This window comes from Leopardus geoffroyi, chromosome C1 (genome assembly GCF_018350155.1).
Source record: "Leopardus geoffroyi isolate Oge1 chromosome C1, O.geoffroyi_Oge1_pat1.0, whole genome shotgun sequence".
Lineage (NCBI taxonomy): Eukaryota > Metazoa > Chordata > Mammalia > Carnivora > Felidae > Leopardus > Leopardus geoffroyi.
In genome coordinates this window covers 14,782,639-14,924,731 of record NC_059328.1, presented here as the reverse complement: position 1 = coordinate 14,924,731, position 142,093 = coordinate 14,782,639, and the positions used below count along the sequence as shown (strand labels likewise).

Here is a 142,093-nt window from a genome sequence, read left to right as displayed (position 1 = left end):
CGCTCTAGGGGAGCCCTCAGACCAGCTGGGGAGACAGGCCTGTGAACAGGGGTGAGGGTGGCAGCTGAGGGAGCTGGGAGAAGGCACTCCAGACCTAATCTCAGAGAGACAGGGAGAGCTCTGGGAGGTGGTGATGGCTGAGCCAGGATCTGATGGACAGATGTCCAGGTACATGTGAAATAATTCATTTGTTCACTGAGCGAATGAACGAATCTGCACATCTGTGTCTTTGGGGAGGTAGACATCAGGGGCAGGTGCACGTGTGTGAGTAGATGTTAGAAGGAAGCAATATCCGTGTAGGTGCGCTGGGGTGTCCATATCATGCAGACTACGCTATGCGCATAGATACACGAACAGGTGCATTCACAAGAGTGTATGTATGTGAGTGCAAATGTGGGTTTACGTGGTGTATACACGCATCCTGAGGCAGCACCGTGTAGTGGAACCTGGCTGCCTGTTTGAATTTTCAGTCTGTCGCTTATGCATCCCAGGCAAGCTAACCCCTTGGCCAATCTGTTCATCAATAAAATGAGGAAAAAACCAGTTATCTCCCTGGCTGGGGAGGGTGCCCTTAGAAGCCTCCAGACAGGCATTCTTATGCAAGTGACTTATTTTGGGAGAGTCTGTAAGGGAGTGAGGGAAGCAGGTACCAAGCTGAGAGGCGGGTTCATCCGCAGCCGGTATGATATTGGCCCACCCCAGGGAAGGAGGCAAGATCTTGCCAGTCAGTCCCTGGCTGTGTGTCCCCAACCCTTCACCTGGAGGAGGAAATAATCTCGTGGCATTTTCCGGTGAGGTAGCTTGGGTTGGCTGAGGGCAGCGTTCCAGAGAAGGGGGCCGATGGGAGCCCGTTGCAGCCCAAAGTGGCCGGGGGACAGGCCCTCCAGCCTTGACTATGCCCTTGCCTCTCAAATGACCTTCCGGTGGTATCGGCCTCCCCTGGAACCTTCCTATAAATGCAGAGTCACAGGCCCTACCCCGGACCCGCTGACTCGGAACCCACCTTTTCACACGATCCCCGGACTTGAAAGTCCCAGAAGTTCAAGCAGCACCGTACGAAACAGTGACCTCAATGGGCTGTTGCAAGGATTAAACGGGGTTAAAGTGTAGGAAGCACCTGAAAAGCGTGTAGTGGGATTATTTGTGTTGCATTTGTGGGCTTATCCAGATACTTAACGTGCAAACGAAGGCACACAGGGAGGAGGCCTGGCTACAAAATTGGCAGAAATCAGTGCGAAATGAAATGTGGGCCCCTTGTTAAGAGAATTTGACGGTGGACAGAGCCTTATGCTTCATCTTAGCCAAAAGGCCTAGAAGGGGAGCAGACAGAGCCTTAAACCAGGCGAGGGTGGGGAGGAGGGGGGTCTGAACTCTGGGGCCCTCTGGGAGGTGGCGGAAGGAAGCAGGCCTGTGAATGTGGATGCGCATTTGAGTTTCTGAGGCCTTGCTGATCCTTGGCTTTCCTTTCTACCGTGAGTTGGCCCATCCTTGTGGTTTTAGAGCCAGAGCGAGGAAAGTCTGGGTGAGGGGTGCGGCCGGGAATGGGGCTCCGGTCCCCCCCTCCCACCGTCTCTTGGGTTCGCCCCCACCCCGGAGCAGCACGTGCACGTGTGTCGGGTGTCGGAGCCCGGCCTGGGCGACTTGGGGGAAGCGCGAGAACTCGCGGCTGAGAAATGTTCTCTCACGTCTGCACGCTGCGAGGAGAGTTATGTTTCCCCCATGAATCGTGGGCATCCGTTCCGGGGAGCTCTGACTGCTCAGGAGAAGGGGTGTGAAATTTAATTTGCACTAATTACCCCGAAGTGGGGGGCGGGAAATGAGCTGGCTCCGTGCACGTTCGGGACTCTCCTTCTGTGTCAGGGTGGGGGTGGGGTGGGGGTGCTGGTACCATGGCAACTGCAGCTGCTGGGATTTGGGGGGAGGCATTGGGGGAGGCTGGGTAGACCTGGGGCCTTCGTCCCTGTGACTGTGGGGGACTCGGAGGGGGGGTCCCTCTGAAGACCCCAGGGCCTGGGCTGAGCTGGGGGGCAGAAATCCAGAGGGGCAACTGGCGGAGAGACGGTTGCAGGCGGAGGGGGGCTCTGGAGCCAAGACAAATGCCCTGCCGGTCTCCTCTGGCTCCTGTTCCTTAGCCTCAACTGTCTCTCCTTCTCTTCTCCCCTCTCCCCTCCCCCTTCCTGGCCACCTACCCTCCCTCCCGTCCTCCTCTCTCCCCACAGCCGCTCTCTCCTGCCACCACTAGAGGGCGCCGAGGCGCCGTGGTCGCCCTTGATTTACCTGCCTCGGTTGGGCTCTGGGCGCCTGGACCGGGTGGGTGACAACGTGCAGGAGGCCCCACAGCAACTGGGTCCTCAGAAGAGCTGGGCTGATTTTACTCTGTTTGGAGCCTGGGGCAGGTCTGGGCTGCCCCCAGTGGCAGAGACTGTCATCATAACCTGTCCCTAACAACCTTAACTAGAGGGAGTTTTGGAGGGGGAGTGGGTGTTCCCTTCCGACCCGGAGGGAAGAAGCCTGGGTGTCCATCCAGCCCTCTCACTTCCTCCGGCACGGTGTGACCTTGGGCAAGTTCCATCACCTCTCCAAGCTACAGGGTTTTGATTTTTGTTTTTTTCTCTGCAAAATAGGGGCAACCAATGCCACCTCAGTAGTGAGGACAGGACAGAGTAACATACGGGCGCTCAGGTGGGAGCTTTCCGTTGCCTTAGTATGTCAGCCAGTCAACAAATGTTAATTGGGCACCTACTAAGTTCTAGGAACTCTGCTAGGCACTGGGGACAACTGGGAACAAGGAGGACACAGGGCTTATTGTCAGGAAGCTTTCAACCTAGCAGGGTGAAATTATTAAAAAAATTTTTTAAGTGTTTATTTTTGAGACAGAGACAGCTTGAGCAGGGGAGGGGCAGAGAGAGAAGGAGGCACAGAATCCCAAGCGGGCTCCAGGCTCCGAGCTGTCAGCACAGAGCCTGATGTGGGGCTCGAAATCATGAACTGCAACATCATGACCTGAGCAAAGTCAGACGCTTAACCTAGTGAGCCATCCAGGCGCCCCGGGATTAAATGATTATACATAATTGACAAGGCATTTGAAAATTTTTATAAATTCTCGAGTCATTATAAATGTGTGTAACGCGTTATGAAAGAAAAGTTCAGGATGCCTTGGGCACGAGGATCAAGGAGCCTGATCCAGTCTGACATTCAAGTTCAGTTCTTTTTTTTTTTTTTTTAATGTTTATTATTTTTGAGAGAAAGAGAGCCAAAGAGCAAGCAGGGGAGGGGCAGAGAGAGAAGAAGACACAATCCGAAGTAGGCTCCAGGCTCTGAGCTGTCAGCACAGAGCATGACGTGGGGCTCGAACTCTCAGACCGCAAGATCATGACCTGAGCTGAAGTCGGCTGCTTAACTGACTGAGCCACCCAGACGCCCCTCAAGTTCAGTTCTAAAGGAAGCTGGGCTTAGTCACAAGGGAGACCGGAGGGAAGGGTCTTCCAGGCAGGAGGAACAGCATGTGCGGAGGCCCTAAGGGAGGAGGAACAGGATGGCTTCCAGGCTGTTCTGTGTGGTGGAGGGGGGTGGGAAGGAGTGGGGTCTGAGATGAGCTGGAGAGCGGGCAGGGCCAGGCACCTGGAGGAGAGGGGTGCAAGTCCGGTCCTGGAGCAACAGGATTGCGAAGGAGAAGGCACAGTGGCCCTTTTGTGACAGGGGAGGTGGCGTGATCAAAGGGAGGTCCATGTTTCTGAACAGGAAAGTGGATTTTTTTCTTCTTCCCCAACAGTCTTACGGCATCTAAAAATAAAGCAGACGTGGAGAGGACTTCCCGGTTGTGGCATCATCACGCTGGATCTCAAATGTGGATAAGAGGGGGCCCATGTGGACCAGGAGGCGAAGCCAGCCTCACCGCATTCAGGGGAGGACTGAGGGTCAGGACGCTGGGCTCCAGGCGGCTGCTCTTGGAGGGTCTTTTTACTATAGGTTGCCTCAGTCTGCCCATCTGTGACATGAGGAGAGCTGGTCTTGACTCCCTCCTAGGGACCCTGAGAAAAGCTACTGTGAACTCCTTGCCAGAAAAGAGGTTTGCAGGTGCCACATAGTCAAGGTTTGCTCTATCGCTTCTAGTCCTAAACAGCCACAAATCTACTCTCTGTCTCTCTCTGTTTCTCTATTCTGGACGTTTCACATAAATGGGTCATACAGCATGTGGCCTTTTGTGTCTGGCTTCTTTTGCTTAGCGTAATGTTTTCAAGGTTCATCCACGTTGTAGCATGGGTCAGTCCTTTGTTCCTTTTTGTAGCCCAATTATGTTCCATTAGATGATATACCACATTTTGTTTGTCCATTCGTCAGTTGATGGACATTTGGGTTCTTTCTCCCTTTTAGCTATTATGAGTAATGCTGCTGTGAATATTTGTGTACAAATTTTTGTGTGGACATAAGTTTTCATTTCTGTCGAGTATGTTATACCTAGGAACAGAATTGCTGGGTCATAGGACAATAGTTTAAACTTTTGAGATTCTCTTCTAGAGTGGTCGCATCATTTTACATTCCCATGAGCAGTGTTTGAGATTTCCAATTTTTCCATATCCTCATCAGCGCTTGTCATTATCTGACTGTTTGGTAATAGCTGTCCTAGTGGGTGTGAAATGCCATCACACTGAAGTTTTGGTTTGCATTTCCATGATGACTAATATCGTTGATCATATTTTCAAGTGTTTTTGGACATTTGTATGTTTTCTTTGGAGAAATGACTATTCAGATCCTTTGCCCATATTAATGAGTCTGTAGATCAGTTTGGGAGGTATTGCCATCTTAATAATATTAAGTTTTATAGTCCATAAACATACCATGTCTTGTGTTTTTCTTAGGTTTTCTCTAATTTTTTCTATTCTTTATTTTATTTTATTTTATTTTTATTTATTTATTTACACCCAACTTAGTTAGCATATAGTGCGATAATGATTTCAGGAGTAGACTATATATATATATATATATATATATATATATATATATATCTATGATCATATCATCTGTAAATAGAGGTATTTTACTTCTTTCTTTTCCTTGTCTAAGTGCCCTGGCTGGGACCTCCAGTACACTGTTGAATAGAAGTGGTGAGAGTGAATATCTTTGTCTTGCTCCCAATTTTAGGAGAATGGGAATCCAGTATTTCACCATTAAATATGATATTAATTGTGGAGTTTTCATAGATGCCCTTCATCGAATTGAAAGATTTCCTTCTATTCCTAGTTTGTTGAGTGTTTTTTTTTTTTTTTTAATCACGAAAGGGTGTTGGATTTTGTCAAGTGCCTTTTCTGTGTTTATTGAGGTAATAATGTGACTTTACAAACTTCTATTGATATGGTGTATGACATTAATTGATTTTCAGATGTTTTTAAAATTTTTTTTAAGTGTTTATTTATTTTAGAGAGAGAGAGAGAAAGAGAGACAGAGAGAGAGCGCAAGTGGGGGAGGGGCAGAGAGAGAGGGAGATGCAGAATCCCAAGCAGGCTCCAGGCTCTGAGCTGTCAGCACAGAGCCCGACGCGGGGCTCAGACTCACAAACTGTGAGATCATGACCTGAGCCAAAGTCAGAGGCTTAACTGAGCCATCCAGGTACCCCTGATTTTTAGATGTTAAACCAATCTTGCACTCCTGGGTTATATCATCTCACTTAGTCATGGTGGATAATTCTTTTTACACGTTGATGGAATTGGTTTGCTAGCATTTTATTGAGGATTTTGCATTTATATTCAGAGAATGTATATGGTCTACAATCTTGTGATTTCTCTTTCTGCTTTGGTAATACTGGGGTTGTCTTTATTTCTTCTTTTTTGAAAGATAGTTTTTCTGGATATAGGGATCTTGACTGGCAGTATTTTTAAGCACTTCAAATATGTTTTCCCAACTGCCTTCTAGCCCCATTGTTTCTGTTGAGAAGTCAGTCTTTTTTTTTTTTTTTTTTTTTTTTTTTAATTTTTTTTTTTTCAACGTTTATTTATTTTTGGGACAGAGAGAGACACAGCATGAACGGGGGAGGGGCAGAGAGAGAGGGAGACACAGAATCAGAAACAGGCTCCAGGCTCTGAGCCATCAGCCCAGAGCCCGACGCGGGGCTCGAACTCACGGACCGCGAGATCGTGACCTGGCTGAAGTCGGACGCTTAACCGACTGCGCCACCCAGGCGCCCCAGAGAAGTCAGTCTTAATCTTACTGAATTCCCTTGTAAGGGATCGCTTTTCTCTTACTGTCTTGGAGATTTCCTCCTCTTTGATTTTCAGCATTTTTCCCTACGTTGCATTTATCCTTCTTGGAGTTTTTTGAACTTCTTGAATCTACAGATTAAAGTTTTTCATAGTTTGGGATGTTTTCAGCCATTCCTTGAATTTTTTCTGCTCATGTCTTTGTCTCTTCTGTTTCTGGCACTCCCATTATACACGCATTGGTGAACTTAATAGGGTTCCCCACTTCCCTAAAGCTCGTCTTCTTTTGTGCTTTTTTGTGTCTGTTCTTTGGATTGCATTATCTCTATCAATATATCTTCAAGTCTGCTAGTTATTTCTTCTGCCAGTTCAAATCAACTGTTGAGCCCTTCTAGTGAAATTTTCATTTTGATTATTGTACTTTTCAGCTCCAGAATTTCCACTAAAAAATAATTCTGCCCCCTTTTTTATGCTCTCTATTTGATAAGACAGTGTCACTATATCTTCTTTTACTTCTTTAAGCATGACTTTCTCTAGTTATTTGAAAATATTTATAATAGCTACTTAGAATTCTTTATTAAATCTGACATCTGGTTACTCTCACAGACAGTTTGTTTTCTTGTGTGTGGGCCAAAATCTCTTGTTTCTATGTATAACTTGTAAATTTTGTTGATGGAAATTGAACTTCTTAAATAATATATGATAACAATTCCAGTCTCCTTTGAGGATATAATTTTTGAGGTCATTGTTCGAGATTTTGTTCTGATCCGAAGAGGCTCTTTTTATCTGTCTCCTTCCATGGTTCTCTCTGATAAACTGGTCAGTTTATGGTATCACTGAAATGTCAAATGAACCCACTGGTCTCCTCTTGTGTTTTTCACAGCAATCTCTATTGGTTTTGATAGCGTACTTAAACTTTATCTTCCCCAGACCGTGTTTGCAAACGAATTCAGTGCTTTTGAGTTAAGTTTTGCAACTATTTGTGGTCTGTTTCTCCCTTTGGGCAAGGTCTCTGAGCCAGGTCTCTGGAACTTAGTGTGGAAATAGTGGCACTCTCCTCTCTGAGTGACATCCCTCCTTTAGAAGCTGGGCACTTGATGGAGTGGGGGCTGGCTGTGGCCTCTGGTCTTCTCAGTTTGCTTCTCCTGGCATGGAAATTCTGCTTTATGAATGAGCCAAGATGAGGGTGATTAGGGCCCCAGCATGCAGGGCACAAGGCAGAGCTCTGATCCCCCTGGTGGGGGCTGGGAAGAAGAGGGGAGCCCCCACCTCTTAGCTGCATGCACCTAGACTTAGTCTCTGCAACAGTAAGCTGAGGCAGGATGAGATATACTGATATTCTGCCCTTCCTGGAAGATACTGTGGGTCTCCCACCAGAAGCTGGGACAGAGAGAGCCCTGTGCTATTGACTACACCCATCTGGAGTGGCGTTTTCATAATGCTGAGCTGAGAGAGAAGGAGGAAGCAGACCATAGTTCAAATGCTGCAGACTCTTGCTGCTCTTATAGAGTTTTATTAGGTTTTCTTAAATGAATGTTTCTTCATTTGCTGTGTGCCCTTAGGACCATTTCCACAGACTTTAAATGGTTGTTTTAAAATAATTTTCAGCAGTTTCCCTGGGAAACATATCTGCAGAGCTCTTCACATTGCCATGCCAGAGTGGAAGCCCAGCTATCTGATCGTTTGCTACATAAATTGAGGATTTAGCTCTCTTTGTTCCCTGCCCCACGACCTTGCTCTTCTGGTCTCCTATCCTCCCCTTAATGCTATCACTGTCCCCCTTTTCTGTGCAAGTTTTTGTTTTCCCTGGAGTTACCAATTGTCTTTTAAAAAAAATCTTTATTTGCTTGTACTCATAACTAAGTAAACTCCAAACTCTTGGCCAAAAATGGGAATCTCCTCTGGACACATTTGAATGCATCAATTTCCTATCAGTTTCGTCTCCTGAAGAAGTCTTCCAGAACCTGTGACCTGCTTCCCCTGGGCAGGTTGCTTTCTGCACCTGTTGTACGGGTGTCATCCTCGGATCCTTTGCTATCAGTCCAGAGGATTCCTCTGTCTCTCTCTTGTGTTGGATCTCACCTCCCTGTATTTCATGTCTTCTTTTCTCTTGGTTTATTCCTTGGTTTCGGTGGAGCACATCCACCAGTAAGCTCCTGGGAAAAGATCCATGGGATGTTAAGTTTTGGAGATTTTGGACATCTGAAAATGGCTCTATTCTACCCTCCTCCTTGATTGGCTGTTAGGCTAGGTATAGAATTGCAGGTTGGAAATTATTTTTCTCTAGAACATTTGAAGGTTTTGCTCTATTGCCTATTCCAGGAGAAGGACGCTGTTCTCATTCCTTATCTTTTCAATCTGGAATCTTAGAGAATCTTCTCTGAGGTCCCAGGATAGTGACATTTCATGATGATATGCCTTGGTGTGGGTCTATTTTTATTTATTGCACTGGAACCTCTGTGATGTGAGTCCTTGAAATTTAGAAAGCTGTTTTTTTGATCTGTCAAATTTTCTCAATCTACTTTATTGATGATTCCTACACATTGTCTCTCCTACACATTTTTCTATTCTTTATAGAATCGTTATTATTTGAAGATGGAACTCCTGGACAAGTCCTCCAAAATTCTTTTTTTTTCTCTCCTTTTTTTTTTCCTTATCTGTCACTCTGGAAAAGATAAATCTTATTTTCCAATTTTTCCTTTTTCCTTTTTCCATTATACCTTTCATTGTGAAAAGCTTTTTTATTTCATGCTTTGTCTCTCTCTCTTTTTCAAAATGAGAACCCTAGTTTAATTCCACCTATGCATGTCTCATGATGATATTAAGACAGGTTTTTTCAAGTTGGTGTTTTCTGTTTGTTTTATTTTTATCTTTCAGGTTAAAGGCATTCTTCAGATGTCTGGCAAACCTTTGGTATCTGTGCATATTTATTTATTTTTTTTTATTTTTTATTTTTCAACGTTTATTTATTTTTGGGACAGAGAGAGACAGAGCATGAACGGGGGAGGGGCAGAGAGAGAGGGAGACACAGAATCAGAAACAGGCTCCAGGCTCTGAGCCGTCAGCCCAGAGCCCGACGCGGGGCTCGAACTCACGGACCGCGAGATCGTGACCTGGCTGAAGTCGGACGCTTAACCGACTGCGCCACCCAGGCGCCCCATGTGCATATTTAAAAATAGTAAAGTAGGAGCTGATTGGAAGCTCTGAGTACGTGGGTAGGTCTTGTGGACTGTGGGCTTCCTCGCAGGGTGATCTGTCAGTGCTATTTGGTTGGAAAACCTCCACTGTTGGCATCTAGGGTTGATCTGGGTCTTTTCTGCTTGGTGCATCATGTTTCCCAGAAAAAGTTTTCCAGTTGTCTGCCTAGAGGGTGTGAGTGTGTCAGCAGAGTGGTACAAGAGGGTTAGGTCTTGACATCTAGCCTGCTCATATATGCGGGACCTCCGTGTCGTCAGGAGGGTACCATCCTGTGGGCTGTACCTGGTGTCCCTCAGTCTGTAGGTGTCTGGGGCCCGGGGTGATAGCAGCTTCTTAAACAGCCTTTCGAGGAATCTTTATTTGAACTGCTCTTTACCCCAACTTCCAGAGGCACCTGTGTGGTTAATCCCTGAGTCTCCGGGGGATTTTTTTTTTCTTCCTGATTCCTTTTCCTCAATTGCCCATTCATTTTTCAGCTCCTAAAATTTTGTTGCCGTTGTCCCCTCCCCCATTCTCCCCATCCTGTGGGCTCATATCTTCAAGCATTTAAAGAAGCCTCTTTGCTATTGTTTCAGCATTCAAGGGGGGGGGGGGGGGGAACCAAGACGTTTGTGTGTGTTCCGTTTGCCATCTATACCTGGACGTCCTCAGGTCTCGCCCGAGAGAGTCCTGCAAGATCCAGCTCCCATGATGCCACCTCAAGGAAGCCCCCCAGGACTGCCCAGGGCAGAGTCAGGTGCTCCTTGCCTGCTTTGTCAGAGTTGTGTAGACCTTGGGGGTTGGGTTGTGCTTAAAACGGGGGCCTGAACTGGACGTCAAGCTCTGCCACTCACTAGCTGTGTGACATGGCCAAGTTTCTCAACTCTCTGGGCCTCAATTCCTTTATCTACAAAATGGGGAGAAAAATCATCCTCCATCCCATGAGGATTCAATGAGTCAATGAAATCGCTTTACATTGCCTGGCACAGAGTAGGCACGTGATAGAAATTGCTATTCTTATGAGCCAGGCATCCCCGGCCCTGGCCCACCGGTTCCGCACCCCACCAACAGCAGGTGCCTCCCCCTGACTTCCTCCTGGTGCCCAGGGCAGCCAGCTGAGTCCCTGGTCCCCCAGCTTGGCCCTCTGCCATTTAGGCAGATTCGCCTGTCTACACTCAGTGTTGGCCTCCAAACGGCCTGGCCCTGGTGCATTGAGAAGTTACCTGCTGGCCAAGCTGGGGACAGTCATCACTGGGGCCACTGAGGCCTTTCCTGGCATAGCAGCAGGGCAGAGGGCAGCAGATGAATGGCATCTGGGATGCCCCCAGGACCACAGCTGCTGCAGGAGCTGAGGCGGGCAGGGCTGCCGGGGCACGTGTATAAGGGAGAGGAGGAAGGCATCTTTATTTTTGTTGTGCTTTTAAAAAGCCAAAAAGAGTTTGTCTCTAATCAAGGCTTACAGATTTCACACGCCAGTCTTCTTTGGCAGGTTTTCAACTCCACACTAAGCCAAGATCCTTAACTTCTGAGGAGGAGGTTCTACAATTCCTTTCTTGAAGCCTTGAGATATGGGGCTGGGGGCCTTGCCTGGGCACTCTGTGACCGAGTAGGCATTTCCAGTAGAACTTCTGTCCTGTATTATAATTAACTGTTAAATGCCTGACTTCCCTCCAAGAAGATGTCAGGGTCAGGTCTACTTAACTTTGTACCCCTTTTGTGTCCGGTGCAACGCTTACCACATAAGAATAATTATTATAGTTATCTTTCAAAAAATATGTATTTATTTTTGGGAGAGGCAGAGAGAGGGGGTACAGAGGAGCCAAAGTGGGCTCTGTGCTCACAGGCCAACAGCAGCAAACCTGACACGGGGCTCGAACTCACAAACTGTGAGATCATGACCTGAGCCGAAGTCGGATGCTCAACCGACTGAGCCACCCAGACGCCCCTATAGTTCTCTTTTAATGACCAGTTACACCGATCCTGAAGTACATTCTACTACTCTGCCCACTTTTGGATGAGGAGACAGGCTCAGAGAGGGTAGGGGGACCCAGCCTGGTCACACACTTCCCAGGGGGCGCTGCTGAGATCCGACCCCTCCAAGCCCTGCCTCCCAAACTGTTCTGCATGCCCTTTGCCATATTGCGCAGGGCTTAGTTGGATGGCTGACAGTGATGATGTGCAGTGATGGGTGCATGTGTCAACAGTAAAGGGTTTGAGTAACTAGCCTCTGCCAGCTGCTGGGTCTGTCGGGGATGGGACAGGAGAGGGTGACCTGGGGCCAGCCCGTGAAATGGCTGGAGCAGACTCGGAAATCTACCAGACATGCAGACGTTCCGGTGGGGACCGGAGCTGCCCAGGTTGTCTGCAGCCTCCCCCTTGGATGGGGTAGAATCTGGTCCCCAGGGCAAGGGGTTCTCCAGGCTCTTTTGGATCCTTTCCCACAGTGGGGAAGCAGCACCCTTTTCAGGGATGAAGAACCCGGGTTGTTAGGGAACCTCTCCTCCCCACGCCCCACTTCCTTGCTTGGCCCCTTTTTCTCCCCTGGGGGTCCTGTAGAATTAGGTGGAGTCAGTCTGATGCCCCTCTATGGGCGTTTGTTGAACAAATAATATAAAGTTGCCAGTCTGGTCCTTGGGTTGTTTAATTATGAGCTGAGATTTCTGCCCCCTTATCTCGTTTTCCCTGTCGTTAACATCTTACACGACTGCGATAGGCTTGTCAAACTGAGAGAGACCAACACTGGTACGTGATGATTCACCCAGCCCCGGACTTCCTTAGGGTTTCGCCGGTTTTTCCACTAATGTCCTTTTGCTGTTCTAGGATTGCACACTGCATGGGCTGTCCCATCTCTTCCACATCCTCTGGTCTGTGACAGTTTCTCAGCCTTTCCTTGCTTTTTGTGACCTTGAAAGTGTTGAGAAGTAATGGCCAGATGTTTTGTAAAATGCCCCCTAATTTGGGTTTGTCTGCTGTTCTCATGACGAGGCTGAAGTTATGGGGTTCTGGAAAGCATACACAGAGGAGAAGTGCCCTTCTCTGTCCCATCACATTGGGGCACACGACATCACCGGTGGTGTGAACCTTGACTATCAGGTTAAGGTGGCGTTGGCCAGGGCACTCTCCTGTGAAAGTAAGGAGCTGACAGTTAAATGCCTGATTATGTACTGACCACTCTCATGAGTGTTAATTCATTTAATTCTCACACCACCCCAGGAGGGAGATTCTCTTAATCTGCCTGTCTTAAGATGAGGAAACGGAGGCACAGAGTTAAAGTAACCTATGCAAGGTGAATCTTGATCCCAGCAACCTGGTGATAGAGCCCATGTTTTAACCACTCCTTAGCGTGTCCCACTGAGCACCTCCACTGGCCATGTGGATTCCTGCAATGGCCTCTTCTTGTTTTCCTTCTGATCTCATCTACCGCCCCATATCCCTCTATCACTCTGGTCCAGTCACACCGGCCTTGCTTCTTCATGAACATGCCAGGCACACTCCCACCCCAGGGCCTTTGCATATGCTCCCCCCATTTCTTTTTATTATATTTTTTAAAATGTTTATTTATTTTTGAGAGAGAGAGAGAGAGCATGTGAGCAGGGGAGGGGCCGAGAGAGAGGGAGACAGAGGATCCCAAGCAGGCTTCATACTGACAGCTGAGAGCCCAATGCGGGGCCCAAACCCATGAACCGTGAGATCATGACCTGAGTCGAAGTTGGACACTCAACCCACGGAGTCCCCCAGGCGCCCCCTTCCCCATTTTCAAGAATGCTGTGTTAGGCGGCTCGCCTGATCTGCATCCTCTCCTTTGTCTTGTTAGTGAGGCCTTCCCTGATCATATTTAAATGTAACCCTCACCCTCCAGCACTCTATAGCCCCCACTTTACTTTTTCTACCGTGCCTACCAGCATCTGATATTCTCTTTCTTTTACTTATCAATTGGTTGATTATCTCTCTCCCTCAACTAGGATGTGAGCCCCATGAGGAGAGGTTTTGGTCTGTCTTGTTCACAGGTGTGTCCTCAGTGCCTGGAACAGTATCTGGCACAGAGCACCTGCTCTGTGAACATCTGTGCACGAACGCCCCAAGCTTGCTGGGATCCAGGACTCCTCCATCATTGCATCCTTGATGAGAATGTCCAAAGAAAGAATCGTAGAGCCAGCGATCAGAGACTTCCTGCAGGCTGACATTGACTTATTTACCAGCACCCCTTGAACTGGGTCATTTGATTATAGATCTACTGAATCACCCTGTCCCTCAGCCCTGACATGTAAGCTCCCAGAGGAAAGGAGGTAGGTCTGTTTTGTTTGCTCTTGGAAACAAAATATATTTAATGCATTGCCTTGTACACACTAAGTGCTCAATAGATGTTTGTTGGAAAAAAAAAAAAAACATCGAAAAGAGCCAGCAGTGAAATGGTCTCCTCTGAAGTGATCTATAAACTGTCTTGTTTCCTTATGGTGCTTACAATTCCCACTGACCCTTTCTCAAGGGCGGCACCGACAGGAGGGGGATAACCTTGGCCTTGGGAACATGCATCTAACAAACTTTCACATACACACTCTCTCTCTCTCTCTCTCTCTCTCTCTCTCGGATCGATCGTGTTGGGGAAATTTGTTTACGTACAAATATCTTAGTGGCCTGATTGGTCTGAAAGGAAATCAGGTGATGTTCTCCAGGGACAGCAGGGAAAATACCATGCGGGTGGATGTATTTGTACCCAGAGAGTTTGCTGCTATCAGAGGCTCTGGGGAGGCTGGAGTAAGGCTGTGAGGGGGGAGCAGAAAAACAGAGAGGTTCCCTCTTCCCCTCCGTGGAAAACTGGGGCTCCAGGCACCTTTAAGAAATGAGATCTGTTAGGTGTCTCCTTCTCCCCAGCCCTCACCTGCCCTACCCTCTCCAGGTTTGGGGCCTGCTGGCTTCTGAGGTAGAGGTGATCCAGCCCTGAGACCGTGGGGTGGGCGACGTGACCTCTCAGACACCTGCCACGTGTCCTTCCTTCCCCGAATCCCTTCTGGTTCCTTGAGCCCCAGGCCAGGTGCCGCAGGAGGGCCGCCTGGCAGGCCCCGTGTCACCGTGGGAGCCTCGAGCCCGGCCGGTGAGGCAGGGGCAGGGGTCCTGGGAGGAGGGTGGGGAGGAGCCAGGAGAGACGCCTTCCCCACTTGCACGTGTCGGCCTCAGCTCTGGAAATGAAAAGCCTTTTAATTTCATCGTCTGCTTCTCTGTTTTTTTCCTCTGTGAGGCTGTCTGGTGCCAGGAGGCCCTTGGCCACAGGATGCATGTTTAACTAATCCAATAAAGCCTTTATTTGGCCGGCTGCTTGCTCCCAGGAGCTCCCAGGCCTGGGAGACGTTACCTCATTCATGCTTCTCACCTGTGCACAGGGTGGGGCGGGGTGGGGACCAGGAGCGGGGCTGGTGAGTGGCTGTGAGGGGCAGACACCAGGGAGGCCTGTGCTGCCCACGAGGGGTGACAGATAGTGCCTGAGGCAGTGTCCTGAGACCTGAGAGCCGGTCTCAGCCCTGCCGCCCCTTGTCCACTGGACCTCAGGCATCCCTGGGCGTACTGATTTTAGTTTTCCTTCTGTGAAATAGCAGGATTAGACCAGGTCATTTCCCCACGAGGAACGGGCCTTTGGAAGTTTCACCTTGGATGGATGGCTCTGGCCCTTGGTCACTATCACCCTGAACTTTTTGTCGTTTTTTTTTTTTTTTTTTTTTTTTTAAAGATGGCAGGCTTGTTTCTGCCTCAGGACCTTGGCACTGGCTTTTCTTTTTGCACGAATATCCTGCTCCTAGAATCATGTGTACATAGGTGGCCCTTGTCAATTCAGGGGTGAGCTCAGAGGTTGCTTCCTCAGAGAGCCTTCTCTGGCCAGCCTGGCTAATGATGCTCTGCACTGGACCACCCCTCATGACCTCGCTCCTCCTACAGTCTTTGAGGCTCCTCCTTGCCCCCCTTTTGGGTGCCACAGAGCCCAGTTTGAAAACCACTTGGACTTGATTATCTCTGTGGCTCCTGGCAGGTCTGACAATCCATAACCAACTCTGTCCGAACACTGGTACAGCCAAGCGGTGCTGCGGTTTCAGAGATGCAGAGTGAGCAGTGGTTCTGGTCATCTCCGACGGGGTGGCCCTTGACGCTGGCGTGGAGATTCAGAGGGGTGCAGAGAGCCTCTGAGGAGGACACGGAGGGCTGGGAATGGGGGCTGGGCCTTCTCCAACAACGGGGAGTCAGCCCGCCTGGCAGAGGTCGGGACCGTAAGGGGGAAATGCTGGATGTGGCCGGGTGTCAGGGGGCCTCGAACGCTCAGGTGAGGTGGCTGTGCCGCTTGGTGAGGGAGCGGGACGGCAGCTTTGGGCAGGACAGCAGGATGGTGGCGGCCTTGCCTGTGAGCCGCAGAACTGAGAGGGTAGAAGTGGAGGTGGGGACACGGGGAAGGCCGACGGTCCGGAGTCACAGGGCCTGGACCATGGCGGTGGGGGTGGAGTGAGGATGGGGTCAGGGAACTAAGGGTGGGGATGACAGGCAGTGAGCAGCGTGGTGGGAAAGGAAGAGGGAACAGACTGAGGCAGTCTGAGGTTTCCCACCAGCTTGCGGGGATGACGCTGTTGTTCGGGCATCTGGACTGGGTGACTGTGTCGGCAGGGGTGGTGGGGAGGACTGGCTTGTGGACTACCGTCCCCCCCCCATCCTTTCACCGCACCCCTCCCAAAGCCAGGAGGGGAAGGCTTCTCCACTCAGCTGCTCCCCCCCACCGCCCTCAGACTGCCTGGGCAGAGAGGAGCGTTTGGGCTGCCCTTCAGCTTGGCCTCTCCTGGAAGGCCCAGGATTAATGTGCTGATGGTCACCCAGGGGCCTTGGCAGAGAGTAGAGATGACTCAGCATCGGCTCATCCCCACTGCAGAGAACAGGGTACACCGTGGAAAGTGCTGGGAGCACTGGGCCAGGGGAGCTGCCTTTGACTGTGAGGGCTGGCATGTACCCACACGTCTGGGGTGGTCTGCACTTTGGGTTGGAGGACAAGGTCAATCTCCTCAACCCCTAGGCTCGTCCCCAGCCCCTCTCCTCCAGCACGAGCCCTGAGTGTTCTACGGTCCTCACAGTTCAGACAGAAAACCAGGTCCTGGGAAGAATCTACTCACGAGGGAGATAAGAACTTAAGGACATGTTTATTAAGGGGCGTGTTTTAGAGTTTGGGGGAGCTGCCTGCAGAGTGTGCCAAGACAGCCAGAAGTGAAGGGTATCCTTTGGATATCTAGACTGTGTTCTAGGCCTTGGGGGAAGTATTCTGGAATTCAAGGACAGATTTTGGAATTTCAGGCTCGTTCTGGATCTCTGGGCTCTGTTTCAGAATCTCAGGGATGCTTGAGGAGCCTAGGGTGTATTCTGGAATTCCAGGGAAGGTTTCAGAACCCTGGGGGCCCCCTGGAGACCTGGGCTGGTTCCTCATCCTTCACCTCCTAGACCTATCTTGTCTGCTGTGATCTGCCGGGACACATGGTTTCAGGGAGGCAGTTGCTATGGCAACAGTAACCATGGGGTGTATCAACTCCCAGAATTTACTCTGAGCCTGTGACATTTTAGCTGGTGGAGAACCGCGGTGAGCTCGAGTGCCTGATGAGCAGAGATTCCTGCCAACCCTGTCTTTGTGCCTCCCTTCCCCCCAGCCTCAGATAACCTCCTGCAGGGCCCAGGGATCTGGCTGCCCGACACTCCCTTGGGCAAATGAATATTCAAAGGCAGCCAGAAAGTGTATTCAAATCTTATAAACTTCCGCCTGCCTTGATCCATTTAAATGTATCAGTATCTTCTGTTTTGCCCCATTTATCTGCCAGGAAAATGAAGGGTAATTCCAGGAGCTGAGAATAAGTGCTTTTCCCAAGTCGCTTTAACCTCCTAAGTGGGGTAAGAGAGGGGTGGGGCTGGGCTCTTCACTCTAGAGATTAGGCTCCTCAGACAAGTCTCACAGAGTCCTAGAATCCTGGAACACATCCACTGAAGCTGTAGTCTAGGGAGGGGGAGTGACAGCAGATAAGTGGCAGAGGCAGGCCGACACCTGCCTCTCCTTCCTGGTGGCTGTGTTCTTAACCTGTAGCGCACACCCCCTGCTGCCAGCTCCCCCCACCCCCTGGACTACATGAGTAGGCTTTCTGTCTCCAAAATCACAGACTGTCATGTGTGGAGGACTCTTGAGAATCACCTGGGCTCTACAGGTGGGGAAACTGAGGCCCAGAGACATCCCTCAGATGGTTGGTTAGTGGTGGAAAAGGGACCTGAATTTCAGGCTCCTAGTTCCCAGCCCAGAGCCCTTGCTGTCACACTCATCTCTTGTACCTCATACAATTCGCCTGTCCACCCATCCATCCATCATCCATCCATCCATCCATCCATCCATCCACCCAAGCATCCATCCATCCATCCATCTATCCATCTGTTCATCATCCATCCATCTATCCATCATCCATCCATGATCCATCCACCCATCATCCATCTATCATCCATCCATCCATCCATCCATCCACCATCAATCCACCATCCATCCACCATCCATCCATCATCCATCTGTCATCCATCCATCCACCCAAGCATCCATCCATCCATCCATCCATCTATCCATCTGTTCATCATCCATCCATCTATCCATCATCCATCCATGATCCATCCACCCATCATCCATCCATCATCCATCCATCTATCCATCTATCCACCATCAATCCACCATCCATCCATCATCCATCTGTCATCCATCCATCCACCATCCATCCATCATCCATCTGTCATCCATCCATCCATCCATCCATTCATCATCCATCCACCATCTATCCATTCATCATCCATCCATCATCCATCCATTCGCCATCCATCCATCCATCCATGATCCATCCATCCATCCATCATGCATCCATCCATTATGCATCCATGCATTCATGTATCTGTATCCATCCATTCAGCCAATCGGAAATATATTAAGTATCTGCTGAATGCCCTGCACCACCTTGGGCTGAACATGAGAGGAAGTTCATGGTTGGGCCACCTGGTCCACCCCACCTCATTCATATCCCCTTCAGCCAAGCAGATATTCTCCTATTCAGACCAATCCTTGCCCATCCCCACCTCCACCCTTAATGTCAACACTCCAAGCTCCTAGTTTCTGCCTTTTTGCTCATGATGTCCCCCTGCCTGGAATGGCCTCATAACTCACAATTTATCCAAACCCTACTCATTCTTTAAAGCCCATGAAAAAGCCCCCGTCCTCCACAAAGCATTTCCTTGTCTCAAAGGCCATCCGAGCCCTCCTTTCTCCCAGGACTGTTTGAGTAGGAACTGCACAAATGAGCCTCTATTTTTTTGCTTTTTGGTTTTGTCCCATGTTACTCCCTGGGAGCAGTCCCCATGCTATTTTATTATTAGTAGTGCTATTGATATATTACGTTTGGGCAGTGCCATGATGTAAACAAAATGCCACAAGATGTGGAGTCAGACAAGGGGTCAAGTCTCAGCTCTACAGATGAAATACTGTGTGGCCTTGAGCAAATCACTGAACCTCTCTGAACTGCAGAAATTTGCAATGCAGTTTCACAAGATAATGCCTTTGAATACTCCAAAGTGCTGAATAAACAGAAGTCTTCCTCATTTCAGGATCTATTTAACCCTGTGCTACTTAGGCTTGTAGTCTTTACTAATTACCGATAGCCTGAGGCACAGAACCCCCCTCTCTTATTCCTTACACCCTGGGAGGTGGGGAGGCTTTGCTTCTGGCCAATCTCCCAAGAGGGGTCTTGCTAATAAGCAAGATTTTTTTTTTTTTTAATTTTTTTTTCAACGTTTATTTATTTTTTTTGGGGGACAGAGAGAGACAGAGCATGAACGGGGGAGGGGCAGAGAGAGGGAGACACAGAATCGGAAACAGGCTCCAGGCTCTGAGCCATCAGCCCAGAGCCCGACGCGGGGCTCGAACTCCCGGACCGCGAGATCGTGACCTGGCTGAAGTCGGACGCTTAACCGACTGCGCCACCCAGGCGCCCCTGCATTTGCTTTTCTCACATCGGGTACCCCGAGTCCCAGCTGGGCCCCACCAGGCAGGGGGAGGAGGATCAGGCCACTCCCGCAGTTCTGGGTCTTGCCGGGTGGTCAGGAAGTCCTGAGAGCCCCCACCGCACTATGCTCCTGTCCCTGCCCCCCCCCCCCCCCCCCCCCCCCCCCGTCTCCTTTTGTTGAGATCACTTTTGAGGACAAGACGCCTTCCCCATCCCGGACCAGCGTGACGGAGTTAGGGGCCCCCTCCCTGAGCACCTACGGTGTGGCTTGGGATCTCCCTACGTCCTACGTTTGGCCCTGCCGCTTCTCAGCTGTGTAACCTTACACAGTTTCTTAACCCCTCTGAGCCTCAGTTTCCTCATCTGTAAAATGAGGACAATATTGACACCTGCTGCAGGAGTGAATGGCAAGATTACTTGAGCTCATACATGGGAAGGGCCAGAAGTGCACTTCTCCTTCTGCTACCACCATCCCCATCACTGCTGCATTTGTCAGCCCCCCCAGGAGGGTAGCATGTGCTGTCTAAAGGCGGGGACCACAAGTTGTTTCTTCTTCTGTCCTGGGGCCTGGCTTGGTCCCTGGTGCAACATTGATGCTGCTCGGCACTGATTGGATGTCTGAATGAGGGAGCCCGGTCCTCTCCCCAGTGGGACCAGTTGCCCCGTGAGTGGGATAAGCCCCGTCTCTCTGTCTTAGGGGGTGGGGTGAGGCCTCCTGCTCTATGCCAGGGATATAAAGTAGGACAGGCCTCCCCAGGGGGGTTGCCGTGGCAACAGGGAAAGTTCTGCTCAGAGGCAGACGTACACAGGGTTGGCTGGGAGGCATGGCGGTGTTGCTTGCCTAGAGTAAGGAGACGGACTATGGAGATGGCTTTCGAGCCTCAGTGACTCATCTGTACAATGGGGGCTAAGCTTCCAGCTCACGACTAGGGTCATAGGCAAGGGGTCATGGATGTGGAAGGCTGTTGGAAGCTCCAGAGGGGCTGTCCAGCCTTGGCCACTTTATGACCATCTTCCCCAGCAGCATGGACGTGTCACAAGAGGAAGGACATTGCTTTACTCACTGCTGCACCCCCAGCACCTAAAACAGTGCCTGACACATAGTAGCTGCTAATCGGCATTTGCTACCTGAAGAATTATTCAAATAAGAAGTGGGGGGGGGGGCATCTCAAGGTCCCGGCCCAACCCAGCATCTGGAATTCTACCAGGTCCTGATTCTGAGCTGCTTAGAGACCCTACATTAGAGACCCCCCCACCCCCAACTCCATCTATGACCTACCCCAGATCACCCACGGACCTCTGAGGACCACCTCGCCCCCAGGTGTGAGCTCTGAAGGCACACAGGGGACTAGGGTCCACCTAGCCTCGGGAAAATTGTCCTAGCCCGGGATTCTCAGACTTTGGCTGATGACAGAGGCTTGGGTGGGGATGGGGATATGGGTGTGGGAGGTGATCTTGGTGGCTAGAAAGAATACCGGTCCCCAGGCCCCTCCCACATCCTACTCAATCAGACTCTCTGGGGTGCCGCCTGTTGTTTGGGGTTGTAACAAGTTCCCAGGGGATTCTGGTGACTGGCCAGGTTGGGGACTCCTGCTCAGGACACAGCCTCCTGCAGTTGGAAGGACTTTAAGGGGTCTCCCCAGTCAACCCAGGGTCTGGTGCTTCTTGTACACTTGGGGAGACTGAGGTCCAGAGAGGGGCATGACTTGGCCGGGCCCCCACTCTGGCACTCTTTTGCCCTGGGGCTCGGGGTCCCTATTGTGCCTCTTCGTCAACTCTCACGGTGTCCGGCCGGCCCGGCTGACTGAGGGCTGATTGGACGGTTCTCACTCATGCATCCTGATCAAGACACAGAGCGGCAGGGAAGGAGCTAAGGGCTACCCTTCACCCGCCCCTCCCCCCCCCGCCTCCCCCCCCCCACCCCCGCCGCCGCCCCGAAAGCCCTGAGTTTGCAGCCTGGACCTTGTTTGGGGCTTCTTGGGCAAATGCTTTATTTAACCTTTTTGAGTGACCGTCTCTCCCCCTGAAAAATGAGCATAACAGGCCTCATTTCACGGGCAGCTGGGTTGGGGAGGCAGTTGCGAGTTTGAACTCTGCAGCCAGGGTGTCCTGGTTTGAGTCCCGGCTCCACCAGCTTGACAGCTGTGTGACCGAGCAACTGACTTTTACCTCTCTGAGCCTTTGCGCCCTCATATATGAAATGAAGGGGAGGAATCTCAGCTTCCTGCAGGTCACCGGGAGGATTAAGTGTGAGGTTGCCCATGAAGCACCTAGTTTGGGCTCAGCTAAAATGAATGCTCTTTTAAAGAAAGGCGGGAAGGTGAGGACCCACGGGCCCAGCCTGGCCCAGCCCAGTGCTAGAGAGAAGCCAGAGGACAGGCCGGGAGCTTCGCCTCTGTGTCCGAAGGGCAGCCCGGAGCAGGGGCAGTGGAGGGGAGAGGTGTTTGTTGGAACAGCCAGGGATGCTGCGAGGCCCCCGGTGTCCAGCCATTAGCCGGTTCCTGCTGAGCTGCAGGGCGAGGGAGGCTGGGGAAGTGATGAGCCACGCACAGCTGTGTGGTACTTTCTCCGCTGAAAAGCAGTTTCCAACTCGTTATCTTAATGTGTCCTCACAATAACCCTGGTAATTGTTAGCCCAGCGATCGGGCTTCCTGTTTCAGCTGGGAGATGAGAGCCCAGAGAGGTCAGTCGGCTGGGCCAAGGTCATGCAGCATAGCAGCGGCAGGGACAGGGCAGGTGGGGGGTGGGGGCAACTGTGTTTCCAAAGGATGTGACAGCCCTAGGGGCCTCCCTCCTGACTTCTGTCTAGCTTGCCTGCCACTTGCCCCCATGCTCTGGAGCCACAGGTCAGAGTTGGATTCCTGGATCGGCCCTTTCCTAAACGTGTGCCTTAAGGAAGTGACTTAACTCCTGTAAGGCAGGGTTCTTTGTCAGATGGGAAGCATAACAGGACCCATCCCATGGAGTTGGTTTTGGGGGAGTAGCCTGGTCAATATTTGTAGAACACGTATGTGCCTGGCACGCGGTAGGCTGGCTGTCTTATGCACAGCTGTGTTGCTCCCTAAAGTCATAGCACCTGTCTGGGCCTCAGTTGTCTCATCTGCCAAATGGGCATTTATTTCGTGCCAGGCATTGTGCTAGGTCCCTGCGAGTCAGGATGTTATTTAACATGAACAGTAACCAATAAAACCAATTTCTCTTAGTCCCATTTTCCAGATAAGGAAACCGAGGTTCAGGGGAAGCAACTTGATGTGTCTGTAGATACTTGGCTAACGACCAAGATAATCCAGGTCAGACTCAGACCAGAGCCCATGGCCCCTACATGCGTCAGCCTTAGGTTTCCGTCCAGGGAATTCTTTAGGGCTGATGTGCTTGCCTGGGATTCGGAATCTGGGGACCAGTGTCTGCTCGAGCAGCAGCCTCAGGCTGATACCCTCCCCACCAAGGCTTCACAGACCGTGATCTCCCTCTGTACCTTGCCTTGGCATGGGGCTCAGGTCCTACCTGGGCCTTCCCACTTCCCCCGGGGCTGGGAGGAGGCTGGCAGGCCCCAGGCCATGTTGGGAAGGCCATTAGCTGGCACTGGAGCCCGAGTGCCGGTAATGACCCTATTTTCACACGGAGGCAGCTCACAGCCTCTCCCCACGCTGGAATCTGCTCCCGGAGCTCCCATTCCGGAAGGAAGCAGCAACAGATTATGTAACTCGGAGCAGGTTATGTAAGGATGTAGCAGGCCCTGGTGGGACTGGGGAACAGGGCAGTGCCCCCAGCCCCCAGCAGAAGTCTCTGGGGGGCAGGACCAGGCTCCTGGCTGTCGCCTTGGGACCGAGACCCTCAGCTAGGCCTGGGCAGGAGAGGGGAGGGCGAGGCCGCCATATGGAGTGGGACAGCGCTGGTCAGGGAGCCAGCAATCCTAGCTTGGGTCCCAGCTCTGTCATGAATTGGGCAAATCCTTTCCCCTCTCCAGGCCTCAGTTTCCCTTTTTGGAAAACTGAAGAGGGGTGGCTTGGGTAAGTTCTAGGGGCCCTACGGGTTCTGGGGGTGCTGTGTCTCTGTCACCTTGGAGGCGAGGCCCAGATTTCCAGGTTCTGACACTCATGCGGTTGCCAGCTGCTTGAGCAGGGCACCGTCTCTCTCTGGGCCCTGACTTGCCTGTCTGTCTGTAGGGAGCTGGGCTCCCCTGTCAGCCTTGTTGGTGCCAGATGGGCCTGCACTTTTGGGGTTCCAGAGGTGGGTGAGAGAGCGGAGCCGGGACATGCCGCCCCTAGTCTCTCTTTGGCTCCCTGATGGAGTCCTTGCAGAGAGCCCCCACATCACCAAATAGTAACAGGACGAAGACAGCTACAATGGCCCCGTCAGGCCTGTGCTCAGGCCCTCTGCGTGCGTCGTCCTAACTAGTTCTCAGAAGGGCCCTGGGAAGTATGTACCTTTATTACCTCTATATTACCGGTGGGGCCGAGGCTCAGAGGGGGCAGGTGACCTACCCAAACTCACACAGCCCGTCAGCGGCCAGGCCAGGATGTGACTCCAGGTACATCCGACTTTAGCGCCCGTGATACTGCAAGTCTGCACAATGCGGGCCTGCTTCTCTCTGGAGACCGGAGAACTGGGTACGGCCAGATGGTGTAAACAGCCCTGTTCTGTGGTCTAGGCTCTGAGGAATGTCCGTCCCCCTCACTAGCCACCCCCGGGCCTCTCTGGACTCTCCACCCCCCCTTGTTCCCTTTGTGCCACCCACGGCGTCCACGATGGCATCTGGGAAGTGGGCAGTGCAGGCTGTGTGGGCACACGGGCACTTGTATTTTTAAACCCTGGCTCTGGCCAAGCTCTGAAGTCAATTCAGACAGGGCCAGGGGTTTTTCTGTGGCTACTGTTGACTCTGAGTGGGAGGGCTGGGGGGCATCACTGGCATCAGGAGGCACCCCGCTGGTCAATGGGACTGTTATCAGCCGGGGAGATGCTCAGCGCCGGCTGGGGTCTGTGCCCCTCGGACCCTGGGAGCCCCGGAGCCTGAGCAAAGAGCATGACAGCAGGGGGCAGGTCGGAGGCTTGGAAGGAGGAGCCTGGAGAGAGCAGGGGAGGAGGGAGGAGGTGGAACGAAGGTTGAAGGGGCTGCAGAATGTGGGTGAGAGGGCCTTTACAAAGCTTAGAGTCCAACCCGCTGACTCTGAGATGGGGAAGCTGAGGTCCCAAGAAGGAGAATGTCCGGGTCACAAAGGGAACCCAGAGTGCTTGACCCCCAAGCAAGAGAATTTTGGACTAGCTTCTCACCTGGACTCCCAGGGAAGTCCTGCTCACGGAGGCTCTGCTCCCAGGTAGGGGAGTTTTATCTGCCCTGTAGGCAGGCTGGGGAGGAAGAGGCCCCTCTTGTGCCCACTGATGCCACCTCGTTGAAGAAGTCAGGGCAGGATTTCATAATCAAGGCCAGATGACAGCGGAAGACGTGACTGGGGAGTGAGAGGACGCTCTATAGCCACTGGGTCCCACCGGGGCTACCCCCAGTCTCTCCCTCCTGGTTCTTGGCGTGTTGGCTGCTTTCCTTGCCCTGACTCCGGGCACCAGGAAGGTCCCTGATACCATTATACAGAGCAGGAAATTGAGGGGAGGACACTTACCCCTCATGATAGAGAAACATGATAAAACTGAGGCATGGAGAGAGTGGGAAGACACGGCTTTTGCCCCAGGCTTGGATGCTCTCGAGCTGTATGACTTTGTCACAGCACGTTTCTGGGCGTCAGCTTCTTCATTTATCACACGGGGACAATCAGCAGCAGCATTTACCAAGTGCTAATTTTATGCCAAGCACTGGAGCGATCACTTTCATATGTTATTCTTCTCAACCTTGAGATGGTCCATTTTTCAGATGAGGAAACCGAGGCTCTGCATGGCAGAGCGGGGCTGGGGATACACACAAGCCAGTATTTTCAGCCCTCTTCTCTCACCTCTGCCCAGACCCAGTCCAGGCCTCTCTCCAGATGCCTTCTTGCCCACCCGTGCCTAATCCACTCTCCACACCACTGCCACCAGCGCTGGCCTTTGGAAAACATGAACAAACTTGGTTATCCGCTCCCCAGCTGGAATCTTCATGGATCTGCACTGCCTCTGGGGAAAGTCCGAATTGCCTAGCTTGGCATTCAGGGCTCTTTTGTAAGCCAGCCCCTTGCTCCTTCAGAGTCCCTCTACCCTGGCCACATCATTCTCTGGACAAATTTTCTTCTCCTCCCTCATGCCCTCACTCAGGCAGCTCCCTCTGCCATTTTCACTTTATCATCACACTCCTATTCCTCCCTTGAAACCAGCCCAAAGTCACTGCTTCTGTGAAGATTTCTGTGCCTGTCCCTGGCGGAACATCAGTCCCTCCTGATGCTCCCTTGGCCTTGAGAGTGGTTCTCATCACGTAGTTTGTTAGGTACTTGCTCATGTGGCACTCTCCCCAACTCACTTCACGTCACCCAAAGATCCCCGGGGGGAAAGGAACTAGGTGAGCCTCTCCTGTGTCCCCAGCCCGAGGCTGAGCAGATGAGTAAGAATGGATCAGGAAGCGGCAGAGAAATGGCAGATCAGAAAAAGTTCTCTCTGGGTAGAGGCCACGTCTTGGCCGAACAGCTTTGTCTGCATCCCACTCACGAAGGATGGTTCAGGTTGAGAGCTAACGGCCCGCAGTTGGACAGACCTGGAATTGAGATGTGTGGTTTTGGGTAAGTCACTGAACCTTTCTGAGCCTCTGGTTCCTCATCTGTGAAATGGGCAAACAATATGGTTAAAATGAGGAATCAGTACTCTAGTGCCTGGGAAACTTCTAGAGCAGAGCCTAACCTGCAATAAGGTAGGTGCTCAGTACAAGTTTCTTCTTTATTCCTGCTATCGTCTTCCATCATCATCATCCCCTTCCATCATTAACGTCATCATCTCCTTCATCCCAACATCATCTTAATCACCTCCATCATTACAACCAACATCATCCCCTTCATCTCCCATCATCATCACCTCCGTCATCATCACATTCAACCCAACATCTCATCATCACCTCTGTCATTATAACCGTCATCATCCCCTTCATCCCAATGTCATCATCATCCTCACCACTGTCATCGTCATATCCATCCCCATTGTCATCATCGTCATCACCATCTTCATCATCATTCTTCAAAGCCCTCTTCTTTCCCAGATACCTGCCCCTTGTACTGGAGATGCTGCAAGTGTGAGGTGCCAGCCATGTGCCAGGAATTGGGCTAAGTGCCTTCCTTTCATCATTCCATTTAATTTTCACCCTGAAATAAAAACACAAGCAAAAATCACTTCTTTCCTGTGGAGAATCTTCACAGGCACCACATGGGTTGCTGCAATGATCCCCGTTTTACAGATAGATAACCTAAGGCTCAGAGAAGGAAAGCAACTTGCCAAGATTATCCACAGCTAGTAAGCAGAGGAGCCTGGTCCAATTTTGGTCAGCTCTTTTAGCAACACCAAGCTGCTTGGGGCTCCTGATTCACTTGCCCTTAGGGTTTTCTGCATTTGCTGCTCGTTGCCAGTGCTCCCTGCAAAGGGTCAGTATAAGTTTTCAGCACTTTCCTGGGTTCCCTGGGCCCAGCAGAGAAACAGCAGCATTTTTTAGTGAGAGTTTTACTCAAAATCTAGAAAAGCAAAATTGGGCATGAGCAAAGATGCCAGGGAGCTGGGTGGAGATTTGTAGGCTCAGAAGCTGGGGTCTTGGGACCTTACCAGCTTGCTCACTCTGGACACACGTCATCATTACTCTGGACTCACAGCCTGGGCCAGGGTGTTCCTGCCTGAGGATCCAGTCCAAAGGAGCCACTCCAGAGAAACTCCACTCCCACCTCAATCTCATTTCCAATCCCCTTCTCATCCTTGTCCTCTTTCCTTCTGGAGAAGCATCACTGGCATCTCTGAAGTTGGAAAAAGATTCCCATGTTGGCTTTTTTTTTTTTTTTAATATATTTTTTTTTCAACGTTTATTTATTTTTGGGACAGAGAGAGACAGAGCATGAACGGGGGAGGGGCAGAGAGAGAGGGAGACACAGAATCAGAAACAGGCTCCAGGCTCTGAGCCATCAGCCCAGAGCCTGACGCGGGTCTCGAACTCCGGGACCGCGAGATCGTGACCTGGCTGAAGTCGGATGCTTAACCGACTGCGCCACCCAGGCGCCCCTGGCTTTTTTTTTTTTTTAAGAGTATGTCTGGTGAAGCTCAAAGGGGAAAATGGTAGATTCATTCGTTCTTCAAATCTGTATTGAACACCTACTGTGTACCACAATGTACCACATGAGGACCCAGACATGACTCAAACACAGCCCCTGCCCCAGAGGAGCCCCTCTTAGATCGTTACCTCTAATTGTAGCCGAGACCTTTCCCACTGCCCTGCCATTGTTCTGCGAGGGTCCAAGGGTAGGAACCCATCTTCTAACCCACAGAGATGGACACAGAAGGGCTTTCGGAGGATGTTTGTAGAATGGAACTAAACTGAACTCAGTGGAAATCAACCTCACCATGTAACTATGACCTGACCCTCTTTCCATGGGTCCGCCCAATGTCTCTATGTGGAGGTACCCTCAATGGGGTTTGACTGGGGAGGTCCAAGGGGGATGGGGGAGGAGAGTGAGAGGTTGGGCATTTTGTATAAATGTGCAAATCCAAAATTCTGTGTGAGAATATGGAGATCTTTTGTTTCTTTTGCTGACCTTGGTCAGGTTCCTAAAGCTAGTAAGTGACTGGTTTATTATTCTGTGCCTAACACACAAGGTGCTTAATAAGTGAATGAATGAGTGGATGAATGAATATTTATCTGTATTGTCTCACTTATTTCAGTAGATTTTGCTGATTGGAGGCTCCTCATTGATCGAGAAACATTGGAGGCTTACTCTAGGGATTTTGGGTAAGTGACTTATAAGGAACCCTCAAGGCAACAGTGCATAAGTTTTCATGCTTAGAGGAGTAGACCAACTGAAAGGGAAGAGGAGATCAGGGAGTCAACAGTTCATATACTCACTGACCCATCCATTCACCTACCTATCCTGAGTTGGGGCCAGACATTGCAGGTTTTCATCACCAGAGGGGTGGGCCCATCAGATGGGAGAGGTGAGGAGAGTGTCCACATTTCATCCATCCATCCATATACCCACCCACCCATCCATCTATCCACTATTGACCCTTTAATTTGTGTGTTTATGTATCCATCCATCCATCCATCCATCCATCCCTCTATCCATCCATCCATCCATTCATCCATCTATCCATCCATCTGAGTCACATTGTTCATTGTTGTTGAATGCCAGCCTCAGGACTTTAGACTGAAAACTATCTTCTGTGACAGCTGTCAAGGAGAGGAGCTTAATCTGCATGAACAGCCCCAATGCATGCTGGAAGCTAATTGGGCTTAAGCTGGGATAGTCAGAAAGGGACCTCTGCACACCGTCATGCTAGTTTTAGAGAGAGATGGGAAGCAGATGGGACATAGCAACTCTCATGAGCAAACACCCGGGTTATGCACTTATTAACCAGTTCATACTAACTCTAGAGTATAGGGCAGCAGACAGATTGATCTGGATTGGCTCTCAAAAGTTCTTAAAAGGGAGAGTACCTACTTAGGCTTTCTGGCATCACTGTTGGGTTCAGGACTGAGTAACAAATACTTTTTGAATGAATAAACAATCAGGGAGGGGGTGACTTCCAAAAGCTCAGGGTCAAAGCCAAGACTGGACCTGCGAGAGGGGCCAGGCCTCTTGGAGGAACTGTCACCTTCTCTTTGCCTCCGTGTTCCTTTCTCCCCACAGCTTGTACTTGACTTCAGTCTGCACTCAGTGTCTGAGATATAGTAGCAATGTTTCCAGAATGAGTGAGTGGACAAATGTATCCACTAGTTCCACAAACATTTATTGAGTGCTTACTGTGTGTCAGGCACTGTTCTAGGAGCTGGGGGTACAGCAGTACACAAGACAAACGCCCCATCATCGTGGATCTCAGTTTAATGCTCAACGTATTTAAAAAACAGAAGTGAGTCATACCTCTTGTGGGGCAGATGCTGCCACTGTTGTTTCTTGAGAGTCTGTGCCAAGTGGTGTTTCCAGGTGCCAGTGGGAGATGGTTGTCTTGGAACCAAGGCTCAGTCGTCGTTTCTGGGCAAAAAAACCCCAAAACCCAAACCAAAAACAAAGCTCCCCCAAAACGGTGAAGAGCACCTAATGAGGAGGCCAGCCTGGTGGAAAAATCCTAGGTGCTGTTGATTGAGTACTTGTTACACGCCAACATATAGGATGTCTCTCTGATGTCTCTGCCTTAGGAGGTAGGCTCTTTCATTTGCTCTGTCTTACAGAGGAGGAACTGAGGTCCCAGAAGCTGCTGGGACTCACCCAAGGCCACCTGGGGAGAGGGTGGTGAAGCCAGGATTTGATTCCAGGTCTGTTTGGATGCCCTAGGCCCAAGTTCTTGTCCTATGCTCAAATTCTTAACCACTTGGCTTGACTGCCAGGGAGGGTGGCAGCGGGTAGCAAGCTGCAACCTATACAGGGACGGGGCCTGGCCATGGAGAACTTTAGAGAGCTACCTTGGATGCTGTCTTAGCCCTAACATGCTCTTGTCCTTGATTGTGAAGCTGTCACGGGTGACTTCAGACCTTGCTCCTTGCTGCCTGCCCACCAAGAAGGCCATTCTGCAAAGCAAATCGTGTCTGCCCACAGCCAATATGGATCCTATACATTTACACACATCACTGAACACAAATTACAGATTGTTGTAATTTCTAAACACTGCCCTGCCACTTGGAGCTGCAGGGGGAGGCCCTGAGCCTCAGGGAACACCGTCAACAGCTCTCAGCCCTGCTGGGCACGCTGCAGCTCTGGGAGGGGACAGTGAGTCGGCATCGTAGCTGCTCCCACTGTCGTGGTGGCGGGATAGAGAACCTGGTTCTGCTGCGGCTTTGAAGGCTGACCCCATCCCAGCTACTTGTGCAAATTTGCACTGATTCCCTCCCACGTCTGGAAGCCCATCCAGAAACTAGAGATGCTTATTATACTAAAACTGTGCACACAGCCACCTCTCACCGAGCACTTTCTATAGCCCAGACACTTAATTCTCACTACAACCCTTGGAAATAGGTATGTGTCATCCCCACGTTATTATGAAGGTGGAAACAGGTTCAGAGAGGTTAAGCAACTCACTCAAGGTCACCCTACTATTGTTGAAGTAATTGTTGGAGATGGTCACAAATCTGACTGTGACGGATTTAAATGTCTGGTTCTTGGCTCTGATGTGGTCCTGTCCCTGACCTGCCTCTTCTCTCTGAGACCCACAAGGAGACCTAACTTGGGGGAGCAGCCAGCAGCAGTGGACTCGGAGAGGATCCACGAGAACAAACTGAGGGGGCCAGCTTACCGTGTGTGCAAAGGTCTTAGGGCAAGTGTCCTTTTGTGTTCACATCCGTGTCCTCACGTGTGTCCTTGAGGTGTTCCATATGCCCACGTGCTTGAAGTTGTATGTTCTGGATGTGTTTGCATGCTCACATGTATTTGCAAGTGTGGGACTGGGTGCTTTTATGTTCTTGTTCACAAGTATCAGTGTGTGTGTGTGTGTGTGTGTGTGTGTGTGTGTGTTCGTTCATGCTAATGTGCATGGAGTGTGTATCTAATTTTCATTGGGTTCTCACTATGTTCCAGGCACGAGCCTAAGTGCTTTACAGGTATTGACTAATTTCATTCTTATTGTAATCCCACGAGGAAGGAACTAACATCCCCAAATCACAGATGAGGAAATTGAGGCATGGGGAGGGTACCAAATTGTCCAAACATCCCTTCTTTGTGATTACAGAAACTCTTTACGTCCTTTATGCTGCCTTCCTCATTTTTGGTCCATGTGACTTAGGTACTGGCCCCCACGTCCCCCACACCTGGGTTGGCTGTGGGACCCATGTGTGGCAAATCAGAGCCACTGTGATTGGTTCCAGCAGCTGAGCCAAGCGGCTCATGAGAAGCATCTGGGGGTAGTTCAATGTTACTGACAGCATGGTCTGCAGATGGCAACATCCATTCCTGGACGCAGTCCAAACCCCTGGAAGCGGGAGCCTGCTTCCCCAAGCCCTCCAGGTGACCCTGTGCATTTGAGGATGTGGACCTTGAGGTCAAACTGCCTGGGTGGCTGGAATCTAGCCCCACCAGCCACAAGCCATGGACAAGTTATAGAAGGTTCCTGTACCTCTGTCTCCTCATCTGTGAAGTAGAAATAAGAGGGGTCCTGGCATTTTTGAGGACAGAATAGGCTTGTACATGCAAAGTGTCTAGAGCAGTCCCTGGCATGTGTCCAGTTGTGGGAGGGTTCACTGTCACTCTGTTATTACTCAGGGACAGGTAGGGGACCCAGTCCTGCCCAGTGAGCATCAGCCCAGAGACTTTTCTTGGCACCAGTAGAGAGAGTCTCCTGCTGCACTAGGATGTAAGCCTGGAGCTGCCGTTGGTGACCTTGTACTGCCTCGGGGAAGGGTGGCCTGGGAATAAAGCGGCCAAGAAGGAAGTGAAGGGGAGAGGCGTCCTCTGGGACATTTCTCGAGTGCCTGGTCCATGCCTGAAGCCACTGGACTTTTCAATGTCGTGGGCAAATACATTTTGTTCTGGCTTTAGCCACTTCGAGCTGGGCTCCTGTCCCTCACCCCCGAAGGACTCCCACCAGGTGCCTAATCTGACTCAAACCATTTTTGCAAAGAAGTGACTCAAGTCAGTCCAAGACTGGACAGAGAGTCGGGGCGGTTCTTGGATTTCTGACCCCCAGCCCGGCACCTCTTCATGGCTGTCTCATCCTGACAAAGCGACCCCAGGCCTCATCTCCTGCCCCGCCCTGGTCGTTCTCTCTGGCAGGCAGCCTCAGGCCGCCCTGCCCGCTGGAGGCCCGCTGCAGGCCCACTGCGTTTCTTGCCAGCATCATTGCTTGCCCGAGTCCCAGCTGCACGTTAGGCAGCCTTGTCAGGAACCTGGGCACTTAAGCCACGTGGGGGCTTTTTGAAGAGGCCCTTTTGCCTTTTGAAGGTCAAGCAGATCTCTCTTCTGCCAGGCCCCTCACCCCCAGCCTGGAGATGGGCTGAGGTCAGAGGCAGATGGACCTTGTGGGGGGTGGCTGACCTTGTGCCAGGACCGGGCAGGTGTGGGCAGGCCGGAGGGCATTTTCTGCCTTAGCTTCCCCAGTGTGCGGGCCTCTGGCTTCCTGCTTCTTTCCTCAGCCTGCTCAGGCTCTCTTTGCCTTCTGCCATCACTCCTGGCTTTCCGTCCGTCTGCCCCAGCTCTGTTCTCCCACCCACCCCCAGCTTCGCAAGCCCCTGCGGCCTCCCGTACCTGCCCCTGTCTGACCTCTCCTGGGTCCTGCACCCCACCTCCCCAGCTCACCCCCACACATCCCAGGTCTCTGTGACATGGGCCCCTCCCTCTCCCCAGGCCTCTCCTGACGTCTCCATCCTGTCTGCCTCTCCCTGCCTGAAGCAGCACCCCACACCTGTCTCCCTCCTCCCTCCCTCTCCTCCAGGTGGCCCGCTGCCAGTTGGGTACCAGTTGGGTTGCCATGGAAACCACTGAGCTGCTTAGAAAGCTGCCATAGATCTAATCATGGGCCATGAGGTTTCAAGGAACAGCTCACTTTCTGGACGAAGGACTGGTGCTGACAGCCGATTAGGCCGAGTCTGGGATGGGAGAAGGAGAACAGGAGGTGTGGAAGGTGTCAGCCAAGGCAGGGCTAGGCCTCAGGGGCACCTTGGAACTAGAGGCCAGATCTACACAGCCCCCACCGTCCAGCCTCCCAGACCTTCTAGGGTTTCCCCGAAGAGATCAGCGATACTCGATTTATTCTCTCCTTCTTCCCCATCCCTCACATTCACTCATTCACATTCATTCATTCACACATCAGATTGCCCCCCACTTTTGGTCATGAGCTTCCGAGGCCTTCCCAGCCCAGTGGGAGGGACAGGTCCTCACACAGCAACCTTCCCCTGGGGGCTGCGCTCTGCTGGACGGCATCCAAGGAGACGCAAGGAGGTCCATGCCAACTGGGGACAGTGAGGGGATGGGGGAGGTGCTTCCCAGGGGATCCTTGAGCTGAGTCTCGAGGGATAGGAATGCATCAGCTAAGCAAAAGGTGAGGGCCCTTCTGGACCCACAAGTTCTGTCTCTGAAGGTGGGGCCATGGGCTCTGTTTGGGGTGCACTTGAGTGAGGGCATAAGGGGCCGCTACTGACTCCTCCAAAAGGTGTGCCTTCTGAGCAGACCCTTCTTACAGCTGTGCTGAGGATGGGTGGGCAGTGGGGGTGACTCCACTCCTGGAAAAATAGCCCTAAGTTCCCAGTACCCAAGTCCCCCGGAGTTGATGGGAGGACAGGAGGGCGGGGGATTTTTTGGAGGAGATGCTCACACCTGCTAATGCCCCCCCATCCTTAGTTGTGTAGCCAACGGGTTGCGTCAGAACTTTATGGCCAGAAGGGCCTGCCAGCTTGGTCTAATCTCAGATGGCTCCCCCTGGTACCAGGCTTTTGGTTTCTCTCATCCAAGCCAGAGACTGTGTTTGCACATAATTTGCATACATTTGCATGTGGTGTCGGCAGGGCCCAGCATAACACGGGAAAAACACATTTTTCTCGCCAGGGTGCTTGCAGCCTGGATTAGAGCCCAGGTGTGCAGAAACCCAGCCTATAAAGTTCTTCCCTTCTGTGGTCCTCTAGGACAGTCTTTCCTGCATCCCTCCCCTCACTGTGGAGCTTGAACCCCCAAGTCAGCAGGTGGGGAGGGTGTCCTAGTCAGGGAGCCTGGATTCTCCTGGTCCTGGCCCAGATGTCTACTTGCTCTGTGACTTGACAGGTCCCTTTTCCTCTCAATGTCTCCATCTGCCTTTGTAGAAGTCTAAGGTTTACAGAAGATCAGGAAGTGGAGGGTGCGCACCAGGAGAAGCATCATGGCATTCGTTCATTTTGTTCTATTCGTCGTGTGCTTAAGATGTACCAGTGCCCTCTGTTCTGGAATCACAAAACCAGCCATGATCCTTGCCTCTGGGGAGTTCTGGGGAGACTGGCATTAATCAAATGACCACACAAATCAATGCACAATCACAACTGTGATAAGTGCTCCATAGAGATATGTGGTGCTTTATGGGAACCCAGAATTAGTCTGGAAAGTCACAGAAGACTTCCTGGAGGAAGTATCCTTTGGCTGAGATGTTAAGTACAAGATGCTATTTAGGTAACAGGGGCTAGAAGAGCTTTTCAGGGAGAAGAAAAAACATGTGCAAAGGCCCTGGGGTGGGAAGGAGCAGGGCAAGTGTACAGAAAGGAGAGGAAGGTGCTGTGTCTGTCTGAGCGAGAGGGGTGTGAAGTAAGAATAGAAGGAAGATGGGGCCAACCCACAGGACCCTTCTGACCCATTAGGGAAGGTTGTCTTTAAAGCACTGATGCCTTTATTCTAAGAGCAGTAGGAACCATCAAACCAGGAAGTGACATAAGCAGGTTTGCATTTTGCAAGGATGGGTGTGATGAATGCAGGATCACCAGGCAGGAGGGTGGGATTGTCGCTGGAGAAAGCTAGGGCCTGGCTTAGGTCACAAGAGTGGGGATGCAGAGGAGGGGAGGTGTGGGGCCACCAGGTGGTGCCACAGACCAGGCTCAGCGATAGGTGAGTAGGAGGCCGGTAGGGGGAGGGGTGTTGGCAACGCCCTCTTGATATCTGAACAGCCTTGGGGCCGTGGCAGTGAATGTGGGACTGGCAGGCTTGAAGATGAAAAGCAGGAGCTGAGTTATGGTCATGTTGAGTTTACACTGCCTCTGAGGCATCCCAGTGGCAGTTGGTAGAAGCATCTGGAGCTCAGAGAAGGGGTGGATGGGGATGTTGTGTCCTCCCAGTTCTCAGACCCAGGTAGGGGACTCCTCAGGATCTCCTCTGCATCTAGCACCTTCCAGAAGCAACCAACCTCATCTGTCTTTAGTATTTTAGACTTATTTCTTTTCTTAATTTATACACACACACACACACACACACACACATATATTTAAAGTTTATTTATTTTTGACAGAGAGAGAGAGAGACAGAGCATGAGTGGGGGAGGGGCAGAGAGAGGGAGACACAGAATCTGAAGCAGGCTCTAGTCTCCAAGCTGTCAGCACACAGCCCAACGCGGGACTTGAACTCATGGACTACGAGATCATGACCTGAGCTGAAGCTGGATGCTTAACTGACTGACCCACCCAGGTGTACCTATAAATTTTTTATTTGAGAGAAAGAGAGAGAATGGGGGAGGAGCAGATGGAGAGAGAGAGAGAATCCCAAGCAGGTTCTGCACTCCATGTGGAGCCTCATGTAGGGCTCGATTTCATGACCCTAGGATCGTGACCTGAGCTGAAATCAGGTGTCAGATGCTCAACCGAGGTGTCCCTAGATTCTTTCTTTCTTTTTTTTTTTTTTTAAAGTTTATTTATTTATTTTGAGGGGGGAGGGACAGAGAGAGAGAGAGAGGGAGAGAATCCCAAGTAGGCTCCATACTCAGTGCAGAGCCCCGTGTGGACCTTGAACCCACAAACCATGAGATCATGACCTGAGCCAGAGTCGGATGCTCAACTGACTGAGTCACTGAGGCGCCCATCCCCTAGACTTATTTCTAATCTAAGGATAGACAGAACACTGGGGAATGTGGCAAGCATCTTCCCACATTACCTGTATTAAACTTGCATCCTCCCTAAATGGGGAAGGTATTTTCTGAACCCCAAGCACCCACAAAGGAATTCTAGGAAGGCTACACATTCTGGAGAACATGGTTCGGATGTAGAAACTTTAGGATTCCTGGGATCTTTGATGGTTTGTCGGGACAAAGGGACAGAATATTTGAGATCGGGACATTCAGAAAACGGAGGCTCTGTGGTTTCCATGTTATTTAGGAACAGGAGAAACCAGGAAGGAAGGGAGGGGAGAGAAAGAAAAGATCTATTATTTAGGAACTGCCAGATGCCAGACCTTAGGCTAGCATTTTTTCTTTTTAGTAGTATCATACTGTTTACTTCTTACAAAAGTGAGGTAGCTATAAATCAGCCCATTTTATAGGTGAGAAAATAGAATCTCAGAAAGGTTAGATCACTTGCCCCAAGTTGGGTCGGAGCTGGAATTCTAGCCCAGATTTGTGCTCTTTCCACCACATCAGCCGTACCTGAAAGTGGAGTTTTAAGCTGGTGCCCAGGAAGGATTTGGCTTTCTTAAGGGCCAGATGCTGGGAGGGCAAGGACGCACTGCCCAGTAGGAGTGCAGGGCTCAGCACAGGCTGTGTGAGGCTCCCAGTAGCCCTGCTTTCAGACCAGGGATCTGCACCTGGCCCTGCCCCTCACTTAGCAGTCTCAACTCCCCTTTGTCTGTAGGAACTTTCCAGCCACATTGCTCTCCTCACTGTCCCCTGGGAATGCTACCTCTTTCTCACCTCCATGCCCTTTCTCACCTTTCTCACCTCCACGCTTTCTCACCTCCACGCCCTTGTTCCCATTGTGGCTACTTCTAGAAAGCCTTTTTCTGCCCATGCCCTGCCTGCCCTCTGCATCCCAGCTCCTGGCATAGTTCTCCTCATTCTTTGTGATCCGGCTCAGTGGTCTCCTCTGAACCCCCCTGCCTCATCCCCCAAGTAGAGTTGGCCCCCTATCTCCTAGGCCAGGAGGGTTCCTAAAAGCCTCAAAGCCAGACTCAAATCCTGACTCCTCCACTTAGGAGCTTTGTGACTTAGGGCAAGTGACTTCCCCTCTGTGGCTCCCTGGCTGCTTCTCTGCAAAGTGGGGATCCTAATGGCTCCAAGTTCACAGGCTCATGGTAAGATTAATGTAATGAGATGACAGAAGTAAAGCCCTGGGCCCAGTGCCTGGCACATAGTGAGTCCTCTGTGAGTGAAGGCCATTGTATGGGTTGGAGCCCATTCTTTTGCGAGTATTTATTTACTCTGTTTTCCTTACCAGGCAGGGAGCTCCTTGAGAATAGAGCCTTCTTTTATTTTAGTATTCCCAGTACATACCATAGACCCGATACATTCTAGGTGATGAGTGCAGGTTTGTTGAATGAATGGACAGACACCAGCATCTTTATTCTCTATATTTTGCTTCCTTTCTCCACACCTGGCTTTTCAAGGTAACATTTGGGTTCCATACTCAACTGTACCCCTTTGCAGAGCCCAGCCCTACACCCGGCAGGTGCTCAACAAAGGTCTGTGGTTTATTTCCATAGGCAGCCCCTTTCCCAGACGAGTGGGATTCAGCCCCTGATCCACACAGGCGTCAGCCATCCTCTGGGTGTAATGGATACATATTTCTCATTGCCCACGTGTCTTGCCTTCCCTGCTGAACACTGTGTTAAATGGTTGTTTAGTAGCTCAAGTGCACAGATATTCCTTTCAAAATTACTACCTTCACTTTTTGTTGGCAAAACATGCCATATGAAACATCCCAACCTCTTACTGAGCATGGCTGTATGCTTTCTGCTGCCACCTCAGTGGCAGTTCTTGAGGCCAAAAGGCCTTGTCAGGGTTTCAAGTACCTGCTTTGCCAAATATTATCTGGACTCAAGGGGCCAGTGGGAGCTGACAGGCCAGCTGGGTTAACCTGAGCTGACTTGCCGTTGCCATCATGGCGTCATCATCTTTATCACTGATGCCACCATCAACACCACTACAGTCGTCACCACTGCCAATGCCACCATCAACACCACCATCACTACCACTGCCATCACCATCACCACCATCATCCTCATCACCACCATCACCACCATCATCTTCATCACCACCCTCACCATCACCACCTATATCACCATCATCATCATCACCACCATCACCACCATCATCTTCATCATTACTGTCACCATCACCATCACCACCATCACCACCATCACCACCATCATCCTCATCACCACCATCACCACCATCACCACCATCATCTTCATCACCACCATCACCACCATCATCTTCATCACCACCATCACCATCACCACCTATATCACCATCATCATCACCACCACCATCATCTTCATCACCACTGTCACCATCACCATCACCACCATCACCACCATCACCACCATCATCCTCATCACCACCATCACCATCATCACCACCATCATCTTCATCACCACCATCACCATCCTCATCACCACCATCATCTTCATTACCACCCTCACCATTGCCACCTACATCGCCATCACCGCCATCACCACCATCATCCTCATCACCATCATCACCACCATCACCACCATCATCCTCATCACCACCATCACCGCCATCACCACCATCATCCTCATCACCACCCTCACCATCACCACCTATATCACCATCACCACCATCCCGCCATCACCACCATCACCACCATCATCCTCATCACCATCATCACCACCATCACCACCATCATCTTCACCACCATCACCACCATCACCACCATCATCTTCATCACCACCATCACCGCCATCACCACCATCACCATCACCATCCTCATCACCACCATCACCACCATCATCTTCATTACCACCCTCACCATCACCACCTACATCACCATCACCACCATCACCATCACCACCTATATCACCATCATCATCATCACCACCATCACCACCATCATCTTCATCACCACTGTCACCATCACCATCACCACCATCACCACCATCACCACCATCATCCTCATCACCACCATCACCACCATCATCTTCATCACCACCATCACCACCATCATCTTCATCACCACCATCACCATCCTCATCACCACCATCACCACCATCATCTTCATTACCACCCTCACCATCACCACCTACATCGCCATCACCGCCATCACCACCATCATCCTCATCACCATCATCACCACCATCATCCTCATCACCACCATCACTGCCATCACCACCCTCACCATCACCACCTATATCACCATCACTGCCATCACTGCCATCACCACCATCACCACCATCATCCTTATCACCATCATCACCACCATCGCCACCATCATCCTCATCACCACCCTCACCATCACCACCTATATCACCATCATCATCATCACCACCATCATCTTCATCACCACCATCACCACCATCACCACCATCACCACCATCATCTTCATTACCACCCTCACCATCGCCACCTACATCGCCATCACCGCCATCACCACCATCATTCTCATCACCACCCTCACCATCACCACCATCTTCACTACCACGATTAATACTATTAAGTATTAACATTTTGAGAACCTTGTCTGTGATAGATGTAGAGCTAAACATCTTACATGCATAACTTTATATAATCCTCAAAATGACCTCATAGGTATGTATGTTTTTTATTTTTGTCTTACAGATGAGAAAACTGAAGCTCAGAAAGGTAAAGAAACTTGCCCAATATCACACAGCCAGCAGGCGCTGAAGTCAGTTTTTCAAAAAAATCAAGTCAGCAGACATTTAATGAGCGTCCATTGGCACACAGGTTACAGCACCTCCCCACCCCCCGCCATTACCAGGGTTGCAAAAATGAGTGTGCTTCTTTTTCTTTTTCAAGTTTATTTGTTTTGAAAGAGAGAGAGAGAGAGAGAAAGAGCAAGCAGGGGAGGGGCAGAGAGAAACGGAGAGAGAATCCTAAGCAGACTCCTGCTGTCAGTGCAGAGCCTGATGCGGGACTCAATCTCATGAACTGTGAGATCATGACTTGAGCTGAAATCAAGAGTCGGATGCTTAACTAGGCGCCATGAGGCGCCCCAAAATGAATGTGCTTACTGACTGTGGGGGCCTTGCAGCCCTGTGAGGGAGATTGGATGCGTATCATCAATACTAAGCAGCCTAAACGTGTGTCCTGGGCAAGCTACATGAGGTCAATGGGAAAGAAAGGTGATATGCGGTTAAGACTACACCTAGAGGCACTCTTGTGCCACATACATTTTGACAAAAGCCATCCTAGGCTTCTGGTCACTTAGGAGCCTTCTCATCTTCATGTATTCCTGCCCCAGAAATGTGACCAACCCCAGGGAAGACTTGGTCCTCTCTAATTCCACGTCCCAAAGTCCCAGGCCAATTTCTTTTGCTGCTCTAGGTTTATGAGGACCCCGTCTTGGTTTCCCGCTGGAAGGGAGTCTAGCAGCCTCTCACAGATGGACAAGCTGAAACTCAGGGAAGGGAAGAAACTTATTGAAGGCTCAGAGTATATTTCTTTTTTGTCATCTCCCTTATAGCACAGACATTCTGTGAGGACCGTATGGACTCTAGGTTTATCTGTAATGAAAGGGGATGAAAGGCACCCCTTTCATCCTGTCTTTCCTCATTGCTGGTTTATACAGTAGATGGTAGGGGAGGGGCTCCTCCCTCAGTCCCTTCCAAGGGGACCTCAGGACAGGCTGGTTGAGCCTGGAGGTAGGGGACTGAGAGCTCTTTGTCCACCAGTCTTTCAAGGGTTCATATTTCCCATGGCAGGCTAGGGAATCCTTCCCTTAGAGAAGGAAGGTTCCAGAGCACAAGGTTCCAGAGTGTCTCTAGATCCCTCAACGAGAAAAATGACCAGCAGCATTTCAGTCTGGGCTTCTGGCCTAGAGTAGCAGACTGGCCCATTTTCCTGAGAGGCTAGAGCAGGCCAGAGGCAGAGCTGGAGAGATTTAAAGATATTTGGTCTGAGTGATGGATGTAACCCATACTTCTGGCATTCTCTCAAGAAACTACATAAAGCCTTCAACTTGCCTTCTCGTGATTTCTGGGTATAAGACTAATGTTCTTCTGACTGACTCATGCTGATGTTGACTTCAGGGAGGAGGAAAAATGGTCTGGCTTGAAGAGGGTTACACTTGATTCTTTCATTGGCTCCCATGACAAACATTTTTACCTCCCACAAAGTGTCAAGGATTGTGGTCCCAGTGGCGAGGACAAAGTAGAAGTGGTCCTTGCTCTCGTGGGGAAGACAGACATGACTCCGGTAGTTACACAAATGGAAACGTAGTTACAAACACTTTTAAGCTCTACCCAAAAGAAGCAGGGGCTGCTAAGAGAAGTTGTAACAGGGAACTCGAAGTGGTTTTAAGAGTCAGAGCTTCCTTGAGGAAGTACAGACTGGGAAATTGAGGCTCAGAAATATTGAGTAGAGTCCAATGTATACAGCTAGTAAGTAGCAGGGTAGGGATTTGAACCCTGGCCCTCTGGCTTTGCAAGCTAGCTTCTCAGCCATTTTACTCCCAATGTTTCCAGTGGATGAATGAGTTTAACAAGGCAAAGATGGCATGGGCGTGGGGATAGGGGTGAGTGCCAGACAGGTGGAACAGAGCTCCATGGAAAATTATGGGTGGTAGGAAGAGTGCAGAGTGTTCAAAGAGCCAGATGAGGGCCAGTGCAGCTAACATGAGTGGTCCAGTGGTAGGAAGGTAGGGGGGGATGGGCAGGGCCAGATTGCATGGGGCGTGGTAGGAGCATTAGGGTTTGGCAGAATGAGCTCCACAGGGCAGGCACTCTGTCTTTCTTCACCATAGGTACCCAGCTGTGAGCACACTGCCTGGTGCACAGTAGGAAATAGTGAATGGCTGAGTACAGAGGGAGAGAACTCTCCTCTCTCCAGCCCTTGCCCTGCTTGGCTTCCTTAGTTGCCACAGTCCATTGAAATCCCCAGGGATCCTGTTAAAAATATAAATACTGGGGCTCCAGCCCTGGAAAATCCAGTTTAGTAACTTGGCTAAGCCTGGAGATCTGTATTTGCAGTAAGCTGCCCAGGTGATTCTGACCTGGCTGTCCCCTGGGTAACCTTAGAAGCCAACAGTTTGGTTTGCAATGGGCCACATGAAGGTAGGGTGCTGCCCTTCAGACACTTGCTGGGGGACACATCTCACTGTCTCCTATTACAGTGTTTACCTACAGTGCTCTGGAGAGAAACCCTCTTGGTAGGCGGTCTTCTGATGGACCAGCAGCCCTCTTCTTTTGGGAATGCAGAGCTCAGTTCCTGGACTGAGCCTGACCACCTGGCCACCCGACCACCTGACCACCCGAGAACCCTGGACCAGATCATTGTTGACCTCGAGTTTCATGTATTCCTAGAAGTCTGTTGGGAACCAGGAGGGAGAGAAATGAATCAATCAGTCTATCAACCAATCAACTAGCCAATCCAGAGAAGAGAGGAAGAAGAGGGCAGGATGGAGACAAAAGAACAAGGCAAAATAGGAGAGGAGATGGAGAGAGAGAGGATGGGATGCAGAGGGAGAGGAGAAAGAGAATGGAGAGAGAGACTGAGAGGGGAGAGAGAAGGCACAAGGTGGGGATGGGGTGGCTCTGCAGGGACAGTCCTGAGTAGTGCCAGTTCTGGGCAAGGCACCAACTTTCCCAGCCATTCTTGGAGGGGCTCTGAGGGGTCATCAGGAAACACAAGCATAGCTTACAGGTGTTGAGGGGGGTGGTGAGAAGATGTCTGCCCCCCCTTCCCCACACTCTTGGCCAGGTTCAAGTCTTCAGCTGCTGGGAAAGAGCCCCCTTCTCTGCAGCTTCACAGACCCCATCTGTCCAGGATTCCTTGTTTGTCTGATTGGGATGGTCACTCCCAAGGGCTCTCCTAGACACAGGGGCCACCCCTTCCTGGAACCCAACACTATACGGTGTTAAGTCACAGGAAGCAGGCAAGGCTGGAGGTTGCCAGAAAAGGTGGCCATGCCAGTCCCAGTGCAGTCTAGGGTTCCACCTTATCTTATTCAGAATGCCATGTTTGACATGTGGTGGCCCTAGGTACCCTCTGGATCGGGATGGACCACTGGGCCATTAGCAAATGGACTGGCAGTAACATGAGCCCATCTGTAGGACTTCTTCAGCTGGAAAATGAGGACATGGGAGCAGAAGATCATACCTACAGCTATTATGCTGAGCTCCCGTGATGTGTCCTACTTCTGTAAACATTCTAGGACCCATCCTGACCTGGCCACACTCCCTGACCCAATCTCAGCCCCTGCCAATTCCTACCACTCCTTGTCTTCAATCTCTCTTGCCTGCTCTTGCCTCTGCAGAATGTCTCCCCCTCGTCTTTGCATGGCTGGCTCCTTCTTGCCATTCCTCCATGAACACCTGTCTCTAGTCACTTGCCATTATATGACTCGGTTTGTATTTTTTGTCACTCTACTCTCTGCAGCCCCCAGCACGTGCAGTCCATTAAGACAGGGACCTTGTCCTTCTTAGTCTTGGGTATTCCACTCCTGTCCTGTCCCCATGCCTTGTTCGGTGCCCAGCATACACAGACACAATGAATGAGTGAGTGAATGAAATGCAGCAAAAGCAGTCAGTGCTTAGTTTGTGTCAGTTCATGTAGCTATTATGAATACTTGCTTTCACTAGGTACTGGGGGGATAACATGGTCAGCATCCTACACATGAGGAAGCCAAGGTTCTGAGAGGTGAAGCCAGCAGCGGAGGCCCAGACCAAGGACTCTGCCCCCAGAGCCCTCAGTCTTTCCATCACCCTGGGCTGCCCCACCCTTTGCTGAGCTTAGAGGAGACACAGGCAATGAGGAGGAAGTGGGAGTTATTATTTGCATTTAGATAGGAGGTGGTGGTTCAGGGTGGATCGCCAGCTCTGGCTGGTGGCACTCAGCACTGCCACCCACAGGCCTTTGGTGGTGATGACCTCCATGGATGGTCTTGGTTCCCACCCTCTGCAACTCTGTGATTTGGGGAGGCCCAGGGCAGGGCTGGGAGTGTTGTCCACCCACCCTGCTCCTATAGAAGCCAGGGAGAGATGCCCAGTTTGAACAAGGTTTTGGGCCATGGGAGAGACAGCACTGCTCTCAGAACCACTTGGGCTCACTTCCCAGCCAGACCCGGCATGATGTTCCAAATGGGGAGAGGGTAAAGGCCTGACCTGATTTCTCCCTGGTGGCGTAGGGCAGCTTGAGGCATCCCACCCACAGGGCAGAGGCTCCTTGTCTTTGTGGTCATCAGAGAAGTACCACATGTGCCCTGAGCCTGCAGGGATAGGCCTTCATGCATCGCCTGTCAGGGGTGGCCTATACTCTGAGAACCACTGGGCTGAGGTTTATCAGGATCAAGGGGCAAGGTCATGGCCTTTAGAGCTACCCAGGTATGGGTTCAAGTCCTAGCTCTTCCACTTACTTGCTGTGTGATGGTAGGCAAGTCACACAACTCTGTGAGCCTCAGTTTCCCTCTCTGTACAGGGGAAAGCACCTAGCAGAATGCTTGGTCACAGGAAATCAAGCTAGAGGCACGACCTCCTCAGCATCTGGCCACACTGTCACTGTGGGCCACTGCTGGCTGAGTCCTCCTCTGTGCCTTGGCACACACTGTTCTCGCCTTGCCCTACCATGCCCGCCCGGGCAAAGGCCTCATCCTCCTGCATGGTGGGCACCTCCTCAGAGAAGCCTTCCCAGATACCCCAGAGGGCTGGGCAGCCCTGGATTCTCTGGTGGGAGCTCTGGAGTGCTCTGGAGTGATGGGGTTGCAAAAGTCAGTGTTGTGCCTTAAGGACCCACGCTGTGTCTCGTTCATCCATGTCGCCAGCGCCCAGCACAGGACTCAACACAGAGCAGGAGGAAAAGGGCTAGCATAGCACTTGAACAAATAGATGGGAGAGGAATTAAAAATAGGAATGAATTAATGAGGAGGCAAGGAGGGAGGAGGGAAAAAAACAAATGAAGGGAAAGAAGGAAGGGAGAGGAGGAAGGAAACAGGGAGAAAAGACATGAGAGTGACAGACAGAGGGAAGATGAGTTTCGGGGGTGTGTCCTAGATCCCCGCCCCCCTGCCACAGCACTGCCACCTCAGGCCTGTCGTCTCTCCCTGCCTGGTCCTCTCTGCCTGTCACTCTGCAGAACCCTAGTTGCCTCCGGCTCCCACAAAATATTCGTTGTTCTCTTGCCTGTTCTGCTCCCTTAGGTGCCAAAAATGGTGGAATTATCAGAGGTAAAACACGTCTGTCACCAGGCCTGGGGAGTGGGGGTGCTGCCACCAGCGGATTCATCCAAAGACACGCCTCTCCTCAGGGCAGGGCTTGGGGTCCAGAGGCTGACTCAGGCCTGACTGTGTCTTCCTCAGAAGACTCGGGGAAAGTGGCAAAGCCTACGAAAAATGACAGTCCTTGGGGCTGGAGAGTCCTTGGCTAGGGGTGGGGGGCTCGGTGCTGGAGGGGGCCTGGGGGAGTGGTGCACAGTCAGCTGGGCATCCTGGGAGAAACCGATGGGCAACTCCTTGAGCATGATTTGGGGCTGCTGGTATCTGGGGATGGGCTTGTGCTGGGGGCAGGGGACAGACTCTCCAGATGGGGCTGGAGGCAGGCTGAGAGGGCGGCAGAGTCAGAACTGCAGGTTGAGGGACAGAGGCCAAGACTCTGGAAGGGGACTGAGACCAGAGCCAGAGCGGGTACGTGATGATGGCCACACAAAGTCCAGCTGATAGCTGTTGTTTCCTGTGCACCCGCTCTGTGCCAGGCCATGCTACGTGCTCTAGAGGCCTTATCTCACTTTATCCTTACACTAAGCATCACCACCATCCCCATGTGAGGAAATCACAGCTCAGACAGGTCAAGGAAATCATCATGCCCATGGGTAGCAAATGTCAGAGTCAAGATTTGAACCAAGGACTGACAAGCCCTGTTGCCTCCCTATCAAGGCCCACTTAAAAGAAAAAAGCGTTTTATTAATCTTTCTAGAATAGAATAATACATGTTAGCTGTAGAGATTTGGAAAGTAGGGTTCAAAAAGGAAAACAGAATTTATTCTAAGCCAAGTATTTTTTCCTATGCCCTTTAAAAAGAACCGTACAGCACTCCACATTTGGCATCTTGTTTTTCCTACTTAACACCAGAGCATAAGCAATTTTATACTCCCAGTAACTATAATTGTTAACGGTTGTCACAGTGTTCTGTTTGGGGATATGTACCCCAATTCCCTTAGCCATTCCCTAGCAGCCAAAATGTGGACTCCAAGTTTTCCTTGCCTGAGCACAGATCCCTGGAAGGGGGGTGATTGGACCAAAGAAAGGGCTGCTCTCGGGGCGCCTGGGTGGCTCAGTCAGTTAAGCGTTGACTCTTGGTTTCGGTTCTGGTCATGATCTCACAGTTTCATGGGTTTGAGCCCCGCATCAGGCTCTGTGCTGGTGGCATGGAGCCTGCTTGAGATTCTCTCTCTCCCTCTCTATCTGTCCCTCCCCGACTCACACTGTCTCTGTCTCTGTCAAAAATAAATAAATAAACTTAAAAAAAAAGAAAGAAAGAAAGAAAGGCTGCTCTCAGGGTTGGGTAGGTGGGAAGGGGAGTCCGAGGTTCCAGGCAATCTGCCCCTGGGAAGTTGGTTTCTTTCCAAGGGAGACCAACTCATGAGGGAGGCTCCCTTCCTTTGGACTAATGTTTCTGATTTCTGACCATGGGAATGAGACCTAAAACGCAGGTTGGGTTGATACGCTTTTGACTGTTTCCCCACTGTCTCTCCCTGGAGCTGGTGGTGGGTGGTTTTGCGGGGGGCGGGGGGGGGGGGCGTGGGGAACTTCAGGTAGTCACTTAGCTACTGGAGGCATCCAACAAGTCAGAGATCTTTGGGATCATCCCATCCAATGCTCCCCATGTTCACACAGGTGTGCGTTTGACAGGTGAAGTCCCAGCAAGGACAAGGAAGTAACTTGTCAGAGTCACTCTGCCTGATAACTTTGCTGCGGCCAGAGGCAGGCACTGATTCCCAGTCCGTTGCTCTACCCACGATGCTATCTGCTTCTCATTGTTTGATTCTAGGCCATATAATTCTACACTCTGAGCATAATGAATACAACCGCTGGTATCATGGTTACCATGGCAACGTTGGCCCCAAATGTTCTCCCAGAAGTGCTGGGCATGGGGCTTAGGCTGGGAGAGACCTCAGGCTGGGTGGGAGCTGACCTGGATGGGGCTGGAGCCCACTGGTGTCTCAGACTGGCAGGATGACATCACCCTGATGCCCTCAAGGAAGCCCCAGGGCTGGGCCTGGAGCAGGGACTGTCACCAATGATGTTCCGTTTTGGTGTTGATGTTTCTGTGGAAAAAGAAGCAGGATCTATGTTTTAGATTTTTTTTTTTTTTTTGAGACCAGAAAATGAGAGTTAGAGCTGAGTCCTGGAGCAGATAAGCCACCTAAGCAGGGAAAGGCCACTGGAGAGAAAGAGTGTCAGACTCTTTCGAAATTCCAGGAAGTGCTGGTGAGTGGCAGGTGTTGGTTTGTTCAGGGGAAAGAAGCTAGGCCCAGAACAGGGTTCCAGGCATGGAGAGGCTTCCAAGCCAAAGTCCTGGGGCTCACAGGCAGGACCAGCCCCCAAATCCTGCTCCCCAGGTGTCCCCAGAGCCCTTATGCACTGGGGGCCTCACCCAGGCTGAGGCTGCAAAGGAAGAAGGTGCTGCCACAGAGGAGAATGGGGGCAAGTGAGGCCCTCAGAGGAAGGTGGGACAGAGCCCTGGGACTGAGGGGAGGTGGTCCCCACTTCCTGCTGTTCTCTATTCCCTTCTGTTCCCTGCTTCTTGTCCACTCCCTCCTCTCCACTCTGTCTCCCCTCTCCCCCTCTCCGCCCTTTGCTTTCTTCCTTCTCTCTTGCCCTCCTTCTTCCTCCTCTGCCCCTCTCTTCCTCTCCTCTACCTCCTTGCTCCTCCTTCCCTCTTTCCTGAAGGCACCTCTCCATTTCTCTCCTGTCTCTGGTCCCTCACCAGGTGACTAGAAACTCAGCAGTTCTCAGCCTCCGTGCAGCAAAGCCAACCTGAACCTTACACGTACACACGTACGTACATTCAACCACATGGGCTCTTCCTGCCTTCCAGTCATCACCTGGGCCTGCCACTGTTTGCTCAGGGAATCTAAACAGCAGCCCAAAGCAAATAAAACTGAAAGGGAAAATCTATTGCTAAAATCCCAGGTTAAATAGACATGCACCTGGGACAGCACTTCCCAGACCGTGGCATGTGAACTCCAGTCCTCAAGGTGGGAGATGCATTTCAGTAATGCAATTTAAGTGCAGGCTCTGGAGCACACTAGCCACATGACCTTGGGTAAGTACTTAACCCCCAGTGCCTCAGTTTCTGTTTCTGCAAAAAGGTAATAATAGTATCTGCTTCAGAGGCTGTTGTGAAGATTAAGTGCCTTAACATTGGGAAGATCTTAGAATAGCTCCTGCCACGTGATAAGTGATAGATATAGATATAGATGTAGATATAATACTGTTAGCTATTCCTGTAGGTGTTCCACGAAAGGATGTTTGAGAAACACTGAGTACTTCTTGCTCGCCATCTCGGAAACAATCAACACACAATAGCACATTCGAGGGCCCAGAAGTCCTACAGCAAACAGATCTGTTTCTGTTTCCCATCCTAATTCTCAAACTTGCTTTTACTGTAGTATTTCCCCTCCCTTCTTTGGAGGCACAAAAAATGCCTGTCTCTTGGGACACGCTCACTTTTGAGGGTCACAGTTTGAGAAATGCTGGTTTGTATTATTCACTGTTTTGAGACCATGGTGAGTGGGGTAGAGGTAGAAAGCATTATCTCAGTCATCAAAAAGATCTGGGGTCAAGCCCCAGCTTTGCTCTACCAGCCACAGGGCCCAGGAAATGGTGCAGTCAGGGCCAGAGAGAGGAAGTGGCTTGCCCAAGGGAGAGACTCAAGACTGATGCACAGGACTCCTAGTCCAGGACCCTTCTACTTCCCTCCTGGCTTCTCCCTCACTGTCAAGTAAAAGCAGGAAGTCTTTTTTTTGGCCGGGGCGGTGTCCCTCATCTTTGAGCCATATGTGAGCCCACCCTCCCCTCCCCTGCACCATTGGCTTTTCATGTCCTGTAAGTCTTGGGCCTCAGTGGCCACAAAGAACATATGCTTTCCTCCCAACCAGGGAGAGGGAGGAAGGAGGTAAGAAGATCCTCTTCATCTCTCCCCACTAAAAAGAGTAAAAGAGCTAAATTCCCAGCATGGGCAGTGACCAGGAGCTTTTGAGAGAGCCTGTGCGTGTGCCCCTGTCCCTGGTGCTGAAAGATGTCTGGCCCCTGCGTGGTGGTCCCTCAACCCCAGACCTGGCTGGAAGGACCGCTGCAGAATCTCCTAAGGAGAGTCCATCAGTACTGTGATCCCCAGGCCTTTCATCTCACCTGCTCACTCAGAATCTCCTGAGATAAGTACCTAGCTTCCTCATGTTTGGAAATCTTCCGAGGGGTGGCTTGGGACCCCACTACCTTGGGGAGCATTTGTGCATCCCAACCCCAGTCTGCTTCTCCCGCGGATCATTGTTTTTCAGTGATATTATTTCCGGAAAACAATTTGTGATTTCGATACTCTCACAGGAAATATAAATCATTTTATATGTTTTATATCAATGGAGCAGATTTTATGGGTGGTTGGCAGTTCTATTATTTTTACAGCAGTAGCGATTTTTTTCCACTGTTGGAGCTTGAGAGTGGATAGTCCCCCCTGATTCCATATTTGCACTGCTCTGAAGTCCACTCCATTCTTTCCCTCAGCCTGCAGGCCTGGCAATTTAGGGCGCTAGAGCGGTTTTAATTATGTTTCTGTGTTCTCTGTCCCCACGTTGTAATGCTCCAGGCATCGATGAGATGCCTCTGTTGCTGTATTTACTCTTTTCAAATCTTTCTCTTTCCCTCTGGGACCCCAAGGATAATCCTCAGTGGAGAAGCAGGTGCAGTGGACATTCTACCAAGAAAGATGCAGGCAGGGGCCAGATAGCTTCACCAGCCTCTGATGACACCCTTGGGCTCTAATGCTGGTGGGGAGTTTGGATCTGACCCTTGAAGCCTCATCACCTCTGATTTCCCTGATGCCAGAGCAGCTGGCTCTGAGGCTGTGAGGAGATACAGAGTAGTGGTCACAATTACAGGCTTTGGAGTCAGATCTGGATTCAAAGTCTGGTTCTGTCTTTGGCTAGCCATGTGATCTGGGACAAGTTGCTTCCATTTCCTGGGCCTCAGTTGCCTAATGTGTGAAATGTGGACAGTGCTACCCATGCCCCAGCAGGTTGGTGTAGAGATATGGGAGAAAATGGACATCAAAGTGTCATCCTTTACATCACCATAAGTTACTCTCATCATACATACGAATCTCTATCCAGGTGATGGCAGCAATTTTAAGGAGGGCTTTTGTATGTTAACACGATATTCTTGGTGTCCTGCAAACTTCCACTTCTGTCCCCTCCCCTGGAAATCAAGTTCTAAGAATGAAGTTGAAAGTAGATGTTTGGGGTCATGGAAGGGCGGGGGTGTGCGTCCAGAGCAGAGTATTGCTCACTGTCCCCTCTAAGGCATCTTCTTGGGGTGCCTCTACAGGGCAGTCCAATCCAGAGGAAGAAAAGAAGCTGTCCCAGGGGTTGGAGAAGGTCACTGAGTCTTCCCAGGTCCCAGGTGTGGAAGCCTTGGGCCAGTGTGGGCTTGGAACTGCTCAGGTCTTAGGGTTGGGCTCAGGGGAGAGAACCAAAAGTCATAAACTGGGGGCCCCTTTACCCCCCTTGCACAGATGGGAAAATGGAGGCCCAAAGGCAACAAGCAGCTTGCTCAGGGCCACAGGGTTAGTTGGCAGCAGAACCAATGGAAAGAAACTGGTGTCCTTTTCATTACCCCACGTGGCCTCCTGGACACAGCACGGAGTGCAGCCACTGAGTCTGTGTAGAGTAAAAAAAGTAAAAAAAGACTCACGAGGTCCTGGGTTGGTTTCTGGGGAGGTGGGTTGGATTGGCTCTGTGTGACCTCAGGGAGAATCAGTAAACTTAGGTGCTGGGAACATAGATTTTGGCATCACACAGACTGAAATGTGAACTCAGGCTCTGCTGTCCTCCACTTCTGTGAGCTTGGCCTCTGAGAGACCCAGTCTGTTCACCTGTGCAGTGGGACTAAAGGGAAATACTACGTTAGTGATGTTGTGAGTCAATAAAACAGCCAGTGGCAATGCGTGTGATGATGCGCTTTGCTCCTTTTCCAAATGATACTTGAGTTCTCTGTCTGTGCATATGCTAAGATGCTGCGTGCAAGTGAAGAGGTTATGGTGTGGCCAGAAACAGCTGAAATTGTGTGTGTGGCCGTCCAAAGATGGAAGGAGCTGCCTCATCACTGGAGGTGAGCAAGCCCCTGGTGGAGCAAACCACTGAGAGGATTCAGGCCATTTGCTAGAGAAATGAACCAGCGCCTCTGATGTTCTGTGATGCCCACTCTCCCCCTTCTCAATTCCCTGGCTCCTGCTCACCAGGGGCCTCTGTTTTCCAAAGCAGCAAGCAGCCTGCATGGTAATTACTTTTGGACTTATTAAGCATAATTATCCCCTAATCGCATACAACCAGTAATTACTGTGGCTGTTACCAGGGGCCTACCCAGGCAGTACCGCCCGCAGCCCCGGGGTCCAACACCCAGCTGGGGCTTGAGGTGGTGCCGGTGCTCCCTGCCACAGGGCTTGGGGGGGTACCTTGCCTGCCACAGGGCTGCCGCACCCCCCACTGGGTGCTCCTTCAGCCTGGGCACCAGGCTGGTGAAGAGTTGCTCACGTCCGACAGCCCCCGGACCACTCCAAGCTCCAGCCTGGCCAAGTGCTCCCCACCCTGTTTCGCTTGTCTGATGCCACCCTGCCTCTGCCATGCTGTTCCCTCCTCCAGGGGCTCTCTTTTCCCCGTGCACTCCTCTTCCTTCCCTCCAACCACCCACCCTCTCTTCTTCCCTTCCTTCAAATATTTTTGAGTCTCTTTTATTCTTGGTACTAAAGATGCAGCAGCAGTGTTGGGGGCGGGGGACAAAACCCATGCTTTCATGGAGCTTACTATTTGGGAGAGAGAGAGAGAGAGAGAGAGAGAGAGAGAAAGAAGAAAATGGGTAAGTCATGTTATTAGAAGAGGTTGAGCACTAGAGGTTGAAGGAATAGAAAGCAGAGTGATGACGATGTAGAGGAGGGAGGGGTTAGAGAAATTCATAGCTTTAATAGGATGGCCCTGGGTTGGCCTCATGGAGAATGGGACACTTGAACAAAGACTTGAAGTAGGTGATGGGTTAACCTATGATGATATGTGGGGAGAGCATGTTCTAGGAAGAGAATGTTCTAGGAAGACGGAGCAGCTAGTGTGGAAACTCAAAGGTGGGAACAGCCGAGGGGTCTAGGGTGGCTAGAGCAGGGGATGGGGGGTGGGGAGCAGGTCAGCGCCAAAAGGGAGCAGTGGCCGGTAGGGTCTGGTGGGCCCTTTAAGGACGTTGGTTTTCCTCTGCATGAAATATCTGAGCAGAGGAGGGGCTTAATGTGACTAGTATTTCTGTGTCTCTACTCTGTCCATAGAGAGACAATGGGGAGCCCAGTAAGCCTGAGCTGTTGCAGCAGCCCAGGTGGGAAATGGTGGGGGCTTGGCCATGGAGCTGGGAGGAGTGGAAGGATTCCAGAGATGTTTTCAAGGCGGAGAGGACAGGATTTCCTAATAGGAGGGGAGAGAGGCATCAAGGATGCAGGTTTTTGGCCTCAACAACTGGAAGGAGGGAGTTGCCACTTGCCAAACGGGAAAGAGGAGGGTGAAGCAGGTTTGGGAGGAGGGCGGGTGCTGGGCTGGGGGCATGTTAAGGTCTTGGATGCGTGAGAGAGGTGCTAGTCTGTGGTTCAGAGGAGACAGGTCTGGCTGGAGAGCACATGAGGGAGCCTTCCACACAGGGACAACATGTAAAGCATCTAGAGTGAAGGCACTCATCTAGTGAGCCAGTGGGGACAGGTGAGGAGAGGCCCATGTCCCAGCCCTGGGGTCTCCCAGGGTTAAGGGATGGGGGGAGGTGAAGAGGAGCGGGCAAAGAAGCAGAGACACAGGAGGAGAAACCCAGGAGGAAGTGTGTCAGCAGGAGGGAGGGAGCTCTCTCCTGTGTTATCCTGGGACACCAGATTCTGCCTCTTCTACTGTCCCTACTCCGCTCTTCGGATTTATCCCTCTCCTTCCCAGCCCCCCACTCACGTTTTCTCTCTCCCCACGGCATTTTTTGTCTTCCTTCCAGTCTCTCTCCCTTGGGCTCCTTCTCTGGGCCTCAGCTTCCAGGCCCAGCCCCGCCGCGGGTGAGGCCCCTGGGGCGCAGGGCACCTGCCAATGTCCTGGGGTCTTGGAAGCAGCTTGCGGGCCTCGGGGCTGCACCTCCTGCTCACATAAAGCGTTCTATTTATTTACATGCCGTTCAGACTATTATTTATTAAGGTAACACTGTCAGCTATGCGCGCGCTGATTGTTCTTAATGTGCCCCCACCCCCACCTCGGGTTCACAAGGCGACATCCTCGTGGCGGCAGAGCCAGCGCGGTTCGGCGCGGGGAAACCGAGGCCCGAGCGCGCGGAGGGTGCGGGGAGAGCTGGTGACCTCGGGGTGCGCGCCGGAGGCACAGAGGGTGCTGGGAGCGCGCAGTCGGAAAGGTGGGGGATGCGGGGGCGCGGGCTGGGGGTCGCGGAGCTCCCGCCAGGAGAGCGACACCGAGTCTTGGAGCGGGTGGGGGACCCCGAGCACGAGGGGGCGGTTCCGGGGGACTCGGGTGCGGCTCTCGGAACGGATGGGGGACATCAGGACGGAGCGGAGGTGCAGGGGACCCAGGTGGGGGTTTTGGAGCGGATGGGGGACCCCGAGCGGGGGGCCTGGCGGGAGTCAGGTTGGGACGCACGGCGCTGGGGCCTCGCGAGGTTCGCCTGCCTTGTGGGCGGACAGACGGACGACCGCTGGGCCCCGGGAGGGGACCGTCGCCTCCCCCCACCCCACCCGCGTAGGCGGCGGCCTCGCCTCGCCCGGTTCTCCCGACGTCAGCAGCGGCCGCGGGAGCCAGAGGGAGCGGTTTAATTGGCAGGATTTTGGGTTAAGGACAGATGTGGCTTCGCCGGGTTTGGAGGCAGGGCGCGCGGGGGCGGGGAGGGTGCTGGGCGGATGCGGGGGAGGGGAGCGGGGAAAACAGATTGAGAGAGACCCAGGCTAGGCGCCCCTAGAAAGAGGGGACAAAGGCAGAGTTGGGGGGGGGGCGGGGAAACAGTGGGAGCGAGAAGCGGATGAAGGCGTGCGACAAATACAGCTGGGGAAGAACAGAGGCGACACGGAGGCCGCAGAGACCGCCAGGAGAGGGCGCTGGCGGGCTGGCTTCTAACCCCCACCCCGCTTCTTGCCTGGGACCACCCCCTCCCTGTATTAGCCCAGGCCCATCCCAGGCAGCTTGGGACATGTATTCATTTAATTTTATTACTGGTATTGTGGGTACAGGGCCTGCCAACTCCCAAGCCTTGTTGGTGTCACCCTGAAAGTTCTCTCCGGGCTGGGAATCGCAGCTTAAGAAAACCAAGGGAACTGTGCCCTGCGCCTCCCGACCTTCTCCCCCCCACCCCCCAACTCTGTAAAAGCTGACTTGGGGCGGACTGCGCAGGGGCCCCTGGGTCCCCCTTCCGAGCCGCACAGGGACAAGCACGTTTCTTCCTGCCAACACCCTGGAGGGAAGGATGGTGATTTTCCAGATAGGCACACCAGGGCTGGGAGAGGTGAGGTGAATCGCCCAGCCAGTGACAGGAGACAGGCTGGCTGGAGAGGCCGGCCCAGAAACTCACACTTTTTCCACTACTCGGGGCCAAACCTTTCATTGATGGTGGTTGTAATTTCATCGGGCCTCCGGCCCTGAGGGACAGTGTTGTGGTGGCCTGGAACTGCACCCAGTGGGTCTGCGGGGTTGGTGGCTGTTCTGCACATTCTCTGGGTTCCCAGAGCACGTGTCTCCACCCCTGAGCCAGGCGTGGTGGCACAGGACTCTGCCACCTGCATGCTGGGGACTTGTGGCCCGAGGGAAGAGTCCTTGTCTCCAGGAGAGCTGACAACCTCTGGGCAATCCCCACCACCCCTCTCATCCTGGAATGTTCTGAAGTCTGGAACCAGGATGGTAAAGTCACCAGCCTCAGAGTCAGAGGGAACCTTGTCCAGTCTTCCTCCCTCATTCCCTGAATGAGGAAACTGAGGCCCAGAGTCTGTGTGCTTGGCGTGACCTGGGCCTTCACAGCAGGACTTTTGGGGTGTGTGAACCGTGCCCCCCATCTCCTTATTTCAGCATTGGGGGGGTCTGGGTTTTACCACAAAGTGGGGGAGGGCAGCAAGATTTGTTTTGTGTGCTCTAGCCTTCTTTCCAGCTCTTGTTCCCGGTCACCTAGTGCTTTCTGCTGCCCCAGGAGTCAAACTGCCCTGGGATAGTAGCCTTCTGCCCACCCTGGAGCTCCCCTTTCCCTAATAATGCTTCATTTTTCTGCCTTATCACCTTTTGCCTTAATGTATATTTACTTGATTTTGTGTTTCTTGTCCATCTCTCTCCACTAGAACATCAGCCCCACGAGTGTAGCATTATGGGTGAAATGGTGTCGCTCCACCTAAATCCATTTGTTGAACTCTTAACCCCTAGGACTCAGAATGTGACCGTATTTGGAGATAAGATCTTTCCAGAGGCAATCAAGTTAAAATGAGGTCATTGTGGTGGGCCCTGATCCACCAATATGACTGAGGTCCTTATTAAAGGGAAATTTGGAGGGGTGCCTGGGTGGCTCAGTCGGTTAAGCATCTGACTCTTGATTTTGGCTTAGGTCATGATCTCACAGTCGTGGGATCGAGCCGCACATGGGGCTCCATGGAGCCTGTTTAAGATTCTCTCTTCCTCTCTCTCTGCCTCCCTCTCCTATGCTCTCTCTCAAAATAAATAAATAAATAAATGTTAAAAAAAGGGGGGGGGAATTTGAAGACAGACACATCACAGGGAGACGGCCATGTGAAGACAGGTTCTAGGGCCGCAAGCCAAGGAAGCACCGGAAGCCGGGAGAGGAGCCTGGAACAGACCCTTTCCTTGTAGTCCTCAGAAGGGGCCAGCCCTGCCAGCACCTTGAACTTGGACTTCCAGCCTCCAGAACAGGAGACATGAAATGTTCTGGTCAGTGCCTGTGGATACAGGCAGAGGCTGCTGGGCTCACTATGTGGCCCCAGGCTGGAACGAGTTACCCTGGCTTGTGACATGCAGTGATGAGGGCCAAATTCTGGGTGACTGCACAGATGGAACGGGGGAACCCTCAGAGGCAGAGCCGACATGTGGTACAAACAGGGAGTCTGGTGTCTTCAATCCTTTCCAATCTCACCTGCCTGCTTTCTGTTCTTTTCCCGAATAGTATCTTTCCTCTGATCAAACCCATCTCTCTCCCACCCAGTGTGCAAAGCTCTCTGATCTCCCCTTAGGGGAGGAGGGAGGAGGGCTGTCTTCAGACTGATGATTGCCTGGGGACAGAGACCTAAGACAGGTGTCACTGGAGGTGCGCAAGAGTTACCTCAGAGAGGGAAGGGTCTGATGGGGGAGACAACCCCTGGTCAGATGGAGGACGTAAGGCCTGTGGCCTCAAAGACCCTCCAGTCTGATGGGAGCTACACAGCCTTGCCCCGGGAAAGATCTGCAAATATGCTTGGGAGCCCCCGGTCTGATGGGGGAGACAGAACACACATATGTATACACTAGTAAATATCCCGTAAGAAGCTGCTGCTGTGGGAAGACCTGGGAAGGCTTCCCGAAGGAGGTGGGTTCTAGCGGAGTCTGCAAAAGGTGGGGTGCTAATATGGCGGAGAGGAGGAACAATGGGCAGAGCAAGGAAGCCCAAGTAGTCCCCTTTCCAGTTCCCGGGAGCTGGCCCAGCGTCTGGACTCACGGGTGAGTACGTGACCGGCGCAGCCTTTCAGTGGGCTTCCTAGCTATCACGAATCTCCCATTTTTAGCAGGGAAAAAAGGCTGTTGACAGGGGACGGGACGGGAATAGCTTCTGAAGCCTCTCTCCATCCCTGCCCCTGCTGCCCCTCCTCTCTCCCGGAATGTTTCTGCGGGGCCCGGGTCTGGAAGGCAGGGCACGCCCACAGCGCCCTCTGCTGGAAGGCACCTGAACAGCTCTGCAGGATCCGCGCGCCGAGGCGTTTGTGCCAACAGCCCGGGGTCCCTGCTCTGCGGCAGCCCCAGATTCCGAAGCCAGGAGTGAAGGATAGGACCTCGGTTAGTGCCTGGAAGGGTCCATATCTGTGACCTGGAAGATCTTGGAGTTTAAGAGTAGTGGAGGGGTGGTCAGTTCTGCTTGGAGTGGCCGAGGGAGCGATGGTAGACAACTGCCCCCACCCACCCCAGATCACACCGGGAGGCTCAGGAGCTCTGAGTATCTAGGGACCCTCCTCCCCCCAGGCTAGGAGAGGGCCATCTCCCAACAGATTACCCATGTCTCATTATATCAAAGAGGATGTGTCCCTTTCTTTCTCCAACCGCGGGTGTGGGGTGGCTAGACTTTGGGTGGGTGGTCTGGATCCTTCCAGGAGGGATTTAGGACTGGGAGATTCTAGGTGATGCTGAGAATGAGGGTGGCTGGTGCTGGGGGTGCAGAACAAGAGAGCTTGGCAGAGCTAGGCTGGGACTCACCGTGATGTATTCTCCCCATTTCAGGTCAGGATTAAGACTAATCAAGCCTAATGGAGCTCAAGTTTCCCAGGGGGTCAGTAGTGCCTTGGGGAGGACTGGCAGCCACAGGACAGAGGGCCTAGGGGGCCGAGACACCTGAACCACTGGGCTTTCTTCATTGTCTCCGCCCACCGAGTTCCTGGAGAGAACCCAGGGGTCCTGAGTTTCTGCTTTCTTGAGTATGTTTTCATAGCATGAGGAGTTAGGAGACCCTTACTGCATCCCAGCAGGACACACACACACACACACACACACACACACACACACACACTGGCTTTTACAGAATGCACAACCGGAGAAGAAAGCAAAGAAGCAAGTTTCGTACAAAATGGAGTAGTGCCTGCTCACATATTAGTGAGATGCTAAAGGAACCTCAGGTCGAAGCTGCTGGGGGCTCAGAGAAAGGGCTTGTCTATGTCAGCGAAGGCCCATTACTCATCTGAAAGTCATCCAAGAGGGCCATGCTTGTGAGCAGTATTTGTGTTAGCTTTTGTAGTCTCAGCCCGTTGGCTTCTCAGATTGTTCCTATTAGGGGCTGTTAGCACCTCATGGCCATGTTTCCGGCCCCTTAGGAATTCCTGTTTTAATCAACCATCCTCCCTGGAGGCTGCAAAGGGATGACCGATGCAAGGATACGATGTAAGCTGCTAACGGATTTCCAGAGGACTCAGGTTGGCTTTGGGGGTCCGTTTGTATGGGCTCTCAGGCAAGATGGTGGCTGGCGATGATTTTCGAAGAAATATATTTGTGATCGCTAATTGCTTCTGGGGAAAATCCGAAACGTGGACGTCAGCTGTGCAGAACGACTGTAGCAGGTGCTGTCAGCACCTTGCATTGTATCCCCACGGCTGGTTTTCAGCGCCGAGGTACGGGGCCTAGACACGTGCCAATACCTGTATTTCTTTGACCGGAGGCTTTCTCTAGTTGCAGAAGTGAGCCCAGCTCGGCCACCCGTGGCAGGCCAGACGTGCCAAGGAAAGAATGCCTGGGAGTGACCCTCAACCAGTGACCGAGTGGAGCTGGAGCCTGTGCTCACTCCTTCCTTCTCTGTGAGCTTTGAGATGGGCATGTACTTTGGTTTCCAGAGCCCTGTGGGATGAAAGTCCACACTCATAGTAGTAACTTGCTCACAGCATTCCCTTTGTTGGTGTTTTGTGTTGCGATTTCACTTCCTCACTTGCCTAAGGGTGTGTTTCCCGGGATCATACGATTACCCTATTTGCACTGAATCCTTATCTCAGGCTCCTCTTCTGGCTGAACTACTGTGACCAACTTGTCCCGATTTCCCCGGGGTTGTCCCAGTTTTAAAAGTGAAGCCCCACGTCCTGAGACTGCCCCACACTTCAGTCCCAGGCAAACAGGGACACTTGATCAAGGGGGATCCCAAACCAAGACAGATGTGACCACACTAAGCAAGGCAGACAGAGCACTGAACCACGAGTTTGAAAGTCCAGTATCGGTTTCGAGAACAAAAGAACAGACACAAGTATAATTTTGCCATGTCGTCGGGTTCATTAGTTTTTATGAGCTAAATGCCTATAAGAGAACAGTAGCCACCATTTACAAATAAGCCATTCCTTTGAAGACAGACACGGTCATACAGCCCGAGAGCGTGGTTTGCTAATTATTGGTGGACATAAGACGGCTGACATCCAGGACTCCCACAGTGTTGACATGACCGGCTACCGGGAAAAAGGCAACGTGTATTCCGAGGACAAGAAGTATCACAGGCACCGTGGGGACATTACAGATGAGCAGGCAAGGGGATGGGGCAGCACGGTGTAGGCACTTAAGGCTCCGAGGGGGACAAGCACCGGCCATGCCACTTGAGCCAAAGCCACCTGGGCAAATAGTGAAACTACATGGCGTGTGTCACCACATTCGACCACATTGAGGCAAGGCGCTTTGCCTCGGGAAGCGGCTGTAAGCTCAAGGCAGCTGGCTCCGAGCCAAGGAGGTTTGCAGCATGAACAGGAGAAATCCCACTTTGGCGGGTAACCTGGGAGGCAGTGCTGTTGAGAGGCCAAAGTCAACAGGCTGGGGGCCGGGTGAACACGCAGGTCAGGGGGCTCCACCGGAGGGGGGCTGGGAGCCCGGCTGGGAGATGCAGCCAAGCTCCTGACCTTAGGACAGATCTCTGAAGATCAGATTATCCAGCTGCAAAATGCCACACACGCCCCTGCCCTGGTTATTTTTGTACTGGAGCTGTGGCGCGTGCTCCGGCTGAGGAATGCGCCTGTTTGGTTGGGGGGGGGGGGGTTGTTGATTTCCCTGGTCCCTGCTAGTTGGTGGCAAGAAAAAAAAGATCTCCCACGGGTCGTGAACACAACCTGTTCCTGGTAGCAATGCCCTTCTCTTTCCCTTCCCAAAGCCCTAGGATACAGGATGCGTTTGTGTCTGGGGGCCACTTGGGGATGCTCCAGGATGCAAGTAGGGGACAGCAGCATTTGGACCCTGCAACAGCAGGTGCTGTGTCACAGGCTCTAGTGGGGCAGGTGAACGGGGTGGCCGGTCACACAGATCAGGGGAGACCCATTTCCTCGTTTCCTTTCACCGGGAGTCCCTGCCAAGAAAGAGAGAAGGTTCCCCTCCTAGAGAGCAGGTGAAACCCCCACCCCCACCCCACCCCCACCCCCAGCAGGTAGCTTTGGAACTAGCTACTCCATTCATCCATCACAGCAGCACAGGCCAGTAGATGTCGTTTGTCCACAGGCAGGGGAAGGACTGGGCAACCGCAAATGCGTCGGCTGGAAACCAATGCTTCTTCTCAAATCCAGTGCAGGTCTGCCTAAGTGCGGGGCCCAGTTTTCCCCGGGATCCAGAGTTGATCTCCTCCACTGAGGGAGGACTCTGGGTGTGGCGGGAGGCTGGCTCCTCGGGACACATTTGTGGCGGGGACTCCCCTGCTCCACCTGGCCACGGAGGCTCACTGCAGGTGCTCCCGCGAGAGTGCCACGCCGCCTCCATTCTGGCTACACCATACACGCGCTGCTGCGGGCAGCTCTTTCGTGCCATCCGTGTCAGAAAGCTCAGGGGCTGGCCTTCGGTGCAAATGATGCCCAGACAGCACAGTCTGAGGCCACACCTGCACATGACAGAACCACAGGCCGGGGCTGTCGCAGCTCAGGCAGCTTAAGACACAGCGTCCCCCAGGGGTGGGGATATGGTTTGCGGAGGAGACATTCTTCAAATACTTCTCGCCAAGCTCCAGAAGCACAGGACTACCACCCGACATGTTCACGATGCCGCCCGGGTGTGCCTGGCATCCAGAAGGATCTCTTTGAATATCAGTGTCTGCAAACCCCTGGGGGAGATCTCCACCAGAATGTTCCCAGCTGAATAACCCAGGGGACAGCAACCTTCGGAATCACCTCATTGGAGCCTGACAATACATATTTACATATTCACGACTCCTAGTCGGTCTTGACCTAAAGAGATCTGTTTTCCTAGTGTTTCCCCAACATATTTGCCTGCCCTGACAGTTTCTCATGAATTGCTAATTCACATATCCACCAAGGGATAGTGTTGGAAATGCTGATGGAGCGTGACCTCCTCATTCTACAACAGACGAAACAGGGCCCAGAGAAAGCAAGCAACTTGCCGGAAGTCACACAGCACACTGGTGGAGTTTAGACCAGCACTGAAATCCCCCACTCTCCTCAGCGTTCTCCCCACTGAAGTGTCCAGCCTTCACTGGTCAGTGCCACTAGGCATTTGTCGTCTCCTGATTCCCCAGCCAGGCAGGGCATAAACGTTTCTTTCCGTGACCTAGAATGCGAGGGTTAGTTTAACAAAGGATCCAGGTTAATCCAAGTTAATCCCAAGTGCAGGGATGATGTTTCCCTCCTTGAGAATTTCTGGAACCGTCTTAGCTTCAGCACCTGTGCTAATTACCTAATGTTCTTAACTTTTCCTTAAAGCAAGTCCCTTCCGTTCTCTGCTTGGCAATCCTAGGGGCAGATTCTAGAGAAACATGCCATCTCAATACCTCTGAAGGTTTAAAAAAAAAAAAAATGTCTTATCCAGATGTCCCTCAGAGCCCTTGGGTTATTTGCAATCAATGAGAGTTTGTCCCTCTGCACCTTTGGGTGCTGGGCAGGAGAGCCAGGGGGTCAGAGGTCAGCAATTTGCTTATGCATCAAAATTGCCTGGAGCCCCAGCAGCCGCTAGAGGAGCAGGAACTGAGGACATTCCCTGGAGAAGGGGGTGGTTCACCCATCACCTTGCTGGGTGCTCGATTACCCCTTTCAGTTCCACACTGGGCCACCTCGAACCTGTTCATTGTCCACACTGAGCCTGGAGGCCCAGAATCAGGTGAATCGCGAGGCCAGACAGCCCAGTCCAACCTCACTGTGTAAGAGGAAGGAGGAAGCCCAGGAAGCCCACGCCACTGGCTCAAGATCACACAGATAATGAGAGCAAGTCCACGGTCGCTAAGAGGGAAACATCTCAGAGGCAGAAAATCTGGGAACGTCCGAGCACGGGGGAGCCTCCCAGCTCCAGGACACCCAGCAAGGGGAAGCCGTTGCCCAAACCGGTGCCAGGAGTTCGCACTCTCAGCCTGACTGTTGTTTCCATTCATGGTGAGCCAAGGGGGGGATGTCACACTCCTCTCTCCTGACCCTGAAGCTGGGCTGCTGGCTGCTGGCTGCAGAACCGCTACTTTTGGGTGGGGGTGTATGTAGGGAGATAATGCTGTCCTTACACCTGCTTGAGGCCTTGGGCACAATTCTGGAAAGTGTGCAAATGACTTCAGGGGTCGCCTGGTTTCTCCTCTGACTTCTGCCAGCATGTCTATTCTTTTGGGACTATTTTTGCCCACAGTGAAGCTTCGTTTCAACACGTCAGCTCATAGGGGGTCTCCCCTTATCTTCCCCGCCTCCTCTCCTTAGATAGGAAGTCACAGTAAATCTGCAAACTAAAAAAGACCGAGGGCTTCCTAGCCCAGGGAAAAGGCCCCCGACGGACTCTTTTGTAACGTGTTGGGAAGGATGGTTCTCCAGTCGGTTTGTAGGTGGGATTTTGGGATTTAGGGGTCCTGGACCGTCACTGTAGAGTGAGCAGAGGTGGTCTCCTCGTGCCTAGATGAGGCTCGCAGTTCTGGTTACTGGCAGCCTTTGGGTTCGCTCATCCACCCTTTCATTTGGCGGGGGGGGGGGGGGGGGGGGGGGGGGAGGGGCTTTGCCCACGTGACTCTCCTCCAGGAGAACTTGGGTTTAAACTGTATTTTCTCTCTCTCCACCCACGGCTCCCTGGATGTCCAGCAGAAAGGAACCTCCAGAGCTTCTAGAGATCTAGTCCACCTCCCTCACCTCACACGGTTATTTTACAGGTGGGGAAACTGAGGCCCAGACAGGGGGCAGGGGCTGGCCTAAAGTTGCACAGCTAGGTGGTAGCAAAGTTGGGATTGAACTCAGGCCTCCTGGCTGCCAGTCCAGGGCTCTTTCTAGCAGCCAATGTATTGGCTGTAGCTTCAAAATCTCCCCCCCACCCAGGCCCAAATGGTCCCCTCCCTCTCCTCCCACCCCCCCACCCCCCACTACACATAATTCGGGTTATAGCAAAGCATATCGAACTCCAGATTCTCGTCCCAATGCCGCAGGAGCACGAACAGCTGGCGGGCGGCCGCCTTGAGCGTGCCCCGTGTGCGGCCCTCGGGCACCTCCTGCTGTTCCAGCCACGAGTTGGCTTTGGCGGCCACCAGCTCCCACTCTACAAAGTAGGAGGCCGAGCTGTGCTCCAGCCACGCCAGCGCCACCACCGTAGCCCAAAGCTTCCCTGTGTGTTCGATCGCAGCCCTGGTCTCCCAGCCTGGCTTGCCCCCTGCCAGAGGCTCTGGGGAGAAGCCATCACAGGAGGGGTGCTGGGCCGAGGGGCCGGCGGTGCACAGCTGGGGACTTGGGGTCTTGGGCTCGGGCTGGCGGGTGAGGGGCACTCGGTGGCAGGTGAAGGGTGAGGTCCACTTGAGCTTCTCCATGGGGACGTGGATGGCCTCGCAGAAGGCTTGGTTGAGCAGGAAGGCTCCGGAGGCCAGCTGCAGAGACACCTGTGTGGGGGGGAGCCCCTCAGTGGGCCTCAAACTTTTCAGCCTGTGCAGCCCCAGGCCGGGCAAAAGCCTGGGTCCACACCGGCCGCCCGCTCATCCCCCCCAGCCTGCCCCTCCTGCCTGGGAGACCTGAGGGGTACCCAGGCCAATTAAGACTCTCAGGATTGCCTGGTTCCTGGTCTGTGTCCCCACAAGACACTTAGTGCCATGAACTTAGGGACTCTGTTCATCCAGTTCAAGGTTGTCTCCCAGGGTCTAGCACTGTGCCTGGCTCAACAAACAAATACGGTAAGCACAGTGCTGTGCTGCTCAGGATATTTGGAAATTCAAAGTGACACTATGCCTCGGGAGTGTAGGGACTGGGGCTGTGTGATGAAAAGCTCACACCGCGTCCGTCTCCCAGCACCCTCTGATCCCCAGATGTGCTGGCGCCAGGCCCCTTTGTTCCTCAACTCAGAGACGCCCCCGCCAGACCTGGGCACCTCACCCTGCCCGCAGCACGCCGGGCTGTTTGCAGAGCCACTTACTAAACACACCGCGTGTCCCTGGGGTGTTAATGTTACTCACTTGTGAGCTATTCCAAGGCTTATTTTTATGTCTTGAAAAATAAACACACATAGGTGGTGGAGTAGAATGCAAAATTCCTGTGAATTTTTAAAGCAAAGACAGCGGATTGCAAAGAATGTTCACGATGCTGGTGCTGGATTGGAGTGACACTCTGAGGCCCCAGGCCCTTTCCCTGTTGGCTACTTGGGTGGGAAGGTGTAGGTCTTCTTCCCTTTGTGAAGGGGGAGGGGTGGGCAGGAGGCTCACAGGAAGGCCCCTCGGGGAGTGTGGGGGGCTGAGGTCTGGGGTCTGGGGCCACTCACCAGTGGAATGTAGTCGGAGTTCTGGCTCCCTGGGGTTGGCTCCGGAGCCTTGGTCAGTGGCTTGCTCAGGAAGCCCTTGGCTGCTCGAGTCAGCAGCCTGGACTTGTGCAGATTCAGCCTGTGTGGGGGGAACCGGGGACAGGTGGCCGTAGCTGCCCCCATGGTGTCCCTGGGAATCTCCCCCCTCCCCCCGTGCTCACTCAGCAGCTTCTGAAAGTCAGGGCCAGAAAGAATGTGACAGATGGCTTCCTCCGACCTCCTCATTTGACAGCTGGGGAAACTGAGGTCCAGGGAGGGAGGTTTGCATTTCCCGAGACATTCAGTGAGTTAGCGGCAGCCTGGACGAGGAACGTCCCATATTCTTTCTCTGACCCTCTTCTGATCATGTATTCCTTTCAGCCCCGGGGGTCAGAGAGTCTTGGGGCAGCCCTCCCAGGGGATTTGCACCTGCATAGAGACCATGGACGTGTGGGGGCTTCTGCTGTGTGATGATGGGAAGATGGTGATATTTCTGGGTAGGGAGCCTCCTGGACCCCTTTCGGATTGTTCGTTTTTGTCTAAATGTCAGGCTGGGCCTGCTTTCTGCCTTTCACGCTAGGGGTGGCCCCAGGGAAGCTGATCCCACATACCTGGATCCAAAGAGACTCTCTGAGGCCTTCAAGGAAGACAGGGTATTGGTGGCCAGACTGCGCAGGGGACCTGGAGAGCCACAGAATGACAGTTGGGGCCTGACAGATGACCCTGTCCGATGGCTCACTCCCCAGCTGGGAAACAGCGATCCAGAACGGGGCAGGGTCCTGTCTAGGTCCCTAGGGATCCAAGCTGATCATTAGGCTGTTTTTATTTATTTATTTATTAAAAATTTTTTTTAATGTTTATCTTTATTTTTGAGACAGAGAGAGACAGAGCATGAGTGGGGGAGGGTCAGAGAGAGGGAGACAGAATCCGAAGCAGGCTCCAGGCTCTGAGCTGTCAGCACAGAGCCTGATGCGGGGCTTGAACTCACAGACCACGACATCGTGACCTGAGCTGAAGTCGGATGCTCAAACGACTAAGCCACCCAGGTGCCCCTCATTAGGCTGTTTTTGACCCAGGTGGTGTGGGGAAAGGTGAAACATGTGTGTCCACATATAAGAAATAGGCCTCCAAGTTTCCTTGGCTGGCGGCCGCTGGTATCTTCTGGAAGGTTACCCGCGGGGGCAGTGACAGTTTCTCATCAGCCCCCCTCACCCCCGAGTGGGGATACTGAGCTTCCTTCCCTGGCATATTGCTGGAGGATTCTAAGCAGAGTTAGGTGCTAGAATGCTCCCTCAGCTGGGAATTGGGAGGTCTGATTCCAGGCCTTGTGTTGTCACTAACTTGCTGTGTGACCTTGGGGAAGTCACTTCATCTCTCTGAATCTTAGTTTCCACATCTTTCAATTAAGGATACTCCTATTTATCTCACACAGGGGCATTTTGAGGAATAAATAAACCACCAAAGACTTTGTTGGGCTAACACTCTCCTGGCTCAAGGATCAATCACTCCACTATCTTAATGAAAGAGAGAGTCAGTTGACTGCCTACTCACCTTCCGAAGCAGCATGCTTCTCGCGGCCCGGGGATGTGGTCTCTCTGAAGGGCGCACTGGGGCTTTCCTCCACATCTACAACAGAGGAACCGGTGAGGCCTGAGCCCCCTGGGCCCTCCCTTTCCCCACCTCTCCTGCCCCCCGAGGAAAGCGAGGGCAAGAATTCACAGTCCCTGGGGGGTAAGTTGGACGAGCAAGGCCAGGGTTTCCATCCCTGTTTTATGGTCCTTCGTCTTCCAAAGATAACACCATCGCTCCACCGTAAGAGTCAGAGAAGACTGGGTTCAAATCCCAACTCACCCATTGACTAGCTGTGTGACCTTGGGAAAGTTACTTCCTTTATAAACTGAGGTCGCAAATTGAGGATAATAGTATCTACCTTGCAGTGTTGTCTTAGGGATTAAGGGAGACAATACACAGATGACGGTGCCGGGTGCCTGGCCCATGGTAAGTGCTCAATAAAGCCCTGAGCTCAGACCCAGCAGAGAAATGCAAGCAGGCCGGGGGCCTGAGGGTGGGGGGCGAGGTGGGCATTCGCTCACCAGGTCTGTGCCTCACTGAGGAGGGGCTCCTGCCAGCTCTCCAGGAGGCACGAGAACATGGCACTAACTTGTCAGAGGGCTCTGAGCCTCAGTTTCCCCATCTGTAAAATGGGGATAATAATTGAACACAGCTGGTTCAAAATGCATACTCACAGTGCTTATTCTTACGATTGTTTCAAGGGCTGGACAGCGATGGGCAATATACCATAAGGGAATTTCCAAAATATGGAAAAAGCTTCATGCATAAATGTTTATCAAAGCTTCTATGTCCCCTAGGAGGCCATTAGTGGCTCTGTGAGGGCCAGGAAGATCCGTTTATCGCTGGGGGTGCTGGAATAGCACAACAGTGCACCAGTGACTGAACGCCTGAGTGACGGAGGCACTGGGAGGCAACAAGGCAGTTAGCCTCATGGCTCTGGAGCCAGACACTGCCTGGGTTCAAGTCCCGGCTCTACCAGCTGTGTGACATTGAGTAAGTCACTTAACTCCTCTGAGCCTCAGTCTCCTCATTTCTCAATGAGGAAGAGAAACTGTGTCAGATAATTAGAACAGTGGCCAGCACACAGAAAGTTCTCAGGACATGTCAGCTATTGTCATCCTCGGGGAGGGAATGGGCTTGGGATAGAGTCAGAGTGTAGAAGTTATAGACACTTGGGTGTGAATCAGAGGTCAACTGAAAAGAAGGTATTTGTGGGGCGCCTGATGGCTCAGCCAGTTAAGCGTCTGATTCTGGATTTTGGCTCCAGTCATGATCTCCCAGTTCATGGGATCGAGCCCCGCATCCAGCTCTGTGCTGACAGCATGGAGCCTGCTTGGGGGTCAGTCTCTCTCTCTCTCTCTCTCTCTCTCCCCCTGACCCTCTCCTGCTCACGCTCTTTCTCTCTCTCTCTCTCAAAAATAAACTTAAAAACATATAAAATTAAAAAAAAAAGAGAAAAGAAGGGATTTGTGATTTTGAAGGAAGCCATGGGCCACCAAGAACTGAGCTACGGAGAAATGAAAAGGTAGACAGAAACTTCCTCTAGACTGGAAGCCCGGCTTGGTTCAGGGGTTACAGCATGCTCCCCCCAGTTTTGGAGGCTCTGAGGGACCAAAGAAATGGCAGAGCTTTTTAATTCTGGAGTTACACTCTCTTCTACCCCTCACACACTGTTCCTTTTTTAACCCACCAGTGTCTGCAAGGACTTTCTAGTCTCTCAGGTAAAAAACAATCAGGATCTGGGTGCCTGGCCTAGTGGTCAGGAGGGACTTCTGATGTCCTTCCCATGCACAGAAGAAGGCAGCAGATCCTCACTGAACAAGAGAGGGCACGAAGGAAAGGGTTAGGACCAGTGCAGCAGTTAGGCTGTCTTTGGAGGGACCAAAGGAGGGGCGCCTGGGTGGCGCAGTCGGTTAAGCGTCCGACTTCAGCCAGGTCACGATCTCGCGGTCCGGGAGTTCGAGCCCCGCGTCGGGCTCTGGGCTGATGGCTCAGAGCCTGGAGCCTGTTTCCGATTCTGTGTCTCCCTCTCTCTCTGCCCCTCCCCCGTTCATGCTCTGTCTCTCTCTGTCCCCCCAAAAAAATAAATAAACGTGGAGGGACCAAAGGACGCACGTACATTCAAGACACGCAGGGTGAAAGCGATCCCGTGAATTAGTGCAAGGTCACAAAAGGGTCGAATCATGAATGTTTAAGGACCCAAGCTGTAGGCACAAGGAAATCAGGCGAAGGCGGAAAGGAAGCTTTGGGAATCCTGACAGAAGCAGATGGTAGGACCCAACCAGATGAAACTGCCTCTTTGTTCCTGGCTTTCCCCCTGGTTTGTTAGCTGTCTTGGCATTTGCTGCCTGGGAGGACTCGGGAGACTGGAGTCAGAGAACAGCCACCGGCTTGGCAAACCGTGAAGGGGGAGACGTGGAGGGATGGCGCGGGCATGCAGGTGCCCCGCAGCTCGCTCCGCGAGGCTGTGTTGATGGTGGCATGCTTGGGCCATGCTGAGCCTCGGGGAGCCCGGGAGGCCTGGCCTCACCCAGGCCCTGTGAGGACCCAGAGTGCAGACTCAGAGACTGGCCTCCGCGGCCTTGGACACGGGGCCCAGGCTTCAGAGCACGCCTGAGGCAGCTCTTACTCAGGTTCTGGAATTTGCCATCTCCTGCTGCCGAGTACTCCCCGAGGAGGGTCTGGGACCGTCTGAAGCCGGCAGAGGTTCCCCTCCACTGTCGGGTCAGGACCTGAGAGCTGACCATCCGCCATGCAGCACCTTCACGAGGACAAGGAGAAGGGGGTCAGATGGGTACCGTTGTGTCAGTCCTTTGCCTCTCCCCCGAGGCTAGCGGCAATGATTCTGGCTTCAGTCTGTCACTTATCCAAAGGCAGAGAGACATTTTACAAGGCAAGACCGTGAGCTTTGGAGCCAGAATGACCTGGATTTGAACCTCAGCCCCATCTCTTAGCAGCTGGATGGGGTGCTCACCACTCTGTGCCTCAGTTTTCTTATCTAGAAAATGGGGATAATAACCTTGCTGGGTACATGCTATTGCTGAGCTAGCGTTCAGAAAGCAGCAATGTTTTCTAGTTAGTTAAAAGGCTGGTTTTCTCAGGAACACCCCATTTTCCTTCTCTCTTAGTTTACTGTCCCAGAGACTGAGGTCCCAGTTCCCCTCCCACAGGGAAGGCCCCTGAAGTCCTAGGGCCCCACCAATGGGGGATGGGTAGAAGACAGATGAAACTATAGCACCCTCGAGTATGTTTTGGGGAACCCCACTTTTGGAGAACACTAGTCTGTAAATTATGTCTTAAAAAATACCAAGGAGTTCTGTGGGGAGGTAAATTTAGAAGATGCAAACTGCAGTCCATTCTCTGAGCCTCCTGATGTAGATTAACGTACTAAAAAAGGCTCTGACAAGTTCTGCAATCAAAAGTTCTGAGCTTAATCCAGTGGTTCCTAAATGTATTTCCTAACTAGTACTTCCTAGTTTTGTGCTGAATGGCCATGAACGACACATGGAACTAGGGTCCTGATTTCCTGGAGCACACTTTGGGAGGTACTGATCCACGTCTTAAGGGGCTGGGGGACTTGGGTTAAGACGTGGGCCAGGTCCCCAAACCTTACAGGCTGTGGGCTACAGACACTAGGAGGACAGTCTGAGATGGGAGGGGAGGGAGAGACATCTGAATGTCATTCAGGATGACAAAAGCCCGGTGAATGAGAATGCCCAGTGGAGGAACAGCCTGGGCTTCTGGCCAGAACCTGAAATGAGACATCTGAAAGAGGGAACGGGTCATTGATTATTTTGGTATCACAGATGAAAATCAGCAGGGGGAGTGGGGTGGGGGGGTACACAGGAGAAATGAGGAGAGGCACATTTTGTTTTCAAACATTCTTTCAGGAGGTTTGCTAAAGGAAACAAAAAAGAAAGAAAAAAAGAGAATGAAGCTGCAGCGGATGGGAGAATGAAATATAGGAAAGAAAAAGTACATATAGTTTATGCCCCTATGGAGAGTAACTCACCAAAAAAAAAAAAAAACCCACACAAACAAAAAACCTAGAATAATTCCCCGAAGAGAGAATCTTTCCTTGTCTATGAGCCTGGCAGCGTTTAGAAAGATAAGCAGCATGCAGTGTTGGGGAAGGGAGATTTCTGAACAACCTCTGGGCAGGGTCAGTTTTGCACAATACATCACAGTTTTCAACGGGCAGAACTTTGGATGTGCACTCTTACTTCTGAGAGTTAATTGGCCCCAGGGAGATAACCAGACAGGGGCATAAAGATGTTTTTTGCACCGTAATTTACAATAATCAAAAGGGGGTTAAACTGAAGGTCTAATAACACAGGGCTGGTGAAATAGGTTCTGATAAACCTTAAGAGGCGGCGGAGAGGAGCAGGAGGGAACACAACGCTGGAGGCAGATCGCTGGGATTCAAAGCCTGGCTCTGCCCCTCCCTGCTGTGTGACCTTGGGCAAGTAACTTAACTCCCTCTGCCTCTGTCTTCCCATCTGTAAAGTGGTGGGGGGGGGGGCTCATAACAGCATCTGGGTTGCAGCGCTGTTTTGAGAATTAAGTCATTTGCTGTAAAGTGCTTTGGGACGCGGTCTAACTGGCTGTTACAATGATGAAAGTAGAAAACCCTGCAGGTATTAAAATGGTGATAGAGATTCAGCTTCGTGGAAAGGTATTTTCTACACCCATAGTTTGGAAAATGTAGCGCATATTGGTATGATCCAATTCATGAAAAAATTATCTGTCTTTTGATTTCTCTACATGTAGATATTCATAGAAGTCTGGAAGGATGGTCACACCAAGGAAGTAATTAGTACTCATTTCTGGAGGACTGTCAGTTCCAAGCACTTTTATTTATTTTAGGTCTTTCTGTATTTTGGAACTTTCTCCAGTGAGCACACATTGTTCCAGTTGGAAAAATACAATAAAATCATATTCACTTGGTGGGAAAAAGGGAGTGGGGTGGTTTCATGGCCTTCTGCAGAGCAGTGGGAAGGGGGCTCATGCGCCCCCCACCCTATGGTGACCAAGTCATCTGCCAGGGGCCCCTTTTGCTTCTAGGTCATTCCTTGTACTCCTCTCGGTAGGCCTATGCTCCTTTGTGTCTCAGTTCCCCTCTGCCAGCCAAGGGGGGCACTGCTTGTTCCTCAGGCATGCCCCAGCCACCCATCCGCCTTACCAGAGTTGGGGTACCCCACCACGGTGGGCAAGTACTGGCTCTCGCTCACGTCCACAGGAACAAAGGCCGTGTATTTGCTGATGATGTTGCAGGCCTTGCTGGTGTGCACAGCGTTTACCTGATAGCGGCGGCTGGACCCTGCAGAGGGAGAAGTTGGGGGTCAGTGTGCAGGCTCGGAAAGTCCCCCTTGACGCGGAAGTTCTGGAAGCTAAAAGAAGGGCTAGACCAGTGGTCCTCATCTTTGGGATTAAATAAGCCTTTAAGGGGCGCCTGGGTGGCTCAGTTGGTTAAGCGTCTGACTCTTGATCTCAGCTCAGGTCATGATCTCAACGGCTGCGTGGGTTTGAGCCCCTCATCGGGCTCTGTGCTGGCAGCGTGGAGTCTGCTTGGGATTCTCCCCCTCTCCTCGCTCTCTGCCCCTCCCCCACTCAGACTGCTTCTCTCAAAATAAATAAATAAACTTTAAATAAATGAATAAATAAATAAGCCCTTAAAATTGAGGGGATGCCTTGACCTTAGCCCCCACCCCAGATTATTAATCTCTGTCATCATTTCCTAAAAGGACATTTTAATGTCAAAGAGCTAAGACGTCTTAAGGCAAAAAAGATAGTTACACTCCTTAAATAATTTCAGCATTATTAAAAAAATCCTCTAGGGGCGCCTGTCTGGTTTGGTCTACTGAGCATGTGACTCGATCTTTGGGTTGTGAGTTCAAGCCCCACGTTGGGTGTAGGGATTACTTAAAAATAAAATCTCAAAAAAAACCCCAAAACCTTTCTGTTGTCTGTATTTTCCATTTTCATTTTGCAGCTATCTGGTAAAAACTTTGTAGCAGGACTTTGCAGGTTCCCTGACTGGGTGGGGACCCCTGGTCTGGCCCATTGGGACAATCTTGCTAAGAAGAATGAAAACCAGAGAAGGAGAGGGGCGAACACAGGGTCACACAGCGAGTCAGTGATGGATCTGAATCCAAGATGGTCTGACCCCAAAGCCCAAGCCCTTTCCATGGAACAGGTGAGCAGTCTCTGGCTTGCTGCCTCCAGAGGGCTGTCTGTGTGAGGACCCAAGGAGATAAAAGGAGTACAAGTGCTTTGTAAACTGTAAGGTGAGGTGCTCATGGAAAGAAAACTATGATATATATTAAACGAAAGTACAAATAATATAAAATATAAGCAATACATTATTGTATAAACAAAGCATGAACCTATAAACAAGTACTATTCTCTATATCTATATCTATCTATTCTTTAAGTGTGCACCACCCTGATCCCAGGAGTCACCATCTTAGGAAAGTTTGTCCCACTTCCTGAGCTAAATTAGCTCCCCTCCCATCCCGTTATAGGATTTCTTGGATCCCTGTATTTCTTAATAGCACTTAGGACAAATGCACTCAATTAATTGTGTGTATAATTATTTGATTGACGTCGGCTTCCTGGCTAGTCCTTGTCAATCAAGCACTCGTAAGTAAGGGTAGGAATTGTGGTGGTCATCGCACTGTTCAGCCTCGAGCCTGGCCCCCCGCTGATCCAAAATCAATAAAATGGCCTTGATGAGTGAGGGAGTGGACCGACTGGGTTTGGGGCGGGTCAGGTGGGACAGGGCTGGCTCCATCGTTGTCTCTGGAGCCCTACAGGGGGCGCTGTAAGGGGAAGCCGTGGGGAGTGAGCGGGAATGGGGGACCTGTAGTAGAGGGGAAGAAGGAAAGAGAGGAAAGGACGGATCACCGGAGGGGGTGAGAGGGGTGGAGGAGTCCCTGGGGAGGAGGGGGCGGCTGGGGGATGGGGACTGATCAGGAGAGGATGGAACACCTGGCTGTGTGTGTGGGCGGGGGGAGGTGGAGGGAGGGCTGGGGGTTTTGGGGGAGAGGAGAGGCACTTCGAGGCTGCAGTGTAGGGAGAAGAGGTGGAGCACTAGACAATGGCAGCTGTGGGAAGATGGAAAGAGCTGAAGCCAGGGGAAGGGAGCAGATCACCGGTGGGTGGGCCGGGAGGGCGGGTCGGGAGGGCGAAGGGGCGTTGGGCGGGGCTGTGAGGAGGGGGCCGGACGCGGCAGTTGGGAGGGGGCGGATCATGGTGGGAAGCGTGGGATGGGCATTGGGCGGGGCTGCGGGGAGGGGGCGGATCATGGTTGGAGGCGTGGGATGGGCATTGGGCGGGGCTGCGGGGAGGGGGCGGGTCATGGTAGGAGGAGTGGGATGGGCATTGGGCGGGGCTGCGGGGAGGGGGCGGGTCATGGTAGGAGGAGTGGGATGGGCATTGGGCGGGGCTGCGGGGAGGGGGCGGATCATGGTGGGAAGAGTGGGATGGGCATTGGGCGGGGCTGAGAGGAGGGGCTCCGGGAGGGCAGATAGGAGTGAGCAGGCCGCGGGGCTCACCTTGCTCGATCTCGTTCTCGCGCTCCGCCAGCTGCTCGAAGTCGCGGATGATGGCGCGGGCCGCCAGGTGGTGGAAGGTCTCGCTCCACAGGTCGGCCTCGTGTGCCCCTCCCTTCTCCGGGCCGGGGGGCCCCAGCTCAAAGCTCACTTCCCACTGCAAACGTTGGCTGTCGCGCAGGCCCTTGACCACGGCCTTGCCCAGCACCGGGGCTGGGGTAGGGGGCCTGCTGGGACTGACCCGATCCTCGGACTCGGCCAGGGGTTCCCAGTCCGAGGACGTCTCGGTCTCGAAGGTGGAAGGGTGATGGGACGGTTCTGCGAGTGGAGGGACAAGCAGGTGGTGCTCTGAGCTGGGGCACGGAGGGTCAATCCCTAGGGACATCATTCCTCCCCAGGGCGCAGACATCCCTAAGCAAGTACTGTCTTCCCCCGACCCTCCCCACCTCAAGGAACACAGGATTCCTTCCCTAGGACAGCTGGAGGGTATGGCTTCTCCCCAAAATGGGGCAGACCCACCTCCCAGGAATCCAGTACTTGAGGTGGCCAGATAGAATAGTGTGGGGACACTTGGGCGCAAGAATGCAGCCTCAGGGACATCTGGGATCCTCACAGCCAGCCCAAGGGCTAGGTTGATTGGGAGAGTGAGGTTCTCTGGCAGGGATGGGCAATAACGGATCCTTCTCCCTCAAGGGCACAGAGGAAGGCATTTGCCATCAGTCCTATCATCTGAAGGTGAAGGATTCCTTCCTGTCCCCAGTCAGGTCCTGGACCCTGCAGGCACTTACCCAGGTCCCCAGGGCTACGGCTGTCTGAAGCAGGCTTCAGGTTAAACCCAAGATCGGGCTCTTTCATGGGGCTCCAGGTCTGGGTCTCCTGGCTGGAGGGCAGGCTGGGCTGGCAGCCTTGGGGCAGCAGAGATGGCCTGCGGGCACCTGGGCCGCGGAGTTTGGGGCCCTGGCTCAGGTCCGGACCGCTGTTGAGCAAGGGCTAGGAGTGCAAGAGGGAAGGGAGGAGGCTGAGCTCCTGGTGGCTGCCCTCTTCCCTCCACCCCTAGCCACAGCTCTTTCCCCGGGCACTTCAGCTCCTGCGGTTCCCAAGGACACATAACCTACTCTCTACTACCCATGAGGAACCATCAACACAAACAATCCCAAAGCATGGATAAAGCCCAAAGCATGGAAAACCATGGAAAATCACATACCATGGATAATATTCTAAATCCACTTTTTTTTTTTTTTTTTGCCATAAAGTTTAAAACTTTGTGTGTGTGTTGGGAGGAGGCTAAAATTATCAGCGTTTTCCTTATGTCTTCTCATATGTCATGCTTAAAAGGTCTTTCCCACTCAAAAAAACTCTTCTGGAATTTTTATGATTTATTTTTGTTTGCTTAAATCTTTGATTCACATGAAATTTATTTTGGTGTCAAGAAATAGAAACCAGCCTTTTCCTTGATTTTCTGAGTAGTACAGATCTCAACACTGCTTCCTGAATATGGTCCATTCATTCAGTTTCTAGGGTTTATCAGTTCCCTGCCTCTCTCCTGTCAAAGTTCTCATGTACATTTGGTTTTATTTCTGGACTTTCTCTTCTGTTTTGTGCATTTAATCTGTCTGTTCTTGTGCTGGTACAAAAAAAAAAAACATCAAAAGGCAAGGAATAAACTGGGAAATATATTTGCAACATGCATGACAAAGATCATTTTCAAGAAAAAGCACTTGTAAATCACTGGGGCAGGAGGGCAGAGGTAGGATGTGGGTTCAGGGTATCTACAGGCAATTCAAAATGTATCGAATAAACCCATGAAGAAATGTTCTGCTTCATGAGCATTGCTCTAAATTAAAATAAGTTATGATTTTTTTCCGTTTTCCAGATTGGCAAATACTTAAACATTTGATGACACACATTGTGGCTAATTGGGGAGACAGGGTAGGGTCTCTCTCTTGGACTGTCGATGTGGGCGTAAGCTGGTGCACGCCTGTGGGAGGAACCTTTAGCAGTGTGCTATCAACATGAAATGTGCACAGGCTCCTTTGACCCAACAATTCCATTTTCAGAAATTTAATTCTGTGGAACACACAAGGATGCAGATATCTACGTGCACGTACTGTAGATTTGTTGCAGTGTTGTTTGTAAAAGTGAAAAATCTGGACCCTGTCAAAAACGTGCATCAATAGGGGTTGACAAATAAGTTATTATGGTAGATCCATACAACGGAACGCCACACAACCCAGAAATCAAAGTGGCAGATCTCTTCCTACCAACGTGGGAAGCTGTCCGAGATCAAACATATTTTAAAAAAGTAACTTGCAACTGTTCGGTATTTTGATTGTGGAGATAGTTACAGGACTATGCGTTTGTCAAAAGTCACAGAACAATTCACCAAGAATTGTACACTTTACTGTATACAGAAAAGTGAATTAAAAAGGGGCACCTGGATGGCTCTTCCAGTTAAACGCCCGACTTTGGCTTGACTCATGATTTCACTGCTCCTAAGTTTAAGCACCATGTTGGGCTCTCTGCTGTCAGCACAGAGCCCGCTTCAGATCCTCTGTCCCCACCCCCTCTCCTCCACTCGTTCTCTCTCTCTTTCTGCCTCAAAATAAATAAATAAACTTAAAAAAAAAAAAGACATTAGCAAAGTAAATCAGAGATTTATTTATGGACTTTGGAGAGATCCAATAATAGTTGGATAGATTGGAGATTTATAATGTGATTCTTCAAAACGTGTGTGTGGGTGTGTGTGTGGGTGTGTGTGTGTGTGTCTTTGTAGTATTTCTGAAAGGAAACACTGAAAATCCAGTGGGTTTGGGCACAGGGAGGGGGTGATGTTAGTTTTACTTTATACCTGACTGCACTGTTTGAGGGTTTTTATTGTAAACTCTGAATGTGTAGTACTTCCGTAATTAAAGAGTATTAATTAAAAATGAATTTTGTGCCTCCGGGAAACTTGCTATGCTTGGTAGGGGGAGCGGATTGGGAGGGGCCAAAGGCACTTACAAGGTGAAACAGAGAAAGCGCCTCTTAGGTTTTAAGGTCAACAGTTAACCATGGAATCTTCCTCATCTCTATCAAGTATTTACTGAGAAGAGGACTGTGCCTCTCCATTAGATGGGGACTCCTTAGGGCAGGGGCCGGGGTCCTCCTTCCCATCTCCTCTGGGGCTGGGGACAGTACAAGGGTGTGGGAGAAGGAAAGGACCGTCGGTCATTGTTAGGATGGCCCTGATGGGAGCTGGTACCCAGCCAGGGCTGCTGGGTCCCAAGGGATCCTTAGTCCCCCTCTCCCATGACAGACTGGGATTCCCCTCGCCCCTGCCCCAACATCACAGCCACAGCAAGAAACAGACGCTGCTACAGCTTCCATGGTAACAGATTGGTCTAAGATGCAGTCCTTCACCCAGCCAGAGGCTGCAGGGAGTGTGTACATGTGTGTGCTTGCATATGCATGTGTGTGCGTTTGTACCAGTGTGTTGGGGAGAGAGAGACTGGAGAAGCCAAGCAGGGGCTCAGGGAGAGACGACCAAAGATGGGCCAGAAGCAAGCAGGAGGGAGCAAATGCTAAGCTGCCCAGAGCTCTCACCAGGTAGAGGTGCATCTAAGGGACACCTACTGCATACCAGCTGCTGCTCCAGGGCACTTCATCTCTTATCAGCCATTGCCTGCAAGAGCCTTCCACTACAGTTGGCTCTCAAAAAAATCTGTTGATGGCTGTTATTAGCTCAATCATCTGCACAAGCGATTCTCCCCATTTCACAGAAGGGAAAATCAGGGCTCAGAGAGGGTAAGCAACATGCTTAAGGAGCAGAGTCTGCCTGAGTCCAAGGGTAGTGTCTTCCAACTGGCTAAGCACAGAGAAGGGCCTAGGTGGCCGAGTCTCTGCCCCGGGGGGGAGGGCAGGAGCTTACGGAGGGGCGGGGATGGAGGGGGCGGTGGGTGGCATGGGAGAAGTAACGGCTGCTTTTATGGAACCAGGACCTAATGATGACAAAGCTACATGAAACCCATTCCTAAGAAAATGGGAGAAAGGCATGCAGATAATAAGAAACCCCAATCTGGTTTAGGACAGTGTTTCTCTGTCTGGTGACTCTACCCTCTCCCCCAGGGGGATTTGGCAGTGACTGTTTTTGGTTATGGTGATTGGGGGTGCATTTCAGTTGGTAGAGGCCAGGGCTGCTGCCAAACATTCTACAAAACACAGGACAGCACCGGCCACAAAGAATTATCGTGTCACAGTGCTGAGGTGGAGACACTCTGGTCTAGCTGAATGGCGGGTGACTGGTCCTGCTCTGGCTCTAACTCTGCGATGATCTCTGCCAGGGGTGAATGTGCAACACTTAGGATTTGCAGAAGGTGCAGTGCGATGGAGGGAGGGAAGCAGGAGCTTTGTAGGGAGAGGGTCTTGGGTCGCAGTCCCCCAACTGGCTACATGACCCTGGATAAGTCACTTTACCTTTCTGGCCCTCAATTTCCACATCTGTACAGAGTGGGGGCGGTCAGCTCCCCCACCTGCTCGATGCTCCCTGCTGGCTGGGAGGTGTTTGTGTACACGGAATGAGTGATGTCACTGGCCAATGGGTACCATTATTAGAAAGGGGGTCAGGCAGGTGAAGATCCAGAAAAATGAAGAGGAAGTGACTTGTTTGGCAGAATAGGATGTGGCAGAAAAGGCCCCATCCTTGTGGCTGAAGCAGGACACACTGCTCTCTCCCCATCTATGGTCTCCCCCAGCTCCAACTTGCCCTGCTCGGTACCTGCAGATCAATCTGCCACCACGAGGCCTCTGTGCTGGTCTGGTTGGTGAGGTCCTGTGGCTTGGCTTTCCTCAGTGGGTATCTCCTGGCAGGCACTGTGGGGTCGCTGGCTGTGGTGGCCCTTGGGGAAGGCTTGTGGTTGGTGATCTGGTTGGTGCTATATGCCCGCCGTCGCTGGGAGAAGTCCAGACCTGAGTAGGGTGGTGACAGGGGAGCCATCAGGGTGGAGAACAGTGGGGAAGGAGAGAGGGGCTTGTATGCTCCTTTCCTGCTTGGAAACGTCTTGCATTTTCTACCTCTTGCCTGGTGAAAGATTTGCAGGTGTCTCGGCTCACCTGGCATTTAAAGCCTTGCCTAATCTGGTCCCAATCCATCTACCCAGCTACTGTCCTTTCTGCTCCTTTTTCAATGTATTATGTGCTCCAAATATACCAGATGAGCAATCAGTTGTGTATGTGTTTTCTAGGTGTCACACTTCCATATCTCAGGTCCATTTCTGCTGCCTGGAATCTCCTCTCTTCCTGCTTCTAAGAATCCGTGCCCTCATTATGTCTTTGTTGATATCCTCTACCGATGTGTCTTTCCTTGGGACCCTCACAGCTTGTTAAACTTTCCTGTGGTCCCTGTCACTCTGCTTCTATCAGAGTTAGGGCCAGTTGTATCTGTTTCACTAGGCGGAGAGCTTCTGAAGGACAGGAGTCCACATCTGGGGTATCTTTGCTTCCCAGATCTGTGTTGGGTAGCCTAGCCTTAGTAGGTGATCCCTTCTCTTTCTCTGCCCCTCGTGTGATTCTCTCTCTCTCCACCCTTGCTCACTTGAGCCCCCCCCCCCCACCAAAGTAAGTAAGTAAATAAATAAATACCTAGGACCAGAAATTAATACCGTAAAGAAGCTTTGGATCCAGACAGCTCTTAGACCCTTTGTCTGTACCCTCCCCCTCTTTCAAGTTTCATGATTTGGCCAAATTGCTTAAAGTCACCAAGCCTCCGTTTCATCATCTGCAGATAGGGAGAGCAGTACTCATCTGCACAGCTGCAGTGAGATTGTTTGTATAAAACAGCTTAGCACATAGTAACTGCTCAGTAAAATGTAGCAACCATGGCCTCCCTGGAAGAGAGAGTGGAGCACAGGCTAACCAAGATTGGCGATGGAGTCTCCGGTGGATGGCTGGGCATCTTTGGGCTGCCTTGGGCTGCAGGGTGCGCCCATGCCCCTGACACAGTCCCTGCTGTCTGGGCTGGGCCCCTCGTCCTGTGAGTGGTAGAAGACAGAGCTGCTGGACTCTTGAGAGTGCAACATGCTGTATCGTCTCCTTTTGTCCTGGAGGGAGGGAGAGAGAAGAGGGCAGAGAGTGAGGCTAGGTGTCGGAAAGAACATGTGCAGGGCAGCAAGCGTGTGACAGGAGGTGACATTCCATCTTTGAAGATCTGGAATAACAGGAAAGCTTTTTGCTTGCTTGATTTGTTTAGGCAGACTTCTGTTTAAGAGATGGTGAATGGCATTGACTCTCCATATCATTTATACTATTTATAGTTTTAATTATCTTATTTATTGAAACATGTTTAAAAATGTCATTCTAAATGCCACTGCTGTCTCCAAATAGGTCATCAAAATTAACAGAATGAACCATCTGTTCCTTCCATTCCATTCTCCATGACATAAATATATATATAAAACATAAGGGCTTTGGAGGGTCACTTTTATTCTACCAAAGCTGGACTGTATTACTTACATTTATCAGTATCTTGAATTTTGCACTTAAAACATTTTGGAAATCCTGCATATCAACTATTCTTTTTAACAATTGACTGAATAAATATTCTCCCACCCCTTATTTTTAAGCATTCACTTTGTGGCCATTTATTTTTGCCGCCATAAAAAATTGCTACGGTGAATCCTTGGGCACGAATCCATTACATCACTTTTATTTCTATGTGTTAGATTCTTAGGAGGGATTTCTGGGCGGAAAAGTTATGTATTTCAAATTTCATTAGTTATTTCTAGATTGCTTTCCAGGGGGAAAAGTCATGTTTCCACCACGATATACAAGGGTACCCTTACCCAACAGCCTTGATAAGAGTGGGAGAAAACTTTGCCATTCTCATGAGTAAGGAAAGGGAAGGGATTTGATGGTCCCTTCCAGTGGTAGGGTCTGCTGGTGATCTGCTGCCTCCAGACCTCCAAGAAGGGTCTATACTGTTCAAAGACTGAGCAACTTCTCCCTGCATTTGAATACCCTGCTCTCCACAACACATTAACCATCACCCTGACCATGATTCTTAGGAGATTCTATAACATTCTAAAATCTGGAAATTGCACATAAAATTCTAACTTCTCTTGTAAGACTGAAACACACATTTAACACAGAGCCCACATTTCTGCATGGGAACAGTTTGTTAGAGCTGTAGGGGACCACCCAATTTAGATGGGTGCATGCTGTCCAATTTGCCATATTCCTTATCACTCCTTATGGCCTTTCTATGGACTCAGTGATCACTGCTATCCTTCATGGCATTTTCCCTTTTATTTTTATAAGTTCATTTCAATCATTTTATACCTGCACAATCCCTCTAGGCAATGAGTTTGTGACTCCTGCTTAAAAATAAAACAAGAGGACAAATCCTTCAAGCAGGAGAGGAGAGACTCACTAAAGAGGGAAGATGGATGGGGAAATAGCTTCTCGGGCAATCTCCCACGTTTTAACATGAACTCCACCTTCCTTATAGACATTCCTCACTTTTATCTCACGTCTGTCACCACATACAAGAGAATTATCCATGTAAATAAAACACAAACTCATCTGAGGAAACATGACCTGAATAGAGTGTTTGGGGAAAGAAACCTGAACGCAGTTATTCTGAAATGAATTGTTTATCAAAATCACCTTGAGGAGATTATATAAAATATAGGTTCCTAGGCCTTACCCTCAAAGACTTTGATTCAGTAGGCCCAGGTTGGAGGTTGGAGTCTGCATTTTAAGCACGTTACCCCAAGTTTTCTGCTGCAGGGGATCTTAAGAACCACGTATTGCAATGACAGCACTTAGCCAAGCAATGTCATCATGACCACATGCCCTTGGCCTGGACACCATGCCCCACAACTGTAAACACCAGATCCAATTAGTTCCTAGTTCCCAGTAGTCTTTCCAGCTAAGGATGGCTTTGTGGGCAAGGTTCTGGAATGTCTAAGATACTTACATATCTGGGATGGGAGATGTATAAGGAGGCATCACACACAATGCCATACCCCACCAGCCGCTCTCCAGGGAAGAGGCAGCTGGTGCTGACAGGCGAGATTAGGACCTCGGTGGTCTCAGGGAAGACCCACTCCACAGTTACATCACTCAGGACTGGGGCCATAGCCTTCTTCAGGGATTTGATCATCTGTTGGGCAGAGTCAGAACACAGGTTGGAGGCATGCGTGAGCAGAAACATGCACATATGAGGAGAACCCACAAAGATCGTGTGGGTATGAACACGAGAGGGTGTGAGCAGAGAAGACACAGTGGGCTTTGGGGTGGCTTGTCCAACAGTGAACATGCCTCTGAGCTTCTTAAACTACCAGAATGCTCCTCTAAGCCTAGCATAATGGGAAAACCCAAGATCCAAAGTAAGGTTGTGACTAGCCCAGGGCCCACAGGAAGCTTGTGTCAAAGCGTGGACTGGAGAGTGATCTTGAGCAAGTTAATTTGCCTCCCTGGGCCTCAGTTTCCCCACTGGTAAAGTGAGTTAGTGATTTTCAACTCTCAATGTCATTGGGAGGATTAGCCGAGATACTGGATTTGAAGTAGCTGCCTCATGATAAATGTTCAATACATGTCATCTGTGGGGGTGGCCTGGGTGGCTCAGTCAGTTGAACATCTGCCTTCAGCTCAGGTTATGATCTTGCAGTTTGTAAGTTCGAGCCCTGTGTTGAGCCCAGGGCCTGGAGCCTGCTTTGGAATCTGGGATTCCCTCTCTCTTTGCCCCGCCCTCACTCACACTTTGTATCTCTCTGTCTCTCAAAAAGTAAATAAATGTTAAAAAAAAATTTTTTTAAATGGAAAAAGTTTCCATGCTCCCGGATAGGAAGAACAAATATTGTTAAAACGTCGATACTATCCAAAGCAATCTATATATTCAATGCAATCCCTATCAAAATAACACCGGCATTCTTCACAGAGCTAGAACAAATAATCCTAAAATTTGTATGGAACCAGAAAAGACCCCGAATAGCCAAAGCAATCCTGAAAAAGAAAACTGCAAAGCAGGAGGCATCACAATCCCAGATTTCAAGCTATACTACAAAGCTGTAACCATCAAGACAGCATGGTACTGGCATAAGAACAGACACTCAGATCATTGGAACAGAATAGAGAACCCAGAAATGGACCCACAAACATATGACCAACTAATCTTTGACAAAGCAGGAAAGAATATCCATTGGAGTAAAGACAGTCTCTTCAGCAAATGGTGCTGGGAAAACTGGACAGCGACATGCAGAAGAATGAACCTGGACCGCTTTCTTACACCAGACACAAAAATAAACTCAAAATGGATGAAAGACCTAAATGTAAGACAGGAAGCCATCAAAATCCTCCAGGAGAAAGCAGGCAAAAACGTCTTTGATCTTGGCCGCAGCAACTTCTTACTCAACACATCTCCGGAGGCAAGGAAAACAAAAGCAAAAATGAACTACTGGGACCTCATCAAAATAAAAAGCTTCTGCACGGCGAAGGAAACAATCAGCAAAGCTAAAAGGCAAAAGACGGAATGGGAGAAGATATTTGCAAATGACATATCAGATAAAGGGTTAGTATCCAAAATCTATAAAGAACTTAGCAAACTCAACACCCCAAAACCAAATAATCCAGTGAAGAAATGGGCAAAAGACATGAATAGACACTTCTCCAAAGAAGACATCCAGATGGCCAACCGACACATGAAAAAATGCTCAACATCACTCATCATCAGGGAAATACAAATCAAAACCACAATGAGATACCACCTTACACCTGTCAGAATGGCTAACATTAACAACTCAGGCAACAACAGATGTTGGCGAGGATGTGGAGAAAGAGGATCTCTTTTGCACTGTTGGTGGGAACGCAAGCTGGCACAGCCACTCTGGAAAACAGTATGGAGATTCCTCAAAAAACTAAAAATAGAACTACCCTACGACCCAGCAATTGCACTACTAGGTATTTATCCAAGGGATACAGGTGTGCTGTTTCGAAGGGACACATGTACCCCCGTGTTTATAGCAGCACTATCAACAATAGCCAAAGTATGGAAAGAGCCCAAATGTCCATCGATGGATGAATGGATAAAGAAAATGTGGTATATATATACAATGGAGTATTACTCAGCAATCAAAAAGAATGAAAAGTTGCCATTTGCAACTATGTGGATGGAACTGGAGGGGATTACGCTAAGTGAAATTAGTCAGAGACAGACAAAAATCATATGACTTCACTCATATGAGGACTTTAAGAGACAAAACAGATGAACATAAGGGAAGGGAAACAAAAATAATATAAAAATGGGGAGGGGGACAAAACAGAAGAGACTCATAAATGTGGAGAACAAACAGAGGGTTGCTGGAGTAGTTGTGGGAGGGGGGACGGGCTAAATGGGTAAGGAGCACTAAGGAATCTACTCCTGAAATCATTGTTGCACTATATGCTCACTAATTTGGATGTAAATTAAAAAAAAAAATTAAAAAACAAACAAACAAAAACGACAGCTGTGGTTTAGCACTAGCTAGGCTGATTTCTTCAAAGGTACTGCAAAGCTGGAGAAAAATGATTTGGGGATTGTGGCAGCCAAAAAGGTGCACTCCCAGATCTCCCTCAGAGGAAGACTGTGTTCTTTGCAGCAAGGCATGCAGTTAGGTGATAGTCTCCAGATGTAACGCTCCAGCTTCTGAGCCAAGACCACACTTCTGCCTGGAAGCCCCGAGGCAATGGCTGAGCAGGGCGGACCTGATGTTTCAGCCTAATCTGACTACCTAATGGGAGATCTTTGCTCCAGAGCTCTCCGTTGGGTCCTTGCTGAGACCTTGCCAGACCTGCAGTCAGGCTCTCCCTTCTCCATGCTGCTTCCCTTCCTCCCTTTCACAGGCATGCAAATGCATCATGGGCTGAAGAGTGCTCCGTCCCGCTTCTTCCTCTTTCCTCTTTCATAGATATTATCCCCCAGTGAACCTCTTGCACTCTTAACTCCAGAGCTGTCCCTGGTTCCTGGAGGACCTGGGCTGACACACGGTTTTTCTAAGGGTTGAGTTATTTGTGCCAGCTGTGCAGAAAATGGAGAGAAGACTATAATCCCCTTGATTTCTGGGTCCTTTAGATTTCTTTTGAGCCACCATTTGTCACCATCAGGAATGTGGTCAGAAATGACCCCAAACACAACTCGTATCCATAGAGGCAGTGACTCTTTCAGAAGCCCCTCTCCTGCCCAGCCAGGGACGGAGCACGTAGATCCGGTGACTGGAGACCAGTGGATCTAGTGTCCTGGACTAGCTCCAGAAGGTGCCTGCTCTGTGGCCTCCACCTCTCTGATCCTCACTGGGGTGTAGTGTGGCCTAGCGGGGAGCTCAGACCTGGATGAAATGAAGTTCCAGCTCCACCCCTGAGGTACCAGCACCAGGAGAGACTGAGCCCCTGTCGCCCACCTTGGGTTGCAGCCGTTCTCCCTCCATCAGAAATTCAGCACTGCCCTTGGACACAGTTGCCAACCCTTTCACCAGTCTGTGGCACACGTTGGGTCCAATTCCAAAGCTATAGCACCTGGGAGAAGGGGAGGAGAGAGGCTGCTACTTCTGGTCCTCTGTGCCACCTTTGTCCCTTTAGTGGGGAAAGGGACAGAGCATGAGCCGGCAGAGCTATCTCAGAGCTGGTCCTAACATCAGGTAGAGGGTGAAGGTGAAGGAAGAGGGCCAGCAGCAGGCACTCACATTCACAATAGCCCATCAGCCCCCACCCCAGGACAGAGTCAAAGCAGCAGGAAGGACTTCCTCTGACGAGGCTGCCCTTTGGAAGCAGAGGTGTGGGCGTCTCATTCCATCTGAACTCTTGAGGCAAAAAGGCAAACTCTGAAGTCAGCTACACCACCCTGGACGCAAAGCACTGTAGGAATTGGGAGTTCTCTCCTCCCTTTCTGGCACTTTCCATGATGCCCTGGTTCAGCCACCCCCAGCCCAGGGCCACCCAGGATAACCAAGCCCTAGACCTTCAGCTTGTGCCCACCTGGTGGAGAAGGCATGGTTTCGCACCAGTTCTAGCACCTTCCCGGTGTTGTTGACGGCACCGTCCGTGATCAGGAAGAGAATCCGTGGGTGGCCTCGGTGCACTGGCTGCCGGATGATCCACTTGAGCGGGGAGAGGATATTGGTGCCACCCATGTCGGCCCGCATTCTCTGGATGTTATCACAGGCCATGGCCACGCTCTCCTGCAAGGAAGTGCCACAGGCAGGGAAGGTAGTCCCCAGGATCACCATATGGCTCCGAGACTCCAAGCCCCCCGGAGGATAAGTCCTTTGTTTCCCTAGATCTTAGTTGGGTCTCGCTGGATTGACTCATATTCCCAATTTCAACCCTGTCCGTGCACAGGAGGAATAGATGGCGACTCATTTGGGGTGATTCTGCCCAATAACACCCCCTACCAGTGCCCTAATGCTGTTGATGGTGTGTTAACTTACCTTTGTCCTTTCTTTGTTCCTCATTAAAAATATAAACACCCCTTAAAAGGTAGCACATCAAGCCCCAACTGCTCAGCACAAATGAGGTGTCCTTTTCTGATGAGCAAGGCAGGAAGTGTAGTGATATAAGAACATTACACTAGAAATCTCAAGACTTGAGTCCTGGCCTGCCTGGGATGCTAACTCCCTATGGTGCTTTGAGGAAATCAAAGTACCCCGACGTGGGCTGCAGATTCCCCTTCTCCTGGATCAATACTGTGAAACTCAACTGGCCAAGGACTGCTGTACCAGATGGATGTCACTGCAGCAGGAACAGATTCTCACTGGACATCAGATGTCCTGCTCCCGATTCACGAAGATGCTCTTTCAACTCCCATGATTGGGGTAACGGCATATAGCAAAAGTCTTGAAATGTATATGTCCCTTTTGAACCAACAGAACTAAGGGTTTATCCTAAGGGAATCATTAAGGATGGGTACAGCGTCTTTGCTACAAAGATGACTGGATAGAAAAATAAATGGAAGCAATTTAAATGCCCAACTGTAGGGATCTAGTTAAGTAAGTCCCGATTTACCTGTGTAGTGAAATACTAGGCAGCCATTTAAATTATGCTGCAGATTAATATTTACTGGCACAGAAATATGCTTATGATAGGCTGTTGTGTTGTGGCAGGTCTAATCCTATCTTTATTAAAAATGTGTGTAAATACATAGAACAAGGTCTGGAAGGCTTTATACTAAGCCTATAACAGTGGACTTTCTTTCTTTTTTTTTTGTGATGTGATCATGGGAGATTTAAATTTTTTTCTTTTTGATTATCCAGATTTAGAAATCGTGGGACAATCAATATATAATTTTTAAAAAATGTTTTAAAAGCCCATAAAGTTATTTTTCACTGAAAAATGTTCTTCCTTCCTCTCTCCTCTCCCTCCCTTACTTTCTTTCTTCCTGTTCCTAGGTCTGGATAGGATATGCTCCAATTTTGAACATGCTGCTGGGGCCCCAGCCCTCTTGCTCTAAATTGTAGTTTGAACCTTGTGAGTTCTATTCTTAGCCCACCTCCCCACCTATTCACTCCACAATCCCCTTTCCATTCCCTCCTTTAGCTCAACCTTGCATGGGTCCATCGTTCTCTTGAAACAGAGGCTTCAGTGAGTGGCAGGCCTAGGATATATCCTATCTCCACCCCTTCCTTGTATCCCCTCTTTGTGCACACCTACACTTTGCCTAAAATATTCCTTATTTTAAAGAGGAGACAGGGCGCCTGGGTGGCTCAGTCAGTTGAGGGTCCAGCTCTTGATTTTGGCTCAGGTCATCTCAGGTCATGATCTCATGGTTGTGGGATTGAGCCCAGCATGGAGCTTGCTTGGGATTCTCTCCCTCTCTCTCTCTCTCTCTTCTGCCCCTCTCCCACTCATGCACATGTGTGCATGATCTCTCTCTCTCTCTCTTGAAATAAATAAACTAAAAAAAAAAAAAAAGAGATGTTAGAAACCGGCCTACCCAGAGATAGCCTCCCTGGTTCTCTACTTGTGGGCATCACTGAGGTGCCACGTGAGGGATGGCTTCTGAGGCTGGCCTCAGGGTTACCTCCTCCTTCTTTTTCTTCTTTTCCTCTGCTCCTCACCACCCATCCATTCCTGGACCCAGCCCTTCCCCCTCCTTACCTCACTGTAGGTCTGGCTGGAAGGGAAGAGGGTCTTAAATGTGGATCCAAACCCAATGACATTGAAGAGGCAGGCCGGCATGAGGCTCTTAAGAGCCACCAGCATGGCATCCTGGCAGGCAAGAAAGGGATGTTCAGAATTCAGAAAGGAGCTATGACCTTTGCCACCACACACCAGTGTTCTCATCCCAGCCAGAAGCGGCCTCCAGGCAGGCCTTCCATCCCCCGCCTGCACCCAACATTGCCTTCTCCCTCAGATCTAGAAATTTGCTGACAGGGAGACCAGAGGCTGGACCAAAGCCATCATCATAAAACTTCTCACCCGTGTAGCAAGCCTGACTTCTCAAAGTCCTTCTATTATATTTGCCAGTTCCCTTTCACCTCCTGCTGACCCTGAGAGTTGGGGAGAGCAGAGAATATCCATTCCCTTCTGCAAAAACAAAATCAATGTCTAAGGGAGGCATCTGGCTGGGTCCAGGGCACACTGTTGATGGAACAGGCTTCTGGCTTTCATCCAGGGCCTTCTGCATCAGATGGGCCCCCTCCCCACTGTTAACTAGGGACAAATCTCTTAGGGACAGTCTCTTCAGCTCATATTTGTTAAATGCCAGGAGATACTTAACACACATTACTGTATGTAATCTTTGCAATAACCCTTTAGGCAGGCACAACATTATTCCCCTTTTATACAAGAGAAAATTCAGGCACAGAGGGGTGCGATAAGTCATTGGTGAGCATTCTGACAATAGTGGAGTCAAAAACTCAAACATGTGTCACCTTGCCTCTGAAGTTTGTGAACAGTAGAGTCCTAACCTGCTTAACTAGACAACACCAGGAGACCTTGATAAAGGTCTGTTGAAATAAATAATGACAAAGAAGAAAGGTGGAGAGATGGTGGGGGCGGGGGATGATGATGATGATGATGATGTTGATGATGATGATGGTATTGATAATGATGATGATGATAGAACAGTGCAGTGGTAAATATCAAGCAATTACTATGTGCCAAATCCTGTGCTAAGCACTTTCTATTAATTATCTCATTTAATCTCTTTAACATGCATTACAGCACAGTGGTTAAGAAGATACATTTTGAAGTTAGATGTATGTTGGTTTAAATCTCACTTTTGCCCCATTACTAACTTGACCTTGGGTTAGTTATGTCCCTCCTGTAAGCCTCAGCCTAGCACTTAGTAAACATTCAGTAAATGGTTACTATTACCACCCCAAAGAGAAACATATTAATAGCAATGCCTCTGTTTTACAGGTAAGAAAACTGAGGCTCAGGGGCACCTGGGTGGCTCAGTCATTTAAGCGTCCAACTTTGGCTCAGGTCATGATCTCACAGTTCGTGAGTTTGAGCCCCACGTCAGGCTCTGTGCTGACAGTTCAGAGCCTGGAGCCTGCTTCGGATTCTGTGTCTCCCTCTCTCTCGGCCCCTCCCCCCCCCTTCCTTTTTTTCTCAAAAAGAAAAACATTAAAAAGAAAACTGAGGCTCAGAGGGTTAAGAAGTTGCTCTGGATTGCAAAACCTAAGACAGCTTTTAAAACATAGCTCTGAGATCCTTATTCATGTTGGCTCTGCCTTGGCACAGAGCTCAGAAATGAGGGGCTCTCTGTCACCCTCAAGGAGTTTATTGATGGCACCCCAGGGATCTCAGCTGACTTCACAGAGAGACAAATTGTTATATTCCAGAATCCAGAAGGAAGCACTTGCAAGTCTGTCTTGGCAACTTCCACAGCAATACAGCCTTGCAGGCTCCACAGACCTGCAGCCCCTCTCCCATCCCCCTCCACAAACATCAAACATTAACATCAACCTTCACCGTTCTCTCCATCTCTTTTTGTTGCCTGTGTCAATACATTTTGTTTCTCTACAAAAGAAGTCAATATCTGCTTATTTTTTCATTAGCCACTAATGTATATTCCTGCTAGCGGGAGACTCTGCTGATCCATACAGATTGTCTCTGCTCACACCTATTAGAATTTTTAAAGCCATGTTTTTGGCATCGAGTGGCAGCTGAAGAATGAGACCAGCTGCAGGAAATTAAATTGGCTGAACTTTCCCCCTTGGTGTGGCTGTTTGGATTTCTATTCTCTCCCACCTTCCTGAGCCTAGTTTTCCCTAAAATGTCTACCTAATGGCACACAATTAATGCCCTAAGCAACCCCCCTATGGCCTCGTTGTCAGTGGGGAAAGGAGCGTGTGCCTGAGTGATTTCTGTACCTTTTTCTAAAAAGGGCATGTGTAGCAGAATGGATTGTGCCAATGTAAAGCCATTTGTGGAGAGATGACCTTGAGCTCAGTGAGCTGAACTGGAAAAGAGAGCAGGGGAGACTCCAAAGGGGGAAAGGACTGAGAGGAGAGTCAGAGGAAGTCATTGTCTGAAAATTCTAGAGGGTAAAGTTTGGAAAGGTCTTTAGTTCAGGAAATAGATTTCCACTCATAAACTGACTCCATTTAACTGGTAGTAACAGCCTGGACCACTGAGATGACAAGGGTGTAGAGAATGAGTCCAGGCTCAGCATGAGAAAAAATGCCATGGTCAATTATTGATGTCTGTCTGGCCTTAGGAGAGAGGAACAAAGGGACATGTGACATATGTTTGCCCTCCCTGAATTAATCGTTCTTGCTCATTTTGCAGAAAGGATAAATGAATCCCAGAGTTGAGAAGCCACTTGTCCAAAGCCACATAGCAGGTCAGTGGCAGAACTGATCCCCAAACCCAAGCATTGCTCTTTCTATTAATCCATACAGCAGAAATGACATAGAGAAGAGAGCCTTTCTCAGTAAAAGAGTATTCTAATACTCTACCAGCAACCTAAGGAAAATGAGCACTGATCCAAGATATGGGAGGCTTTGACTTCCTCATTAGCCCTGTGGTGCTGGGGAGAACACCTAGCTTCTTGGGGACTTAGTTTCTTTACCTGGAAAATGGCAGGAAAAATGACTTAAATGCTAAGAGCTATCATAAGATCCCATGATACTTAAGAATAACTGAAGAGATGTCTGAAAAACTGATACAGCTATGGAATGAAATACACATGGCCACACGGTCCTGGAGCATACTTCAGCAGAACTATGGACAGCTCCCCATTCTAATTCTTGCTTTTGATGGCAGACAAAGGTGGGGAGAAGGTGACAACTAGTCCTGTACCTCAGCGTCTAGAGGCCTCAAACAGGAGCTTGGGTCTCATACATGATTGCTCAGGCATGCTTCAAGATTAAACCTAGTCATGGCAAGCCTGAGGAGATACCTGGCATCACAGATCCCATCTAACCCCTCCCCTCCTTACCAATCCTGTTGCCCTGGGAACAAGAGTTTGCTCCAGAGACAAACTAGGGGGAGGGATGACATTTCAGGTGACAGCAGCAGAACTGTCTCTCTTCCTGTTCCCGTATCCTTCATTTCCTCGAACTATGAGCCTTTACCCAGTTCAATAAACAGCAACTGGGGGCTTTTTATGGGTAAGTACAGAGCGAGGCTCCATGGGGAGAGATAGATGAGAAAGATCTGGTCCTTTCCCTTAATGAGTTCATAACTCCAGCAGAGGAGACATACCTCTCCACAATGAAAAATACAAAGGAGAGTTAGATAATGCCATAATCGAGGTGAATAATCTCCTGAAGGAGAGGAAACACTTCTGGATATGTGTGTGGGGGGGAAAGTTTATCACTCTTCTGTACTCCTTCAGAACTTCCCACTGCAGTGGGACCATGCTCCCAGCTATGACTGGTTAGCAGGGCTGCTCCCTCACTCGACTGTGAACGCCTTGAGGCCAGGAACTACATTTACAACCTGTTGTCTTTCCAGATGGCCAAGCACTGGGCTTTGCACATATTAGGCACTTGAAAAAAAAAAAGAATGAACCAAATATTTTCTAGTGGATTGTACACAGTTCTTAATGGCTGAGGCCATGTGCAATGAATCTCTGATGTCAGGTGGTAGGAACAGACAGACATGGGTTTGATCTTAGACCACACTAGCTGTGTGACTTTGGGTAGGTTACTGAAATTTTCAGGATTGGCTTTCCCATTTGGAGAATGGTGACAAGAGGGCCAACCTCACGGGATTATTGTCTGGATTCAACACCACGCTGTGCATTAAGTGGCTGGTATTGTATCTGGCACATAAACCTGATGCTATGTGAGTTCCCTCCTCTCTTCTCTGTGCCTCTCTCCACTCAGTACCTGGTGAGATGTCTCAGCCCAAGCAGGCACTCAACAAAGGTTTGCAGAGTGCCAGGGAAAGCTATTGATGATGACTTTATCCCTTGGTAAATGGGCAACAGTTCTACCTCTGCTTATCCATTTCAGGGTTTTATTTGGGGAATAAGTTGAGTTTGGGTGTCTGTGTTCAAATGGATTTTAGAAAGTTGAGTTGTTCCTTTTAGTCCCGGAGTAATTTAGGAAAGTAGTTCAGGTGTGGAAGGAGGGCTGCTTGGAACAGAGAGTGCTGAGGAAGCTGGTTCACCCTGAAGCCCTAAATCCCGGGGCATGGGTCCTCTTATAGGTACCTTGACACGGTGGATGTTGGTCCCACTCATGCTGCCACTCCGGTCAATGAGGAAGATAAACTCCCCATGGGTCTTTCTCAGGTTCGGCTGGACTGACTGGAGGTCGGGACAGAAGTTGAGCATGATGACCGAATGGTGGAGGATGTCCTTGTGGAGACGCTTCCGGATGATTTCTGTCTGGAGAAGAAAGGAAAACTCTCTCACTTGAGCACTCAAGGCGTCCAGAGCTGCTCCTGGGGGCTCACGCTGGTCCCCCGTTACTCACCAGGTTTTGTCAAGATCCCACTCATGCTCCGCACGAGAGACACTTCCAGGTCGACCATACCTGGTTCTTCCGTTTGCTAGACTTTCACAGTGGCAACGAACAGCAAGCATAGACTTTGGAGGCAGAAAGACCGGGGTTTAAATCCCAGCTCTCACCGTCCAGCTGTGTGATCTTGGGCACGTCCCTCCTCTGGGTCTGTTTCTTCATTTATAAAATGGGGCAAGTGGCATCCCCTTCTCAGGGTGGTTATGGGATGGACACGTGCAGGACCTCAGCTGAGAAGTGTGTTTCTGGCTTTCACCCCCAGCGTCTAAGCCACTCCCTCCGGCTCATCTTGGCTGTGAACTCGGTATCCCTAGGTTTACCGCTTCTCTCCCTCTGATAACTTCCTACTCCGTCTTCAGATTTTACCTCTTTAGAATGCCTGCCCGCGTCTTCAGGGTGAACTGACTATTGCTTAATTTCCTCACGCATGGAATGAAGACAAGAGTACTGATCTCACGGAGTTATATGGACTAAGTGCGATGCCCGTGAAGCCTGCCGCCTGGCGCAGAGCAAGTGTCTCTACACGGGAGCCACCATCACTGTATCTGCTGCTGTTTGTTGTGGGGACCCAGGCGCTTCTCACATTGCAATGTTTTGCTTACCTGGCTGCCTCCTCCTAGCTTGTATGCATACCTGAGTCTCTTTCCATCTTACCAGGGCTTACCTCAGAGCCCGGTAGAAAGAAGGCGGGACAGCACCACACTTCTTTACCTTTCTGTGTGTTCTCTTCACTTGCCCTGGCACGCTGCTGCTGAACCCTGCTTCCAGACTCACCACGCACGCTGCGCCGAATCTCATTTCCTCCATCCTCGCCCTACCTCTCTCTCTCTCCTCACCCCCATTTCCTCTGTCTGCCTCTTCGTCTGACTGTCTCCGTGCGCGTGCCTCTTTGTGTCTGTTTCTCAGTGTTTTCATTTCAGCCCCTTCCCCAACTCGGTAGGTGACATCATCACCCACCCAGGTGTGTTCACACCCAAGACCTAGGGCTTGTCCTTGGTTCCTCTCTTATCTTCCTCCCCCTGCCCCCACGGCTCGTCGTTCAGCAAAGCATTGTCAGCTCTGTCGCTGAGATGCGCTCTGAACTTGTCTTCTTCTCTGTGTCTCTACCCCCACCCCAGCCCAGTTTGGGACCGTACTGTCTCTAGTCTGGACCTTTAATGCCTCTGTCAACCACTCTTACCTCCCTGTGGCCTGTTCTCTACATAGAGCAGGGAGTGTGATCATCCTTGTCGTTCTGCTGCTTACACCACAGCTTCCCCCATGCCTTGCACCATGGTTATGAAGCCCCCTAGTGCCTGACCCCTGCCTACCTGTCCCCGCCATCTTTGCCCACTACGTTTTGGCAATTCCAGCCACCTGTTTCCCAGACGCGTCGCCCTTATTCTGCTTTCAGTTTTGTGCACGGTCTTCCATTGTTCACCACTCACCAGGCCTCATTCTCAGACAGGCTTTCTCTAAACACCAGGCTAAGCAGCGCCCATGCTTATCACGCATTATATCATATCATTCTGCGGTATTTCTTTCTTGGTCCCCAGCCCTCTCTGCCCCTGAACTTGCTCATTCGTTTACTTCTAGTCTGTGCTAGAATGTAAGCTCCATGAGAACAAGGACATGTCATTTTTAGTGTCCTCCCAGTGCCTAGAACAGAGCCTGACATCTCCTGGGGAACATGGTGTTTGTTGAATAAATAAATGAGAAATGAATCTGTGTGGGCACCTATGTGTGCATCTCTGAGTTGCTTTTTTTCTTTCTTCCAGTCTCTGTCTCTACTTGCCTCTGCTTCTCTCTGCATCTGTCTCTTGTACGTGGCATCTTCCTCTGTGTCATTTGCCCCTCTTTGCTAAATCACAGCCTCTGACGGCTTGTCATACCCACTCTTCATGATTGATGTTCACCTTCTGGATGCCTGCCTCCCTCCTCCGTGAGGGATCACGCTCTCCCTCCCACATAGAACTCCTTTGCCAAAGGCCACTGCCCAGCCTGGCTTTCCGGAAGACAGAGCCCAAGGCAGCAACAGCCTCATCTGCCAGTGACAGGAGCCCCTTCTGGGAACCTGAGTTTTGCCTCTCAGCAAGATGGCATGGGGACCCCGGCTCAGGATTCACCAATGTCTCCTCCCGCTGCCTTTATCCAATTGCAATAAACTCATCTCTTCTTAGTGGCTCTGGGTGATCCCCTGTCATCCCCGGAGCTCATGAGAATACAGGGTACTTGCATAACCAACCCAAGGTGGCAAATTCTCATTTGCTTCCGCCCTCCAGGGGCTAATTGATTTAATCTTGGCAGGCAGAGGAGCCCCAGGCCTGGGAGACCCACTGCCCCCACTGCTGCCCACATGCTACAGTCCTCAGAGCTCGGGGACACCCCCACTCTGAGAACCTGGCCCCAGCCTCTTCTCCGAACTGACTCATCTGGGTGAGAGAGCCCCTCTGGGAAGGCAGATGTTCCCAGTGGGGTCCCTAACATGCGACGACAGGGGCAGTGAGCTACTGACCCTTTCCTTTCGCCATCCCTCCTGCCCCCCACCAAGCAGGCCCTGCCAGGGGGATGTCTGCTGAAGGGGTTGGCACGAGCAGGGAAGGGTCTACATATTCCCATGCCCTCCCCCTCTGCCATGGTCCTCTGCCAGTCAGGGAGGGGCTCTTAGATCCAGCCAAGCTGCCCCCACAGGGTTGACTCTGAGTCCTTAACCTCATGTCACCAAAGCCAACGGTCTTCCCTTCCTCTCAACTGAGTGGTTCTTCTTGGGTGCTAAACCTCAGCGTTCTCGTCTAAAATGGGGATACCAGAAAAAGAAGCGTGCCATCGTCCTTACACCTGCCTTGGCATTCAGGGCCCGGCTTGGTGTGCAGAGCCACGAGCAAGAGAGGCTGCCGGCTCAGCCTCCTACCAGCCTTCCCCAGCCGCCCCCACCCCCGCCCCCTGCTGAGGCCTTCTCACACTGACACTTCATGGGGGCAGGGGGCGGGCCAAGAAAGTGTCTCCTTCCCGCTTTCTCTGCTCTGCCTTTATTCTTTATTTTTTTTTTTATTTTTTTTTATAACGTTTTATTTATTTTTGAGACAGAGAGAGACAGAGCATGAACGGGGGAGGGGCAGAGAGAGGGGGAGACACAGAATGGAAGCAGGCTCCAGGCTCTGAGCCATCAGCCCAGAGCCCGACGCGGGGCTCGAACTCACTGACAGTGAGATCGCGACCTGAGCCGAAGTCGGACGCTCAACCGACCGAGCCACCCAGGCGCCCCTGCCTTTATTCTTTAGGTAATAGTTGCAAGGATCTCAGAGGAAGCAAGAGCAGGAGACCCATTCAGCAGATGGGAAAATGGAGGCCCAGGGGTAAAGGTGGGACTGAGAGGGCACCTGGGGGCTCCTTGGGATGAAGTGACCTGGAGAAGACCAAGGTTGTTTCTGCCACCAGCCTAGAACGTCGCCCGGCTTACGCACCTCGGTGGCATTAGGAGAAGGTGGGCTGGCAGGAGGCAGGAAGACAGGGTGCCTGCTGGGTGACGGGGAGACAGAGTGACGGCTGCATCTGGACGTCCATGTCCCAGCAGCGCCCCAGCCACAGACGGAAACAGTGATCAGGATGTGCCAGCAGCGTGCTGAGGGAGGGACCCGGGCAAGCCACCCTCTTCCCCTGCTCAGCATCCTCATGGGTCCCCTGATGACCGAGCCCCCGATGTCACCCCAGTTCTGCCGCCGCTGACTTGGCTCCAGCCACACGCACCTGTCTCTCTGCACTGCTGTCCTTCTTCATCCCTTTAATGAAATCCGTTCTTCCCTTCAAGTGCTGCTCAAACTCTCCCAGGGTCATGTCCCCTTTCTCCATCAGGACGTGCGGCATGTGGGGCTCTGCAGAGATGAGATCAACTCTTGGCACTTGTCCGAGTGGGAGGGCAAGGCCAGGGGCCTTGGTTTAGGAGGAAGATCTTCATGGAGGGGGGAGGACTCCCAGTGTGGGGAGGGGGAGGGACCCCCTGGCTGCCTGGAGTGGCGTGGGGTCTCGGGAAGACTCCTTCTCTGCCAGGCAGGGGAGCCTAGTGGCCATGGAGAACTCACACCCTTCTCTGGGCCTCAGTTTACCCATCTGTAAAATGGGGGTGAGACTGGGCTCTGATCTTTTCAGATCCTGACATTTTATGAAGCCTTCAAGAGACAAAAGAATTGTTCTCTGAGGGTTCAGAGCTGCGAGGGTCTCCCTGAGCTTGGGATTTCAAAGGTTACCTGCTCAGCTGGCCTGGGGGCCAAGTTCCCCATTGGGTGGATGAGACCCCCAGGGCCTCTGGAGCTAGATTCCGGGCAGGAGGCACTCAATTCCGCCAACTAGAGTCAGGTTTCTGGGAGCCACTATTGCTGGTTTTTTCTCTGCTGCCCGCCCCCCCCCCCCCCCCCCCCCCCGCCAACCCTCTCCCGGGCTGGCCGCGTATCTCTGCCCCACAGGATCAGCACCTCCTCCCTCCCACAGGCCTCCCAGGGGCCCCGCCTGGCGCGTAGTACCACTGGGGTGGATGAGGATCTCCACCGGCCGGTCGAAGGTGTGCCTGTTGGCCAAGGTGATAATGATGCTCTTGGCCGAGCGTGCAGATGGGGCAGCATCAGCTCGGATCTCGTGGGTGGGACTCTCCACCCCTGAGTGGCACAGAAACATGGAATAAGCTCAGGAGTCTCAGGAGAAATAGGGGCTCCATTGGGGACAGGAAGACCCGTGTCAGAGATGAGGGGCTCCTGACCTGCTGTGCAACCATGGACAGGCCTCCTCAATTCCCCCATCTGCAAAATGGGGGCTTAGACTGGCGATGTCTGTGGCCCTTCCTGCCCTGACCTCAGGATCCACTGGGGTCAAAGGGTGGCTTCCTCATAGTGCACATAAAGAAAGCAAGAGCTCAAGGCTCGATGGCTGGGCACTCTGTAAATGCCATCACGCTGCTCTGGGAGAACACTCATTGACAAGAAACTGCGTCCTCGTGTCCCTTTAAAACCTTGAGTGGGTTGGGGAGGGGAGCCATCAGAACAACAGTCCCCAACTCTGGTTGCATGTTAGAATCATCTGGGAGCTCTTAAATATTCCAGTGTTCAGGACACAGCCCAGACCACTGTCATCAGCAGCTCTGGGTGGGATCCGGGTGGTGGGATCTGAAAACTCCCCAGCCGATTTGACTATGCAAGGGAGCCATTGAGGTGGGCATGGGGGCAGCCTTGAAACCCGTCGTTGGGAGGGGCTCATCTTTGGGCCACACGTTGGGGAGCAGGAAATGGGGGTCCACGAAGCTCCATGTGCTTCTGGGCGGGTCAGCTTCCCTGCCCTCCCCCTCCTCTCTATCCCTGGCAGCTTTCTGCTGGAAGCCCTCCCCGCCTCCGGGCCTCAGGTCTTTCCGGCCCCGATCCAGGTCTAGGTGGCCCTCTCTCACCTGCGAGCAGGCACGGCCCACGAATCTCCAGCTGGAAGTTGAACTCGTATTCCATGGGGTTGGACACATCGGTGTCCAGGAGAGTTGCCAGGCACAGCTTGTTCCAGGAGTCCAGGGCCCGGGTGCCGAAGCAATGCTTGTCTTTGCTGGGGAGGTGGCCGAGAGGAGGAGGAGGTGGCAGGAGGGAAGGAAGGAAGGAAGGAAGGAAGGAAGGAAGGAAGGAAGGAAGCGGCAGGAAGACGGAAGAAGACGGTGAGTCCCAAGCGGCCTCGGCATTCCCTGCAGCCCAGCCCGAAAAGGGGCTGAGGAGCCTCCTCCCACCCCACACCCTTACTTGGCCACGGGACCTGACCCCAGGGAGAGCCTGGACTCTGACATGAGGCCAACGACTCATGGTGGATGGGCCAGGTGCCAGGCCTGGTGCCCCAAAGCATTGGCACCTGTCGTTCTCACCACCTCCCGTAGAAGAGGCATCAGGGCCCCCAGGACCCCCGTTTCCCATATGGGAAAACAGAGGCTCAGCAAGATGTAGCGGCTAGCCTAAGTTCCCACAACTAGCACTTGGCAGAGAGGGTGTCCTCGCCGGGTGAGTCTGGCTCCACGCTGAGGACATTCACACAATGTCACACCATGTCTCGGATCCCTGCTCTTCCTTGTGAGCCGGGGGTGCCTTGCCCAAGCCGCTTCTCCAAGTCTGGGTTTTCCATCCATTAAATGCAGATAATAATGACAGTGAGTTGCTCAGTGAGTCACCTGCTGAAGGCTCAAGTTCCCAGGCTCTCTTTCTGAGTCATCCCCCACCCTGTCTTTGACCCTACTGTATCCCCCACCCCTCAGGGTCATACCCTCTAAGGTCTTTGTTCTACGTGCTTAATCTGCAGGTCTCCTTGTAAAGCACCCTGTGGTGTGTGTGTGTGTGTGTGTGTGGCCCATCACTTCCCTTGTTTTGCTCACTGCTGTCTTTTTAAGCTCTGTCCAGGTGCGCTGTGCAAATCAGTCTTTGCTGGGACGCGTGTCACCTGGAGGCATCTGTTATATTGTACTTCTTCTCCCTGCCTCCCTGGGTTAACAGATAACACGGCAGGTCTGCATCCCTTTTGTGGACCTAGGAAACAATGTCTCTGGGGTTCGTGGGTCAAAGGACAGCCGCTGTGTTTCACCAGATTGCTTTCCAGGCTGCGAAGTTTCCATTTCTGCCAGCAATGGACACGAGTCTCCTCCTCTCGGCACCCTCACTAACCCTTGGTATTATTATCTGTTATTCTTATTTTTTCTCGTGTCACTCTGTGTGCACAGCTCCGAGGTTCCTGGGGATTTGATGCAAGCTGCTCCTGAGAGCGTGTTTTACTCTGCCTGCTGGAACGGGCAGGGATAAGCTTCTCAGGGCCTCCTGGGCCCCTTGTTCTTCCATCCACCGAGGTCTTGAGTGTCCCCAGCTCCGGTAGGCCCCGTGTCTCAAACACCGAAGACTTGGGGCCAATGTCAGCACGTACAAAGACAGCACACAAGCTGGTGTTCCTGGTCTGAGACTGGCTGGTGCCTCAAGTGTCTGTGCTGTGACAACAGGTGTCCTCACTTAGGCTTCAAGACCTTATACAGTCTGACTCCCCATCATCCCTCTGACCTGTCTCGCACTCTGCTAGATGTTTTAGCCTTCAGGCCACTCCTCCAACACATCATGCCCGCTGCTGCCTCAGGGCCTTTGCACTTACCCCTCCCGCTGCCCTCTGCACAGAATGTTCTTCCTCAAGCATATCTCCACCCTCCCTTTCTTCAGATCACGCTTCAAATGTTGCCTAAGCTGTCCTTTCTAGCTAAAATAGCACCCAGTCTATCCTCCCTAGCCTCTACAGCATTTAACTTCATAGAACTTGCCTAACATATTACATGTTATGGGCTTATTTCTTTATTAACCATCTGCCCCTCCCCCCCTTCTGCTGTCAGAATGCCAGCCCCATGAGGACAGCGACCTTGTCTGTCTGGTTTACTGTTGTATATTCCCCGCACGCAGAACGGTGCCCGGCACACAGTAGGTGTTTAATTACTGTTCATGTAGTGACTGAAAATTGCACTCGAGGCTCACTCCACACGGGAAGCTGCCGTAACCCTCCCCCCGGCTCAGCCTGAGGTCGGCGGCATCTAGACATTTGCTGACACTGCTGTGTCCCGATGGGCACGTGTTCCCGGCTGTCCCGGAGTCCTACCAGGGTGTGTATGAAAGTCCTGGATGTATATGGTACATCTTCACGGATTTCAACTTGGCCCAAAGGTTTGAGACAAGACTTGGGGGTGGGGGGGAGTTAAGCAGTTCAACTGGTCATTAGTTGTAAGTGTTATTTTTATGCCAGAGTAGCACAAAGACGCTATGGCATAGATTTTAAAAATTCACATGTGAATGATAAAATGCGAGACCTCCAAAGACATCTGAATGCTGCAGGCTGCTTGGCTGCTTGACCGTGGCCTCCTCTCTCCCTGCATGGGAAATGCTCACCCGCCTCAGTCCCCACGGGGTGGGGGGGAAGGGAGGAGCCCCAATTTCAGCAGCAGGTGCCTCAGGCTGTGACCCACCTTCTTTTCCTGTTGGGGGGGGGCACGGCAGAGCACAGAGAAACCCTCTTGTCCTGGGCTTGTAGTTTTCCCAGTCCCACCTTCCTAAAACCCCTATTACTGGCTTTTTGTTGCTTTTGGAAGAAATCCAAAGTCAGCCAGGGCTACAGGGTGTCCTAAGTGTCTATAGCCTCATTTCGTGTCACCGAGCTTCAGTTCTCTGGGGTCTGTCCTTGCTACCTCAGGGCCTTTGCCCCTGCTGTTCTTACCTACAGGAACTCTCCTCTCGGTGCCCACCTCCTTCTCATTGCTCAGCTCACAGCTGAAATATTGGTTTCCGGTCCCTGGAGAAGCCTGGCCTGGCCACTGGCCTTCCAGGGTGGGTTCCTCTTTCATACTGTCAGCCCTGTCATTGCACTTTTCACATCATTAATTATGCATGCAATACATAAGCAATTACCTACGCATCAGTTACGTTATTAGTTGGATAATGATCTCTCCCCCTAAGTCCCAAAAGGGAAGGAGCCATGTTGGTTGGGCGCCTTCTGTATCCCTAACACTGTCTGTCTAGCACTATTAGGGTGCTAAGAAAATGCCTCGAGTGCATTAAAAAATAAAGCCTGGAAATTCGAATCCCAAGCTGTCCAAATACCTGAGCTTCTGGCCAGTAGCAACACGGGGCATTTCAGGGAGATTATTTAAAAGAAAAATGTTTTTTTAATGTTTATTTATTTTTGAGAGAGAGAGAGAGAGAGAGAGTGTGAGTGGGGGAGGGGCAGAGAGAGAGGGAGATACAGAATCCCAAGCAGGCTCCAGACTCTGAGCTGTCAGCACAGAGCCCGACACGGGGCTCGAACTCACGGACCGTGAGATCGTGACCTGAGCCAAAGTGGACGCTCCACCCACTGAGCCACCCAGGCGCCCCTCAGGGAGATTCTTAAGCGAGCAGAAGGGAGCAATTATCTGGGTGGTGGCTACTGTACCACCAAGCCTTGTCTTCTCTCCTCTCTCCCCGGCCCCACACTCCCCTGCCTTCATCCGCGGCCTCCCTGCTGCCACCCGAGACTCCGCCCTGGGCTGGGCAGGGCTCCTTACCCTTGGGCCTGTTGGCCGGAGGGGCCAGCGCTCTCGGTGCAGAACTGAGGCACGGTCGGGGCGCAGACAGCAGGCAGCAGGACCCGCACAGCCCCGCTGGGCAGCGTGGGGAGCTCCGAGGAAGTGCTGACGAAGATGGTGATGTTCTCCATGGGGACAATGGTCCCCAGGTTGACCACGAACAGGACCCGCTCCAAATCCTCATCCAAAGCCACCTTCCCCGGCGTGCAGGAATGAGGGATGACGGAAACCCCCTCTTGCAGAGTGGTCCCTAAGTGACAGGCCTGGAGTCAGCAGCTATGCACATATTATCTCTAGTCCCCTCGAAGTGGGGTAGGTTTGAGAGCCCATTTTGCTGATGGGAATATTGAAGCTTAGCGGCGGGGGTGGGGGTGGGGTGGGGGGTGGGGGTGGGAGGGGTGCAACTCGCCCAAGTTACTAGGCAAATAACTAACTCGTTGGCCCAGGATCTGAACCCACGTGGGTCCGAGGCCAGGCTGGAGTACTTCCCATTGGCACCCTGCTGGGAGTGGGGGGCTGGGACCCACAGAACCCGGACAGAGGCCACGCCCCCATCCGCAGACCCTGCTTCCCCTCAAAGAACCACATTTAAGCATTCCCCCACCTTTGGGGCAGATGCCTTTTTCATGTCTATTGCTGTTGTCTGAGAGGCCTGTTCCGTCGCCCCTACTTGGCCAGCCTCACGCAGCCACCAGCCCCTCCACGAAAGCCCCTCTGGCCCCCAGTCGGACCCTCCTTCCCTCCTCTGACGTTACGCAGACCCCTTCTGGGCACAGCTGCCTTCCACCTCCCGTTGCGGCTCCCCCGATGTGTGTACAGCTTTTCTTCCAGACTGCGAGCAGCCCTAACAACTTGGAGGCAGCTTGGTGTCTTGCCCACAGTGGGTGCTCGTTCGAAGATTCTTGACTGTCTTAATGATCAGGTGAACAAATGTCACTTTGGTCACAGATCCAATGGTAAGAGTCTCTTATGTCACATGATCCTTGGTCTGACTTCAAATCCTGACTTGTCACTAACATGCTGTGTGAACTTGGGCTGAGACAAGTTCAAGTGAGACACTGCATGTAGAGGGCTCACCCCAGGGCTTCCCCTCAGTACGTGTTGGGGATGGCTTTCCTTTCCTTTCCTCTCTGGGATTCCTTTCTGGTCTTACTCTCCCACCAGCTCAGACTGCATCTGGGCACCTGTGTGTTTCGTATGTCTCCTTGGTGGTCATGGCCATCGATAGGCCCCAGACCTGCCACCCGGCCACCCCAGGGACCCCCCTTTTCTGCACCACCCGGCCTGGGTGTTGCCTGAAGAATATATTCACGGCCTTAACTTCCTCTGAGGTCCTGGGCCATGCTGCGAGGTTACCGCACTCACGCTGTCCCCTCAGATGGCACAGGGAGGCTGTGTGGGCCCTCTCTGTGCCTCAGTATCCTCAATAGCAGGCATCCGCAGCCATGACTGGGGTACTTACTCTGTACCAGAGACTGCCATCTCCACAATCACGTCTCTGTTCGGCTTTGGATGCGTACGATTATTTGTTCCATTTTACGGATGAAGTGTAATTTTGTCTTTAAGCCCATACCATTTGCAACAGCATGGGGAGTCAAACCCTGGTGTGATTCATTCCACAACCTCTGAGCTTAATGGACACGCTGTTCTGCTCTGTAGAGGCAACTTAGCAACGCTTTTGTCGCCTCCTTTGATCCTCACCCTGCTTTTGAGGTGAGAGAACAGGAATGAGGTTCAGAGAAGTAAATTATCAGCCTGAGGGCACACAGGATTCCTGACTCCTAGTTTAGTGCTCTCTCTACCCTATCCCACTGTTGTCCTTTCAGACCGCTTGAGACCCCAGCCAGACCCAGGCCCTGCCACGGCCCTTCCGTCCTCCTCACCTGTGACATTTGTGGCTCGGATGCGGGTGCCATCAAAGCGGCTGCTATCCATCTTGGCTTTGTCCTTGATCTGTACTGTCACGACACGGTCGGCAATGACTGCCTCAAAGCCGATCACTGTGGTGTATTCATCCAGTGGGTACACAAAGAGGCCTGCCAGGGAAGGGCCCAGCATCACGGAGGGTCCCAGCCCCACCCTGCATCAGCATCACGGAGGGCACCCAAGCCTTGGACCTGCCAGATCGATGGTTGGTTCTCACTGTCACAGAGAGGGTGCCAGAGGACTCTGGCTGGGACCTTGTGGCTCTGGAGCCACGCAGGCAAGTGCAGCAGAGGAACTGTGGGAACAGTGGGGCGACTGGAAAAGGGACATCTGCTCCCCTGTCCCAGCTGACTGTGCAGGCACATGAGACCCATGCGGCCAGGGCTTTTGAGTTTTCAAGACACAGTGGAAATCTGGATTTTTATGTGACCTATTCTGCATGCTGGGACATTGGAGGAAGAAGAACCTTAAAACTAAGGTTCTAATCCAGTCCCTACCACCTCTCCTCGCCTGGTGATTTTGGATAAGACACTTAGCTTCTCTAAGCCTCCCAGCCCCATCTGTAAAATGGGCTCAGTAGAGCCAAACTCATGAGGTTGTCATGCAAATGGAAAAAGTAGCCACCATTTATTGAGCTATGTGCCCCAGAGTGTGTGCCCCGTGTGTTTAGACCTTAGTGCCTCCCAGACTCTAAGAGCACATGAGTCACCCTGGGGGTCTTGTTAAAAGGCAGATTCTGATTCAGTAGAGGGATCAAGGCTATATCTCATTTAACGTGGCCACGAACACCAGGGCGGCGCAATGCCTGGCTGATGGTGAGCCCATCCCGGCTCCCAAACCTCTGAGCCTCAGTTTCCTCATCTACGAAATGGGCAGAGGCTGGTTCTTCCCGCATGTGGCATGCCAAAGGACCATCCTGACATTGGCCTGTCGTTTAGTCTCCTGGGTCCCCAGCAAGTTCTGTTTTGTCACCCTCTGGAGATTTTCCTAAACAGATGACCAGGGTGAGCCACGCCTAAGAGTGGGAGCTCCTGGGTTTGCATGGAGTCTTGACGACTCTCCTGCTGTGGGGCTCCCTGAGAAAGTTGGGTCTGGCCATTTGATGCAGGTGGGCACGCCCGTGTGGGACACAGGCAGTCCTGGGACAGCTGGTGGGGGCTGAGCCCAAAGCCCGACCTGATTTGCTACTGGCTCTGAGGCCTCTTGGGGGCAGAAATGCCAGAGAAGTTACATGACTTGCCCTACGTCCATCGGCTTGTGTGTGTCAAAATGAGGAAAAAACGTTGAGAGCAGGGTGGCCCTAGGGCAGCCATAACAGGGGTCCTCACCTTGAAAGGGCTGGGTTTCCAGGTTGCCATAGGTGAGAGAGGCCGTCAGCCCCAGGGCGTAGCCACTGACGAAGGAGGTGACATCGGAGGCGGTGAGGGGCAGGGCTGCCCCTGTGAGCTGGTTCAGCAGCCCAGGCATCCCGCTGGCTACTCAGCCTTCAGACCCTGCAAGAAAGAGACAGGAAGGACAGGAAGTGGGGAAACCCCACCCCCATCCCTTCCCAAACCAGTTCTCCACTTCAGCTCCCACAGGCGGCCAGCACACTGTTCTCTCCATGTTCCCCACACGCTTCCCGGGTAGTGACCCCTGCTATCTCTTAAGCACCCCTGAGAGAAGTGGGAATTTCATTTCCCTCCATGTCACAGCAGGGAAACTGAGGCCTGAAGACAGGTGACCCACTTGGGCTTACTCAGCGAGAGGGGGCACAATCGGGGCTGGAGTCCAAGCAGGCTCACGGCCAAGCTGGAATCCTCCCCGGTGGACGGTGCTCCCGTAACTCTGGATGGGAGTCCGGGGCTTTGGGCTCTGACCCCATCCCTATGTCAGTCCCATAATCTCTGAGCTGAGGCTGCTTCCTGTGCAGCATGAGGGAACTGAAATCGCTCACCACATCCCCCCTTCTCTGATTTCAGGGGGCGTCTGAAATGAATCTGCCCACCACCAGCAGCCCGGGGTTGTGAGGGGAGTGAGGAGCACCCCCAAAAGAGACTCAGGTGAAAGGGGCCACCCTCCCTCCAGGAGTGCAGGTCAAAAGCCTGGGAGTGATTCCTGGCACCTCTTTTTCAGCACCCCCCATCCCCAGGCCACGGCCAAGGCTTGTGATTTACCTCTGGAAAAGCGGTGGCATCCATCGTGCCTTCGCCTCCCTGACACCTGCACCCTCATTCCAGCCACCACCTCTGTCTGGACCGAGGTGCCCCATTGGCCTCTTGAATCTGTCACCGTCCCCTCCAGCCATTTCTCTACTCAGTGGCCACGCCCCCATAGCAAAGCACCAGTTGATTTGGTCTCTTTCCCCCCCCCACCCTGCTCCTGGGGCAGAGACCGAAACCCTTAAGCCCGCCTAGGGCCGCTAGTCAGTCATCACGTCCGCATCCAGCCTTTGGGACTCTCCCAGGCTTCCAGTCCATTCCTCAGAGGTATCCTGTGACCTCCCACCTTTGTTCTGCTGTTCACCCCCTGGAAGGTTCACCCCACCACCCACTTTAAACTAGTAACCTCCTGGGGCACTTGGGTGGCTCAGTCAGTTAAGCCTCTGACTTCAGCTCGGGTCAAGATCTTGCGGTCTGTGGGTTTGAGCCCCGCCTTGGGCTTGGAGCCTGGAGCCTGCTTGGAATTGTGTCTCCCTCTCTCTCTGCCCCTCTCCCGCTTGTGCTCTCTCTCCCTCTCTCAAAAATAAATAAACATTAAAAAAATTAAAAAAAAAAACAAAACTAGTCACCTCCTTCTTGTCCTTCAGTGTCAACGGAGGGTTGCCCCGCAGGGAAGTGACACCACCTGTGCCCAGCGTCCTTCATTCGTCTGCCTCCGCTGAGAGCAAATGTATCCATTTGCAGGGATACATTTTGTTGTGTGAGGTTATTTTGTTGCTGTCTGTCATCCCATTTACAGTGTGTGCTCCTGGAGGGATAGGCCGTGTCTCTTTGTGCTTCCTATTGTACCCTCAGTGCTGATTAAACCGATAGGAGAACGGATGATTGTCGTTACATCATCGCGAAGGACCGAGCACTTCACGGGGCAATGATGTGTCCATTATCTACTGGGCTCCCAGGACCCTCCTGGGTAATCCCTGGGCTTGAAGGGCGGGGTGGGAACGGGAAGTGCCAGAAGCTGAGCTCTCCAGCCAGCCTGACGGCAGGGCCCGGGCGGTGGACGGATCGGGACTGCACGGTGGCCCGCTGACAGTGAAGCTTCTTGTCCTCCCGCTTTTACGTAATTTGGCCTTAAATAAAAAAAACCTGGGGAATTGTCTGTTGGGGAATTGCCCTCGACAGGCCCCCTGGGAAAAGAACTATTGGGGAAGGAAAATAAGGTTCCGCAAGGAAATTGCGCGGCCCTACATTTAACCCTTGCCACCCCCTATAAAGACTCCTCTACCTAAAGGAAGGATAGCCCCATACATCTCCCAGCCAAGGAGAGACAAATGGAGTTGAAAGCCCCACTCCGGCAACAAAGGAGCGTATCTATGGGCACAAATTACTCCAACCCCTAGGCCCACTTGGCCCCCAGGAGGCATTCCAGATGATGATTGAACCTAGTTGGTTAAAGTGCAGAATGGTTCATAAGTTCCTAGGTGCATGGTCTCTCTGAGAATGCCTAAGGCGTGGGTTCCTAAGGCCCTCTTGGCCCCCTCCTGGCACCTCAGACCGAGGCGAACCCTTTTGTTCCTCAAACCACAAGTGGTTCAGGGAAACAACTAAGAGGTCATGTCCCTGTAACTGTCCCACTTGAGATGTTGAGAGATAGATGACCTTTCATGAAAACAGCAAAGCAAATGCTTTATAGATTACAGATAAACATCGATATGTCATGAAAATAATGTAAGAAATTAATCAATAAGCAAAGGGCAGGAGGGAGCGTTATGAGAAAATAACCATGTTATTCCTCAAAGGGTGATTACACACAGGAACATTTTAGAATTAAAGCCCAGAAAACGTAGATGACGCACGCTACAGGGAAATCGCTAGCAAATATAATGCCACGTTTGCCACGATAAAGCGGCCAGTCCGACACACTGCTGTGGTCTGTGTCCACCTTTATTTTTGTTTTATTTTATTTTCACTTTTTCGCCTACGCCGTTCATCCTTCGGGAACCCCTGGATCTACAGGAGCTGGACTCTGGCAGGGAAGCAAAGTCAAAGGGTGGGGAACACAAATTTGAGGTCAAGTTCAAGGCAGGTTTTCCTCCCTGTGGAGCGCGAGACAAGCAAAGCCCGATCAACGCGTGCTACTGCGCTGCCTTTTCCCAAGGAAGGGAAGTCTTCCCCTGCAAGCCTTCCTCATGGCCCTGCGTGGCTCCTCCCGGGCTCCCGCCCTCTCTGCCCAGCAGCAGCGTCTTTATAATTATGTTCTCTCTTGTGGTTCCGGCCCAGACGCCTCTCAGCCCTGCCTTATCGAGGCAGGCTGACTGACGGCAGGAGGCAGATAAGGAGCCAGGAGGGAGCTGCTGGATCCCCAGCCACCCTCTCTCAGGAATGTTCTCTGTCCTGGTGGCCTGAGCAAAGCCTCACCACTCCCAGGGGTAGAACAAGGTGGCGGAGTTCATTTCCTGAGCCGTCTCAGCTGCCACCCACACTCCCTCCCTCCTCCTCCTCAGCCCGGCTCCCTCCTGGCCAGAATACTTGGGACTTCAGCTTCAGTCCATCCTGGGGTGGAATTTGGCCAAGGACATCTTCCCACACAGTCCCTGGTGCCCGTCCCGGGGGCGCCTTGCCCTGGAAGGGAGGCTTGGATGACAGTGATGGTGATAACAGGGGGCAGACTCACTCAGAACTCACCCCTTTAACAATATCAATACCTTCTCTTCTCAGGAAGAGTGAACTTGAGATTCCTTGGGGCCTAAACAATGCATATTTTTCATGAATTCATCCAGCATTAATAAGCACTTGTTGTATTCAAGGCCCCGAATTAGCCACTGGGGCACATGAGACACAGCTCTGTCCTTAAGGAGCTTAGATTCCCACGATTCAGCACTTACGATACAACACCCAGGGCTCGTCCCAACAAGTGGAATCTACTCCCGACGCCAAGAGCACACTGTATACACCGTATGTTAGCTAAACTTGACGATAAATTATATTAAGAAAAAAACAAAATAAAAAATAATTACAATTGTGAAAAAAAAAGGAGCTTAGAATCTCGTGGCAGGGAGATCTGCCGATCATCGAAATTGCTGGGCACGTACGTCATTCGATCCTCAGAGCCATGTAGGAGGTACATTGCTGTTCTGCAGATGAGGACACTGAGGCCTGAAAAGAGATGTGCTTGCTTCTGCACATGAGTTGGGGTGGGGGGGCTGGAGAGGCAATCCTCCCAATCTGGGTCTCGAGTGACCGCCAGATCATAGGACACATCCGGGGTATGGGAGGTTCCCGGTGTGACGGTTGAACACCAAGACTGTTTCTTGGTGGTCTAGAACCTGTAAATCTCCAGTGATCCCTGTCCTTTGGGCAGGCCTCTCTGGAGCCAGACAAGTCTAGACGTGACTCCTGGTGCATAACTGACTGCTACCCTGCCCCAGCGGGTGCTTTTTATTCCCTGGATGCCAGCTCCCTCATCTGCAAAACCAGGCGAGCAGAGGGGCCCCTGGCTGGCACCTCACCAGCACCATGAAGATTACATTGAGTAATGTATGAAAAGTACCCAGTACCATGCCTGGCGCATACTAGGTGCTTAATAAATATTTACGCAGGGAAATGAATGAATGAACGTCAGCTGCTTCCCAAGGACACGAACTTTCAGTGATCACCCAGGTGCCAGGGAGACCGTGGGAGACAAGGCAGGTGTGAGACATAAATTAATGGGAGAGACACATATTAAATAAAGCTGCAAGCCAACAGACTCACAATCTGACCCCTTCTTGTCGCCTTCCCCTGCTGCCACCTTCTTGTAGTCCAACAGTCTATCCCCAGTGGAGCAGACAGAGTGATGCCTTGAAGCCGTGATCCAGTCACGTGACTCGATGGCACAGCCCTCTTGACGGCTCCCCGCATGCCTCCAGGCCCCCCAGGCCTGCTTCCTTCTTCCCATTGAAGACATGACATCCTTCCAGCTCTTCTCCTGGCTCTGCTCTTTTGCAATGGCTGTTCCACACCCAGGAATGCTTTCCCTTAGACATTCTCGTGGCTCGTTCCTTCGCTCTTTCAAGTCTTTGCTCAAAGGGGACTTGTTCGTGGAAGCTTACCCTTAGACTGGCGAGCTGTTCGTCCGTCTTCATGTTCAATCCCTCAACCTACGTTTCATTTATATTTCCCATAGCATGCACCACTATAATATGATGTAATACAGTCTATGCATTGTGTTTGCTGCTTATAATCTACTTTCCCTGCACAAAGGCAAGGATTGGGGTCTGTTTTTCTCACTGATATATCCCAAGTGTCTTGAATAGTGCTTGCACCAATGGTAGGTGGTGAATAAATATTTGTTGAATGGATCAATCAACATGTAGTCATAATGTCAGGCTGGCCATTTCGGGGTTCCTCAGCTCTCCCAGCTGAGGGAGAGATGTCTTCTGACCACCAGGCCCAGAGCAGCACCTCAGAGAAGATATTGATGCTAAATCCACTAGACTCTCATCTCAGTGTTTATATCAGGGCCCCAGACACACCCTCGTTGGTGGCACCAAGGTCCCGCCATCTTGGAGCTCACCCATCGGTCCATAGTGGATGCTGCTATCCTGTGTCCCTGAGCCAGCCTCTGGCCACCTCTCATCCCTCAAGCCCACCACAGTGCCTTCTGCGGCTACCAGTCTGGAGCCAGCAGGCCCCCTGTATTCTGGGGCTCTCCTGGGATTTTCTGAGTCCTTGGCCAAGGACCCTGCTTCCCCTGCAGCCCTAGATGGGAAGGACTGCCTACTCCTTGTCACCCCTCAGTGTCAAGGGTGGGACGGTGGCCTCCTTGGCCTCAGCCGCTGCTCCAAAACCACCATTTTGCTTCTGCCTATAAAACCCCTTCTCTGTGGTGGTGGTTGGGGGCACTGTTGCCTTTTGACTCCGTACCCGCCCATTGCTTGCCATTCCCAAGGTCCTGATTTCTCCCTTCTTTTAGCAAACACTTGGCACCTGGCTCCCATCTTCCTCTGCTCCCCAAACCCTGCCATCAACCAGGTGACTTTAGCATCCACAGGTGTGGTGCTTCTCCCAGCCCTTTTATCTCCTGACCCCTGCACCTCAGTAACCTTTGCTTCTGCTCCAGCTCAGCTGATGACTTCCACTCCCACACCTTGAGCTTGACATACCACCCATGTGTGCCCCATCTCCAAAACCACGCAGGCAGCCACATAGGTTGTTCTAAAAACCTCCAAATCTTGGCACGTCTGAGCCCTCTTTTCCTTGCGTTCTCCTTAGCACTTATCACCATACTGTATATTCTTCTTATTAATAGTCTCATTCGACATGTCTCCCCAGCTCTCCAGGGTGTAATCCTCAATAAGGGCGAGGGTTTTGTTTCAGTCTGTTCACTGCTGCATCCACAACCAAGAGAATAATGCCTGGGTATCGTAGATGCTCAATAAATATATTTGTTTTTGAATGAATGAAACATCACTCCATGACTTTTTATATAAAATTTGCCAACAGCCCTCAGCGGTAGGTATATACTTAGTATCCCCATTTTATAGATGAAAACACCAATCTCAGAGAGGCGAGGTAGACTGTCCAGGGCCACACAGCCAGAAGGTAAGGGGGCTGAGAGCTGAACCCAGGCAGAAGGACCGCAGAGCCATGCGCTTAGCCTCGCGGCTGCACTGCCTCCTGCTTAACCTTCTCCTGGGCTGGGCCATCTCTCTCCATTCGTCTCTTGCCAGCCTCCTCTCCCCTCCATTTCTACTGCTGCTGCTTCCTTATTCTGCCCTGGACCATCTCTACCCTCCCTTCCAGTTCACTCTGTCACCTCGGGTGCACACACACACACACACACACACACCAGCCTTCTTTTCTCCTGGGCTTAATGGCTCCCCATTGTTCTCATCTGATAGGGCAGGTGAAACTCTTAGCCTTGCGCCCAGGGCTCTTCCCCATTTGGGTCCCCATCTCTGTCCAGTGTCACCTCCTGCCGAGTTCTCCATCACTGTGTCTCAACCACGCCAACCTTCTCACTGTGCCCTGAACCGGCCAGGTTCTTTCTCACCCTTGGGCCTTTCCCCCGGAATGATGGTTGCTTTCTTTTCGCCTTTCAAAGTGCTGTTCAGCATTCAAAGCCCTGTTTCACTGTCACCTCCTCTCTGAAGCCCCCCACCCCAACATCCCGGCCCATCAGACACGCCCTTCTCACGGCCTCTGAGCACTTGTCTGGCACATCTCTCATCTGGACGGACCAGAACTGCTCATCGGTAATGCTTGTTGACCCCAAGCACTGTACGAACAGGGCACACCTCCTTCTCTGCCTGTGTCCTAGATTCCTGCACAGGGCTCAGTTCAGAGGAGGGCCTCTACCGGGTTCTAGTGCTTTGTAATCCTCGCTAAAGCTCACACCCACCTTCACTTTATGGGTGGGGGGAATGAGGTGCAGAGGGGAAGTCTGGAAGCATGTTGGTGAGCGGTCAGGCTGGGTGGGTGGTCAAGCAGCCTTCCACCGGCCAATGCCTGTCCTTTTCTTCCCCAGTTGCTTCCCAGTCCATGCTGAGCACAGGAGAGGATGGCGAGGGAGGGAGGGTGAGGAGGAGGGAGCACCAGGAGCCTGGGGGACCGGGCTTCAGGACACTGGGCTTCCCCTGGCTGTGATGCCTCTCAAGCTGCTGCTGTGATCCTGACCACCATGAGCTCAGCAGGCCCCTGCATACCAGCCCCCCGCCCCAGCTGCGGGCCCCAGAAGATGCCTCTGGGGAGGCTGTGGTCTGGGCCCCAGTCGTCCCGGAATCACCTGGCATGCAGCGTTCTAGGCTGAGAACACTCTGGGCCATCAAGAACCTGCAGCAGGTGGCGTGAGTTGGTTTACATGTGATGTGGGGACATGTGCAGGGAAAGGAACTGGGAGAAGAGAGTGCGGGGTCCCTGCTTGTCTTCAGTCATCATGACAGGCTGGGGAACACCTGCATCAGGGTCCTGGGGTACAGGAGAGGGGCCTCCCGCTCACTTGCCAGAAAGGGATTGGAAAGTGGGGGGAGCTTGCTTGCGGGAGCAGCCGGGTCCTAGGATCCAGAGCATTGCTTGGGTTAGTGTCCGAGATGGCCACTTCCTGGTGGCCTGGGGCCAGTTACTCAGCTGGGCTCTGCCACTTATATATCGTGTGACCTTGAACCCCTTACTTAACCTCTTTGTGCCTTAGCTTTTGCATCTATAAAATGGGACCATGATGGCGCCCACCTCCTTAGAAACCGGATGGATAAAGGAGATGATGTCTGTGAGTGGTGGGCAGGAAGCTGGCGGGTCCTGAGGAGGCTGGAGACTTCTCTTCCAGGCCTTTTTTCCATAGAGTCTCCTTGCAAGGCCCCCTTCCTGGACTGGGTGACCTTGCACAGGCACCAAGCTCGCACAGCTGGGAAGATCCCCGGGTCCCGGCCCAAGCGCCCACCTCTGGTTCTGACCTTGGAGCCGGAACGTGCCCTGTTCCCTTTCTTCCCTAGCTCATATTGTTCCAGAGACAGCATGGCAGGCCTTCTTTCTCCACCTGGAAGGCCGTTCTGGAGACCTCTCCCCTTCCCCCTGGTCAGGTGCCCCCAGATTGTGTCCACAGGGTCGGGGCTTCCCAGCTCTGTGGTCTCAGCCAGGCCTGGGCCAGGCACAGACTGTGAACCCACCAAGAAGTTCTGGCCTTGCCACCCTGCCCACTCACCTTGGGCTAGGGGTCCTCATCGTATTTCCTGTCACCAAGCTGCCTAGGAAGTCTATGCTTTCATGCCCCTGCTGGGAGCCTGTCCTCCAAGGACTGCCCCACACACAGATGAGCCCCAGTATTCCCTTCAAAGCTGCGGCAGAGTTGATGGGTTCTCAGGCCCCGCTGATTGTCCTAAGCTTCTAGAATTCTGGGGTTCTCACAGGCTGGTCTCCTTCTCTACACCTCCCCCCTTGGGCCCACACCTACGGTCCTGAACTGCGCCCCCCCCCCCCCCCCACCGCCTGCCACCTGCCCCAGCCAGGAGGCTGCCAGGTCCTGGCACTGGAGGCAAGGACTGTCTCCCCCACCGTCTGGCCCACAGTCGGTGCTCAGCGATGGCCTGAATGGATGGATGGCGTGTGCTCTATCTACCCAATGAATGAATGAATGAGTGAGCGAATGAATGAATAAATATAGGATAGAGTGTATCAGGGGTGGGAATAGGCCTCGGCCACGGGTTCATTTAAAGCAGCTAACAGTGAGAGAAATCCCTCTATTTCAACCCAAAGCCTGTAGGATTTCATCCCAGAGCCAGCCGTGGTCTCCTGTTGGGGTGGGGAGTCGGGGCTAATCAGGACAGAGGGCGCCCCGGCCTCTCAGTGCTCGGTGTTCCTGCCCTGCCGGGAGACCTGGAGTCCCGCCAGTCCGGATGTCCAGGGCAGTCAGCCCTGCAGGTGGCTGAGGCCCAAGCCGCCCACGGCTGCAGAGGCTTCCGGCTAAGAGGCTGCGACCGGGCCTGCGGCAGGAGGGAGAAATAGACACAACTAAGCCGAAAACTGCGTGTCCCCCAAGCCCTCCATGAGGGCTGTCGGGTTTCCGAAAAGAGTCTTTGTTGTGTACCATTAAGGTGACGGTGGGAATACTTGTGAGCAGGTGCCGGATGCCCGTTTCCCGGGGGCCCCGTGAGGCTCCAGCACTGGAGTCTCTGCCCACGGAGGGCCGTTCAGACACGAGCCACCACACCGCCAGGAAAACTGGACTCCGTGTACACGGATTCGGTTTCTGCCCATCTTTCCAGGGCCGCACGTGCAAGGCGAGCCCCCTGTGCTGAGCAACCAGCATTCCTGCGGCCCATGAAAGGTACTAACCGAACGGTTGTGGCCTTGGCCTTATCCATGCCTCCCTGTTGCTAAGGGGCTCACGGAACAACCGCGCCGGGAAAGGGCCATTTTAGAATCCACCCCCCAGGCATTTCCCTTCTAGAACTGCTGTCTGGCACTGGGGTCTCCTAGGAAGTTGAAGAGGCACCCTTGGACCATGCCTCCCCCAGACACTTCTAAGGGTGGAATGACAGGCTGGGAAGCTACTTCCTGCTTCTGGAACCTGCCTTGCCTCTTCCTTTTCAAGTCTTTCCCACAGAAACTCAGTATTGCCCTCTGTGTAATGGGCATGTACCGTGGCGATTTATCTCCCAGGGCTCCAGCAAGGATTACAAGTGAGACACTGCATGTAGAGGGCTCACCCCAGGGCTTCCCCTCAGTACGTGTTGGGGATGGCTTTCCTTTCCTTTCCTCTCTGGGATTCCTTTCTGGTCTCACTCTCCCACCAGCTCAGACTGCATCTGGGCACCTGTGTGTTTCGTATGTCTCCTTGGTGGTCATGGCCATCGATAGACCCCAGACCTGCCACCCGGCCACCCCAGGGACCCCCCCTTTTCTGCACCACCCGGCCTGGGTGTTGCCTGAAGAATATATTCACGGCCTTAACTTCCTCTGAGGTCCTGGGCCATGCTGCGGGGTTACCGCACTCACGCTGTCCCCTCAGATGGCACAGGGAGGCTGTGTGGGCCGAGACAGGGTCCCCAGGCCCAGGTGCCAGTTCTGCCAACCACTCCATATGGACCCCGGACTGGGACCCTGCTCTGCTGCCAGCATCCATCGCTTGGGCCCCACACACAGTACACCTAGTGGGACACAAAGATGGGTGGGTGGCTGGCTTAGTGTCTGTCTTTGCCCCACTTGCCCAGCAGTAGGGACCCAAGCTGTCTTGTTCCTTGTTCTATTCCCCAGCACATGAAAGAAGTCTTTAAAAATAATAACAGCTAATACGTACGGAGCAATTAATATCCACCAGGCGTTATTCTAAATGCTTTTCATGCGTTAGCTCAGGGAACCCTCAGGACGACCCTGTGAAGTAGGCATGACCGTTATTCCCATCTTGCAGATGATGAAACTGAGGCCCAGAGTGCTTACATCCCCTGTCCAAGTGCTACTCTCCTAAGTGGTGGAGCTGGGATTTGGACCCTTCACTTTATAGCAGAGGAAACCAAGGCCCAGAGAGGTTAAGGGAATCTCAAGGTCACACAGCACGCTAGTGGTACAGTCCGGATTTGAACCCAAGCCTTCCGGTTCCAGAACGTGGGTTCTTAACTGTGTCGTTCTACAGCCTCCCAGTCAGATCCAGGTGCCAAGGCCCAGGGAGGGCGCCTGAGAGCCTGCTTGCCATCCTCGGCACCAAGCGGCCAGGTTCCACGCCACGCTGGCTCCCACCCTTCTGGGGCTCCTTCCCCAGGCTTCGAGCAGCAATGTCGGATCCGCATCATGCCCTCCTCCTACAGAGTCGGCATATTTGAGGCAGCTCCCGCTGGGAAATCATCCGAGCTAACAGGCAAACAACACAGCGGATGCGCACAGAGGCCTCCAAATGGGTCTCAGGGGGGCGGGGAGGGGGGAGGGGGACAGTGCGGGAGAGACTCTGGAAGGTTTGCTGTGTCCCTTTTCCTGGGAGGGCTCCAGGTGGTGAGGAGCCAGCGGAAGGCTAATAGGGAGTGGGGAGGCGGTGGAAGGAGCTGGGTCCAGGATACAGAGTCCCCACTGCCAACCAGGCTTAAGGAGATAGGATTTAGAGGCTCCCGACACTTATCACAAACTGTCCCTGAATCAGGCACTGCGCTAAGCAGTTTATGTGGATTAGCACACTGATTCCTCATGAGCCTGTAGCACTTCTTTCTTTCTTTTTTTCTTTCTTTCTTCTTTCTTTCTTTTTTCTGCAGATGATCTGGGTGAACACAAGGGGAGTTAAGAAACTGGCCCAAGGTCACAAAGCTAGTAAGTAATAGGTCTGGGACCGGAAGTCTGGCAGTCTCTTTCTGGTGCCTCTGTGTCTCTCACTGTGCCATCATGGAGTCCGTCCTAACAATATCCCTCACGTTCAGAGGCAAAGGAAAAGCCCTCTCAGAGTGCCAGGTACAAAGTGGGTTGTCAGTACCAGAGATTAACCCAGCTGGGGACGAGAAAGCAGGGAGAGGAGGCCAGCAGCAGAGCCCCCGACCCCGGTCAGCCAGCCTGAAGGCCAAGAGCTCAGGCTCTAGAGTCTCAACAGTTAGGCTCAAAGCCAGGCTCTGACTCGTACCTCTGAGTGACAAGGGCAGGTTTCTTCATGTCTCTGAGCCTCAGTTTTCTGATCTGTGAAAAGGGCACAGTAGCAGGTCTGCTTTCGAGTGTTGTCATGAGGCAGTGAAGCAATGCATGTGAAACACTGAGCCCAGTGCCCGGCCCAGAGTAAGTGCTTCCTGTGTCTGCACAGGTACGTATCATGGCTGGCCTGGAGCCGTGTGAGGAAGACAGGGCTGGCTCTCGAAGGTGAGTGGGCAGCTTTGGCCTTGCGGGGGAAGATGGGGTGAGGGGCAAACCGGGTCAAGGTCAGACCTCCCGACAGGCTCTTGAAGAATCTCTTAGAAAACCCTCCAAGGTTCAAAGAATTGAAAATGATGGGGGCTCAGTCGGTTAAGCATCCGACTTCAGCTCAGGTCATGATCTCGTGGTCTGTGAGTTCAAGCCCTGCGTCAGGCTCTATGCTGACAGCTCGGAGCCTGGAGCCTGCTTTGGAGTCTGTGTCTCCCTCTCTTTCTGCCTGTCCCCCACTCTCTCTCTCTCTCAAAAATAAACATTAAAAAAAAATTTTTTTAAGAAAATGATGGAGTTTACAGTAGTGAGGGCGTTCTAGTCTCTGACCAATTTACCCTTTTAAATCTACCATTGTGCCATAAGAGTATGAATAATGAGCATCGAGCCTTATATGGAGTGATTTATAATATACTTTCACATCTGTGAATTAAACTGGAGCTCCGTGAGTTGGGGCAAAATAAAGATCATGATACCCATTTTAAGGATCAGGGACTGAGGCTCAGAGGGGGAAGTAACATAGGGGAATTGGAGCTCCTATGGCAGAGCTTTCTCTACGTTATGGGCTGAAGATCTGTGTCCCCGCAAATTCAAAGCTCTAATCCCCAGTGTGACGGTATTTGGAGATAAGGCATTTGGAAGGTAATTAGATGAGGATGAGGTCATAAGTGTGGAACCCCTTGATGGAATTAGATGAAAAGAGGAAGAAGCCAGAACTCTCTCTTTCTCCTCACCATGTGAGGACACAGCCCAGCTGTCTGTAAACCAGGAAGAGGGCCCTTACCAAGGAGCCAACCATGCTGGCATCCTGATCTCAGACTTCTGGCCTCCAGAACTGTGAGAAGTAAATTGCCGTTTGAGCCACGCATTCTAGGGTACCTTTGTTAAAGCAGCCTGAGCTGACTGAGACACTATGAAGGCTCTCCACCTGCTTTGCTAGGCTGGGCTTCAGGGTTGGCAGAAGATGAGTCCACTGGCCGTGAGGTATTCAGTGGCCAGGGCTGGGGGCTAAGATGCCCAAAGGGATTCAACCCAAGATAACTCTTCCTCTTCCACCCATTTTCTGTTTGCATTCTCATAAAGGCTATGATGCTCCTCTCTGAAGAAGCCCACATGTGATCTTCACATCGTTGGGCAGACTTTTCCAGTTCTCTGGGCACTTGGTAGGCTGTCTTCTAGAAGGTATGGCTGTGTGTCTTGTTAGGACCAATGAACTGAGTGGAAGGGAGGTGTGTCAATTCCCAGGAGGAAGCTTTCAAAGCTGCTGCATACTTGGCCATATTTTTTTCCCCGCCACTGTGATCATGGGGACACATGTCTACAAGTAGCCTCTGTTATCCTGGACATAAGAGTGACTATGTTATGTGACAATACGCATGACCCACTTTGATGTGCAGCAGGAGGAAGAATGAAAGATTGTGCTTTTTACTGCAGCACAATCTAACTTGGCAAGTAGAGCCATAAACGTTTGGGTCTCTGAGCAAAGACGATGGTCCAGAGACAGAAACCACAATATTGGGAAGGGAGTAAGAGATGGGGGAGGAGGAATTGCCCAGTGGGTCCACTCTCCATGAAGGCAGAGATTTTTGTATGTTTTGTTGACAGTTATATCCCTAGTACTTAGCAGAGGGTCTGGCCATCAGCGGGTGCTCATTAATGCTGAAAAAACAAATGAATGACCTCCATATTTGCCCAATAATTGGACCAGAAAGAGACCACTCCAGTGAATCCACTGAAGACAGGGACCAAAACTTCATATGAAATTGTGAGTGAAAAAAAAGTTTCAACTGGGTTTTTATTTTGAAAAGTAAAACTAAAAATATGAAAATAGAATCCTATATTGGACCAAAATGAGATTATAATTACAGCCATGTGTTAAACCTTCCAATGAACAAAGAACAAATCAAGTATTGATTGGGCGGCGGCGGGGGTGGGGAGATAAATTTTTTGTGCAAAATCATATGCTAGCATGATACGACATTTTCTCATTTCACATTTCTCCATCACAGAGCGACCATTCAAGTTTTCTAACCATGAACTCATTGTTGCCAGTTTCCCCTTCTGTTGTTTTCTGGTCTACCTCTGTTGGGTTCTCATTTGTCTGTGGCTTTGTGTGAGATAAGAAGAGATGAGAACCTTTCTTCGTTCATTAAATCCTACAACCTTCATAAGACCTCAGTTTCACTTTTCTTTTCTTTTTTTTTCAAAATTTTTTATCTTTTTTTTTTCCAACGTTTTATTATTTATTTTTGGGACAGAGAGAGACAGAGCATGAACGGGGGAGGGGCAGAGAGAGAGGGAGACACAGAATCGGAAACAGGCTCCAGGCTCTGAGCCATCAGCCCAGAGCCCGACGCGGGGCTCGAACTCACGGACCGCGAGATCGTGACCTGGCTGAAGTCGGACGCTTAACCGACTGCGCCACCCAGGCGCCCCTCAGTTTCACTTTTCAATCCTTTGGCATTGTATGTTCAGTTGCTGACACCACCCCAAACCCAAAAAGAACCTGATGGCCAGGGATGGATGCTGGCATTGTGGAAGGAGAGATTTCAGGCAGGGACTACTTTTTAAGTGGTCATTTCATTAACGTTCTTCTATCAGGGTACTCTTTTTTAAACCTACAACCTCACATCTGTAGGGTCTCAGATAATGATGACTCAGACCCTCGTATGGGATCTGAAGAAGGAACCGGGAATACATGGCCAATCAGGCAGACTCATCCCCTGCCCTCCAGCCTCTCTCACCCATGGTTCCTTTCTAGGCTGTGTTGGGAGCATCCACCTCAGCTGCCTGTCCTCACCTTACATCCTTCACTGTCTCCAGAGTGGCACCTGTAGAAGGAACCACTTCTTATCCTGGGCCCAGTAGTGTGATTCCCAGCATGGTTACAGGAAGAGGGAGAAGAGCTTTGTATTAAGACCACCTGGGACTCAAGAACATTCAAAGCACATCATCTAGCAAAGAGTTTTAAACGGAGGACTGTGAGCCCCCCGATTCCAGTGAGGATTCATGAGGTGAAATTTTATCTCCTCAGGTTCATCGGTTTGTCTTCCTGGGGTCCCCATCTGACCAGTTCTTCCTACTCCAGGACTGCCAATAGCTTTGGCTAAAGCCCTACTCTTTCATGCCAAACTCAGCCTCCCTAATGGTCACCCCCTTACCCACTTCTGCCTGATCCTATCTTACGCCTCCCCTCTTACCCTATGTTCCTGGAAAAGCAGCACGTTTGTTCCTCCCCAGACCTCTGTGAACCCAACTCCGTGTCCTTGTTTATGCACTTCCCTCCACCCAGAGCACCATTGGCCCATCTGCCAGTTTCTTGTCTCTGGGCCCTTTCACGTCCCACCTCCTCCGAATCCCTTTAGCTGGCTGTGAGGCTCCCTCCGCTGACGCCCCTCAGCCATATCCTGCTCTAATCCTCCTGCTCCATGGATGGTCCTAACATCTCTTCCAAGAGGATGGCAAAGAGGCCTTTCTTATTCTGTTTCTGCCCTGGCACCAGGCGGGTAGCACGAGCTCAGGACCATCCTTTGCTTCAGTCCTGGCGAAATGGTTCTGCATTTGCTAGGTGACCTTAAACCTAGCGCTTGGAGCTCTCCAAGACTCAGTTTCATCAGCTGCAAAATGGGGACTGAATAAAATACCAGGGGTAAGGTCCCCGGCAAGGGGAAAACACAAGGCGGGGAAGACACAAGGTACTGTTCCCTCCCTCCGGCTTCTCCTTCTCTGTCTCTTTCGCAGATTCATCCTTCCATAAGGCAAGTAACCAGCATGGAGGCAAACATTCCTTAAGGGCCCGCCTCAGGCTTTCTGTCCCAAAGTGGTTTTCCCCTGTCCTGCTCCAGCGTATGAGCAGACGACCCACAAATGTGTCTCTGCATCCTGGCCCCTTCTCTACCTCTCAGGCCCAGAGAAACTCCCTTGCATTCTCCTCTTGGCAAGCTCAAGGAGGCCTCAAGTCCAAATGCTCCTCTCCTGGGAACTATTTTACATAATCATGGCTGGTTGATAAATGTCAGTCTCCCCACTAGAGACTACAAGCTCCTTGAGGACAGGGGCCCGATACTCAGCATAGAACCTGGCAGAAAGTGGGCATCCAGCACCTGGATGATGGCCATGCTTTTCCCTCTTTCCACCTGAGTTTGTCTGTTCGTTCAAACTGACCGACCATCGGCCATGACCTCCTGCCCCTTCCAACATGTACTCATACCTCTGGCCCATGTAAAGCTTCCCCCGCTCCTCTCTGTCCATCCATATATCCATATCTCCCCCCACTGCTTCCTCCAAGTCCTCACCCCAGCACTGCTTTCTCCAGGAAGCCTTCTTAGCCCCACACTGAGCACCCCTGATCCCAATCCCCTCTCCCAGAGGGCTTCGTGCATCAGCCGTGCTGCTGGGTGAGCGCCCCCTGAGAGCACTGGCCAGGGTTTTCATGAGGGAGTGCCCAGTGGCCACATTTTGTTAAAGGAGGTTAAATGAGATGAGAGGATTTGTTCATCCCTGGTGACCTAGAGCCACACTTCATTCCCTGAGCCCACTGGACTGTTCCCAATGACCACAAGGAAGTCTGTGGACTTCTTGTTTATGATGACCCTCTGCGTGGCATTGCCCAAGCCCCTCTCCAGTCTGGCTGGGCTGGGGACGCCGGTGAGGATATGGGAAATCTAGGTTGGCTTGGTCTTTGGTTATCGAGGCCATGTAGGTGGAGGGACTTGGCCAGGGGGTGCTAGAAGGGATCCACTTACGCAGCAGAAAGGACAGCTTGAACTTGAGCAGGAGCCTGAGGCCAGGGTCCTGGAGGAGCTGCTGATCTGGAGCCCCTGGGTGCCTCTTCCACTGTCCCCACTCCTCCAGGGCTGTGCCCTTTCCCTGTAGGGCTGGCCTCCCGCAGAACCAGAGTCAGCATTGTTTGTCCATGAGGAAGAGGGACTGCACCAGGGGGCTGGTGCAGGTGCCCCCTCAGAACGGTGTGCAGTGAGGGACACCAGGCACAGAGTGTCACTTCTTCCCTCTGGGCCAGGATGACTTTACCAACAGCCCATTCAACCGAGCTGCAAACCAATGGCCAATGGCTGGAATCCCTTCTGAGAGCTTAGTCTGGCCTGGATTTGAGTTTGGTCCTCATGCTGTTTTCCGCGAGGCCACAGACCCCTAGTCACCTACCCACCCAGACTGGGAACCTTGGCCCGTCTCATGTCTGAAAAGCAGTCGGGTCTGTGGTCCACCCATCAGGAACACTGCCCACCTCACCTTAGGCCCTGGATCACCACCTGTGTGGGGTTGGATGGAAAACAGCACTCCCCACGAGGGGGACTCTGACCAAGGCTGGGTGACAAGGGAACTGCATCAGGACTCGGGGGTCCTGCCCAGCAACCTCTGGGTCAAGTTCAATCCACAATCATTTGTACATGTGCATGTGTGCACGTGCATGTGTGCACACATGTGCCCCACACTCTTAAATCCCTGCAGGCACAGGGCATCCCACACAAGTACCCTTAAACACGTAATCACATTTATACATGCGCCACTGCCCCTGGCCCCCCCACAACCACCAACTTATGGAGCTCACTCTATACGCATCACTACCCTCCAGGGACACACCCCTGCCTGCACATGCCCCATACACTTCTCAACATACATCCCACACACCACACGCACACGTGCTCAGTGGCCCCCAGCCCAGCTAACCAAGGGAGTGTCCGTGCCCTCTGCCTCCACCGTGCAGGAGGCGGGAGTTCATCCGACCTCCTTGGAGCCTCTGCTTAGTTCCCTGGGACCTGCCTGGGCTCAGACAGATGAACCCAGGGAACAGGGTTCTATGCCAGCAGAGGAGGAGAGGAAGAATGCTCTGTCTCTGCTGAAGACTACTAGGAAGAAAGAAAGAAAGAAAAAGAAAGAAAGAAGGAAGGGAAGAAAGAGGAAAGAAAGAAAGGAAAAAAGAGAAAGAAAGAAAAAAAGAAAGAAAGAAGGAAAGAAAGGAAAGAAAGAAAGGAAAAAAGAGAAAGAAAGAAAGAAAGAGAAAGAAGGAAGGAAAGAAAGAAGAAAGAAAGAAGAAAGAAAAAGAAAGAAAAAGAAAGAAAGAAAGGAAGGAAGAAAGAAAGAAAGAAAGAAAGAAAGAAAGGCAAAGAAAGAAAAGAAAGAAAGAGGCATAGGAGCAGAGACAGGAAGGTGCCTGTTGCTTTTGGTTGGGGGAGAGGAGGGGAAGGTTCTGGCTTCCACCCCACCAAGCCTCCGCCAAATTTCCTTTGCTGCGCGGTGCGGAGGGAGCGGAGGGAGCGTCGCATCGGACTGAACTGTTGCGGCTGCAGGAGACGTAATGACGGCTTCCAGCGGGACTTGACATGTTAGCAGACACCAATGCTGCACTCGGGGCCAGGTTCCCCCCTGCGCCCACCCACCTCCCCCCGCTGGAGGACCCCTTCTCCGTCCTGGAGCCCCACTTACCAGGCAGGAGTAGGGGTCGGGGGGGACACACACGCCGCACTTGGCCAGTGGTTTTGGGGACAGTCACACGCCGGGCACCTGGAGGGCAGCAGGCACGAGCCAGGCAGCCAGGGATGGACAGTCTGCGGAGCTCCTGGCAGCCCCAGGGCTCCGAAGGACAGACTAGAGATGACGGGGACCCAGAGACGGGGGAAACAGGTGGCTGGGATGGGTGGGGGGTGGGGGAAGGGGGGAGGCAGAGACGGAGGGGAGAGAGACACAAGGGGGAGGAGATGCTGAGAGAATCACACCCAGAAGAAAGAGAGAAACAGACCGAGAGCTCCAGAGAGAGGGAGAGAGGGGAAAGGAGTGGGGAGAGAGAGAGAGGGAGGGAGCGGGAGGGAGAGAGGGACGGGGAGGGGGGAGGACTCCAGCAGCAACATGTGGTAGTGTTGCTCTCACTCCTAATGCTGGAACATCCCGGCCTCATCTTCCTCTGCCCCCTCCCCTCGTGCAAACGCACGACGTACACATCCTGATGCACACAGACACACACACTCACGCGGCCACTGGCACACAGAGGCACCTGAATTCCGCGAACACACCCCGGCCGCACACTCAGGACAGCCCCCTGCGGCCCCTCATCCGCCCACCCTTACCTGCCCCAGAAGCAACACGTGTCTGGGCAAATACTCCCCCGAGGCTGCCTGCCTGCACCCAGAGCTGCTGGAGGGGGTGCCCGGGGCTGGGCTCTGGTGCCCAAGCCCAGCGCCCGCCGCCCTGGCAGCTGGCCTGATGGATGCCCACATCGCGATAGCTGTTTAGGTGGCCTGCGGGAAGCAGAGAACCATTTGTTTTGTCAGAGCGTAACCATGACAATCACCCCCTGCTCACACCGCTGGTGCTGCTCACCCCCCCACCCCTTCCCTCCCCCCTTCTCTGGAGCACTGGAGGAAGCAGGAGGCCACTTAGCAGCCTCTGCTAATTCCTGCTGGGACTGATGGGAAGGGCCTGGCCAGTGGTAACAGGCTTGGGCAGCCCCTCCCTGGGGGAATGGGGCTGCCTCTGGGCCATTCAGCCCTGTGCTGGGCCTGCCATGGCCCTGGGGCCCCTGTCGCTGGGACCAGAGCGGAGCTGGCTCCTTGTCCCCCCGCAAGTCCATTCTAGTGCCCGATGACATAAGCTGGAGGTCCATTGCCTCCCGGGGCCACGATGCCACCAAGCAGATGGCTCTGGTGACTGTGGTCATGGGCCATGGGTGAGTCATCTGCTAAGAACTTTGGCCATGCCTGTCCCGTCTTAGCGTCCCCAAGCCATCACCTCCTGCCCTTGGTCAAGCCAAAGCCACAAGGGAAATTGTTAGGCTTTTAGGTGCAGCTCCAGGAGTCATCAGACTGGAGGTCTGGCCTCTGGGGTACAAAGTTGGACCACCCAGAGAGCCAGAGATTGTCGTCATCAAGGACAGGTAGATCTGGAAGGCAAGAGGCCTGCCAGGTGGGTCTGTGAAACCTAACTTGGGGTCTAGAGTTGAGGAGTCCTAAGCTGAGAGGGTAGATGCCTCGGGGGTACAGAACAGAGCTAACAGTCATCCGCTCGCACATCTTGTGGGGTCCTTATGAGAACCTGAGAAGAGGGGCTTAATCCCAGAGCGAAGAGAGAAACTGCACTTCAGAGAAGTGGAGCGACTTGTCCAAGGACACGCGGTAGGAGGAGAGGAGAAAGGATTCAAGCTCACACCTGTCAGATTCCGGCACCTGGGAATTTTCCAGTACACCTCGTTGGCCTTTTCAAGCAGTCACCGTGTGCCAGGCACTGCAGGCAAGGCCTGGAAGAAAGGCATGCTGGCCTGCTCTGTGCCAAACACGGGGAGGTGGGTGCTATGTTCCTCATTTCAAAAACAAGCCCAGAGAGGTGAAGTAACTTGCCTGAGGCCACACAGCAAGTGGAAGACCCAAAATTCAAGTCCAGGTCTGTCTGACTCCATCTCTCCACCCTGCCTCCCTCACCACGTATCAGGGGCTACATCCAGGGCAGAAGACCTATCCCCTTTCTGGACTCTCTGCCTGAGGAGGGTGGAGTCTGAGGGTGGGGCGGGGACAGTGGGCAGAGGGGTAAAGAAGGTGTGAAAGCAGAGATGTCATGTGAGGTCCAAGACACGTGATCTTAGAAGCCCGAGAACCGATGATTCCACCATTAGAGAGTCACATCTCAGGATTCCCTGGAGCCTGAAGTTCCCCCAGACTTCCGTTAGATGTCTACCTGAAACCCCAGGTCTTTGCCATCATGGCAGGTGTCAGCCAGCTGAAAGGGAGGCCCCAGCAGGAGAATTTTGGAGGAGAGTCTCTGGGAGGCTAGTGCTGGGCAGAGGGAGTGGAGGGGCGGAGAGGGGAGGGAGTGAGCCTGAGCAGAACTTTTCCGACCTGGTTGTTTAGCCTGGTTTGCCTCTGAATGTCTGCTGGGGTGTCATAGCACCGAAGACAGTAGAAGATGGTGTTTGGGGAACGGTGCGCTGCCTCTGTCCTTTGGAGGACGAACCCGGACATGTGGCAGAGTTGAGTTCAGTACTTATGCTCACCCGGTGAGCCAGGCTTTGGGTCCAGTGCTTGGAGAGGGTGCTGAGGAGCGGGACACAGATTCCAGGAACTTGGCCAAGTGGGAAGTGGGCACAGGGGTTCACAACCAACTTCCAGGCCACTCGGCAGTCCCCTAAAGCCTTTCCCCCTGCGTTGTCTTATCGAATGTCTTAACGAGTCACTCAGGTGGCAGGCAGAATCAGCCGTGCCCTGGAGGGGTGGGAGACGGAAGCTGACAGGGCACTGTCACCTGGCACCTGGAGTCACCTGCAGGTCAAGGACTAGGGCTTAAGGGACATAGCCATTTAGAATTCCAAGCCTTCCCCAAAGCCCGGTTCTCAGCCCCATGAAGTTCAAGATCTCTGCCCCCCTATCCAGGCCATTTCCAGACTCATCCTTTCTACTCAGCCACCCCACGCCGGAGTTCTAGGACCCAAATTCTCCGGGATTCAAGGTCAGCCTGGGTGCATGGCGATAAGGCCGTAAGGAGAAACACGAGGTGGCCGGAGACAGAGGATCTGAGACAAGAACTGGCTGGGTCGAGAAGCCTGCCTGCTCGGAGGTGTTTTCCAGAGCTGCCTCTGCTTAAAGTCCCAAGATTTCCTTACTCGGTGTCTCAGGTTCCCAGGGCTGCTGTGACAGACGACCATAAAATTAGAGACTTAAAAGAAGAGACATTTATTCTCTCACAGTTCCGGAGGCTAGACATCCAAGATCAAGTGTCTGCAGGGCCTTGTTCCCTCTGAAGGCTTAGGGAAGGAGCCTTCCCTGTCGTCTGCACCCCAGTGGCTCCTGGCCATTCTTTGCCTTCCTACACTTTATGACTGGGCTGTGCCTCTGTCTCCCTCGGACGTCTTCCCTGTGTGTCTCTGTGTCTTGGTGTGCCTGTCTCCAAATTCCCCTCTCCTTTCTCTTACAAAGACATCCGCCACTGATTAGGGCCCGTTCTCAACTCAGCCTGATTACATCTGCAAAGACCCTCTCCCCAGGAAGGTCATGTCCACATATCAGGGGCTAGGACTTGAGCATATCATTTTGGGGGACACAATTCAACCCGCAAAAGGAACTCAGAAGGTAATAAAGGCATGGGACTAGCATGACCCCAAGAAGCCAGTCCTTCTAGAAATTCGGAGAGGAGAGGAAAGCAACTGGCCGTGTTATCAGGTGGTTAAATGTGCACTCTGGCACTGAACTGCTGGGTTCAAGCCCTGACTCTCTCATTCCCTGGCTGTGTGTCCTGGGGGATGCCTCAGTGACCCCTCTGTAACATTGGGAGACTTGAAGTGTCATCATGATAATTAAATGAGTTAATATTTGCCAAGCACTTAAGACAGGATGGCACTTAACATCACATGAGTGTTCAGGTAAGCATTGAGTGTCCCCTAGACCGATGTTACTGTTTCACAGGTGCAAAAACTCAGTTGCAGAAAGGGGAGGTGATATCCCCTAGGCCACCCAGTTGGGCCAGCTGGGCTGCAGGGTTGCCCTCAGGGGAGATTAAATCTCCTTCCCATTTCTTGTGCGGTTGGAGAAGTCAGGTAGATGGTCTGGAGGGGCAGCAAGCAAGGAGGAGGTATGTGTAGACGGGGACCGAGGATCCCAGTGAGGACGGACGCAGTAGCTTCCTCCCGTCCACACATACACACACCTCTTTTCCCACCCAGCCCTCTGTTTGCAGGATTGGAAGCTGCCGTGAGACTGTTTCTGCCCACACAGAGGAAAACAAGCCTCCGGGGTGTGTAATCAACACAGTCTGGGTGAGACGGGAAAGCTAGTCCCTCGGTGACACAAGCTGGGGACCCAGGGCACGGCTGACAGATCAGGGAAGGTCTGGCTGGGGGGTAACGGGCAGGGGTTTGGCTCTTTCCCCAGAACGCCCGGGGCTGGGTGGTCAGGCTGCGCACACAGCGCATCAGAGCGGAGCCCTGCCTTAGGCTTAATTCCCGAAGGGGCTGGATGCAGCCGTTGTCTAGCTGTGGGGTGCCAGACGGACCAGGTCCCGGCTTTGGAGGCAGGGGGCTGACATGTACCACCTTCTTAGCAACACTCATGACCCCCCTTCCTTTCTTTGCCACCCCTCCCAGCCCCTCATCTGCCTGCAGGAAATAGTGAGATCATTCCAGCCCATTACTGCTCCGTGCCTGCGTATCTCTGCTCTGTGCCATGTGATTTGGCAGTTCTTCCTCTAAAAAGGTGGATACAGCCCCGCCCCTTCACCTTGGCTTTGGGCCCTTGACTTAACCAATGGGATGTTGAAGGGGATGACGTAACTAAAGGCTTAGAAAGTGCTCACCTGATTGGGCTTGCTCTCGTGTGCCTCTGCCCTCGTTGCCGTGAGAAGAACATGCCCAGCTTGGTGCACTGGCCCTAGGAGGGGGGCAAGGGACACACAGAGCAGGACCAAAATGCCCCAGTCAAGCCCAGCTGAGATCAGCCAACTCTTAGCTGATCCAGAATAAATGATTGTTGTTGTAAGTCATGGGGTTTGGAGTGGTCTGGTCAGCAGCGTTTTCTGGCAATGGCTAAGCGATAAGCCACCTCTTGTGGATTTCAGCTTCCCGATGTCTTCTGAGCACCTGCCTCGTCTCCACCCCCAGCCTCGGTTCCAGCCTCCTCACGGCTTCCTATCCCCATGCTGCCACCAGATCTTTGTGATGCCTGATGATGCTTGTCTCTACTTATTACCCCTTTCTCAACCAAGCCTAAACCTTTTCAATGTCTCTCCGTGGCTTTCGGTAAAAAGTCCCCTTCTTAGCTTGGCATCCAAGTCCCTTTCTGATATTGCCCCTGCCCTCTCTCTGGCCCGGGCTCCTGCCCAGTCCCCCATACGGACCCTTCCCCTAGCCACATAGAACTACTTGTGGTTCTTCGCACCTTGGGTTGTTTCAAACCTCTGGAGTTTAACCCGTGTTAATCCCTCCGTTCCCCATTTCCATCTAGCTATCTTCCATTTGTCCCACGGAGCTGAAGCACCAGCCCCCTGAGAAAGCCTAACCATCCCAGATAGATCACCTGGCCAAGGGGCCGCACTATCCCACACCCGATGCAGAGCCCAGCATACAGTAGGTGCTCAACTAACACCATGTTGGATGAATAAGTGAATGAGGGCATGGATAAACGAGCATCGCTCAAGAGCAGTATCATGTCTAACACACCTGTATTTATAGCATCTAACGCTGATCTGGACTCCTAGCGGGGCTTCATAAAGATTGGTTGACTAACTGAATGAATGAACGTGACCGCATCACCCAAAGACTGTCCCAAAACACTCTCGGCAAGCTGCCCCTGTCCTCCCCAGCAGGGAGGAAGCTGGGAGGGACGTTGAGGGGCCAGGGCAGTGGGAGCCATCTGCTCCGAGTCTAGCAAGAGAAATTGCGTTGTCTGTGGAGAGCTTAAAAACCCTCACATAGACTACAATCAGTCCGTGTTTTATCATTGCTCAGTGGTAAGTTAGAACAATGGCCATGGTAAAATCATCCTCCCCACCGAGCAGACCACTCCCGCCGTCTTTGCCCTGATGTCCCGCTGCAGGGAGGAGATCGCCGACGCTCACCACCCCGACAGTCTGCCTCGTACCCCCCAAGGACATCCTTGGAGGGATAGGGCAGCTCAGTCTCAGGAAGGGGATGCTGGAGACCTCATTGAACCCAGTCTGGGTTATAAGGGCTTGCAATTCCGGTTAGACTCCAGGAAGCTACTGGCAGGACGTGGGGGCTTATGGCTAAAAGGGAGCAAAGGCAGGATTTGCACCAGGTCTGTGTGCATCCAAAACTTTCTTCTCCACCCCTTCCAGGTCCTGTCTCTAACTGGTCCTCGAGCTTGGGTCCCCTCCTACCCGCTGCTGGCACCCTTGGGCCTTGGCTGAGGACAGGGCCGGTCAGCCCAGCAGCTGCCCTCATCACCCGGGGCAGCATGAACCTCAGGGAAGAGGCCAGCCCTGGTCTCAGGAACCAGTCTTCACCCAGCCACCCAGGGCTCACCTACATAACGATACCTGACACTGGTCTCCTGGGGACCGCACCCCTGAGTCGGGAGCCGGGTCCTATCACTTGCCATTTGCGGGGACCGCTTCCCCTTTCTGAGGCTTGATTCTCTTCTCTCCAGAGCGGGGGTGGTAATTCCTGTCTCCCCCTGGTGAATGGCAACCCCCTCCTTCCCGCTGCACTGCTAGCGACTGGACATTCTCTCCAGCCCTGCTCCACCACCCTTCCAAGTCACCGTCATCCCCTGCAGGGCACTGCCGTAGCCTCCGGCCCCTGCTTCTCCTCAAGCCCTTCCAGTCTGTTTTCCAAGCAGCTGCCAGAGTGAACGCTGCAGAGCATCAAACCCGATCTCGTGAAACCCTGGTAGGCCCGCAAAAGCTTCCCATTGCTCTCAGGATAAAGACACAATTCCTTTGTACCTCGGCCAACAAGGAATGCCCGCAGATCTGGTCCCTGCTGACTTCTTCCACCTCGTTTCTGCTCTGTGTCATCCAGAGGCACCGCATTCCTCGTAGACCGTCGTGGTCCCTGGGCTACCTTCTGACTCAGGGTTTTGTCCTAGCTGTTCCCTTTCTCCAGAACATTCTTCCTGCCTCTCTTAATTAACACCTGTGCTTCATCAGATGGCAGCTCAAGGATCACTTCCTCATGGGATGCTCGAGGTCGAATTCCCCAATCACAGGCTCTCCTTGCCCCGAGGACCTGTCCTTTGTAGACTTTGTGGCTCTTGTCACCGCTGCAACTGAACATTTCACCATGGGATCACTTGATGTATGTCTTTCTCCCCGACTACAATGAAGGCTCCTTCTCTTTGGACAGCCATATATGCCACACCCGGCATGGGGCCTGGCACAGGGTAGGCCATCAGGAAATATTTTTTGAACAACCAAACAAGTGAAACAAAATGAAACCCGTAATGGAAGCGACCTTTATCAAAAATATAAATCCTGGGTACCCATTTGGAATTATTATTATACCCACTTTACAGATGAGGAAACTGACAATCAGAAGAGTTAAGGGACTTACTCAAGTCTCCTGGCTTGGTGGCACAGCCAGGGCCCGAACCCGGACCCGGCCACGGTTGCTGGCATGTGGAGGGGCTCAGGCCCTGCTCGCTGAGCCACCTCCACTGCCTGTGCCCCGCACCCTGCTGCCTCTCCAGAAGGTGGGCTGCCTGGAGTTTGCAGATGGCTGCTGGCAGGGGTCAATGCTGGCGGGAGACAGCTGCTCTGCAATCAGGCACCTGTTTCTTATTCATGATCTGTTACCATACGTGGTGCCTTCAGTACAAACAAACAGGCAGCGACAGCTCCTGGCTTCAAAGCTGTCCCGGGGGCAGGAACACAGCCGCCCTGGCCAGGGGTCCAGTGCAGCTCGGTGCTGCAGGGAGAGGCGGGGGCTGGACAGATGCTGGCGTCTCGGAACAGGTGGCTGGCTGCTCCACAGAAATTGGAAGGAGGCAAAGATTTGCTCAGGGGACAAAGAAGGGCCGAATCTCTGAAGCTACCAATCTTGTTCTGTGATCTTTGGCTTTTGAAACATAGACACATTGCAAAGAAGGAAAGGAGGAAAACAAAGGAGAATAAATTCCTTCAAATGTGGTCTGGAGTACCTCCTTCTGTTTCTTGCCCTCTCGTCTCTTCAGGCTTTGTCTGGGAAAAGAGGATAATGTGTTTCTAGTCTCTGCAATCTGCAAGCCAGCCTGGGACACTTTGTGCATTGAGGGCCTACAATGAGCCTGGCACTGTGCCAGGCGCTTTCTCTCTCTCTCTTTCTCTCTCTCTTTCTCTCACACACACTGTGGCACATAATTCTCACAACACTCTGGGAAGCCTTTCCTGTTGTTGTTGGGTTTGTTTCAGTTCAACAAACGTTTGCTGTGTCTCCTCTGCTAGACGTGCGGGACCCCAGTGATGAACATGGACGCTACCCCTGCCATCACGAATCCTACATTCTCCATTCAGGAGAACATTCAAGATTTGATAAATGCCCGAAAGGGGACAATTTGAGTGGCACGGCCCAGAGTCACTAGGGTGAGGGGTGGGACGTTAGATAGGGAAGTCAGGGGAGGCTTCTCTGAGCAAGTGACGTCTGAGCTGAAGCGTGAAGGGTGAGGAGACAGCCAGCTGTTTAGAGAATGGGGTGGTGGAGGAGTAGAGGAGCAGTAGGTGCAAAGTCGGGGAGGGTTACCCCAGGAAGGGAAGGGGACCAGGCTGGCTGGAACAAAGTGAGAGCGGCCCACGCGGGCGGTGGGGGAGTGATGGGAGCAGTGCCTGTCCCTGTGGAATACGAATTTTACCCTGAGAGCAATGGACAGTCCCAGCAAGATGATAAACTGGGGGAAATCGGATTTTGCTTCCAATTGATGAGGTCATCCCGGCCACTGTGTAGCGAATGGATTGGAGCGGGGTAAGCTGGGAGAAGGTCAAGGGGGAAGCTATCATGGAACTAAAAGTAACAGAAGATGGTGGTGATGGAGAGCAGTGGATAGCTTGAGGGGGGGCGGTATGTGAAAGACAAGAACCAAGGGTACTTCCTATGCTATGGGCATGTGCAGGTAGATGGGTGGGGAGGACCAGGTTGGAGGTGGCATGGGTGAGGATCTAGAAACCTGGACATAATGAGTTTATGACAAATCAAGTATCCAGGGAGGGGTCATAGTTGGATACGAGTTTGGGCCTCAGTATCAGATGATACTGAGCCGAAGATAACACTCAGGAGTCATTAAGCTCTAGATGACAATTAGCACCATGCAATGGGACCCTCTGTGGGCTGAGAGTTGGCTGAGCATTCGCTGTGAATTCCATGGCAGCAGGGACCATGCCTGCCATTTTCACTGTCCTATAACTCCAGCATCTACAACCCAGTACATAGTAAGCATTTAAGTCATCGTTGAAGATGGAAAGACAAAGATGCAAAGGAATCCAAGGTCATGATCTCTTTCTTCAAGGAGCTTATGGTACACAGGGCCACCCAGAAGCTAAAGCAGCTTCATATCCATAGAACAATAGTCTCAGAGCCAATATGGAATTCAGGACCATTCTGATGAGCCAGGGAGGACCCTTACCCTCGCCTGCCTTCATATGTGGTCCAAGTGAATGGGCTAAGCACACTTGTGAGGAAGACATTTAAGAACAGGTATTTCCAAGCCCTTTGGAAGTATCTGGTACATGCTCCATATCAGATATGTGTTCAGTGGATTTATACATCGTTTGCTTTTGCTTTTCTGTAGGCTGTTTGGGTATGTCTTTGCTACTGTCCTTGACTCACTGCATTCTGGTCCTTTCCTTTGGAGATGTCCTTACCATCTTTCCCTCAAACATCCCTCCCTATCACCCACAAAACTCCAAGCTTTGCAAGGCTAGGGGACTTTATCCGATTTGTCTTCCTAATTCCAGAGGCTGGCTGAGTGCTGGGCATGTGACAGTTAATAAACCACCAGTGCCCGTGATAGATAATAGAAGCTCGATGGGTTTATTGAATAAATGAATTCGCAGCTATTTATCAAGGCAAATTCTCTAAGGATCTCTCTTGGGTAAGTAAGTCTCTTAACCTCTCTGGGCCTCAGTTTCTCCTAAGCACAGCCTAGAAATGGTCTGCAATGCCTGATTTCTTGCTCACTGTAGTGTATACGAATTTATACATATTCATTCGGGTGGCATGGAGCTCTGGCTGAGCTGAAGCTAATGCAGGCCACTGAGGTGGCCACAAGCCCTGCGTGGGGCAGGAGGACTGACTGCAGGAAGATTTGGGTGCCAGTGTCCAGGGCCAGAGGGGGAAAAACTTGTAAAGTGTGGTCTGGAGCACTTCCTGCTTGAGAAAGGCATTGGAATGATGACTATACATGTATTCTATCTATGTAAAAAAAATTCGCGATACCTGTTGTTAATCCATCAATGGGCATCATTGATTTTCCCTCCAAACTACCTCTTAGATCCATCACCTGGCCCCCAGCGCCCCCTCCACCAACCCCAGACTCTGCAGCATCCTCCCACCGCTCTGTTTCCCTCTTGTTTTCCCCACAGAGTGACTTTTATTATTTTATTTTTATTTTTTTAATATATGTATTTTTAAGTCCATTTCTTTATTTTTGAGAGAGAGAGAGAGAGAGACAGAGAGAGAGAGAGGGTGAGAGTGGGGTAGGGGCAGAGAGAGAGGGAGAGAGAGAGAGAATCCCAAGCAGATTCCGAGCTGTCCATGTGGAGCCTGATGTGGGGCTCAAACCCATGAAGCATGAGATCATGACCCGAGCCGAAATCAAGAGTCAGATGCTTAACTGACGGAGTCACCCAGGCGCCCTTACACAGAGTGACTTTTAAAAACATAAATCACATCACATCCCTGCCCTGCTTAAGACACTTTGGGAATGACATCACACTCAAAATCCAAACTCCTCACCCTGGCCTTGCGTGACCAGGCCCAGCCTCCTTGTCCCATGTGTGTGTGTTCCAGCCATTTCCTCTCCTTTCACTTCCTCACGCCCAGCCCTCAGGTCCTCCCCACCACGCTGCTCCCTCTGAGGGCAGTGCTCCACCGCTCCCTTTGAGCAAGACCATCTTAGACGCTCGCCATAAATGTCACCTCCTCAGAGAGGTCCTCCTTGACTACCGATCCCAAGGCAGACCCTCCTCAGTTTATCTAAGCGAACAGCATCGTGTTTATTTCCTTAGCAGCTCTTCCCACAACTTGAAATATCTCTGTTCATTTGTGTGTTTGTTGTTTCCCCCTGCAGACCACTTGCTCCTCAGAGAATGAACACCACATCACGTCTGTTCCCCGGGGCACCTCCAGAACTTAGCACGGCACCTGGCACACAGACGCTCAATAAATAGTCATCGCATGAACAAATCCTTCCTGCTCCTCGTGGTCCCCAGCCTGGTTCCAATACAGTGAGGATGGAGGGAGAAAGGGGCTATTCTGGCATCTTGAGGCTTCAGCCCAGAGATCCCTGGACTACAGCACTCTAGCATAGGTAAAAAAAACAAAAACAAACAAACAAACAAAAAAAACAAAAAAAACTGTACCCACAGCCCTCTCAGGCAACACAATGTGGCCTAGCATGGCCGTGTTTGCAGGCATGTGGTGGGCAACTTCCCCCAGGACTTCTGGCGACACTTGGTGGAGCCCCGAGCCTGTGCGTCTGTGTATTCATGTTAGGACACTCGCTCCTGGTTACTCGCCTCCACTGGGGCCCTTTGCTGTCACTGATGAATGAAACCGTATTTGGATTCAGTAAGCGTGTCTGCACTGCCTTGCGTCCTCCAACAGGGAGTCAGGCTCAGCCGCGGTTCCAGAGTTGGCTCTCACAGAAGCAGAAGGCCTCCTTGAAGCCACATGACTTTTGTGCTGGGGAAGAGGCGTGCCCAGAACCGTCTCTCACAACTTGTTCTTTGTTCCCCCCACTTGGCAGACATTACATGGCAGATGTAACATGAGCAAAACGCATAACCTTCACTGGCTTCCGGGGGAGAGTTGCTGGCCTGTGCTGAGCCTTCATTGTCAAGGTGAAAAAAGGGTTTGATGGAGCCTAAGAACCAATGGATGTCCATTTGCCTACTTGACTCCCGGATGCCCATTCATGCCCAGGGTGAGTGCTTGTCCACTCTGGTTCCTGAAGCCCTGCTATGGAATCAGAGGGAACCACCCACATTGGCAGAGATGCTCAGAGTCGAGCCAGGACCATGGTCCATCCAAGCAGCTGCAATCATACAACTCTCCTCCTTAGCAAGGAGGATTTCTGTTTGGGGTGGGAAGGAGTTAGGGGAGAGGCTGGGGCCTGTGGTTGTCAGGCGAAGGCAGCCACCGTGGTCTTCCGCAGCATGTAGTCTAACAGCTAGTGCTGTCCCTTCTCACTTGTATTTGTGAGAACGTATGAATTCATTTCCTGACGGACCTTGCGTAATTGCACTTACCTGGGCTCTGTGGACCTGGAAAGCCTCCCCTGAGAGCAGGGACAATGATACCTGCCTCACAGGTGGGTTGTGTAGACAGACGAGATCAGGTAGGCCAAGGGCGTGGTATGGGCTGAGCCGCTCCTGACTCTGACCCTGACTTGGACTCTGCCCTTGTAGCAGAACCAAAACTTTGGTAAATCACTCTCAACAGGCTGTTATCCAGTTTATTAAGTATCCACATAGGAGCATATCACACGTCCTGATGTCACTCTCTCTACATTATCTGCTGCACTGCTGATAAAAACAGCTATGATTGGGGCGCCTGGGTGGCTCAGTCGGTTGGGTGTCTGACTCTTGATTTCAGCTCAGGTTTGTGATCTCTCAGTTCATCACTTCAATCCCTGCATTGGGCTCTATGCTGATGATGCAGAGCCTGCTTGGGATTCTCTCTCTCTCCCTCTCTGTGCCCTTCCCCTGCTTGCACTCTCTGTCTCAAAATAAATAAGTAAACTTAAACATATATATATATATATATATATATATACACACACACACACATATATAAACATATATATACATATATAAACATATATATGTATATATATACACATTTAAGAAAAACAGCTATGATTTTGTGTGTATTTTCCAGGTTGCAGGAACTTTTCACTTGTTAACAGATCTGGTCCTCACAAGAGCCCTGCAAAGTTTCTATTATGATCCCCAGTGTATAAATGAGGACGCTGAACTCAGAGGGGAAGGGAATCAGAAGGCACAGCCAAGATTTGAACCCAGGACAACGGCCCATCCCTTGGTACCATGCCCATCTCCCACCTGCAAGGAAGCTTTCCATGACCTCTTTAATCATGATTCTCCATGCCCACCTGGGAAACTCGCCCCCATGGGGACAGTCACTGTCCACATGTGGACAGGCCTCTGGATAGGACTGAGTGGTCTATGGTTCCCCTGGGCTCTCAGAGGCAATTAAGTGCAATGACGTGTTCCCACCAAGGTTGTCCCTGTGAGGTTGGACCCTGGGCCCAGTCTCCAGAGACTGGAGAAGTCTGATTTGCCGTCCCCAGGAGCAGTCCGGGCCCTCCCAGGAGCTAGGCCGTTGCCATAGCATCCGTCTCAGCTCCTCTGAGGCTGGGCCCAGCCGGCGCGGTCCAGATAAGCATCAGATGATGCCAGGCTGGTGGCAATGTTGCCAAGGGGATGGTGGCCTTCGAGACGCTTGGGTGCTGTGAATACTGATGAGGAGCCAGAGGGATGCAGGGACAGGAGTTCCAAAGGACATCTCTCTCCTCGGGGCTGCCCCTCTGCTTCAGAAAAGTCCCTGATGGTTGATGTCTCCCACGGTGCCTAGCACCATGCCTGCCAAATGGTGGATGCTCATTCACTCCCTCAAGCAACGTGTGTTGGGCACACCCACATGCCAAGCACTGGGCGTTCAGGGAGAGAGTGAAAACACACACAGGACTGACCCTTGCAGAGCTTATATTTTAGTGGAAGAGGGAGCTACTAATGAGTGTGACGAATGCCACCAAGGGAACTCCACGGAGCTTGACTGATGGGGGAATTTGACCTAATCAGGGAAGTTGGAAGTCTACTTGAATTGAGATCCAAATGCAGAGGTGTTCATTAGAGGGTGGGGGGTGGAAGTGGAGGGGGAGGAAGAAGAGGGGGAGCAGGAGGGGGAGGAGGAGGAGGGAAGGAGGGAGAGGAGGGGGAAGGGGAGGAGGAGGGGGAGAAGGAGGAAGAGAAAGGGAGGAGGAGGGGGGAGGGAAGGAGGGAGAGGAGGAGGAAGGGGAGGAAGGAGAGGAAGGGGAGGAGGAGCAGGAGGAGGAGGAGGAAGAGGAGAGGCAGAGCTAAGAGCATTGCAAAGCGTGTGTGTGTGTGTGTGTGTGTGTGTGTGTGTGTGTATGCAAAAGAAGATGAGGGCCAGACCCTGCAGGGCCTTGAAGACTGTGCTGAGGAATCTGGCCTTAATCTCAAAGGTGGTAAGAAGCCATCAGAAAGCTTTAAGCAGGGGCTGATGTGATCAGATCCGTTTTGAAGCTATCGGGTAGGTTCAGAGTGAAGGTTTAGAGGGAAGGCCCTGAGCTGATATGGAGAGATCAGAGGGGGTGGGAAAAGTGCTCAATCAATATTCTGAGACTATTTTCCAAATCTGTTTCCTGCCTTCCTTCCCCACCACCCCTATCTTGTTTTCTCTCTTTCACAGATGCAACCAGCCCCTAATCGGACTCCTGGCCTCAGTGTTTTCCCACCTCATCATGACTGGCCAAGGCCCCATTTAAGACCCCAAGTCTGATCATGCTCTCCATAGACTACACTGTGATTCTCTGTGTCTCCCTTCCTTCAGGCTGGAATGCGGGGCTCTCTCATCACAGATCTGGCAGCTGCCTCTCTCGGGGACAGGGCTTGGGGGATGGTTGTCATTGGCTCCCTAGGACTCATTGCACCCGGGAAAGGAAGACATCAGGGAACAATGCACCTAAATAAAGGTAAACCTCTTATTCCCCCCCATATCTGCTCTTTGCCTGAAGTCCCTCTGTCTCAACAATTATATTATTGCTGGGTATCTGTACAGTATTAACATTGACACGGTATATTTACATCATAAATAGCATTAACATATTTAATGCATATGTATCTGTGTCAGGCTCCATGCAAACTGATTAGCTAGCATTATCTCCACAGAAACTTTACAAGAACCCTGCAAGGGAGGTGCCATTATGCCCCATGGTGGAGAAGAAACAGAGCCAAGTGCTCACCTACAGTAGGAGAGGCTCGACTAGGCTGGCCCCAAGCCCACAGTCCCTTCCTCTATGAAATATGCCTTGTGTATGTACAAGGAATGGTTTGCCTGGGTCTCAAGGTCATTAGGGGCTGAATTACTTTTGTGGTCTTCATAGTTTTTCCCAGAGCCTGAGTCCCACTGCTCCCCCAGCCCAGCTTCACATGCTCCTGGAATTCTCTGGCAGAAAGGAGGCAATCTTCATTTAGGCTCACAGGACTTCATATATCCATCCATCCATCTATCCATCCATCCATCTATCCACCTGTCCATCCAAGAAGCATTTGTTAGTGCCTACTGTGTGCCATGCCTTACTATGTTCTGGAACTACACAGATAAAAAGCAGCACAGCACACAGGCCAGTATTGTTCTCTTCCCACCAAAGGTATCAGTGACAACATAGAGAACAGTCAGCAAATCTGATTTCTGGAAGGGCCCAGGGACTTGTCGCAGGTCGACAGCCTGAAAGCAGGTCCAGAAAGTCCTTCTTTTCTCCACCTCTGGTAAGGGCTGGGGCAGATGCCACAGATCTGTGGGAAAAGAAATGAGCTTAGTGGTTGCTTGTCCCTCATGAGCATCAACAATTAGGAAACATCTTGCAGAGTCTGGGAAGCATCATCACAGTTGGATTTCCCCTGGCCCAGGCAGCTTGCTGGGATCTTTCTAGAGGCAGATTGTCACGGCTCTTCTGCCAGCAACAGCTCAGGAGGCATCTCTCAACATCTCGCCCTTCCTGTCGACACTTCAGTCAGCGGGGAGGCTGCAAGGCGGGCTCTCCCTTCCTCAAGAAGATTCTATGACATCTGGCGGGTATTCTGTGACCTCTGTATACCACTCCCCACAATGATCCCAGAATGTAGGGGGTATTATCCCCATTTTCCAGCTGAAAACAGTGAGGCTCATTGAGGGAGGGGGGCACCTTGGCCAAGATCAGACAGCCAGACAGTGGAGTGCTGGGTGGGAGCCTGGGACCCCCTGATGTAAGCCTGCATTAACTGTTATGTACTAAATTGTTTCGCAACCCAGCAGCCCTACCTGCGGGGTAAGTGCTAGACAAGGTTGTGGTGCCTTCTGGGTTTCTGATCCCTTTGTTTGTGGGGATTAAGGAGGTCTGAGGGCCTCAGGGGAGACCATCAGATACAGCACTTAGCTTATATGAAGGTAGTGTCTAAAAGTTTGGAATCTGGAATCCATTTGCCTAGGCAAGATGGTGGCTGGATTTCCAGACTGGCCCTCAGAATCCCATTTGAGCCCTAAATATTTGGAGGATCAGTAGTAATATTTCAGCTGCACTCAACTGCCATTTACAACCCTGTTCCTGTAAGAAATGCATCCCAAGATGTCACTGGTGATACCAGCACCATGTCTCTCCTCTTTGATGCCCCCACCCTCCAGCCACAGCCTCAGAGCACCTCCAAAAGGGCAGGCATGGGAGCTCCACTCCTTGTCTATGAGGCAGAGACCCCTTCGAACACTGGCGAACACTCCTGTCTGAGACAGAGCCTGACACACAGCAGGTTCTGAGTAGATTTTGCAACCCCCTCCCCGAAAAAAAAAAAGAAAGAAAAAGAAAATGGGGGGAGTGGGGAGGACAGGGGGCAGGAGGGAAGGTAAGAAGCCAGGAAGGAAAGAGTGATGTGCAGCCAGGAAGCCAGAGCTTTACGCAGGTGTTTGAGGGGCTATGGGCAGATGATGCAGGTGGGCCAGACAGACGTGCCTGTGCTATACTTGGCCTCCACCTACACACTGGCTTCCGGCTGGCTGGCCTGTCTCAAAGATAAAGAGCTCTCTCCCACAGCAGGGAAGTCAGTCCTGGCTGCCCTCCACAGGGACACAGATGCTGTGGCACCAGCCGCAGCCCCACCAGGCACTGGTTGCCCATGCAGGGCTGTGAGGGCTGACGCTGCACCTCATAAATGACTCCTTCCCACCCTGGGTGTCCATTTGCCCTTTCCTGATGGAAGCGACTTTGTCTGGCAGACAGGCATCGCTGGGCGTTGCCATGGTGATGGCTATGATGTCACCAGGGAGTAAATCAAAGCGCAAGTCTCACCGGTTGAGCAGGAGGCTCTTTGAGACCAGAAGAGCGGAGGCAAGGGAGTCACAGGGCGGGTCTGCAGGGCCACCATCTTCCAAGCCCCTGCTTTGTTTCCTGAGATGAGGCTCATTTGTTTATTCATTTATGCAAATAGTTTTTGAGTGCTTACTGTGTGTCAGCCACCAATCTAGGCACTGGGGATGGGGCCTGGGATAAGAAGACAATGTGGTCCCTGTATGGCTGCACAGCTCACAGTCTAGTGGGAGAGGTGGGCACATGAGAACATATATAATAACGCATCACTACCATTGTGGTTCGTGCTAAGAAGGAAAGTGCCGGAAGTGTATTCACTTGCTGTGGCTGCCATAACAAAGTACCACAGACTGGGCGGCCTAAACAACAGAAATGTATTTTGTCACAATTCTGGAGGCTAGAAGTCCAAGATTCAGGTGCTAACTGGGGTGGTATCTTCTGATGGCTCTCCCTGGCTTGCAGACAGCCGTCTTTTCCCTGGTCCTCCCGTGGTCTTCACTCTGTGTGTCTGTCCTAATTTGCTCTTCTTATAAGACCAGCAATCATTGGATAGGACCCACCCTAGTGAACTCACCTTAACTCAGTTACCTCTTTAAAGACTCTCTCTGCAAATATGGTCACGTTGTGAGGTACTGGGGGGTTGGGGCTTCAGTACGTGAATCTTAGCCCATCACAGGAAGTTAGAAAATGTCTAAGAGGGGATCCAAGGTGGCAGGGTGGAAGATGGGCCAGGAGGGCCTCCCTGAAGAAATGGCATTTCCTTAGAGTCTTGGAGAGCTGGAAGGGTTTCCAGGAGGGCAGATGGGGGAAGCTGGGATGAATTTCCAGATGCAGGGAACAGATGTTGGAAAGGCCAAGAGTGGGGGAGTGTCCTCGTGAGTTCAAGGAGTTAGAAGACCCGTGTGGCTGGAGCAGAGTGAGTCAGGGTGAATGGTGTAAGAGGTGGGAAGATGCCAGATCACACAGTACCTTGTGGACAACAGTAAGAATCTGGACTTTCTCCCAGAACCAGCGGGAAGGCATCAATGGCTTCGAGGATCGATTAGAACATGATTAGAGGCTCGAGGAACAGCTCAATCAGAA

At 51.9% G+C, this 142,093-nt stretch overlaps 1 protein-coding gene and 1 long non-coding RNA gene across 4 annotated transcripts; one reads left to right on the top strand and one right to left on the bottom strand.

Annotated features, from left to right (window-relative positions):
- Positions 1-63,344: 63,344 nt before the first annotated feature.
- Positions 63,345-123,929, bottom strand: VWA5B1 (von Willebrand factor A domain containing 5B1). Of its 3 annotated transcripts, none has more exons than XM_045475915.1 (22): positions 123,714-123,929; positions 105,114-105,278; positions 103,743-103,895; positions 101,839-102,109; positions 98,197-98,342; positions 97,286-97,417; positions 96,516-96,640; positions 92,480-92,656; positions 87,964-88,074; positions 85,846-86,048; positions 85,272-85,386; positions 81,815-82,000; positions 79,754-79,937; positions 78,617-78,807; positions 74,652-74,853; positions 73,867-74,181; positions 71,493-71,630; positions 68,940-69,071; positions 66,290-66,364; positions 65,350-65,419; positions 64,721-64,838; positions 63,345-63,851 (listed from the first exon to the last, which is right to left on the bottom strand). In XM_045475915.1, the coding sequence occupies exons 2-22, from the start codon at positions 105,250-105,252 to the stop codon at positions 63,345-63,347; spliced, it is 3,690 nt and encodes a 1,229-aa protein (XP_045331871.1). In that variant the 5' UTR covers positions 105,253-105,278; positions 123,714-123,929. The 3 variants fall into 3 exon arrangements, with proteins under 3 accessions (XP_045331871.1, XP_045331874.1, XP_045331872.1); XM_045475918.1 differs by having other exon boundaries at positions 68,958-69,071; XM_045475916.1 differs by lacking the exon at positions 123,714-123,929 and adding an exon at positions 113,605-113,731.
- Positions 105,834-106,808, top strand: LOC123597312. The gene is made up of 2 exons (XR_006712071.1): positions 105,834-106,253; positions 106,574-106,808. It is a non-coding gene; the product is annotated as an uncharacterized LOC123597312 (long non-coding RNA).
- Positions 123,930-142,093: the final 18,164 nt, after the last annotated feature.

Bases quoted from the DNA above. Each gene is read 5' to 3' on its own strand.
- VWA5B1 (XM_045475915.1), bottom strand. From the start codon at position 105,252: ATGCCTGGGCTGCTGAACCAGCTCACAGGGGCAGCCCTGCCCCTCACC. The intron at 103,896-105,113 runs GTGAGGACCCCT...CTTCCCTGGCAG, and splicing joins GGAAACCCAGCCCTTTCAAG to GCCTCTTTGTGTACCCACTG. The intron at 71,631-73,866 runs GTGAGCCCCGCG...CTCCCTCTGCAG, and splicing joins CGAGAACGAGATCGAGCAAG to GGTCCAGCCGCCGCTATCAG.